This window comes from Kogia breviceps, chromosome 14 (assembly GCF_026419965.1).
Source record: "Kogia breviceps isolate mKogBre1 chromosome 14, mKogBre1 haplotype 1, whole genome shotgun sequence".
Lineage (NCBI taxonomy): Eukaryota > Metazoa > Chordata > Mammalia > Artiodactyla > Physeteridae > Kogia > Kogia breviceps.
The window spans coordinates 4040632-4174690 of NC_081323.1; the positions used below are offsets into that span (position 1 = coordinate 4040632).

Consider the following 134059-nt stretch of genomic DNA (forward strand, 5'->3'; position numbering starts at 1 on the left):
CCTAATTTAAGCCAGGGCTACATTAAATTCACACCCACCTGTACTGGGGCACCTGGTAGACATACCCATTCCATACTGTTGTTAATATTTTGAACATCACCTGGCTTGTTACCCAATGCCATATATTAAATTATTCATTCTTTCATCACATTTTTTGTGACGCTTTCTCATATATTTACATTTTATATATCAATGGAATATTTCTAGCTTTTTTTTCTATTCAAGTGACTTAATTTTCTACACCACTTGAGTAACCTGTTAATTATTGTATATTTATAACATTATTTTATATCTGTCATTGTAGAGTCAAATGTTGTGGCATCTGGAGCTTATACAATTGGGGGGACAGGGGTCATAAAGAAAATATATTTAGTTTTCGAGAAATTAATAAAAACATAGGACCATGAGAACACATTGCTAGAACACCTCCCAGGACATTGGGATGGTGCGCACAGAGAGGGCACAGAAGCTGAAGCTTCATTAGCTTCATGGTAAATCCACCTCCGCCATCTGGGCTACGCTCCACTTATTGAAATTATTTATATGTTCCTGTGGCCATTCTTTCCTAATGATTTTATAATTATTTACTTCAGTTGTTTTCATCTGTTTGCTCTGTTTAACATCTCCTAGGGATTTTAGTTGGACTTGGGGAGAATTATCATTCTTAGAAAATTTCTTCTCTTTCGGAACACACTGCTCTATATTCCATCATCTCCCTTTATAGTTTCCAGTAAATTTTTCATTGTTTTCATATATCTATTCCTTGTTAAGTTTACTCCTAAGTAATAAACTTATAATTAATTTTCTTTATAATTTATTTCTTGTTATAATTAAAGAGATGTTAATACTGCTATGCAAGAATATTATTGATTTTACACATTTCTTCTATATCTGGCAACTTTTTGCAGGTTTGTTTACATTTTTAATCACCTGAAGTTGAATATGTTGTCTCTATGGGCCCAGTATGTATTATTCTTTTTTTTTTTTTTTTTTTGTGGTACACGGGCCTCTCACTGTTGTGGCCTCTCCCGTTGCGGAGCACAGGCTACGGACGCGCAGGCCCAGTGGCCATGGCTCACGGGCCCAGCCGCTCCGCAGCATGTGGGATCTTCCCGGACCGGGGCACGGACCCGTATCCCCTGCATTGGCAGGCGGATTCTCAACCACTGCGCCACCAGGGAAGCCCGTATTATTCTTATGTGATAATTTTGGTTCTTAACTTATTGAAGAGAATAAAACAATATTAAACTAAGGCAGCACCTTAATTTCATTCTGCTTTTAAAGAAATGTCTGTAAGATTGTTCATTGATTTAACATTGTCCCTTGATTTAAAAAAAAAAGTTTCATAATATGTTAAGTCCTTTTTATTTTATTTTATTTTATTTTATTTTATTTTTTAACATCTTTATTGGAGTATAATTGCTTTACAATGGTGTGTTAGTTTCTGCTTTATAACAGAGTGAATCAGTTATACATATACATACATCCCCATATCTCTTCCCTCCTGCATCTCCCTCCCTCCCATCCTCCCTATCCCACCACTCTTAAGTCCTCTTTTTAAAAAAATGTAGTTGGAATGTGTGTCTCAAATTATTTTTTAGCATCTATGGAAATGACCATATGTAAATTTTCATTTAACTCATCTGTGTCTTATAAGATTTTGCAATTGAACCATCCTTGAATTCCAGGGGGTACATTTTACTTTCTACTGCAATGCCCTTTTGAAGGGTTTTGTTTAAGATTTCCCCATCTATATTTATGACATTGACTGTTTGGAGTGCTTATCCTTATCGGTAATGTATTAAGTGTTTCTAGTCAAGAACACACTTTGCAACATAGTGTTATCAATCTTTTAAATACTTTAAAAATTCACTCATATTCAGAGCCTTTTTAATGAAATTTAATAGTCCTTTGATGACTTTTCTGATTTTCTCTTCTCTTGTCAATCTGTAAAGGTTGTCTTTGTCTTGCATCAACTTTAGGAATTTTTATTTTGTATGAAATTTCTTTGATAATTACAAATACAGTAGCATACTTTAGATATTTATTTCTCATAGTTTTTATTTCAATAGTTTCTATTTCCTTTCTAATTTCTATTTTTAAGTGTTCTTTCATTTTTATTAATTAGAATTATCAGAAGTTTTTTTCTATATTATTAAAGTTTCAAGAAATTAGCTTTCGTTTTTGTTGACTCTGTTTTTTGCTTTCCAACTTATGACTTTATCTTTTATTTCTTTCATTTTGTTTTTCTTCTCTGAGATATTAAGTTGAATAATTTATTTACTTTCTCTTTTTAATTTTAGCAATAAAACATTTAAAAGTTTTATTGATGTTTTTGTAAACACTGATCTTGGTATGCAGGATATTATCATTATTATTTTCTAAATTGTCTTTTAATTGAGTTCTTGATTTTCCCATTGTACCAGTTGTTCTTTAGGAGATTATTTTAAAATATCAGAGTAATTTGCAATTCTGTTTCTTTATTCTGAGGACTTCTAATTTTGTGTGTGTATGTGTGTATGTGTGTGTGCTAGGCGGGCCTCTCACTGTTGTGGCCTCTCCCGTTGCGGAGCACAGGCTCCGGTCACGCAGGCTCAGAGGCCATGGCTCACAGGCCCAGCAGCTCCGCGGCATGTGGGATCTTCCCAGACCGGGGCACGAACCCGTGTCCCCTGCATCGGCAGGCGGATTCTCAACCACTGCGCCACCAGGGAAGCCCAAGGACTTCTAATTTTAAGTTTTAGTTGTATTTTGGTTAGAATGTAGCCTGTAAAACCTCTGATGAAGTTTATTCATTTAATGTTCTGTAAACTAGCAAGAGATAAGATTGATAAGTGTTCTTTGAGTAATTCTAAAAAGAATTATATTTCATTTATATGGTACAGAATTTTGCCTAATTTACTTGTTATAGCTTTGGTTATAAGGAATTTAATTCTCCCCTATAACTGAATTTTTGTTTGTTTCTACATGAAAGTCTTACATTCTTTGCTTTTTGTGTTTTGTTGCTATGTTAGTTGGTGCATATGAATTCACAATTATTATATCTTAAGTATGTACTATGTTTATCTTTTATAATGACCCATTTATTTCACTTAATATGTTTTATCTTGAATTATTTGAAACTATTATTCCAACCTTTGCTTTCCTGTATTTATTATCATTGCTATATCATTATAGAAACTTTTAATTTTAGGTTGTCTGTGTGACTTTTTATATGTATGTTATTCGTGAGCAGCACAGTGCTGAACTAGAATCCCCTTTGAGCATCTTTGCCTTTTAGTGGGAGTTCCACTTGGAGTTTTTCCTTTTCTTTTAGTTCCATTCTTTTTCCTTCTACAAAAGTTTTTAAACTTTTGTTTGAATTGGACTCACCTGAGTGATCATTTTCATAGCTGTTATTTTCCTTTGTTTTAAGCCACTTTATAATCATTTTAAAGGAATAGAAGGAGAGAAGATCCCTGGTGTTCCCTATATCATCATTCCAAAAGAGCACAGCATTGTCTAATGAAATGCAGCCATCTCCAAGTTTCCAAACTCCCCACCACCACAAATAGCTCTCTTTTCCTATTCAGGTTGTGCTTTCTTGAATTCTATAATTGTTCATTTGTCTTCCATCAAATGCTGATTTCTATTTCTTATGTTTTGATTTCAAGACTTACTATTCTGGTACAATATTTTTAGCTATTGTCTTCAAATTTTAAATATGCCATTCAAGTCCTTTTTGTACCAAAAATACCATATACAAACCTCATATTATTTTTCTCTCAATTCTTCTACACAACTCCACAGTTTCCTTTTTTTGAAATTCCAATAAACCATAAAATTTTATTAATTCTGTTTCAAGAAGAACTTTGAGAAAATAATGTTTCAAAAGCCAATTCCTTCTTTTTTAATGAAGTTTTATGAAATATTCTTTCTCTAAAGGTCACTGTTATTCTTGTTCCAATTATAGTATTAGTGTTCACATGCACCATTAAAATATCACCTCCATTTTTTTGTAATACTTTCCCACCTATTCTGATGGAAAATTTTTCCCGAGTAAATGATAAGTACAATTTAAACTCTTTTCCTTATAGCACTGATATTTTTAAATGTCACACTTACCTGTAACAACTATAATAAATAGCAATATTGAATTAACTCTTTTTAAAACCCAGTTTTGTAACTGGTGGTTCTGAGGCAATATTTATCTACTAGTAATGTATGTAGAAAAATTGGGGGGGGGAAGAGTGGGGAGAGGGGCACAGAGGAGATCAAGCATAACCAGTATAAAGAACCATAAGATTAATAAGTAAGTGTTATTCTGTATTAATATTGGAATTTTCAGCATCAGTGCACCCCCTACTGACTGAAGTCCAAATAAATTTATTTTTAAATGTCATTTAATGCATGTCATAAAAATGAATCAATAGAGCTACTTAGGAAGAGTCTTTATCAATTTTCTTCCTAAGAAACTTTGCTGGATCTTCACTGGTGAGAGAGTAACACCACAACTCAAAAATATGGAACTCAAAGCCACTCACCACCCGAAAGTAATCTTTTCATTAACTAACAGACATTTATTAAGCACCTAATAGGAACTTGGGAGGATATAAAGATGACCAACACAGAATCCTGACATCTTAAACTCTCATGAGGGCGACAGACAACTGCATAAGTGCTTCTGAGCCTCACCCCTTCCTACTCCCCCATATGCCCCACGTCAGCCATGACAGAGCACATGACAGTCTCCAAATTAGCCACGCTCTGAACTCCCACACACCCCTGACACCAGCCATGCTCTTCTTTCTCTCTAGAATTCCCTCCTTCCTCTTCCCTCCCCTTGAAGGACTTTTCTTTCCCAATCCAACCAGGGAATAATTTTTTGAACATTTAAGGTTTTTTTTTTGAAATTTACATTATTACAAATAATTCTGTGATCTAGATCTTTGTCCAATCTCAGAATATTTTGTTACAGTACATTCCTGCATTAGGAATACAAAAAACAAAGAGGAATGTTTAAGGCTCTGAAGAGATGTTGCCAAATTGCTCTCCACAAGATTGTATCAATTATACATTCAACAGAAGTGTATAAAAGTGCCTATTTCACTTCACACTCATCAATTCTGAATAAGAGCTATATTTTAATCATTGTTAATTTCATAGGCAAAAAAAAAATTTGTATACTGTCTTAGTTTCTATTTCTTGGATCACCAGTATGGTTGAGCATTTTTTCACATCTATTCACCATTTTCACTTTTTCTACCAATTGTCTGTTTATGGTATTTTTATTTTCTAAAAGATTTTAGTGGGGTTTTAATAGTTTATATGAGTTTTTTTATGTATTAAGAAAATTAACACTTAACCTGTCATATTAGTGGTAAATATTTTCATAGAATATTTCCCTTTCAATTTTGTTTTTGATTATTTCTATTTTTGTGTCAGTGTTTGTGCAGTGGAATCCTTATGAATAATTAGATTTTTAACATATCTTTAGTTAATCTAGAACTTATTTAGGCATATAGCCTGAGATAATATAATTTAACTGATTTTTCTGAATACTTAACCCTCTGTCCCAGCACCATTTATTTACTAAGCTGTCCTTTCCCTTTGGATTTGAAATGCTGATTTAAATCAAATGCTAGGAATTCCCTGGTGGTCCAGTGTTTAGGAATCCGTGCTTCCACTGCAGGGGGCACGGGTTCTATCCCTGGTAGGGGAATTAAGATCCCACATGCTGCCGTGTGGCCGGAAAAAAAAAGAAAAAAGAAATCAAATGTTAAAATATCATATACACTAAGGTTAATTTTAAAGCTATCCATTCCTTTCCACCCATTTTTGCCCAGTATCACACTATTTTGACTACTATAACTAGATAGTATGTTGTACTACCTGGTACATCAAATTCTCCTGTTTGCGTTTTCAAAATTTTCTTGGCAATTCTCAACTCTTTATTCTTCCAAATGAACATTAGAATCACTCTGTCAGGTTCCAAATGCATCCTGTGGGGCTTTTGATTGGAATTTCATTAAACTAATTTGGGGAGAACTGACAACATCAAAACATTCAATCTTCCTGCCCAGAAGCATGGTAGCTCTTCCTTTATTCAAGTTTCCTGTTCTATCCTTCTGAAAAACTTTATGATTCTGTTTATATAGATCCTATACATCTCTTGTTAGGATTTCTTCCTAGGTATGTTGTATTTGGGGTTATTTTGAATGGAAATTTTTCATTATTGCTTATAAGTGATCATTGCTGGTATGAAAAAAAAAGCTATCGGTTTTTTGTATTTTTAAATGAATTTTAAATTAAATGTAAACAATTTTATATTAGCTTTTCAAATAAATCACAATTACCTGAAGTATAATTTTAGGAGATCTACAACCAATTCTATGTGCTGATTGATTCTGTTAAAAATGTAAACATCTGGGGCTTCCCTGGTGGCACAGCGGTTAAGAATCCGCCTGCCAACGCAGGGGACATGGGTTCAAGCCCTGGTCCGGGAAGATCCCACACGCCGTGGAGCAACTAAGCCCGTGCACCACAACTACTGAGCCTGTGCTCTAGGGCCCGTGTGCCACAACTACTGGCGCCCACGTGCCACAGCTACTGAAGCTCGCGTGCCTAGAGCCCGCCGTGCTCCGTAACAAGAGAAGCCACCGCAATGAGAAGCCTGCGCACCGCAACAAAGAGCAGCCCCCGCTCGCCGCAACTAGAGAAAGCCCGTGCGCAGCAACAAAGACCCAACACAGCCTAAATAGATAAATAAAATAAAAATTTTTAATGTAAATATCTGAACGTATTTGTGCTAAGCACCAGTTGGCTGAGGGAAATAACTAAAGCTATACGAGGATTTTGTCTTATTCAGAGTGATAGTCAATGGCATTTGAAGAAATGAGAAACCACTGAAATTACTCCTAACAGCGGGCTTTTTCTACATTATTATTTAGTGAACAAACAGGTCAGAAAAGGAGAAAGCCTGGGCATGCCAATATGGTCTTTCTCCAGTGCATTCCAAAGATTCTCAACACATGGGTTCTGGTGCCTCTGTTTCCCCATCTGCTAGGTTTCGGAAGTGTTTGGAAGGAAGGTCTATGTAAATTTAAGATTCCATCATGATGTATCAGCCTGAAAGTACTCATAAGCAGTTTCATCTTGTTTAATGTAACACACAGCCCGTAAAAGGGCATGTTTTCTGTTGGAGCTGATGCTTCCCTTCTCCTTCCGAGCCCTTAAGAAAATTTCTTACTTTCCTCTCTTCCCCGGTGGTTACAGTACATGCATTTGTCAAATATTTCTTTGATGCAAAATGGAAGTAGACGGAGCTGGGTGGATTTTGGTACATTTTGACATTCAACTAACGTGCAGCACACAAGTAAAGCGATATGCAGGGACTGGCTGATGATTCTCTAATCGATCATTTAGGCACTTCTAATAGGGCTGCGCACCGACTTACTAAGGACGGAACGTTTTTCTCCAACCTTAGGCCCAAGCAAACAGCTGTTCTCTTAAATGAAGGCAGTTTGGGCCACCGGCACACCCTTCCCCCCAGGCCTGCTCTGAGCTGCCAGCCCGAGTGCTGCCCCTGCTTCTCTCTGCTCTGGCCCCCAAGACCAGTCTCCCTAGACTGACCCGTAGCGTGGCTGGGGGCACTGCTCAGACTCAGGCACCTGTTGGTTCTCTCCCAGTTCCCTTGTGTTCTTTCTGGCTTTAGACCATCATGCTGTGCCGTGCAATTTCCAAATTCTGGTAATTATCCAGCTTCATAAATCTGTCAACACTGTCATTGACCCGCATCAATACACGAGGAATAGTGTCACCTCATGCTAGGGCTTGCTTTCCGTTCATTCTTTTATTCATTCAACAGTGGCTAGGGCCCGCGAGCCACAACTACTGAGCCCACGTGCCACAGCTACGGAAGCCCGCACGCCTAGAGCCCGTGCTCCGCAACAAGAGAAGCCACCGCAATGAGAAGCCCGCGCACTGCAACCAAGGGTAGCCCCTGCTCGCTGCAACTAGAGAAAGACCGTGCGCAGCAACAAAGACCCAATGCAGCCAAAAATAAATAAATAGATAAATAAATAAATGTGCCTGGCACTGTGCTAGGTCATGGGTAGGCACTGGAGACACGGCTGTGAACGAGACAGACCATCTCTCTGGAGTATTCCCTCTGTCTGCATGGGTCCCTCAGGACTGAGAAGATCAAAACCCTGGTTTCCTACAGGCCTCCAAGCCCCCTCCGAGCCTAAGTGCTGGGGTCTGGTTTGCCTCAGAGTCCAGAACGGTGTGAGTTTACTTTATCCTTCATGGGGACGTCTCTTGGCAAATTTCCCACATGATGCTCTAGCATCCAAATGTGAATAGACCCATTTTGTCAGTGGAGAAGCTCACATGAGGATAGAAAGGATACACTGTTTTGTTTGTTGGGGAGGAGACACAAGGCCACATGGTGGGAATGGAAGCTGACATCTCTGTGTTGTCTCTTCCTAAAGGTTTTCCAACCTGACGCCCAGGGTGAGCAAGCCTGAGCCCACGCGGTACCAACGAGGTTGGCCGTCCAATGTTCTGGTTTTCATCTTGGCTGCCAATAATCTAGTTTATGTTTTCTTTCATGAGCTGACTGAACCACCTAGTTTAGGCATCGTGGCAACATGAAAAGCAACCACCTCCCTGGGAGGAGCTACCTGCAGACCCACAGGTACCTGGGGTCAGTATTACTGACTCCAGTGCCTTGGAAAAGAACCACTGAATACTCCTCCTGGATCCATATTCCAGAACCTTCTACCCACATGCTGTGAAGCTCCTCAGTGTGGTCCACAGTATCATGCGGTCCTTCTGTGATGGGCGCTGAGTCTCAGTGATGAAATCACGTATTTTTTTTAATGGTCCAGGTCAGCCATTATGTTTCACGGCAAACCACTGACTTTCCTTCCATCCTTCCATTTTTGGTGCTTGTTTTTCATACAATTTCTTGAACGTACATGAAATGTCACCCTTCTGCAGGATGGACCTCTCAGGAAGACCACAAGAAAGCAAAGGGCTGACTCTACCCCAACTTCTGTGAATAGAATCCAGCAAATATTTATCGGACCTCCGCTTGTGTTCAGAACATTTTAACACACCCGCCTTCTTACAGAGTGAATAGGGGTAACCAGGCGGGTCAGACTGCAATTTCACACATCCCAGCTCTGCTGTGGCTGACCTCGCCACCTCCAACCTGGGGAACGAGGCAAATACATCACACGAGTTTTGTGTTGTGTTATCTGTCACCCCGTCCCCGTGCCACAGTCTAGTGATGAGAAAACAGTGCTGGCCAGTGGAAGGCACGTGCGACAGAAGAGGCACCGCCATTTCTTTGCCACCTTTTTCTGGCTGTAAAGCAGGAATAAAGTCCCTACTTCCTTTCTTTACAAGATGTCACACTGGCCAACGAGAGGATGCAGGGGATGGGCCCCGAGCCGCCTTGGAGAAAGACAAGACATTTACTCATCCCAGGTTTCCGCCCCGACACTTGTTACTGAACGGGTTGGAACCCCGGGGGTGGAAAGAGGTGCTGATTTGATCCCTTGAAACTGTAGTCAGCTGGACTGCTTTCAGGAAGTGGATCGTGGCTGTAATTGTTCTCTCCCTTGGTGTTCATGCTGTTGGCCACTGAAATGTTAGCTCCAAAAGGTCATCCAGATAAAGTCAAGTAAGAATAGGCCACACAAAAAGGAGTCTGAATCCATCCCAGGCCAGTAGGCGGCTGCATTTGTACTTCCCTGTTTCCAAGGTCCCCTGTGGATGAGGGAACTTGGAAGGGGAGTCCCAAACAAGGCCTAGTCTGCTTCTGGCTTGGTCCATTTGTCTCCAGCAAAATGGAGGAGACTGACAAGCTCCACAGCTAGCCAGAAACCAGGCTCCAACGGTCCCCACCCCCCGCACCCTTTTTTAAAATTGAACTATATAGTTGATTCCTCTTTTGTAAACCTAGAGGGTGGGTCTCAGCGCAGACCGTCACCCCTCTCTCTCGATGGCACAGAGCTGAGCTATGTTGGCCGTGGTCACCAAACAGCAGGTCACAGCCTGGGTGACTTCAAATAAGAAATGTCCTTTATAGGAGAAAAAAAAAAAAGGAAACGCGGCTCCCACCTATGTGCAGGTGGATGCTGCTAAGAGCCTTCTCTGGTCTTCAGATGCTTGGTGCTTGGCTAGGGCACCTCCTTCCATCTTTTTGTCTCCTGATGTGGTCAGCGGAACCAAACAAAGTACCTTACATGACCGTGAAAGAAGGACTGCTAGAATTGTTCATCTCAGAGATGCATGGGTTGATGACATTTTTATTATCCCAGGAAGGGTTTCTGGCCAGGTTTTATACCTCTGTGTGTGAGAGTGTTTGCAAAGCAGTCTTTTCAGGGTAAAAGCTTTCCGCATAGAAAGAGAGTGAAGCTAATTTCCACACGGACCACCTGGTTATGATAAGATAGCTCATAAGACAAATTGGTTTAGCTCAAAGAAATTATCCTTAATTTCTCAGGATAAGGAATGACTGGAATAGTCAAAGTCCTTCCCAGGAGAAGGGATTCATTTCTTACGATAGGAACTTAGGGATAACTTGGTTAGATGCTTAGGTAAACCTAGAACGGGGTGGGGGCAGGGGTGGAAATCATATAGATAGGAAGCTCTGGACCGTTACCCAAAATCTGCCATCGCTAATGGGAACAAAATCGAATTTGCCTCAAGATACTTGTTGAATTAGAAGTAATGAAAGATTCCTGAGATAAGGAGGTGCCCTTTGTAGAGACAAGCAAGTGGGCTCCAGGGCCCGAGGTCCCTGCAGGCCTCTGAGTCCCTCCTGCTTTCTGGTCTCTTTCCAGGCCAGTGCAATCCCCAGGGAACAGAGGCCATGGGATGTTGAATTCCTGGGCTTGTGGTGCAGGTTGCTTCTTTCCCGCTCATCCTGAGGCCACGCAGACTCTGTCTCTCCATTTGTGAAGTCTGCTTGAGTCAAAGCAGAAAGGTGAGTGTGTGTGCAAGGTCCCTATCAGTAGGGCTTCCTAAAACTACCTCCACCCCCACTTCCCCTCCCTCCACCTCTGCCCTTGTTGTTTCTCACCCTGAGTGCCTATGCATCTTCCTCCTAAACAATCACCCTGAGTAGTCCCAGCTCTTGAGGTTTAAGAAAAGCCCTCGTTCTTAGTGGTCCGTTGATCCCAGTCAACCCACCGAATCCACTTACAACCAACAGCCAAATTTCATCGTAAACAATGAAAAGCCAAAGTGGTAGCTAGGACTTTACCCTGGAAAATGAAATATCAAATGACAGCAGTAAGTTTATAGACACACACAGGCACATATATACATATGCATAAATGTAGTGATACGTATATATTATAACATATATTTATATATATTATGAGACACATACACACACAGTTTAGGTTAAAATTGTAACTCTATGCAAATTCTTATACATAGGATGAATCGAGTACTGGGTTTTGCCATCATTTTCCCCACCAAACTGGAAAAAGCACTACACGATATGTTTGAATTTCACAGCCCAATCGCAGTGATGGAGGTCTTTCCAGAAATATTCAAGGACTTGATTAGTTTTCCCATGGGTCCCTCCTACTCCTTAGCTATTCAGAGCATTGTCTTATGACATGCTTTGACTTTGGGAACCATCTGTTGTCAACTTTCTCTTCTCAGTTGTTAGCTGCCCTGATTCCACAGGAAGTCATCCACTGGTGGCTTCACATGCGATGGAGGAGGTCTTGGGGGTCACCCGCTCTACCTGATAAAATCCTGCATCTTTTCCCAGCGTTGCCACTTCACTTTCCAACAGCTGGTGGTACATTTTCTGCCATGGACAAGCACTGAGACACTAACCAGAAGACACTTGGGCTCAACAAGATCTAGGCTAGTGTTTTCAGCAGGTGCTAAGGTTCCAAGTGTTTGGCTCAGGAATAAATATGTTCATGTTTTGATGATTCTTGCTTCCCAGTATGGCCACAGGCCCTCTCATCCCTCTAACACAGAGGTTGCTATTGTCTGAATGTTTGTACCTCTCCCCCCGCCCCAAATTCATATTGAAATCCTAACGTCCAACGCAATGACATTAGAGGGTGGGGCCTTGGGACTTCCCTGGTGGCCCAGTGGTTAAGAATCCATCTTGCAATGCAGGGGACACAGGTTCGATCCCTGGTTGGGGAAGTACGATCCCACATGCCTCCAGGCAACTGAGCCCATGACACAAGTAGTGAGAAGCCTGCGCGCTGCAACAAAGAGCCCACGTGCGGCAACTAAGACCCAACGCAGGCAATAAATAACTATTTTAATAAATAAATATTTTTTTAAAGAGGGTGGGGCCTTTGGGAGGTCCCCAAATGGATGAGATCGATGCTCTCACAAAAGAGGCCCGAGACAGCCCCCTTGCCCCTCCACCAAGTGAGGCTGCAACGAGAAGTCAGCAAGCCGACCCTGCTGGCATCCTGATCTTGGGCTTCCAGCTTCCAGGACTGAAAGAAATAAATTTCTGTTGTTTATAAGCCACCCAGCCTGTGGTATTTTGTTACATAAGCCTGAACTGACTAAGAGAGGAGTCACCACTTTGTACTTTACATTGCAGTTGTGGACACACACACACAATACAATCACAAGATCTATACAAAGTGCCACCGGCACAGAAGCAGAAACAAAGCGTTGGGCCGAGCTGGGGAGAGGCACACCTGTGGGGTACTGGGGGTCAGGGGAGTATTTGCAGCCTCAAGACATGAGCAAGACTCCTTAGGGCAAATGAGGGGAAAATGCCTTCTGGGCAGGGAACACCACGCGCAAAGTTCAAGGGTGTGGAACTTGTGGTCTGTTGAGGGACAGCTAGTAATCGCTGTAGCTGTGAAGGTCAGGTGAGTTGGCGACTGGAAGGACAAAAGATGGAGTCCAGGCAGGTAGACCTGTCTGATCCTAAGTCCAGATTCTAAGAGCCTGTCAGCCAGAGCCCAGCGTTTCTACGATGCTTTTAGAAATGTCAGTAGCCTTTCTACCGACGCTTAGGGCCGGCACTTTTTTGATGTGAGGGACTGTCTCTGTCCCGTGTCCTGTAGAGTGTTTAGCAGCACCCCAGCCTCTGCCCACTGGATGCCAGGTGCACCCCCCTCCCTAGCTGCGACAACCGTAAAGGTCTCCAGACATTGTCATGTGTCTCTCGGAGGAAGTCGCCCGTGATTGTGAACTGCTGGTGTAGTGTCAGCTCCATGAGTGTAGGGGGCGCCTAGAATGGGTGATCTGTGGCTATTTGCTGAATAAATAAATGAAGGGAGCAAAGGCAAAAAGTTTAGGAAGAATATGTTCTCTGAGTGCAGAGAAATACAGAGGTTTAACGACGAAGAAGTTCACAGGAAATTCAGAGACAAGGTCATGGCTGAGAGGTTCAGAGGAAGAGGTGGGTTTGGAGTTGGAAGAGTACAGATGAGGGTTAAAGAGCAGTTAAAAATAAAAAAAATAAAAAAATAAAAAATAAAATAAAATAAAATTTTTAAAAATTAAAAAAAAAAAGAGCAGTTAAGAAGCTTGGAAACTGACCCCAATGTGAGACCCACCGACTCCTGGAGTCTATGAGAGATGATGGGGAGGCCACGGGCTTACTGTTTTGCTTTAATAGTTATGTGTTGAGTGAAAATCAGGAGAAAAAAAAAAACTATTTTCTATTGATGTTAGTTACATAAAGTGTATTTGTTAAAAAGCTGATATAAGAAACTTAATAATGGAACAGATGGCAGGAAGACAGGGCCAATTGTGAAGGTGGCATGAGAATGACTGACTTTGGGAATGAAAGGCGCCAGCGCCCAGCTGACGTTGAGGCACGTGACTTCATCTGCTGCTCCTGCCAGGCCTGTCTCTGTGCCCCACGAACGTGGCCCTGCTGCCTCTTCGCTTCCCAGCCCCTGATCGAGGCCCTTCAGCCAAATCCTGCTCTGCAGCCCGGGAAGAGGCTCCACCACCATCTCCTGAGAAGGAGCTGCCTTCACAGCCATGGGCCTCTGCTCTGAACACCTAACCCCATCCTACCCCCTGCTTTAAAAGTCTTCTAGTTTTTTGTGGGTTTTTTTTTTTAATTGAAGTATAGTTGATTTACAATGTTGTGTTAGTTTCTGGCATAGAGCAGCGATTCAGCTATACATAGATTCTTTCTCAGATTCTTTTCCATTATAGTTTATTACAAGGTATGGAACATAGTTCCCTGTGCTGCACGGAAGGACCTTGCTGTTTATCTTCTAGTTCTTGTTCGCCTTGTGTTTTCGCTCCTCAGCCAGTTTTGAAGTTTCTCGCTGGTAGGAATCCCATCTGCGTTCTCCCCAACGCGCACCCCAGGCACAGGGAAGGGCGTGAGGCTCTGGGGATTGCGTGTCATCCTGGTAAGTAAGTGCCATAACAGCCAGTCACCGGGGCTTCCCCGGCGGCGCAGTGGTTAAGAATCCACCTGCCAATGCAGGGGACACGGGTTCGAGCCCTGGTCCGGGAAGATCCCACATGCCGTAGAGCAACTAATCCCGTGCGCCACAACTACCGAGCCTGCGCTCTAGAGCCCGTGAGCCACAACCACTGAGCCCGTGCGCCACAACTACTGAGCCTGCGCTCTAGAGCCCAAGAGCCACAACTACTGAGCCCGTGAACCACAACTACTGAGCCCACGCGCCTAGAGCCTGTGCTCTGCAACAAGAGCAGTCACGACAATGAGAAGCCTGCACACTGCAATGAAGACTAGCCCCCGCTCGCTGCAACTAGAGAAAGCCCGTGTGCAGGAACCAAGACCCAACACAGCCAAAAATAAGAAAAAATAAATAATTTTTTTTAAAAAAAGAGCCAGTCACCTACTTAATTTCAAGTTAATCTGAAATGACTGCTAATGACTTGCCCATTTCTGTGAGAGGCACAGTCAGTGACACAAGGCTTAGGTATCTAAAAACCATTCGTTTCCTCTGTGTGTTCCTGAATGAGTCTCCAGGAGATAATCTATGTAAAGTCCTGCTCTCCAAACCCAAGTACAAGGTCGGTGGTATGACTTCCACACAGAAGAGATAGTTGGGCCTAGATCTACAGCCTTCCATGCCCCCATCCCCACCACTCAAGCTGTAGTGAGCAAAATCGATAGACTGATATAGGATGGTGTGGGGGTGTAGTTGTCATTTTCACAACTTTAAAAAACAGAAATATTGAACTATGGGGCAAAATAACATTCTCTAAAATAAACAGAGTAGGAATCCTGGATGGTGAACAGCTTCACAGAGCTCCAGGAATACCAGAGACAGGCTGTTCTGTGCTGACGGTTCCTGAACCAGTGTTTTTAATACCCAGCGACATTAACTTCTCAACTGAAGTTAATGACATTAACTTCTCAGTAATTGAGGCTGAGGCTCTCTCAGCAGCCCATAAAGCATTACCTCCCTAAGAATCCCCTCTAAGTACTGTAGGTTTTGTTTTTAAAGTCCTAGGTACCACAAACTGCACTTACCAACTATCCAACCATATTATTTCCTTCCTGTCCAATGTAATTTTTCTGTTTCTTTATATAAAGGACCTCGGCTATTTTAAAAAATTATCCTCCCTCCTAAATTAACCTGGCTTTTATTTGTTTTTAACAATCAAATGAGCTAAGAACAAGAATGAGGCAGTGCTTCGAACTAGCTTCTAGGTAACTAGATGTAAAAATTTTCCTCCACAGCCATCATTTAAAATGGCAAATTGTTCTGTTAGGGGGTACAGGTTGTGGAGTGTGGAGGGTACCAGAGAGAGAGGGCTTGTCCCGAAAGCGAGGGGCCAGTTTGTCCACTGGACGAGGTTCATCTCGTGATGTGGATGAAACCGCATGCCATGCCATCCTGCGCCGTCACGTCCTTCTCATCCATTCATTTACGCAACAACCAGGGATTATGTAGGTGCAGGGGGATTGCTGGACAAGTCTGGCAAGACCCTCCCTGTTAGGCGCTTACGGTCTAGTGGCTGTATGATTCCAGTAATTCATTCATTCCACGAAGAATTATTATTTCATTTTTTAATAAATAACCATTGGGCCCTTACTGAGAGTCATTATTGAGCAAGGCAGGCAAGATCCTTGCCCTCAAGGGCTTACATTTGAGTGGAAATTAAACAAATGAACAAGATGATCTCAAAGCGTGAGAAGTGCTAAGAAAAATGCAATAGTATGTGTGTCGGAGGAACTAAGGTTTAGGGGAGCTGCTAAGGAAGGGTGATAAAGGAAGGGCGGGGGGCGCTGACAGCTGAGCTGAGAGCCATCCTGTAAACCCTGGGCCAGCTGGCTTTCCACCTGTTCCATTGAGCACTCGTGCTTCCTAACTACACCCTCCACTGGGCACTAAGCACACTGTCTGATGTTAGCTTCTCCGGTGTACTCTGTGTCTCTTCTCCCCGCCGAGGGGCAAAAACCTCTGGGAGGGCAGGCGGCACGAGCACAGGGCTGACTGCCTGCTTGGCTGGTTGCTTGCTTGGTTGATCGCTTAGCTGGTTGACTATGGTCCCTCCACAGCCTGGGTTGAGACAGCAGGTAGGAGGAAGTTTCTAATGGGGCACCATGAACATTTGCTCAAGGGAACCTCGAACACACAGGAGATGTCGACTGGGTAACGCCAAGCGAGCTCGGGCCCGGCGGGAGCGAGGAAGCGAGGAGGCGAGGCGAGCGAACGGCGCGCCCAGGAACCAGCTGGGCCCGGCCCAACTCTGCCCAGAGGTCGGCGTTCCCACCGACGCCCGCGAGGGGGCGGACCGCAGGTCGCGTGCCGCGCCTGCGCAGCACAGCGCCCGCGCCGGCGGCCTCGAGCACCGCCCTCGGAACTGCGCCGGCGCGGTGCACCTGGCGCTAAGGGGCGGGGCTCCGTTGCGCCGCGCTCAAGGCTGGGGCAAAACCGAGGCCGGGATAGGGCGTGGGGCAGCGCGTCGGGATGTCCCTCGCGTCGAGCCTGATGGCGCGTGCGCAGTGGGCGGCCGCCGGGGAGGCTGAGGGGCGGGGCGGGGGCAAGAGTGGCTTCTTTGCCTCGCTGTGCCCTAGCGCCGCCCGGACGCCGCGCGGGCCGCCGGCACCATGAAGATCTGGACTTCGGAGCACGTCTTTGAGTACGTTTGGGGCGGGGGCAGGTCGGCGGGGGGCATGGCGTAACTGCGGGGTGGGAGGGCAGGCCGGGCCCGGAGTCGCAGCGAGGCCGGGGCGGCCCTCAGGAAGCTTCCAGGCGTCGGGCCTGGTCGGGGGAGCTGGGCCCGAGCGCCTCGGAGCCCTGGGGTCGGGGACCAAGGTCACGACCCCGGGGACGCCCCAGGAATGGGTTCCCAGGGGAGACGACCCGTCCGGGAGGGGGCTGGGGAAGGGGCCCTGGCGGCCTGCCTCCCGGGGACGGCCCCTGGGGGAGCGGGGGCGTCGCCGAGCACGAGGTCTCTGAGGGCACTGGGGGTGGGAGAGTTGCCTCGTTGCCACATGGGGCCTTGCAGATCCCTGTGGGTCGTGGCTCCGAGGATCGTGGGCTGTCGAGAGGCTCGTCGCTCCAATATCTTCGGGTGGAGTTCCTTGCTTCATTCAGAATGTAGACTTAGGGCGAGCTCAGGCGACCACGCAGCGGACCTTTTCCGGCAGCCCGTTGACCTGAGGAGTTAGAATTTACGGCCTTGAAATTGGAGTCCAAGGTCCAGCTCTGGTTCCAACAAGCTGTGTGACCTTGGGGTTACGCATTTTCGCCTGAGACATGGAAGACGACGGATGGTGTCATCAGGGCCTGACAGCGCTGATGGTGTCAGCAGGGCCTGACAGCGCTGAGATGTCTTTGAGGCCGCGTTCATTAACATCTGTTGGTTAGGGAGAAATGTTTGGTAAAGAAAATAGGCCTTAACACCAGTTGGATGTTGGGAATTAAATTCCCTTCTGGTTCCATGATTCATTGTAGAAAAGAACCATGCATTTATTCGCCTGTATCGTTTTTGCCTGAACAAATTGTTGATCGTTTGTCTCATCACTCTTTATTGACTAATCTTTTTTCCTCTCACCCATTTGAAATGCCACCTTTCTCCTAAGACACTTGTGATTTATATTTTAATCCATTTCTGAGCCATCTGTTCTATCCCAGTGGTCTGGCTGTTGTTGCCACACTGTTTTAATTTCTTTAGCTTGGCAGTATGTTTTCGTTTATTTCCAGGGCAATGTTTAAAACAAGTTGTAGACTTTTCACACGCTCAGTGAATCAGGCACATGCAGGAGTCCACTGGATCCTGGAAGGTAGAGAATGTTAGAATCAGGGGGCAGATTTCTTTTCTCCCTAGTGTTTACAATCTTTCTGGGGGAAAGAGCCTAAGTTTGTAGTCTTTCCAGTGTTCTTTAACCAGGTCACATTCTTCACTACTCTGTTTCAGCCGTTGGGATCATGGATGATTTCTTCTTTGCAGTTCTTTTCTGGGTTTAAATGCTTAAGAAGTTCTTGGCACTGTGTCTTCTTAGAATTTTCTTCCTTAACACTCTTTTCCCTAGCTTGTTTCCTACCCCTCCTCCCCACTCATTTGGCCCTTTTCTTTAATCTTTTCCTCTCTTCTTACCCTTCAGTGTAAATGTTCAGTGAAATTCTGTTGTTGGCCGTCTTGCATTTCATCAGGGACTATTTAGTCTTTCTCTTTTTGTTGCACGTTTCTCTGAAATTTGATGAAAACTCTGGGACTCTCCTCGCAGAAAATAGACATATTCACATAAGTGCTCTGCGTGTCCTGGGAGAAGAAGCCCTGATCCTGATTCTCCCCAGATAATGTGGACTTTTTGATCAAGGTCCCAGCTGATACACACATTTCTGGCACCCAAATCTGTACCTTGGGCTCCAGTCTTTCTTGAACTTAAAATCCTTATTTTCAGGTCTTAGCAGGGTATCTCTACTCAACGTGTCCTACAGGTTCTTCAGACTCAGCATCCCTGAAAATGAAGTCATTTATCTCCCCTCTCACATGTTATGCTTTCCCTGTGTTTTCCATCTTAAGGATGTTACTAACAACATCTAAGTCATCACTCTGAGTCTTTCCCGTCTATGCTTTTCCAGTGCTTCCTTCTGAGCCCTAGCATGTAGTTGGCATCAGTTGAAGTCATTCACTGATTCCTTCAACAAATATGAAGGCCCACTAAGTGCCAGGCACTGTTCTTTGGATTGGTTCCACTTTTGTAAATAAATCAAGACACTGTTGCTACCTTGGTGGAGTTAACAGTGTTCCCCACCTAGTTTTATAGGTGAAAAAATTGGACAGCTCACCAAGCACAACCAGGTTCTACTGACTGACTGTCCTTTGGGGCCATCTTTGAATGTCTTGCAATCTGAAGTCTCTTCACATGATTTCATTAATTCAGTTAAAGTGAATTACTGGAAGATTGTTAATTGTAATATGCATCCTTTGTGATTTTTGAGCTAGTCGTGTTTTATAAACAGGCTTTGTCCAAGCTAAGTCAACGTCAGTGTTTTCAAGTTGGCTCAGAGAGGAGAGAAGGACTGACTTACAAATAATGCATAACCACCCTGAAGCCTTGCGATTATTAATTTTTTCAAGGAGGTTGAGGGAAGAGATAAGTGCATGGCAGCCACCTTCCCCATGGTGTATGACTGGATGGAGACAGGGAAGGGTTCATCCGATTCTCATTTTAGATAGTTTCCTTGGTAACAATCAGAGTGCTTGGCCTCTATCATTTCTATTTGTGGGGACTGTTTAGCTTTATGAAGTAGCTCCACATATATACCTGCACTGTTTACTGACTAAAACTTGAGATAAAAAACAGAATGGGGTTCGTTTCTGTATAATATTAGAGCAAAAGTGAAGGCATTAAGAGTAAAGTTACTGGTTGTCCAAGGTTTTGCAGAATGAGTGAGGCTGAGATTTTCCTTCTGTCCACAAAAAGTTGTCAGGCTTAGTTCTCTGAAAAGTTGAAATAGATTACTGCCTACTTGTTTTGCTTTTATTTTTTTTTAATTTTTTTAAACATTTTTATTGGAGTATAATTGCTTTACAATGGTGGTGTTTTACTTTTCGAAAAATAAAAAGTCATGGTGTGTGGTTTTCGGTAAGTGTAGTTTGAAACACTGTCTCCAGATCTTGTCTTTCCTTTCAGTGAAGATGTGTAAAATCAGTCACTTTTAAGGCTCATTGTAGTTAATAAGAAGCTCGTTTGAAATGGGTATCTTTGGTACAAGCATGTTGTTCAGATAAGTTGTGAAGAGAACAAATGTACATCACATTTTGAATCACCCAAGTACATGTGCTTTTTGAAGAATATAAAGATGCTGCAAGTTCCATGATAGTATTACCATCTCGATCCTAGATGACAAGCAAATACTTATTAAGAGAGAATATTAGAAAGTGGCACATTAGGAGCACCTTAAAAAAAAATTTTATTGTATTGAGTGACCTTTTCAAAACAAATCAGAATCACTCTTGAGGAAAGTAATGGATAAAAATTGACTGGAGGGGCCACTATTATTTATTACCTTATTAGAGAAAAATACATGTTTAATATTATGATATTTAAATCAGTAATGCTTTGGATCTTTTTGTAATCCCTATGAGAATTTGTAGTGCCTATAAGTTCTTTTGCTCTTGTTACTTCTTTATGGCTTCCCAGAAGTGGGGTCAGACGAAATAATAATTTTTTCTGTTTGTTTCTGTAGAACGTAATTGTAAGACACATTTTTATGAATCAGTAATTCTTAGAAACAAAATTTACATGTGAGAGTGGACACTGCTAAGTAGAAAAGATGACTCAAGAAACGGTACTGTAGTTAGTGCTCTATAGGTTATTTTAACCTTTTAGCCATCAGCTATGCCACATAACCTGTGTGCTGAAGAAATACTGAAATCTGCACATGTTCAAAATGTAGATTGAGCCTTCCAAAAGCATCTTTCAGTCAACGTTTCAGAAAATAGTCTTCCCTAGGTAAATTAAATAAAGTTTAATTGTAAAGACTAATTTGATGGGTTATAAAAATGGTTTAATTTATATGCGTATTTTTTAATGTTTGATTTTTTTATTCCTGTCGGCAGCCACCCATGGGAAACTGTTACAACAGCTGCAATGCAGAAATACCCAAACCCTATGAACCCAAGTGTGGTTGGAGTTGATGTATTGGACAGACACGTAGATCTCTCTGGAAAGTTGCACAGCCATAGACTTCTCAGCACGGAGTGGGGACTGCCTTCCATTGTGAAATCTGTAAGTGTGTCTTTATTCCTGAAGCAATGTGACTGCTGTAGAGAAGTTTTCTAAACCACATTATAATTTCAAATAGGTTGTGGGAGCCGATTCTGAATGTCATTTTTGCATCAGTTCAAATTGTATTATAATAAACTTGAGTTATGAGTGTATAATGAATTGGAAATATTATTACAGTCTTCATGAAGGCACCCGGTAAAACCTCCTGAAGGAAGCCAGCTAATGCTCTGTAATCTAAAAGTTTTATTCTTCTTTCCCTACTTTGCCAGCAACTTAAGATGTGGAAGCAGTGGTCTGGTGCTGGTTGTTAGCTGACAGTTGCTGTGGTCAGTGGCGGCTGCGCCTGTGAAGTGAGGAGCGTGGGCTCACTTGGTTGCTGTCGTGTTTGTTCCAAGATCTGGTGCTTCTGCCTGTACATTTAAAAGCAATTCTGTGCGCTTTCAAGGGAGCAGGCTTCAGTGAGCCAGTTTAACCAGCAAGAAAGTGGGATGCCAGTTTATCGTGATGGGAGAGAACCCTGGTATAAGTGGACCCAGTTGTCTGTAGAGATTCTTTTTCTAGAAAGTGGGCCCCCTCAGAAAAGTAAAGTACACATTTTCCAACAATTTGCTTCCGTTGCACACAGCACTGCACTGGATGGTGCAGACGCAGAAATGAGCAGGGCTGGCACTGGCAGGGCTGGCACTGGCTTGGGGTCAGAGCATAGGGAGTGACCCTGGATGTGCTGTGTTATCTTCGTCATGAGGTGGTTGGTTTTCTGTCTGGAGACCAGAGCCACTGCGTCCTCTCCCTTGGGCTGCGCCAGGAAAACACTGACAGACACTCCAAACCTCTCCTTTCTCCAGATGCCCTGTTTCCCGAATATTCAGGCTCGCTGCTCCGCCCTCAACCTTGGCAGTTTCCGAGTCCTGCCTTGTACTCCGTACGCTCTCAGCGGGCTGGTTGCTAATCCCCTCTGCTTGTGTCTTGGGCGTCTCATATCCTTCGTGGTGTATGAAGTCCTTTTACCCTTAAACGGGCCTCCTTTCTGACCTTTGTCACTTTCTTGTTTTTTATGAAAACAGATTTTTGGTTCAAAATATTAACACATTTTTACCTTCAAATAAAATATTGATAACACTTGTTAAGAAATCCTTCCTCCTCTGATTGCTAATTCTGAATGTTTTACTTAGCTTATTGGTGCAGCAAGAACCAAAACATATGTGCAAGAACATTCTGTAGTGGATCCCGTAGAGAAAACAATGGAACTTAAATCTACCAATGTAAGTCTGGACTCCCTTTTGTTTTCATTTTAAACTGTTTGGCTTAGTTTTTTTCTCTCTTTTGTAGTTGGTACACAAATGAATGTATGCTCTTCAGCCTGGTTTAGGAAATCAGTACTGAGATGCTGCATTGTCTCTGCCTGTTTGCAGCTTAGCCTCAGCGCTCTAATTAGCCTGCCCGTTATTTCTAGGAGACAGCACTCAATAAAGTGAATTTGGCATCATGTGCATGTTATTACTATTATGATGCTTTTGTCAAATTTATTTTTTTTTAATAAAAAGGAAGCAATGAATAATGAAAACTTCTATTTACACAGTAATATCAAAGTGGTTTATTTGCTGCTGTTTTGTACATTTAGCTAGCAAGGTTTTGGTTTGTGAATTAAGTTTGGAAATATTTTTAATCTTGGTTTCCAAAATGATTTGAGGTTTTTTTTTAATTCTATAGATTTCATTTACAAATATGGTTTCAGTAGATGAGAGACTTATATACAAACCACATCCTCAAGACCCAGAAAAGTAAGTGAAAAATATTTTAACAAACCTATTTTACGGTGTGTTTTAATTTTTTTAATCAAATATTTCTTTGGAAAATGAAAATTAGGTCATCCTGAAGCTGTGTAAATGTGTTTTGTTCCAGAACTGTTTTGACTCAAGAAGCCATAATTACCGTGAAAGGGGTCAGTCTCGGGAGTTACCTCGAAGGACTGATGGCAAGCACGATATCGTCAAATGCCAATAAAGTAAGTAAGGCTGCTCCCCGCTTGCTCTGTTTTGTTTTCTTTGGGGGGGGTGCAGCGCAGGCCTGCAGGATCTTAGTTCCCCACGCCCCCTGTGGTGGAAGCGTGGAGTCTTAACCACTGGACCACCGGGGAAGTCCCTCCCTGCTTGCTCTGATTCCTGGGTCTTATTTCTTGGAAGCACTGTCCTTGTGAGCTGACTCTGAGCCACTGCGGTGCGAGGCCATGTGGGCCGTTGCTGGCACAGGCCCTGGGGTCCAGCCCACCTGCGTTCACGTCCCAGCTGTAACTCTGACCAGCCTTTTACCTTGGGCAATTAATTAAGTGAACCTCTCTCTGCTTCAGTTTCCTGTCTGCACCCACCTTACAGGGTTGGGCTCCAAGAGTGAATGAGATATTATGGGAAGCCTGTAGCCCTGGGCCCAGCATGGGGGAGGGAGTGGGGAGAGCCGTGTAGCAGTTCATCACTGTTGAAAGCATAGATTCCCAGCCTTTTTTTCATTATCATCTCCCTTCACGCCCAGGTCCACTGTAGATATTTTTCCCCTAATTACCCCCACCCCATGAAATTGTTTACCACTACAGATTATAGATATAGATAAATGGATATATGTCTGTTTTATACATGAAAAAAGTGAGATTTTTCTCCACTGCCCCCCAACTAATTTTTGCCTGACTGAGAATGAATGATTTAAAATAAAGTAAGTTCAGAGAAAGAGATGCCTAATGTACTGTTTTATAATACATGTTTAATATAATCATTCTGCAGTCAAAAGATATTCATAGATGCCTTCTCTGTGTCAGGCAGAGTGCTAGGCTAGACGGGGCATACAGCGGGGAGCAAAACAAACGTGGTCCCTGCCCTCGTGGAACTAAGAGGAAGGCGACATTAATCATACAAAACGTCATTAGGAAAGGAAAAGTACAGAAAGGTATGACAGTGTTTAATGAGTATTCAGTAAGTGATGTTTCTGCTGAGTTCTTTTTTTTTTTTTTTTTTTTTTTGCGCGTTATGCGGGCCTCTCACTGTTGTGGCCTCTCCCGTTGCGGCACAGGCTCAGTGGCCATGGCTCACGGGCCCAGCCGCTCCACGGCACGTGGGATCTTCCCGGACCGGGGCACGAACCCGTGTCCCCTGCATCAGCAGGTGGACTCTCAACCACTGTGCCACCAGGGAAGCCCTCTGCTGAGTTCTGAATGAGGGGTGGGTAGGCTGTGAGGGCCCTGCTAGGAAGCATTCCAGGCAAAGGAGCTGTGTGTGCAAAGGCCCTGAGACCGGAAGCAGGAAATGGTCCTGTTCTGTCCCTCAAGGAACTGCATAGGGTCCAGGAGAGTAGTTGAAGTGGAAGTCAGGGACCAGAGTCTTCAGAGCCTCGTACAGGATTTTGGTTTAAAATATGGACATAAAAAGATAAAAAAGGAGTTTGACCTCACCCCAAAAGGGGAACCATTCTAATCATAAATAAGTAAAACATCACTGTCATTTAATTGTAGATTCTTTTGAGAACATCTTTTGCAAAAATAAAAATTAAAATCAGTATATATAGATCAAGCCAGTTTCTCAAGGCATTTGATATTTGGTAAATAACATTAGAGGGAAAAAAGCAAAGGTAAAAACAACCTGTCCTGGTGAGGTTTAGTTATGCTTGTACCGCTTCTTGTTACTTCCTGATGTGCCGTTTATTTGACAGGTGCCTTTGCTCTCACTTGGTAAGAATAAACATGTTGGATTTTTTTTTAAGGGCCGAGAAGCAATGGAATGGGTAATACATAAATTAAATGCTGAAATTGAGGAATTGACGGCTTCGGCAAGAGGGAGCATAAGGACACCAATGGCAGCAGCAGCATTTGTGGAGAAATGATAATGAAAGTTGATAACACCCAGTTCCCCAGGTCTCTACAAGCTGGCAGTATATTTATTTGTTATTTAAAAAATACAACTATATTTTCAGTAGAATTGTTTTTTTAATAAGCTGAAGAAGGACTGTGTGACTTGATCTAAACAAAGAGGTGCAGGGTTTCTAAATAAAAGGGATTGGCTGAAATTAGTGTTGTCTGAAATGACTGTCTGATTTTGAGCATTCCAGTATTTATGTAAAAATTTAACAATTTTTGAAAAGTACTTGAAAATTGGTATTGGCTGATTAAACCTCCCTAAGGTAGAATTTTAAAGCTTTTCACGCATTGGAACTCTACCTGTCTTTGGACCAACCCCAGAACCAAGCAGAGCCACCTCTTACATACCCACCACTGCCCTGCAATAAACTTGGAGAACTTGCACGAGGGAACTCACTTTTAAAGGAGAAACTATAGTTTTAAAAAGACATTAATTGTATAAAATAATTTGCTCTGCTATAAACCACCATTAAAAATCACAATTTTTTAATTTGGTACTCAACATTTTTGGAGTAAAAATTATCATGAAAGTAATAAATGACTCCAACAAAAAATGTATTTTATTGTGTTAAAGAGTACTGTATTGATTTGCCAAAGTTTTGTAACTTAGTAAAGGTGTTACCTTCCTTGGATCTGTACTTTATGACTTAGTATGCTGTGTCGTGGGCTGGTTACGTTAACTGAAAAAATAAAGTCATTAGAATTTTGCAGCACTCTAAACTTAAACGGAAGAACAGCTGTTCACATCTTTTAGCGTTTCACATTTGCCTAACTTATAAATTGCCATGTGTCAAAATCGTGGTTCTGTAATTGCTAAAGCATGATATGTCAGGTTATTTGAATATAATTACTTTTTGAAGTAATTGTGACCACAAAACATCTTTTTTACGTGAAGAGCTGTACATCATTTGCAGTTTACTCGAATGATGTCTTGGTCTGAAGCATAAATCCCAGGGACTTAATGTTTTTAATAATACCATGTCACTGCCGGGGATGGGGGCGGTGGAGAAGAAAAAAGAGTAATAGGGTGAAAAAAAAGCATTGACCTAAACTAACCAATATGTGAATTGCTTTGCAGCTTTTATTTATGGGAAATCCTTGCTTTGGATGCCAGTGGGCAGCTGCAATCTGAAAAACAATCCAGTAAATGTTGTTTTGTTTTGTATTTTGTAGCAGGCAATTAATTATCAACCACTAAATAAGAAAATCTTTGATACTGGGAATTGTTGCATACAGAATATTTTTGTTAAAAGGTGATGAGCTCTTGCCTTTATTTCACAGTACTTAAAGTGATAAACTTCTAGTCAGGTTTCCTATAAAAGAAACCAATTAATATATGTATCTAAACCACAAAAATAGTATACCAAACTATTTGAAAATTGTTTTTCTACTTAAAATATTGTTTAGCTTGCGACTTCTTAGGACATTTGTAAAAGCAAGTTAAAGCCAATAAAGTTTTTGATTATTTTTTGTAACCGGAGATGGTTTTTACAATTAAAATAACATTTCAACTAAACAAACCATTGCTAAATAATATTTAATAATAAGTTGTCTTGTATAATTTCTGAAAATTATACTTGTTCTGAAAAGTATAAGAATACTCTAATGATAAAAAGATTTCTAAACAAAATTTTATCTTGTTTGATTTTCTTTACTCTGATCTAATGACAAAATTCTATAGATTTCCATCTTCCAGTGTAGTTACTTTTCATTAAGTAGCTCGAAGGTAATGGCTTTTACCTGTTAAAATATAAATAACATAGCAGGCATTCGAGTGGACTAAACTGGGGTAAAGTGTTCATGGGTTAGAATTAGACTCTCGGACTATGGAGCATATTATCCTGTTTAATGTTAAAGATGGATCTTATATGAATTAAGAAAAACCTTCCTGTTAATAAAAACTTCCTTTTAACTATGTTTTTCTTGATTATAATTTATTTTTAATAACTAAGGAGCAAAATAAATGTTTTTCCTTGTAAGAATTCACCTAATTGCCGCGCACTCGAGCCGGCTCCGCGCCGCGAGGTTGAGTCTCTAAGTTGGACGCGCTGCTCCTCCTCCCCTCCTCCCTCCGAGGTCCACTCCATTCTTCCCGGCCAGGTTCTGGTGCCCCGGGACGGCCTAAAACCCTAGGAATTGTAGGGGGGCGGTTCGTTTTAACTGTTAATTCGGGGCGGACATGCTTGAGTGTTGTCAACATCAAGGTCGGGACGCGGCCGTCGGGTCCGGGGTCGGGGAGCTGCGCCCTGACACCGACCTCGACGCGGCCCCGAGTCGCGCGCTCCCTCCAGCTCCCCTCTTGGCCCCGCCGCCCCGCCGTAGCCGCGGCCACTACGGAAGCCCGCGGAGCCAATAGGAACGCGCGGCCGGCCGGCCCGCCCGGGGATTGGCACCTGAGGCCCGTGCCGCGCGCCCCCATTGGCTCGCGGCGCCCGGGGGATTCTGCTACGAGACGGCAGAGGCCATTCGGGAGGGCGGGGCGGGGCAAGAGGCGGTGGGATTGGCAGGTCCGGAGCTCCGCCTCTTCCGCTTCTCAGGCCTGACCTTCCGGTAGTCGTCCCGCACCCTCAGCCGACGTTGACGGGTTCTCGCGATTCGGCCCGACGCGCCCCCTCTCGCGACATCATGGTGGCGTACTGGCGACAAGCTGGACTCAGGTAGGGCCGGTCCTCGGGAGAGGCGAGCAGCTGGGGCGCGGGGAGGTCCGTGGCGAATCGGGGTCGGAGGTCACGCCAGGCGCGGCGGGGGTGGGGGTGGTCCCGGCGAGTGCGGCCCCAAGATGGCGGCTTGCGGACGGTGAGGCCGGGGTCACGGCCGTGGGATGCGGGCGCGCCGAGGCCGAGCACCTGCCTGCACCTGCCGGGGGCGCCGCCGAGCACCTGTGCGCCGCCGTGAACGCGCTCGACAAGTGCCGTGTCTTCCCGAGGACGGCGCTTCTCACCCGCGGGGCCTTTGTCCTTTGAATTACACTCGGTTGACGTTCTAGAAGTAACAGGGCCACATACAACTTGAGAACTCGAAGGAGCGGAGAGAGGTCTCTGGAGGTAACCACGGTCACCGTACTTGGCCGTTCCAGCATTAAGGTGGAGCCTTTTAAAATGGCATATCCAGGGCTTCCCTGGTGGCGCAGTGCTTGAGAGTCCGCCTGCCGACTCGGGACACGGGTTCATGCCCCGGTCCTGGAGGATCCCACATGCCGCGAAGCGGCTGGGTCCCTGAGCCATGGCCGCTGAGCCTGCGCGTCCGGAGCCTGTGCTCCACAGCGGGAGAGGCCACAGCAGTGAGAGGCCCGCGTCCCGCAAAAAAAAAAAAAAAAAGAAATAAAATGGCATATCCATTTTTAATTTAAATTGGCTCCTCTTGCTCTCAGGTTTCCTTATCGGTAAAACGGGTGAAAGCCCTTGGTAAGGTGTAAAAAGTTTTGCCACAAGGTGAGTGGTGGCTCTTGGGAAGCCAAACTATGGGACCCACTGGAGGACATGGCTTCTGGTGAAATGGAGACGGCATGGATCTAGGTGTCTTACCTGGTTTCTTTGCCCGTGCACCCAGTTGAGCTGCTCACCTGGCTCAGGTTAACACCCCTTGTTATTTGACTAGATTAAGTAGCACCTCCTAGTAGTGACCTTCTGTGGGTATGGGACTGTGGGCAACCCAAGTGTGTCTTGACTTTCAGGGTCAAGCAGAGTTTTGTACAGTTGGAAGGATGATGGGCCCAGTGAGCGGGACCGTGTATTAAGCACCTGCTATGAGACAGGTGGGGCAGTCCTGCTCTCCACACTTGGTCTTTCCTCCTCCCTGCCACCAGTGGGGCAAATACTGTTATCCTTCTGCTTTGTTCTATTGTTTTTACAGAATAAATTAGCCTAAAAGATTGAACAGCTTAAAATTCACCAATTAGTAGGAGTGGAAGCAGGAATTGGAACTCCTACCTCTGGCCCAAAAAAACCTGAAACATGAGAAAATAGTCAGCAGCTCCCTCCCCTCTGTCCTTCCTGTTTTCAAAAAGTGTAAAAAGTGAGCTGACATCTTTTGGAAAATAAGATGTTGATGGGAGTCCATCTACCAAACAGGAAGCAGGCTGTTAGATATTTTGCTAGAATTGATGATGTTCTCTAAGGACTTCTCAGTTTAATTTAGAAACCTTGGTTGGAAAGTATTTTCAATGGCAGACCTGACAAGCAGAATCCAATATTCTCAGGAAAACCTTTAAATAATCAGAAGTAGAGCTGTTTTAATTCAAAATAGTTTTTTTTCTCTTTTAATTATGTATACTTTACCTTGTAAGAATAATAAAATAAAAAATTTTAAATAGAGAAATGGAAAAAAACCACTCATACCCTCTGTTAACATTTAGAACTGTTTACTGTGCCGTGGGATTTTTTTCTCTAATACATGCATCTTTCATTTCAAATTAATATGTATTAAAGAGAAAACACTGCAAAGAAGTAAAACCAAAAATCACCTAACGCCAATTAAGACTTTGATACATTTCTTTCTGCTTTTCTTTTTGTTTGTATAGATTCCTTTTGCGTTAGTCATTTTTTTAAATTAGTTAATTAACTTGGTTTTTTTGGCTGTGTTGGGTCTTTGTTTCTGCGCACAGGCTTTTCATTGTGGTTGCTTCTCGTTGTGGAGCGCGGGCCTCAGTAGTTGTGGCTCGTGGGCTCTAGAGCTCAGGCTCAGTAGTTGCAGCACACGGGTTTAATTGCTCCGCGGCATGTGGGATCTTCCCGGGCCAGGGTTAGAACCCAAGTCCCCTGTATTGGCAGGCGGATTCTTAACCACTGTGCCACCAGGGAAGCCCTGCATTCGTTTTGTTTTGTTTTGTTTTGTTTTTTGCGGTACGCGGGCCTCTCACTGTTGTGGCCTCTCCCGTTGCGGAGCACAGGCTCCGGACGCGCAGGCTCAGCGGCCATGGCTTACGGGCCCAGCCGCTCCGCAGCATGTGGGATCTTCACAGACCGGGGCACGAACCTGTATCCCCTGCATCGGCAGGCGGACTCTCAACCACTGCACCACCAGGGAAGCCCCATTAGGCATTTTTAAGTTCAGTTCTACAATGATGTACAATCCAACCAAAATGAAAAGTATAGGAAGAAAAACAAAAGTACAGTCACACAGCATGACTGGCTGGATCATTGATAATTAGCTTTATATTGTCTCTCGTGTTCCTCCAGCTACATCCGATACTCCCAGATCTGTGCAAAAGCAGTGAGGGATGCACTGAAGACGGAATTCAAAGCAAACACCGAGAAGACTTCTGGCAGCAGCATAAAAATTGTGAAAGTGAAAAAGGAATAATCTGTAAGTTGCTGGTGGATTTAGAAAAAGAGTTGCATCTTACGTTTTTAGAGAGCTTTTAAAAATCAAAATAATTTTAGTTCTGCCTCTGTCGACATCTGGTCCATTAGTGGGATGATAATGTCAGGCATACAAGTTGTGGAAGCCCCATGGCATCATCAAAGAATGTCATTTCAAGGCCCTGACAAGCAGTAGTAACTGCCACGTTGATTTTCAGTTCATTGAGCAATGCTAGGTAGCAAGCCATCTTATTTTAATTAAACCTGTTTCATGTGTCTGCACAAGATCAAATAATTCGGAGGATAAACTCCTCACTTTTATAATTGTTATTGGAGTTATGTAACAGTTCAGGAGCATGAAAAATTACAGTTCTTTGAGTTTTTATTTCCCCCACATCTGCTAATGTTCTCACAAATCACTACTTCCCGAACATAGGGCTACAAGTACAGGCAAGGGTCCTGCTATTTTATCAAGCAATAAAATCGTCAAGACCCTGCAGTGAATACTGTTTTGCTACATTTATGTTTTCAGAGTTTGGTTCATTTTACTTCTGATGTTGGCAATGCAAAGTAAGACAGTTTCGTACAGTTGATAAGTTCAGACTTTTGTGTTCCAAACTACTAAAGTGATTTGATCTCTAAACTGCTTTCTTGACATTATTATTTCGAGGATCAAGCGAGGCAAATTACCAGAAAGATGTTTTTAAGATTTAATTTTCTTGTTTAGCTTTAAAAATCTTCAGGCCCGCAGTTGCAGGGAAACGTGATAAATAGTAATCCTTTGGCAGCTTGTGCTTATGAGTGATTTTACTTACTGGAACGGTCTCCCCTAAGCACTTTTCACGTTGAATTAGTAAATATTTTATTACAAGTCTGGAGGTGCGGTGTTGAGCCCTTCTTCCGGGCCTCTCTGTCTGATCTCAATTCTGAGGAATGAGACCTGGTTTTAGGTTGGGTTGTTTTGTTTTAACAACAAGCTGACTGAGAAAAATCACCCAGCCTGTGCCTGCAGCGTGGCAGAGCCAGACTCCGCATTGAACTCCCTCCACCTTGTAATGTCCTTTGGGCCAGGAAGTAGTGTCCAGCTCCAGTAAGCAGAAGTGACCGTCCTCTATCCATCGTGCTGGGGACGCTCAGCCCCACCGCCTCAGCATAGGGGATTTAGCGTCTTTTAAAGGCAGAGTGTTTCTTCATTGTGGGGAGAGTGTTTGGTTTTACTTAGCAGGGAAGTGCCTCTTCGGCTAAGGCAGTGCACATGAACCTGCACTTTTACAGCTGAGAGCCAGGGTTTATCACCAACCGACTGAACTGGATCTGCAGTCATATTATACTGCTCATTATAAGGAAGTTACTTTCCCTATTCGTGTTGGATTTGTAAGAGAACATGAAGGACTGGCAACTTGCTATTTCTCTTTTCCTCCTAGACCCTGACTACAGCTTGAAATGCTGCATGTTCATGGTGAAGATGTGTGGGCACGTGTTACGGCAGATTGAAAACGATCCCCCTTCGTGAAAAAAAAAAAACAAAACAAAAACAAACAAAAAAAAAACAAACAAAAACCTGTCTTGTTCATAGATTGACAATATGCCAATAAATTAAAGTACAGTTCACTCTTGCTGTTGGTTTTTGGTTTCTCTCGGACTTTTTCTGTTCGGGAACTACCACACAACTGCAGGATTGTGATCATATGAACCAGGGCCTTTTAAAGGAGAACAGTGAATTCCCTGGCGGTCCAGTGGTTAGGACTCGGAGCTTCCATCGCACGGGGCACGGGTTCGATCCCTTGTCGGCGAACTAATATCCTGCAAGACACACAGCTGGGAAAAAAAAAAAAAAAAAAAGTTAAAGGGAGAACAGATACATCTAGTGACCAGAGGGATCCAGGAGACATTTTGAAAACGTCTCAAAAGAGAAAGTTCTCTTTTCCGTGACATAATTGACAGACTTGGGCTCCGTCATTGAGGCTGTCTTGCCCCTGAGGTTTGAATCGCAGACGTCATGTCAGAGCAGTGGGTTGGGGTCGGGGGGGGCCGCGTTGTCTGCTGGCCTTGTCCGAATGCGCTGGCAGCCGTATCCACGTGGTGCCACTCAACAGGCTGTGTGCGAATAATGCCGGAAAGCGTAGATGAGAAGAGGAAATGCTCAATTGTAGTATTCGTTTTCTATCGGGTACTTCAGAGCTATAGAGAAGCACTATTGTTGAAATTCACTAAGCACGAGATACTTTTCACATTGTCTTATAAGTGAATCTTTATGTTCTGGGAGCACTTCTCATAGGAAAGGAGGCAAAGCTGCTCAGCAACTTGCTTACCAAGCTGATGGCCGAGCTGACGTGAACATCTAAGCTTCTGGACTGCAGGTCTAGGGCGTGATCATGACAGCAGGTCCATGGTGATTTCACGGCGATTCATTTACCTATTAAATATTTAGGGTTGAAGAATTGTTGGCAGTGCTGTGTTTTTCTCTTTCTTTGAAACTTGAAGGCACTGGGTGGAGTAAAACGCCAAAGTTTACAAAGTTGCGAAGTTAACTGCTTGAGTTTTACCCACTTCTGGAGATGGAGAGATACACTTGGACAGGAAATGTTGAAACACCGTTTAGCTTCTGCCCCAGGACAGGTTCTCAGCTTGGTAGTTAAGCTAACAATAATTTTTCACGGGCCATTCCGCCATGCCAAGGAAGAGAGCAAGAAAACGCCTTTGTTGTTGGCTTCTGGAGAGGACTTCCTGCCCTGGACACTTGACCTACAGGCTTTATCTCATTCTTGGCATGGGGCACACGAGGAGGAGCTGCAGGGCTGGACAGAAGCAGCCTACGATCCCCTTGTGCCCTGTTCCTCAGGCTGTTGTCCTGCTCTTTTGAAGTCAAGGCCCCTCAGTTGTCATGCTTCCGTTCCCCACAATTAAGGTACCAGGAGGCATCTTTCATTACAGGGACAGGAATAAACGGATCACAAGGCCGTGGGGCCTTTTTGGTACCAGGCAAATAAAGTAACTGATAGGCAAAGGGCTCAATTCTTTCCAGCCAATTCAATTAGAGGTAAGTCATTCGGGAGGCAAATGGGATAATTAGAGATGAGACTTAGGGACAGGGCTTGTGGTATGGAAAGGATTAAAAGTCAACTGAGTAAAGGACAGATTCACTGCTCAATAAAGATTCTTTGAGGCTCCTTCTCTGTGATTAAAAAATCCACAACCAATACTGTGATGCCCTGCTTCATGCCCTGCTGGGAGCTGGCAGGACCACTGTGTCCAGATTACCAGGGGGACCTGATCAGATCTTGATGTGGGTATTTCACTAACCACCTGAATGGTTTGTGAGGGATTCAGTCTCTTCACTCGCGCAGTGTTCTTGTGTGTGAAGTGAAGGAATTGGACAAGCTCTAAAATTCTGATTCTACCTTCTTGGTCTCCGAGAGACCAATGTCGCTGTAGCAACCATACAGCTAAAGGAATAGGCTCTTCAGAATCAAAGGGGACAGATTTCTTTTGGTTTCTAGTGTTTTTTGGGGTTTTTTTTAATCTATTTTTACCATATGAAAGAGTAGGATGGTGAGATGCATTCTGAAAATATTTTTAACTACTCACATTAATCAGTCTGGACGGTTAGAATTCCAAGAAAAGGAATTTATTTAGTCTGAAGTAAAGCAATTTAGCCATTTAAAATTATATTTCTTTTATTTAATGATTACTGTTGAGCAAACAAAAATCTTTACAGTAATATAAATCAGCAAGGTTTTTTTTTAAATTTAGATCTTTGTCCTTTCTTGCATCTATTTAATTGCCTTTTTAGATTTGAGAAAGTGAAAAAAAGTGATAGAGGAATCGTGTGTAAATTCTTATGTAATCGCATGTTTTAAGTCTTTAGCATCTAAGGAAGTTATGAACTTCAAACTAGGAGTAGTTTAGGTGCAGTTCCTTAAATCTACGTTTAAATCTACTTTTGTTTTTAGTGCTTTTTGAACCACAAGTAGAAAGTATTTATTTATTTTGTAATTCTGGAAATAGAAGACTTGTCATGATACCAACAGCAAGACTTAATTTTCTCTTGGTACATGTTTTAGTTATTTCCTCATGAGACATACATTAAAAAAATGAAGTTTCTCAAAATGAGCTGCTGTCACCCATTCACCGGCTACCTCATTACTGCAGATTACAGAGCAAATCCAGTTGCCTGCAAGTAAATATTTCCTCCTGTCACCCGCTACCCATGGATCAAATAGGACAGCTCCGTGGTAATTCTAGAAGGCCATTAAAACCCGTACGGTGCTGGAAGGGATGGCAGTGCTGTATGTCAGGAATAGGTAAACTGTAATTAAGAAGTTATGGATGATCTGATTACACTTTTGTGTATCTGGTCCTGTTGTAACGCGAGCAGATTAAAATCATGTAATGGTTAAAGCTCATGCAAACATTTATGGCAACTTCTGCAAATTAATTTGAACTGTAAAAGTTCCCTAACGAGACGATGTCCTCCATAACCACAAAGGACACTGCAGCCACCGCTGCTTAATTCCTCCGTTTGAATGGGCCTGTGGCCTTTTAAAGAACAGAGCGGCTACAGAGAGCTTTCAGGAGGTGATTGCTGCATGAAAGTGAAAAGGACATTTCGAAATAGCCTTTACAAGGAAAACCAACGATGATGATTAATGAATTCCCAGAATCAAACATTAATAAGAAACTTGAAAGTATGTAAATACACGTATGTTAAAAGCTAGCTCTTCAGACATAAAGATCAGAGGATTGGAGTTCTCGAGTTTTGCTTGTTTTTTGTTTTTTGGTTTTTATTTTTTTGCCCGGGTATTTGTGGGAAGGAATGCCACTCTCCTTTCCTCCCTTTTGCCCTTTGCAGTTGGTACGTTGAAACGTACACACGGTCTCCACAATTTACTGGTGGACGCTGAAGCCCATTTACCCCTGTGAACCTCCCGCACACCAAGCAGTCACCTGGCTTTTCTGGAGGCCGGCAGGTGTGAGCAGTTGGGTTGCGGGCAGCAAGTTAAGAGAGAACCTGCAGGAAGAGCCTTAGCAGCCCGGGATGCCAGGTACAGATTCCGGGACACTTACCAGCATAGCTAAAGCGATTACAATTTAACCTCAACCGCAATGGCTCCCCACGCGTCCACGTGTGGAGCCCTGATGCCTGGCGCGGTGCTAGGCATACAGCAAATAGCCAGTCCATATCTTTAAACAGAGGGAGGGCTTTACCATAAATTCACCTGGCTATTAAAAAGCAGCGACTCGAGTGGGCAGGGAATATGGAGCTCTTCAAGGTTAGTCGGTGCCAGCAGAAGACCCTACTGCCCACCCGTACCTCCCCACCCGCGCAGTCCTGTGTCGAAGCTACTACTGGGTGGCTGCGTGTGGGTCGCGGTGCTGCGGTGCGGAAGTGGCCAGGGACGGCCGGGGGGACTCACTCATCCTGGGTGAGAACACTGGACGTGACTCCACGCCGCAGCCAGCCTCACACAGCTGCTCTCGTGGTTAATGTCCCTTATCTCCTGGCTCCGTTTCTGCCTCCCCCCCGACCTCCTCCTTCTCCTCCAGAGCTGCTTCGGCATCTTGAAGCTGTTGGTACTCGGACACCAAATCCTGGATATTACTCTCGGCTTCGGCAAATTCATTGATGTCCATCCCCTCGCCCGTGTACCAGTGCACGAAGGCCTTCCTCTTGAACATGGCCGAGAAGTGCTCAGAAATCCTGCCGAAGAGCTCCTGGATGGCCGTGCTGTTGCCGATGAAGGTGGCCGCCATGCTCAGCCCCCGGGGCGGGATGTCGCACACGGCCACCTTGACGTTGTTGGGGATCCACTCCACGAAGCAGCTGCTGCTCCTGGTCTGCACGGCGAGCAGCTGCGCGTCCACCTCCTTGGTGGACATCCTCCCCCGGAAGATGCAGGCCACGGTCAGGTAGCGGCCGCGGCGGGGGTCGCAGGCGGCCATGGTGTTGCGGGCGTCGAACATCTGCTGGGTGAGCTCGGCCACTGAGAGCGCGCGGTACTGCTGGCTGCCCTGGGCCGTGAGCGGCGCGAAGCCGGGCATAAAGAAGTGCAGGCGCGGGAAGGGCACCATGTTCACGGCCAGCTTGCGCAGGTCGGCGTTGAGCTGGCCCGGGAAGCGCAGCGACGTGGTGACGCCGCTCATGGTCAGGGACACCAGGTGGTTGAGGTCGCCGTAGGTGGGCGTGGCCAGCCGGAGGGTGCGGAAGCAGATGTCATAGAGAGCCTCGTTGTCGATGCAGAAGCAGGCGTCCGAGTTCTGCAGGAGCTGGTGGAGGGACAGCACGGCGTTGTAGGGCTCCACCACCGTGTCCGACACCTTGGGCGAGGGCATCACGCTGAAGGAGTTGAGGATGCGGTCGGGGTACTCCTCGCGGATCTTGCCCAGGAGCAGCGTGCCCAGCCCCGAGCCCGTGCCCCCGCCCAGCGAGTGCACGAGCTGGAAGCCCTGCAGGCAGTCGCAGCCCTCGGCCTCGGCGCGCACTGCGTCCAGCACGCTCTCCACCAGCTCGGCCCCCTCCGTGTAGTGGCCCTTGGCCCAGTTGTTGCCGGCCCCAGAGTTACCTGCGGCACAAGGGACTCGGTTAGCCCGCTGGGGTCGGGGGAAGGGTGTCGGCAGCAACACACCAGGAGGCGCCCCTCTCTTCCCGCTGGAACCTTCAGGAAAACCTACCGTGGACGAAGCTGTCCGGCTGGAAGAGGGCCCCCAGTCGGCTGGATCGGATGCTGTCCATGGTCCCAGGTTCCAGGTCCACCAAGACTGCTCGGGGCACGTATTTCTTGCCTACGTGGAAAAATACGAAGAAGTCAGCCAACTGCTGTTTTTCTAAAAGTTAATGTTTCATCAGAGTAGAACCTTGTGACACGGATCCAGAAGAAAAAAGCCCTCCTAGAAGGTGTCTTTGATAGAAAGACTGGAAATCATATCTTGGATTGCAACAGCAGTCACAGAAATCTGTAGAATGCTGCAGAAATAACTTTTTCCATCGTTTTCCATTTTGTTTGTTGTCTTGCCGGTGACAGGGATTTTGTTTATATTGGAAATGGGTCTACTTTTTATTTAAACACCAGAAAGGGAGAACTCCCCAGTGATCCAGTGGTTAGGACTGCCGTGCTCTCACTGCCGAGGGCACGCGTTCAACCCCTGGTCGGGGGGCTAAGATCCCACAAGCTGTGCAGCACAGCTGAAATAAAATTGTTTAAAAATTAAAAAATAAATTAATTCATTAAATAAAATAAAACCCAGAAAGGAAGGTCGGGGCCTAAACTGCTTGTGTTGAGAGTGTGCCCCCCTCCAGTGACCAGAGACCAGTGACCCTCCAGTGGCCAGTCCTGCCCTCGGTCACTCGGGTCATCCCCCATCTGGCGTTGTGGTCTCGCGGGACCTCCTCTCTCTGCCGCGTCCCTGGGGCTGGTGACGGGGGCCGCCAGTGAAGTCCTACCGTGGGCCTCGTTGTAGTACACGCTGACCCTCTCTAGCTGCAGGGCGCTGTCCCCGTGGTAGCTTCCGGCCCAGTCGATCCCATGCTCCTCGCCAATCACCTCCCAGAACTGAAAGCAGAAGGAGGGGAGGTCAGTGTCCAGAGGGACCCCGACGAGCGCCAGGTCAGCGACAGCACATTGAGCAGAAAGACAGGAAGTGAGGGCTCCTGGGCCTCCTTCCCTCCCCAGCATGATCTTGCAGGCCCTTTTCCTAACTGCCCACCCCATGACGTAATGTGCTCTTTACCTCTGCTCACCATGAAGTGAAGATTGAGTTTTATGTCACCCTGAACTGCTTCACTAAAAAGTCAACATATAAAATATTAAGTTGGATTTTGCTCCCATTAAATTCAGGCCCTTGTGTACATTGATGCTGTTCTTTTAGAATTTCACATCAGAAGTGTATCTCTAGTTTGGCCTTACAGTGCGTCCAGCTAGTAAAGTATAGATCCCATTACGTGAAAATGAAATGAATTTTACCTGATTTCACAGTAATATCTCATTTCACTTTGCGGATTTATTTTCATGCAGTTTTCCCAAAAGCCCATCACTAAGACACCTATGCACGCTTTTAAACTGTGTGCATTTGGATGATCAGGTATGCACTCAATTCAGAATTATGCATAGCTGTCCTCTTGTGACTGTCTGAAACATACTACACTTTCAGTCACATTACAGTATTTATTAATATAGGTGGGTGCCAAGCTCTTTATATGGAATGGAAACCGTTACTGAGATAACGCCTTTTCGTTGCCCTGAAGGAGCACATAGTCAAGTGCAATGAAAATGCATCATTTATGTTAAAATCCCCGAGGGTGTTTTCCCAACCACATCTTGTAAATGACGGCTCTGATGTGGCCTTGGTCTTACGAACAAGATTACTTTATAGTAAATTATCAGCACTCTTCAGGGTGTGGGAAAAGAAAGAAATCTAAGTTCTCTCACACCACAAATGAAATGTGTCTTAAAGTTCTTATGGCCCCAAATAATAAGTAGCTGCTGGGACTCTAACCACTAGACAACACAGTTCTGGATGCAGAGCTGAGACCCTGTCTAGACCCTCCACTCCCTCCTGGGGTCCTTTCTCCACCTTATCTTCCAACTTCAGAGCAGTTGGGGCCCATGCCTCCCACTTCTCTGTGTGTTTTAGTTTTGAATGTCTCATCGCTAGGCAAGGAAGGATGACAGCTCCTTTGCAAGCGGTCATTTTCTTTGCCCCAGGTTTTAAACACGTGTATTAAAAGAAAGACTTCCATTTTTTCATAGCTGCACTAGTTCCAATAGCCAAAAGTTGGAAACAATCCAAGTGTCCATTGACAGATGACTGGATAAACAGAATGCAGCCTCTCTATAGGATGGACTATTATTCAGCCTGAAAAAGGAAGGAAATTCTGACACAGGCTACAACAGGGATGGACACTGAGGACGCTGCTGAGTGAAATAAGCCACTCACAAAAGGACAAATACTATTATATGAGACACCAAGAGTTGTCAAATTCATAGAGACAGAAAGTAGAATAGCAGTTGCCAGGGGCAGGGGGAGGGGAAATGGGGAGTTAGTGTTTCATGGTACCGAGTTTCAGTTTTGCAAGAAGAAAAGCATTTTGGAGATTGGAGGCACGACAGTGTGAATATACTTAACATTACTGAACTGTACACTTAAACATGGTTATGATGGTAAATTTTATGCCATTTTATCACATTTAAATTTTTTAAAGTTTTAATGCAATTACATTGTTAATGCAATCCATACTAGTAAAAGTAATTTCGAAATAGCAAAGAGACAGTTGTTATGTAGTAGAACTGATCATCTTAAAATTAGGGTTGGAGACCTTGGGCTCTGGCATCTGTTTTTTAGCATTGGACAACAGTACCAGGTATTTTTTAGAAAAATTTAAGGGGGAAGGAGAAAAACTTTTATATTCCAGAGGATATATTTTAATTATTTCTGCTGCTGGACCCAGAAAACTTTTAGGTTTACCTCTTTCATTTTCTGTTGCATTCGAAATAAAATAGTAGCTGATCTTTTTTAACTTTATAACATAAACATGGGAGGGAGGGAAAGATATCTTAGTGATACGGTGTAAAAATTTTCCCAAGAAACTTTGGAAAACTGTTTTGAGACAATTTCCTGGTTTTAGATATGAAAAGTTCATTGCTAAGGTGATCAAAGTAAAAATGGTTGACAGGTGTATTATACACATGTAACTGTCAACAAAATTAACATGAATTAAGTTAACCCTTCAAGGCTTTACTATTTCCTGGCTCGCTTGAACTGCAGGTGTCGTTTAATAAGTCACACACCGGCAAGCGCCTCCATCTGCTGGGCTCCCGGTCCTGCCTGCTAACTTAGGGGATTTTCTGAGTCGGCTGCACTGTGGACCATGGAAAGGCCAGCACTCGTCATCGAACTTTCCTTACCTTGGCTCCGATCTGGTTGCCACACTGGCCGATCTGAATGTGTACGATCTCACGCATCCTTGCCTTGCGCCCGAGGGCAAGATCTTCACAGGGTCCCCAGTCTCTCGTAGAGCCGCCTGTCACCGCCGTGAGCCCCACACAGCACTGGTCATCGCAGCGACGGGACCAGCTGACCAGGCTACCTCCCAGTGTGACCCGAGGGTGTGTCCAGCCCAGAGGCCCAGCCCCAGCCCTCCCCCTATCATCCTTGTGGAGGGGGAGTGTTTTCCTCTCCCAACACGGAATGTTGCCCGGTCATTTCCTAGAGCTCAAGACCAAAGGCTGCCATTGTGCAAGGTGCGTGGAAGTCTGGCACCAGGCCTAGGCCTTCCACGGTGGACTCTGCGCAGCAGCGCTGGCTCCGGGCCCCAAGTTGGCGAGGCTCCTAGCTTACTGGGGTGACCAGGACCACCTCCAGAGAACGTTCCCATCCAAGCCAGTTGTATTATTAGAAATCCTGTTGTCTAAACGCATCGCTTGACATGAGGCCACGAATCCCCGAGCAGGAAGTGGCTTCACTACAGTCATACGTACAACCACTAAGACGTCTCCCCACCCTCCCTCAAGAACCTGCCATGGCCCCCTCACCGGCAGCCGTGCTCCGTCTGAAAGCCACTGGTGGCGCTGAGGTGACCATCAGGGGAACACGGGTGGACAGTTTTTCCGTCGTAGACTTGGATGTTAATAGAAAAAAATAACTAGTATGTGTACTAGTAAAATGACAATAAGAGAAAGTTTGCTTTTTGAACTTGGCCAAATTTGTCTGGGTGACATGGGATTCTTGGGAGTTTGGGAAACCACAGTCAAGACGTAGAATCTAAACTCCCTGGCTTGGGACTTCCCTGGCGGTCCGGTGGTTAAGAGTCCACGCTTCCAACGCAGGGTATGTGGGTCTGATCACTGGTGGGGGAACCAAGATCCCACATGCCGTGAGGTGTGGCCAAAAAAGTTAAAAAAAAAAAAAATTAAAACTTTAAAAAGAAACTTCTAAAAAATAACTAAATAAAATATACTCCCCGGCTTGCCATCAGAGCCTTTGCGAACCTGGCTCCAAGCTTCCTTCCCAGCACCGCCTCCAAACTCTGGTCCTGAGAAAGCCTGTATGGTGAGGGTTCTGGAAGACACCTCCCTCGACGCCGGGCCGTCGGGTCCTCAGCCCACGACTGCTCCCGCCCAGCCCCGTGTTCACACTGGCCTTCACCAGCCCCTCCCTGACATGCCAGGGCCACTCTTCATGCAGCGGCTGCAGCTGCTCTGCCCGGCCTTCTGCCCGGACCAGGGCCTGGCTGCCCCCTCACCCCGCCAGCTCTGTGCTTTGTTGCCCCTTTGCTCTTGTCACGGGGGGCTCACTGTTTGCCGTTGGGTCCTTTACCAGACGATGAAGTCCGCTAGACCCAAACGGACTGCCAGCCACATCTCCCTGACGCCCAGCAAGGGCCGGCCACACAGGAGGCACTCGGCCCGGCGCTCCCAGCAAACCACGCCCACCAACAGCCCCCGGCCCGTCACTTCTCACCCCGCACGCCCCAGCCGGTCAGCTCCTAAACCCCGTGCCTTTCTCGAGGCCTCCGGGGGCCCACGACGTGAGGTCAGTGACACGGGCAGGGAAGTTACTGCCAGAGGACTTTCTGGGGAAGATGGCCCCTAGCACTCCCAGGAGTCCAACCGCAGAGCAAAGAGCTGAGCTGAATCCTGGGCGGGAAACCCACAGGTGAGGAAGAAGAACTTTGTCCCGCGGAGTCAGCTGCAGGACCTCTCCTGTCCGTTGTCTGCTGACCTCCCCGGCCATGTGCCGACTAAGAGCCCCGTGTGACCCTGGGTCAGGTCCTGGACCAGAGGAGGAGTTGCCGTAAGGGACACGACTGGGACAATTGTGGACATTTGAATACAGACTGTGTAGATTGGATAATGACAGTGTAGCCACGTTATAATCTCTGAACTCCATCTTAGCCCAGGGGCTATGCAAATGCAGAGCCTTGTGTTCAGGAGATATTGCCAGGTATTCAAGGTCTCCATGCAACTTTCTCTGAAACAGCCGGGCAGCAGTAACAACGTGATACATGGAGAGAGAGGTTAAGCAAACGTGGGGAGATGTTAACAACCGGTGAATCTTTCCAAACTTAGAACTCTAAGGTGAGGACTCTGGCAACATTTCTTAGTTTGGAAATTTCTTTCTGCTCAAAGCTGAGTGAGCGCATGATCCACACCTGCTTCTGGTCCAAACTTGGCCACTCCCCAAGGCAAAGAGGCGAGGAGACCCTGTCAATCCAAGAGGAAGAAGTCTGCCTGTGCTTAGCAGTATTTTTCACAAATTAAAAAGTATGCAGAGGGGAGGGATAAATTCGGAGGTTAGGGTTAACAGATACACACTACTATATATAAAATAGATAACCAACAAGGACCTCCCGTAGAGCACAGGGAACCCTACTCAATATTTCATAATAACCTATGAGGGAAAAGAATCTGAAAAAGAAAAGTATATATACATATATATATATATATAGTGCTGTACACCTGAAACTTACACAATATTGTAAATCAACTATACTTCAATTAAAGAAAATATATACATACGCAGACTGAACCTTTCAGTTTCCAAGGAAGTCACCCCACTCTCCTTACCCCGGTGCCTTCGCCCCTTCCTCTTCCCTCTGTGTCCCCACCTGCCCAACCCGCCCTCCCCTGCCCAGCAGACTCGCAGGCTGGAGCAGGAGATCAGACCCTGGGGGGTTAGGGACACCACCACCCCTTATGGTGGCCCCAGAGCTTTAGTGGCAGTTTCCACATACGGTCGTGTTTGCTCATTGCTTATACTCCTGCCTTATCTCCTCGCCAGCATGGGAGCTGCTGTGTCCTTTTACCTTTGAGACCCCAGCGTGCCTGATACATAACAGGGCCTCAGGCAATGTTTGTTGAGTGTAGAGCAGCAGCTGGGCGAGTTTGAGCAGCCTTGCTCAGAAGGGCGAGTTTTCTTAGAGCCAAGAACGTATTTACTCTCGAGTGTGCCCTAATGGGTGGGGCTCGGTGCCGAGGGCTCCTTCCTTCCTCCGTCCCCTAAGAGGTGGTCCAGGCTGAAAGCGTAAACTGTTCCAAAGCACAGGGATGTCAGGATCGAACGTGGAGTCAGCACACGAGCTATTTTGGGACACTGCAGGACACGGTGGGGGGCAGAAGTGCTGCGAGGGCCCGGGGGCTGGCCTGAGGGATGCCCGTGATCTCCATGTGGTCACTGCATGCCAGAGGAGCAGGGTCCAGCGGGCTGGGCACGCCACCCTCCACCCTGGAGCACACCTCTCTCGGTCACCTCAGTTTGCCAGGTTTCCAGATGAGCGCTTAAAAGGTTTTCCTGTTAATGGGGCAGCTGGCAAAAAGGCGGAAGAAGAGGAACCCTGTTTGCTTTGATTCCGGCGCGGCCAGCAGTGTTTACTCAGCCTGGGCGGCATGTGCTGAGCTTGGGGTGCTGCCAGGGGCAGGGGTTGGGGGTAGGGGGCGGATGCCAGGCAGGTAGGCTGTGGCTTAGCAGGGCCCACCTCTCCCCGGACCCGAGCCGTCTCAACTGGAAAGCGGGATGACAGTCCCGAGGCCCAGGTCTGCGTTGGGGACTGAGCAACGCTCAGCACCTCTGGGCAGGCAGTGTTTTCCGTCAGCTTCACAGGACGGGAGGTGGCGACGTAGCCGACTGCGTAGACGCACCAGCGCCCTGGGTACGGAGCACCTACTATGCATCTGGCCTAAGCTAGCTGTGGGCACACAGAGCCCTCCATCTGGATTTAACACATCCGGGTAGCACAGAGCGGCCGGACACGCAGCAGGTCTGACGCCAGCCTGTCTCTCTCCTCTGTCCTTATTCATGAAGCTACCTGCTCCCTGGGGAACGTGCGCCCCTCTGGCTGCCAGGTTAGCGAGAGCCAGTGAGGAGGTGAAGACACAGTGCCTTTTTCAGTCCCCGAGAAGTGGCCCCTTCCCACCACACAGGTGAGCGTGTGACAGTTCACAAGGGGGGAGACCCAAGGTCTGCTCTCCTGTCAGGCTGAAGGTGACCCCTTGCCCTGAAGCACAGCAAGTGATTAAAAGTGGCCATCTGTGATGAATGACAATATCATCTTCTCGCCTGAGAAGGGCTGTGACAAAGGCAGGGGCTGGTGACAGACCCTGAGCAGAGCTTCAGCGGGGTGGAGGGCAGGAGCGAAACTGCCCTGTGCACCGGGGGTGACCCCGCTCGCCCAAGGACACTGAAATGATTAAGTACCAGCGGCCAGCCCTTCGTCGCGAGAAGCAGTCCTCAAGAAGATGGGGTGCCAGCAAGCCCCTTCCTGGATGACACTCGGGTCTATTATGGGAACAGGACCAAGACGATAAGGAAAAGCAAGTGTCATCCAGAAACGCCACATCGGCTGCTGCCAGACTTCCCCTGGAGATGACCCCAGTGGTCGGATGGGGCTCCCCCAAGCCTGCATTCGGCAAATGAATGATTAGGAGAAAAACAAAGTTCTCAGAGAATTCATTGACTTCGTCCGCCCCTATCTTCCACTTCTTAGTGCGTCATGCTTCCTTGCCTAACTTAGAGAAGATCGGTGAATTCAGTGTTTGCTTGTGATTCAGAGGTAGAAATTTTTCCAAATGTCTTAGCAAGAAAATGACATCTCAGGGGCCATTAGGAGTGACTCAGCCGGGTGTGGGCAGATCATCAGATGAACTGAGTTCCACTCGCTTGTACCCGGCTTCGCCGTGCGCTCTCTTACTGTAAAAGAAAGTTCGGGGAGGATGAATAAGTAACTGCAAGAAGAAAGGGACTAACTAAAAAACCAGTCACTGTTTTTCACTAAGCCAGGCTGCCCAGGTCCACGGAGGAGTTTGCCACCTTCTCCCCGTCGGGTCCTCCACGCCGACGGCTCCCCATATCCCTCTCCAGCTTCCAAGCCCAGGGTGGGAACAATGTGTCATCTCTCTGGGTACATTGAGAATCAGCGTCCCGGGCTGTGGCATCTCTGACTTGCAGGAGGAAACACACACACAGAAACACATTCACACACACACACACACACACACACACACACACACACACTTCCCGTGAGTTGCCGTGATTCTGAGCGTCTATGGAGACGTTAACCTTCTCGGTTGTCTCTCTCCCATCTCCCAAGGTGTGCAGCTCCCGATTCGTAACGTTCAGTGGCAGAAAAAGAGATAAGCATAATAACACGTGAAATCAAGCACAAATATATACTTCTTCCAGCCCCGTGTTTGTCCAAGAAATCTCCATTTTGTCTGTCTCAGAAATCCACCCGTTTATCCAACAAATATTGGCTGAGTACTATTTGGGGGGCTCGAGGGACCTCGGCGAAGTAGGAAATCCCCTAAAGGAATGAGAGACACACCTGCCGAGTTCCCTCTCTCTGGCCGTTACCAAGTTCTCTGCCACCATCTCTCCTGATACCTCTTTTAGTCCACCTCTGGGCCAGGGGAGGGTTCCTCTCCATCTGGTAGAAGAGAAGAGACTGAGGCTCGGAGATGGACCCGACAGCTCAGGTCCCAGGATGACGCAGCAGAACCAGAGGTGGGTCGCAGGTCTGCGGACCTCTACATCTAGCAATGATTCCAGGGGTCAAGAGGCGGACCGGCCAGACAGCCTCCAGCTGGGCCTTCCTCCTCACCTCTGGTCCATAACGGGGTCCTGCCAGCCCTGCTGCCCAGACAGACGTGCCCACGCTTACCGTCTCTCAGCAGGATCTCTAAGCTATCACGGCCAGCTCTCCTGTCCACCACCGCAATGGCCTCTAACTGACCTTCCATCCATCCTCCCAGAGCGAGCTCACAGAACAGAAAAGGTCACGCCCACTGCCCTCCAGGGAAACTAGCGGCCACCAGGGTAAAACCACAGCTCTTACCCAGCAGGAGCCCTGCACCTTGAGGGCAGTGGCCTTCGTGCAGCGGGGAGCATGGTCTTAGATCCCAGATAGCGCACGCGTCAGGAACGTGGAACCGTAGGAAATGTCTGCAGCCTGCCGGGTGCGGGCCGGCAACGTGGCACGAAGGAAGGAGAGCAGAGGACTTCGAGGCAACTCCACGGTAAACGAAAACTCACCTTTGTTCTTCCGCTGCAGGTTGGGAGACTGGGCCGGTCCTGGCCTACCTGTAAAGTGTGTGATTTCTTTACTGGGACGAGGGGACAAGTCAACCTTATTTTTAGAAGCAAATAGGCTTTTGCGTCGTGGCCTTGGATCACATGTCCGCCAGGAGACTTTACGGGGTGTTAACAAAGAAAAAAGGGACTAGACTCACACCCGCCACCCGTGACCCTTGGGCTGAGTACCGGTGTCTCAACCTCTCTGGAGCCTCGGTCCTCCCGCCTCTAAAATAGGTGACAGCATCTGATTCCCACCTCACAGGGCTGTGCCGAGGATCCAATGAGAAAAGACTTTCCCAGCCGGGAGAGCCTTCTAGACTGTCATTTGTATCCGCCTGTAGACGCAGCCCAGGGGGCGCGGGCTTGACTCAGTTCCAAGCGGGCTCCCAGGGCCGGGGCTTTGGCCTGGTTTCAGGGAAGGGTCCGAGTCACAAGTATGCGTTAGATGTGCTCCCCGTGGGGACACACAGGTGAGGATGGCCTGAGGGGAGCCGACCTTGGGGCCCTGACCCCGAGCCTCCTCTGTTCCAGGCAGATAAGCTGAGTCATGATCGCAAAATACCCGCACAGGCATGCAGAGAGGCCTTTGAATTTCACCTGTGCCCCTTCAGAGACGTCCTAGGGCCAAATGCCCTCAGCTAACAGAGGCGGTCAGGGCGTGGCCCCCTCCCCCAACATAACACAGCTCTGAGGGACCCCGTGCGGCTCCAGTGACCCCTAAAGTGAGGCAGCCAGCTCACCCCTCAGGGCCGTGGGCCAGGTGGACGTGCATCGGCGGACCACAGCCAAGTTCAGAGGGGAAGAAAGGGTCCAGGGGCTTGGCCCCGCGTGTTGGACCCGTCACAGGTGCTGAAGAAGCAGAGTGGGTCACAGGAGAACTCGTTGACGACTTCTTGCCTTGAAAGTTGTGGTTTCAAATGTCTGGCCTCCCTCCCTCCCCCTCCTCCTGCTCGATTTTCCTGTCACGCTCTGAGTTTGAGTTGCTTCTAGGGCAGGGGAACACTGGCGTATCACCACCTGTCCACGCTGGACGTCCTATTCGTTTCCAGCCTGAAAATGTCACCGTCCCTCCCTTTAACGTGCATTCTCCAGGGCTGAATGCTCCCTGACCCCCAAGCCCCACTCTGACCCTTGCTGCAGGCCCTGGCCTACGGAGGCTGAGTCATCTGGCAGGCCCAGCGCTGCAATCTGCAGCTCAAAATGAGAACAGGGCGCCTTGGGCAGCCCGGCATCGCACCAAGTGCTCCGGGCCCTGTTGACGGCAGGGGTCACGAGCCCGGCCCTGCCCGTCATCACACGGATGCGCGTGGACCTCCTCGGAGAATCCCAGAGCGCCTTCAGAACATCCAGGTCTCCCGACGCGGCAGGTACTGAAGGGCTTGTAATCCGGCACATCATTTTCACCCAACATCAGGGATGCAGCCGCAGACCTCCCAGCAGTCATCAGAGGCTGGGCCTAGGGACCGTCTGTGTCCCATGTTGTAAAACTTGTGGTCGGACTTTGCACCTCTTGGGCCCTGACCGCTTATGGGGACTTGGGGGGTCGCCAAAATATTTGTCACCCTGCAATATTAGGACCATTCTGGTCATTCTTCAGCAACGAGGAGGTTTTAGCTTGTTCTTCGGAAGAGACCCAACACCCACCTCTTAGGAAGACCCCACCTGGATGACGGATGTCACGGGGGTCCTGGGGACGACCACGCCGGCTCGTTTCCTCGTGAGGACGGGGGACAGATTGGCCGACTCACCTTGGCCGCGGAGGAAAGAGCGGTAGGAAGGGGAAGTCCTGGCTGGCAACTCCCTTCCCACACCTGCTACACCCGAGGGAAGGGAAAGGCTTTGGAGCCAGGGCCAGGACACCTGTTCCGGGCAAATGAGCCTCTGCAGACGTGGTTTCTGTGCCCCCATCCCCATTGCTCAAACCTGGACGTTTTCTCACAGGATCGGGGCGGAGGGCGGGCAGCCCCATCCCACCTCCTAACCAGGAACTGACTCACACGAAGGGTTCGGAGGAGCCCACTTTCCAGGAAGATAAAAGACACCTGAACACGTAGACCTCAACACGTAGAGGCCGTGTCTACACGCTGCCTCAGCGACAGCGTCTCAGGAGCAGGGACTAAGCCCTGCTGGGATTCCTTGGGTGCCCCAGGGCTTCCAAGGGTGGTCACAGAAGTGCCTGGAAGTCCATGGGGCAGCCACGGTGGTTTCTGACTGCAGGTTTGGTGCCGGCAGAGGGAAAGGGGGTGGGTGGGTGGGTGGGGATGCCCATGTAGTCGGGGGAAGAGCAGGGTCCCCGCATCTGAGGACCCTATAGCTAAGGCTGTGGGCCCTAGAGCAAAAAGCCCGGGCCCTCTTCTCCCGGGACCAGGGAGGCCATTCTGTGCTCAGCTCAGGTGACCGCCACTCAGGAGGGCCAGGAGGAGCAGGAGGAGGGGAAATTCTTGAGTTAGGAAACCAAGGCCCTCGGGGCCCCACTTCTGCTTTTCTTTCTCTGTTTGAAGGTGAAACGCTTTGTTAGCAGAAACCTCATCCAGCAGCTCTGCAAGTTGGAATGTAGAATGAATGATTCAGGCCCAAGTGAAACTTTCCTCGAGGGGCATTTTCTGGAAGGATCCTGTCTTCCTTCACTGTGTAGGGAAAATGTCTCTCCAGAAAGGGCCTGGGCCTTCGGGAAGTGGCCTTCAGAAAGCTAGACGAGGGCACAGGCCAGCGGGGAGACCCCCTGCCCATCCCCGGAGGCCTGGGCCCACGTGGGATGCGGGGAGAGGGGCACCTCTCCGGGTCCAAGGGGCCCAAGAATCCAAGGCTGGGGATGCCCCTGAGAGTGAATGAGGTCTGACGGACTGGAGGCTCGTGGCTGGAGGCCGGCTCGGGTCTGGGGTCAGCCGAGGCCTGGAGCGTGGCCCGAGTCCGGCCGGCGCGCCGGGCGGCCGGGCGGGGCGGGGTACCCGGGGGCAGCCTCCGCCCCGCCCCGGGGGAGTGTCCCGCCCGCGCGCAGCCACCTTAAGGGCCGGGCGGGGCGGCCGGGGCGGAGGCTGGCGGAGGAGCTACCGGCGCGGGATCCTAGTCAGGATCCGAGTCGCCACTCGAGCCGGGGTCCGATCGCAGCGGCGCGGGAGCCATGGCGTCGTCCGGGCCGGCGCGGCTGGCGCTGCTGCTGCTACTCGTGCTGCCAGCGAGCGCGGCGCGGGCCGGCCTCCACTTCCGCCCGGGCCGCGGCTGCTACCGGCCCCTGCGTGGGGACCGGCTCACCCAGCTGGGGCGCAGGTCGGGGCGGCTGGCGGGGTGGGGTGGGGGGTGGGGGGGAGGGCTGCCCATCTCCCGGGGCTTCGCGCCCTCTCCCGCCTCGGGGACCCTGCCGCCTCCTTGGGGTGCCAGGAACCAGGACGCCCGGCCTCCCTTGACCTCTGAGGGTCAGGGCCAGCCCCGTTGCTCTGGGGGCGCGCTCTTTCACATGTGCGGCGTTGGACGAGGCGCACCGGTGCAGGAGGCAGGCCAGCCTCGCCGCCCTGGCATCCGGGGCTTTGCTGGCGGAGCGGTCTGGTTCCTGCACTGGGTGGGGCGCGTGTGTGCCCGGCCCACTTCAGATTCTGAGCGGGCAGGGCCGTCTCCTGGCTGAGATGGCCCGCTCCCACTCGCTCTCAGTTTGGGGAGGGGAGAGGGTGCTGGGGAAGGTGCCTGCGCGCCCGACACCCAGAGGCCCCGGTGCTGATTCCGCTGGTGGTGGTCTGTTCCCAGGACGTACCCCCGGCCTCACGAGTACCTGTCCGCATCGGATCTGCCCAAGAGCTGGGACTGGCGCAACGTGAATGGCGTCAACTACGCCAGCGTCACCAGGAACCAGCACATCCCCCAGTACTGTGGCTCCTGCTGGGCCCACGGCAGCACCAGTGCCATGGCGGGTAGGTCGGGGACCGCGGCCCCTCTTGACTGTGGGCCAGGAGGGCCCGTCCAGCTGCCTTCTTTGTCAGTACCGGCAGCTGCATGCCAGGGTCCCGGGGGCGTGCAGTTCTGTGCCAGGACTCAGCCCGGCATGGGGCGGTGTCTGCGTCAGGCCTGGGGGAGCGGGACCCGGGGCCCGTGGGTGCCCGGCAGTCACAGGACTGAAGACCTGTGACAGACGGCTCCCAGGAGCCTTATCTGTCCCGAAGCTTGTGACCTGGGCTCTTGGGGGGGTCAAATCACAAACTCGCCGAACCCCCTGCTGGTGTTCGGGTATGCGGAAGTGAAGTTGCTTTTCAGCGTAGTTAATATTTGAAATGAATGCGTGCCCTGGGCCTGGAACATTGAGCAAGGCTGGCCGTTTTCTCATCTGGGCCTGAGCCGCCTGGCCGCAGCGAGGGCGGGAAACCTCGAGGCTGGGGTTGGGGGGGCGGGGGGATCCGAAGTCAGCGCCGCTCTAGAAGGCTGCTGGGCCTGCCTTGGTAGGGGAGGGAGGGGGACTTCGCACCAGCCTGGGCCTTCCCTCAGCTCGGGGTTCCGGAAGCCTGCAGTCACGCCGGAATCTTTCCAACTCCTGCCCTGTGGCATTGTGTCAAGCCAATGTGTGGCTACCGCCCCTGGCCTACCGTCTCATCCCATTTAAGCCTCCTGGCTGCCCTGTGATTGCTCCCACTTTGCAGATGAGGAAACTGAGGCTCCTGGCAGGGAGGTCAGGAGACTAGGCCTTTGTTGGAGTGAGCCGGGAGCAGAGCCCGGAAGCTGCGCTGTCTTTAGGATGAGGAGTGAGGGTGGCGCCTGGACCCCAGGGCCAGCCAGCTGTACTGGGGGCATCTGGCAGGGTCTCGTGGTGGCCCTGCCCCATCTCTCCTGGGCGCTGGGTTGTACTTCTGACCCTTCAGGAAGGAGGAGGGCGGGGGCGGGTAGGCTGAGCCCCATTTTATTTTGTTTTGTTTTATTTAAAAAATTTGGGCTTCCCTGGTGGCGCAGTGGTTGAGAATCCGCCTGCCGATGCAGGGGACACGGGTTCGTGCCCCGGTCTGGGAAGATCCCATGTGCCGCGGAGCGGCTGGGCCCGTGAGCCATGGCCGCTGAGCCTGCGCGTCCGGAGCCTGTGCTCCGCAATGGGAGAGGCCACAACAGTGAGAGGCCCGCATACCACCAAAAAAAAAAAAAAAAAAAAATTTGTTTCGGCTGCACCCCGTGGCTTGCAGGATCTTAGTTCCCCAACCAGGGGTTGAACCCCGGCCCACAACAGTGAACACACCAAGTCCTAACCACTGGGCCACCAGGGAACTCCCTGAGCCCCATTTTAAGGTGTAGGAGCTCTTCTGGGCAGCTGGGGAGGCCCCTGGCCAGGATGGAGATGCACAGGGCCCCTGGAGAACGTGGAGCAGAGGCTTAACCACTGGAGCCGCTGGGAGACTTCAGGGCCCCGCAGGCGGCCAGGCAGGGTGTGGGCGGGCCTCGAGCCAGAGGCTCAGGGCAAAGGCCTGGCAGGAATGGTGCACTCTCTGGCCTGGAGGAACTGAGAGGGCCTTTGTGGCAGGGGCCTGCGGGTGGGTGGGGGAAGCTGAGAAAGTCACCAGGGGCCCTACGCCCAGGGGAGGGGCCAGGCAGAAGCCTGAGGGATCTTAGGGAGGGAGTCACATGCTGAGATTTGCATCTGTAGAGGAGTGCAGGGGGCCTGGAGGGGATGGCGTGCCCCTGTTCAGAGGTCAGCCCTCCACTTGCTGGAGTGGAGTCTCCCGGGCATGTGACTGCTTCTCCCCGCACCTTGCTCTGCAACCCCTAACGGCCTCCCTAGCAACAGGCATCCTCTTCCTCTTTCACTGAGAAAACAGAAGCCCCAGAAGGGGACTTGCACGGTGCCCGGCCCAGCTGCCACCTACTGCAGCTCTTCGCTCGCCTTCCCTCCTGTCCCCGGCCGTCCAGCGTCTGAGCCCCTGGACGAGGCCATCCCTGCCGGTGCTCAGACCTGGCCATCGCTGAACCCCACCCCGTCTCCAGCCACCGCCCCACTTCTGGGCTCCTGGAGGGTCCTGCAGTCCCCACTTTCTCCCTGCCAACCCGGCCCCCTCCAGTCGCCTGCCAGCTCCCCGCCAGGGCCAGGTCTGATGGTTGCCCCCGGGCCTCGCCCTGCCGGGTTGTGCCCCATCACCCCGTCCCCGAAATGTTTTCCTCGCCTTGAGCCTCAGGGCCCCGGCCCCTGCCTCACCGGCCCTCCTTCATCCCCTCACCTGCTCCTCAGCGGCCCGCTTAACTTCTGGACATCGGGCTCCCGGGACCTTGCACCTGGGCTCGGCCTTCACGCCCACCCGCGGGACACCTCAAACCTCACGTGCTTCTCCTTCCTGCCACCACCCTCAGCCCCAAACCGGTTCTTCCACGGCCTCCCTGAGCGCGCCCGGAGAATGCCACCCCTGCCTCGCTCAGGCCCAGCCCAGGGGCACGCCGGCCTCGTGCTTTGCACCCTCAGAACGTCGGGCCGCAGGGCTGGACTCCTCCTTGCAAGCACCGCTGCGGAGCTGCCCGAGCGGTGCGCTTGCTGCTCCCCTGGTGGAGAGGCTCAGACCCAGGCCGGGTCGCTTTTCCGTTCCGCTTGAAACCCTCCAGGGTTTCAGGCAGACAAAACAAAACCCCGACATGCCCGCAGAGCCTGTGTAAGCTGGCTCCCTGTTCCGTGTTGGCACCCAGTTTGGGCACCAAGAGCTGAAGAACGGGGCCGGCACTCTCAAGCGGGAGGGGTTATTGGGCGAAGCGGTGTCAGCTGCAGAGTCAGCGAGGCCGGGGAGGAGGCTTGAGCGCCAGGGCAGGCGCCGGCCGGAGGCTGCTGAGAAGGAGCTTGGGGAGACCTGCGGGGGGCGGTGGGTGGAGGGCGGGGCTCACGCACACAGGGGCGTCCGCAGGGCTGTCCGCGGAAGGGCGCTGGGGGAAGGGCTGGTGACCGGCCGTGGTTCCAGAAGGCCCGGGGCTGGTCACAGGGCCGGAGGTAGAGCCCTGTGGGCCCAAGGGCCTAGGAGGTGACCCCAGGGGTGTAGGGGGCCTGGGGCTGCAGGAGGGAAGGAAGGGGGCGCCCGGAAGGGGCTGCTGGTGGGTGGAGGGCCTGGCCGCTCGCTCGCCGTCATCAGGGAAGGACTAGGCGCAGCTGCGGTGAGTTCTGACCCGGAGGTGGGAACTCGGGATGCGGCCACGAGGCGGGCGGCTGCGGAGGCTGCGGAATCGTCGCCACGGGAGGGCGGGAAGCAAGGTGGCGGGCCCGCGGCAGGGTTGGCTGCAGGGCCCCGCAGGATGCTGTCTGTGCAGGGAAACGGGGGCAAGGAGCCGGGGGCTGTGGCTGCCCTCAGCCGTCCCCAGCTGCCCCGTGGGGTGTGTGGGAGTGAGAGTGGGGTCGCCGACCGGCCCCTAGTCTGGCTCCCCAGTGCCCTCGGGGATCTACCAGCCTTCAGGCAGGACACGCCTGACCCTGCCCGGATGGCACTTGTAGTGGGGGGAAGGTGGGCATCGGTGCCAGGAAGGGCCCGGGAGGCCTCTCTGGAGAGCAAGTACCCCAGGGAGGAGGGGAGGGCCCTCCAGAGAAGGATGCGTGGCCCCCGGAGCGGCAGGCAGTGGGGTGGGTGCTGACCAGCGTGGGTGCTTCCCCCCGCAGACCGGATCAACATCAAGAGGAAGGGAGCGTGGCCCTCCATACTGCTGTCCGTGCAGCACGTGATCGACTGTGGCAACGCCGGCTCGTGCGAGGGGGGCAACGACCTGCCGGTGTGGGAGTACGCGCACCGGCACGGCATCCCCGACGAGACCTGTAACAACTACCAGGCCAAGGACCAAGGTAGGGCCTGCTCATCCCCCAGACGCGCACGCGCGTGCACGCACGCACACGCATGCACGCACGCACGCACGCGCACACTCTGCCCTCTTCCCAGCGCACGTGTGGCCCGGAACCCAGGTCGGCACACTTCTCAGGGCCTGTGGCCGGGGCCCTGGGGGAGGGCGGGACGGAGCTGGGAGCCCCCTGCCGCAGTGTGCCTCGTGGGCCGGGGGTACGGGAAAGGTGGGGCCTGGCATCCGTGGTGGGAAGACCAACAAAAAAGGACTTGGGATGGGGGTCTCCAGCCTGCGTGCCCTGCAGCCAGGCCGGGCCCTGGTGTTTGGGTTTTGACGTGTTGGCATTTTGGTGGTTTCACGGCCCTTTGTAAGGGGAACGCTCATCAAGGGAAGAATGTTTTCCAGGAGCCGGGTATGGCGAGCAGGCAGGAAGCAGGCTGCCGCGCCTGCATCTGGGTGGATTTGGAGCCGAGGGCGCCGCACGGACCAGCAAGCTGGCCTGGGGCCCTGGAGTCCGCACGGGCCTTTCAGCCTGCTCCCCTTGGAAACCCAGGAAAGACAAGTCCAAACCCTAACCCCGCAGTAGGTGGTTTTAAGTCACCTGTCTGAGCTCCCTCGTAACCAGAGCAGAGAGCCGAGGCCAACTCAAAAGGCCTTTTGAGACAGGAGCCGGGAGGACGGCGGTGTGTGGGGGGAGCCCGGAGGGCTTTTCTGCCCCCTCTTCCATCTGTAAAAGGTGTGCTCAGGCCCCTGTACCTTCTGAAGGCGCCATCCCACGCCCACAGGCTGCCCCCGCCTTGCCTCCCAGGCAGTATTGCCCAGCCAGAAAGCATCTTCCCAAACTGGTCCAGTGAGTTGTTGAAGTGATAGATGCAGCAGGGGTCAGAGAACCAAGGAGAGGTGTCCAGGATGAAGGGGAGCAGGGAGGGCCCCCGAGGGCTCAGAATCGGGAACTAGGTGGTCCACGGAGTCCTGATCTGCCCAGAACTGGTCTTGTCTGTCCTCGGCCAGATCCCTCCAGCCCACCTAGTACAACAGGGCCAGGTGGAACTCATCGGCACCTGATTGTTTGCAATAAGTAGTCCTGTCTTTTCTTTTTGGCTGCGTTGGGTCTTCGTTGCTTCGCACAGGCATTCTCTAGTTGCAGCGAGCAGGGGCTACTCTTCGTTGCGGTGCGCGGGCTTCTCATTGCAGTGGCTTCTCTTGTTGTGGAGCACGGGCTCGAGGCGTGTGGGCTTCAGTAGTTGTGGCTCGTGGGCTCTAGAGCACATGCTTAGTTGCTCCGTGGCGTGCGGGATCTTCCCGGACCAGGGACTGAACCCGTGTCCCCTGCACTGACAGGCAGATTCTTAAGCGCTGCGCCACCAGGCAAGTTCTAGTAGTCCTGTCTTTGTATTAGCAGATGTGGCCACAGATCCACCTTTTTTCAGGTTGTCCTGGGCATTTGGTGTCCAAGGGACAAATTAAACCAGCAGTTTAATCCTCAAGGAGTTTAATATCTTGGGGGAGGAGTTTGGATAGATACAAAAGTATAACATCCTGGGTTTCGGCACCAAAAAAAAAAAAACCAAAATACTATAACAGAAATAGGTAACGTGAAAGCAGTAGAAAGTGGTGCCGTGGGCCGAGGCAGGATGGACGAGGTGAGAAGTAATACTGCCCAGGGCCCAGGAAGGATGCAGGAGAGGGTGTGTAGTCTTCTGGATCTGATAGCTGCACTGTTTTTTGAGGCCTAATTATTGATACCTCCTTAGACCAAAATAATAAGAAAATGCTTATTTTTTCCCCGAACGTGTCGGCCTATTGACTAGCCAACAACACAATCTTATTAAAATTGAATAATTTAATTACACTCTGTTCTCAGCTGTATTGTGCAAAGGCCTTTCTCCTGGCTTTAAAGGAAAAGTGGAGCTTTTGAGCACCTACTATGTGCTAATTAACGTTTCTTTCCACTGAGGCCTGGGGAAAGGCTTTTTATAACTCCTGCAGCTGAAAGAAGAGGGTAATTAAACACGGGAGGGCAAGAAGATTTCCATGATTAGCTGATGGATGGAGCATTCAGTTAGAAAAGTGGAGATTGGGTCTGGGCGTGCTCTTTGGGGTTAACGAGGAAATGGCCTCACGCTGACTTTCCGTGCCGTCCCCAGAGTGTGACAAGTTTAACCAGTGTGGAACGTGCACTGAATTCGGAGAGTGCCATGTCATCAAGAACTATACCCTCTGGAAAGTTGGCGACTACGGCTCCCTCTCCGGGAGGGAGAAGATGATGGCAGAAATCTATGCAAAGGGCCCCATCAGGTGAGGAGCTTTGAGACCCCTGCCTGCGGAGGGCGTGCACGCTTCCAGTAAACGGGACCCCGGTGATTTTCACCCCTTTCCTTCTGGCCAACTTTGCCCACAAGGCTGGAGACACAGCTGCCACGGGAGTTTTCTCAGAAGTGAAGCTCAATAGCCCACGTGCCCCTCGTAGGATTATTGTGAGGGGGGAAGGACACATCCACGGACAGCTCCGAGCGTAGCCAGCGCTCTGGGGCGGCTTCGGTAGGGAGGACGCCAAGTGAGTAACAGCAGGAGTTGGGGCAGAACCATCAGGTGTGCGTTATCTGAGTTGGAGCCACACGGCTCCTCCTAACGGTGGTCAACGATGGCCACTGAAAGCGCTCGTTCTTTCCCTGCTTGCCCTCAGCTGCGGTATAATGGCAACGGATAAGATGGTTAACTACACCGGTGGCATCTATGCTGAATACCACACCAGGGCCTACATAAACCATATCGTCTCCGTGGCCGGCTGGGGTGTCAGCCATGGGACGGAGTACTGGATCGTCCGGAATTCGTGGGGCGAACCATGGGTAAGACGTTTCCACTGCGACTCCTCTCACTTGGATGGTTCTGGGGGTTTGGTAGCTGAGGACTGCGGCCCTGAACAGAGGGGCTTCAGGCTCCAGACACGTGGGCTGAGGTCCTTCTGCACTGCACGGGGGCTGTCCCCGTCCTGCCTGTGCAGCGCAGCACGTGTAGCAGCCTCCCCGCCCCGACCCAGTAGGTGCCAGATGCCCCTCCCCGTCCCCCAGCTGTGACAACCGGGGGTGGGGGGGGTGGGACACGACGTCTGCAGACATTGACAAATGGCTCCCGAGGGGGATGGGGGCTGAGAAGTGCTTCTTTAGAAGTTTCCCTTTAGAAAGCTTTGATTCCTTTACCACCATCTCATTCTTTTTCTTGCCGTACTTGCTGCTCTCCTAAGTAACACTGTGGAGTTTCTTCAAAAATACTTTTTGAGTTGAGTCCAAAACCCAGGGGAATTAACGTAACTGCCAGAATTTTCACTTCTAAGACCTAGTATTAACCATTAACAGCTGAAGACACAAATTCATTGCTATGAAGTCAGGGAAGGTGATTTATGTCAGTGATGAAATGTCAATATTTTTTATTAAATGACTATAAATGGGGATATCAATAGGTGGTCGAGTCATCCGGTCTAAAGAGTCGATCAACATTTTAGTTACGTTAATCAGCTCTCGGCACACAGGGCCGTGTACCCCTCGTGTTGAATGTTAACCAAGTTGGATATTTCACAAAAGCTGTTTCCGAACAGGGGTCCCAGGAAAGGGAAGGGGCAGCCGAGCCGGTGGCTGGGACGCTGTCGGCCCCCCGAGCCTGAGGCTGGGCGAGGAGGGGCGGGGGTCAGTGCGCGCAGGGCGCAGACAGGATCTGACTGACGCACGGCCCCACCCCTCCCAGGGTGAGCGAGGCTGGATGCGCATAGTGACCAGCGCCTACGGAGGCGGCAAGGGTGCCGACTACAACCTCGCCGTGGAGGAGAGCTGCACGTTTGGGGACCCCATTGTTTAAGGCAGACGTCTCCAGAGGAGCGGCTCGTAAAGAAATGACCGCAGGAGCCGTAACCAGGGGGCATCCCACCTTCACGGGCACTGGGGTGGTCCTGCCGTCGTTTAAAGGAACTGGGGGTTGGCGGTCACACGCGGCCGCCGGTGACGGCCCTGGGCACCGAGGGGACGGCCGCCGCGATGCCGCACGGGCTGCAAGCGATCCCGGGGGCCGTCGCGGAGGGGACGACCCAGCACCCGCACAGGACGGCTTCCTGCTGGGAGGACGGCGGCACACCATCCCCCTGGAGAAGCGTGAGCCACCAGGCGGTGGATGGTGTGACCTCCGTTTTCTTCAAGCAGTGATTTGGCGACGGTGGCCTGCGATGTATTTAAGAGGTGGAACACTTCAGACTTGTCATCACCAGTTCCTCTGTCACCCTGACATCAATGGTAGGCCCGAGGGGGGATGGCGATCTCAAGCTGCCCAAGGGGTGAATAAAATGCACACTTCACACCGGAACGGAATCTGAGTGCTTTATTTGCTTTATCTACACACGAAAACATTAACACCGGGACCTACACCTTCCAAGCGCAGAAGGGCTTTTTTAAAATTTGTTCTTGGAAAATGAAAGCAATTGCAATAATATGAACTAACCGATGGAGCCTTGTGAGAAAACTTAAATCAACTCTGAAAATAGTTCATCTAGGCGTCTCAGTTTCTGAATTCCCACCACCCCCGGGGCTGACAGTTGGCTACATCCCAAGAGGTAACGGGAACCTAGTTCCGCTACCGGGGGAAATGAATACTGTAAACAGGGCTTGGGGGCAGCCCTGGGCTCACGAGGAGAGGGGACTGTTCCCAACAGCCGTTACACTGCTAACACCTTCCCTTTTAAAAAAGCTCTCCACCTCCTCCCGCCAGAGCCCGCTTCCAAGCTGCTGGCCGGGCCTGTCCAAGAGCAGCTTCTGGAAAGGGTTCCCCGCAGCGGGTCTCCTGGAATGTCCTGCTCCAGCTCTGGAGGGTGCTCTGAATCAGCTCACCAAGATGAAGTTAGACTTGCAGTGGGCTTTAACAAACACAGGGGAAACAGGCACCGGGTTAGAGACAGGAGGGAAACGATGACGTTGGAAACTGCAGCCAAGAGACGCTCACGCCAGCCCTACCTATGAACTCAGTCACAGGGTCGTGTTCCCCTTCCGTTTTAATGGTGCCCGCGATGCTGTCGTTCTCCAGGATAGGAAGGAAAAGCTGCACGAAGTCAGAGGTGTAGGGGGGCGCGATGACGTCGAGCACCTATGGGGAGCACAGCCCGTGAGCGGCGACCACCAGTCGAGCGGCCACAGTGCGGCCAGAGCCCTCCCCCAAGCCCCGCCACTCCGCTTCCTGCCGACAGTCTCGGCCACTAAGAGGCCCAGGGGCCGGGCAGGTAAAGCACTGTTGGGGGGGGCAGGAGGCGCCCGGCAGCCTGGCATCCATCCGTGTCACTGTCGCCACCGCGACTATCCGAAGGCACGGCTCCCGGAGTCGCGGCAAGGTGGCTGCCTCGAGCCGAGAAGGGCGCTGCCAGGGGAAGCGGTAACCGGCGCGCGCTGACCTCAGTCACAAAGTGGCGAATGAGGGAGATGTCGGTGTCCAGCTTCTCCAGACACTTGCGGATGTAACTGACCACGGGGAGCACGTAGCCCCGGCTCAGCAGGTGCACCATCCTGTCCAGGAGCGTCTTCTTCAACTCGAGCTGCACGGGCGGGGCGACAAGGCTGAGGACGGGGCCGCCTTCCCGCCGTGCAGCCCAGCCCGAGGGCTGCCCGCTCACCTGCTCCATCACGTCCAGCTGGGAGTGCTCCGTCTCGAAGAGCTTCACCAGCAGCTGCAGGACCTGCGCGTGGAGGAGCTGGTGGCAGGTGCTGATCTACAAGGAGGCCAAAGGGAGCCGCCCTGAGCGCCACGGCTGGGTCTCTGGGCTCCCCGTCGGCCCCACAGAACTGCCACCAAAGACAGCTCGTGGCTGACGGCGGCGGCCCCGGCGCCCGTCAGCCTCTGTCCCATCCCTCATCCTTTCAGGGACGCTTGATAAAAACTGAGAGATCTGTGGAGGCAACGAAACTAGCTCCTTAAAAGGAAACTCCTCATTTAGAACAGAAATAACGAGCTCTGGAAGGACTGCCTTCTGAAGGCGTGGAACAGACGTGCAGGAGCCTCGGATCCGGAGCTGGGGGGTCCGCAGCCCCTACCTCGTCCAGCAGCGCCAGGTGCACCGGGGTGTGGTCCGTCTGCAGCTGGAAGTACCTCGGCTCTGACACAGTCCAGTCCACCCACTTCAGCACACCCATGGCCACCACTGGAAACCTACAGGTGAACAAGGCAGGACACTTCCTTTAAGCAAAGTTTCCTAAAGGACCAACACCAAAACTGAACACCACCGACTCAAGCCAGCCCATCGAGTCACTCTTCCACGTGCTCTGCCAGGGAGACACGATGAGCTGAGAGCAGGCGGGCGAGACCAGCGTCCTCTCGAACGCGCAGCTCGAGAACCCGAACCCCACGCTCAGCTGACTTTGGACCAGCTTTGCTGGTTTGAAAGGAAAAGCCCATTCATGCCACACTCCATGAGCTTGGTGGACTGGGCTGAAGCTTACTTTTATTTAGCAAACCCTTTCTTTGTCACTAGTACAAATTAACGGAGGAAGATTCACATGCCTAAGAGGACACCGTGTGTGTAAGCTTTTCTAGTGAATGCTTATTTATATAACTGGCACGGCACACACCATTTCTATCTAGGCGATACTTTGTCTGTCTAACTTACTGTAAATAGAGCCTCTTCTTCAAATCAATTTTTGTAATTCTGGTTGGTCTTCCTTTTTCTTAGTCTAATTTGCAAACGGACTTCTGGCAAGTAAACACCTGAAAATTACTCATGCTGCTAGAACAGTTTAAAGTGCTCTCTCTCTATTTACAAAAGAGAAAATAAATACGATGAATGAGTGTGTCTGAATCTGTGATATTTTTTGAGCTTTTCATACGAAAGCGCAAACCCCTCCTCCCCAGAGAATCAGCGTTAGAACCTCCACGTGCTCACCTGATACACTGGTAGAGGGTGCTCAGCTCGGCCACAAGCTCAGACGCCCCTTTGTTCTCATTGCAACACAAGTTGTGAACAGTCTCGACAGCTTTCGATGTTGACTTCAGCTCGTCTTTATTGATGCTGACTCGCTTGTTCTGAAAACACACGAAGTCAGTGAATCCCGATGGTGCCCGCGTCCTTGCAGTCGGGGTGACCTGGCCTTGGCCCTTCTCTCTGCAAAGCCCCGTCCCTGTCTCTGAAGTGTCCCCGTCACACAGCGAGACCGTCCGCCAGGGAGACCGGCGTCTGTCGGTGGCTCAGGGAATCGGTTTCGTTTCTTTCGCCACACTTCCAATTACAGTTTAAATTACTATCGTAGATGCTGTGTACCTTTCCTTGAGACATTTAGCACTCTGACTTATTTTATGCAGAAACACTAGAAAAGACATTTCTGACACTAGTTGGCCCCGTGATTCCCTGCAGCCAGAATTCCCAAATAACACCAAAGAGAGGAGGTTTCTGGCTCCCTAAAAAGTCCATGAGCTCTCAGAACTGACAGTACCTTCTTCCAGGTCTCCACCACGCTCGCTGCATATGCTAAGATGTGGATGTACTTGTGCTTGTGGTCCTGGTTGATCCTGGCCCCTGGTTTAAAGAGTGACTGCATGAACAGGTCCAGGAAGGCTGGCACCCGGATCTGAAGAGAAACACACAAACACACTGAAAAGGAACACAGGAGTGAGGTGGCAGGTAAGTCCACACGCACCCATGGCAGGAGGGCCCGCTCACGTCCACCGCTGCACGTGCTTCCGGGTGTGTGAGGGCCGAGGATGTGATGAGGAAGGACCCGGGAGAGGACAGAAGCATTTCAAGGGGAATGTGCACTCGTGGACTTCAGAGAATTAAAAGGAACACCAACTTTCCAAAAGAACATTCTTCCGATCGGCACTGAGGGTGCCCCATCCCAGGGTGAACGGGAAAAGCGACTCACGAGCTCAACGGGAGGCGGGTCCATGCTTGTAAACATCTTGAACAGGACTGTGATGTCGGCCGGGTTCAGGGCTCCCTTGGACAACATCGCCCCGAGGGCCTGGCACGCCCGGGGGTAGGAGGCAGCTGTGCCCAGCGCGAGCGTGATCTGACTGGCGTCATGGCCTCTTGATGAAAAAAAATCGTATATCCCATCATCGATGAGGTGGCTCCCTGTTCTGCCCTCTCCCCTCCTTCTCTCTCATTTTCCTTCCTTCCTTCTTTCAGATTTATGCTTTGAACTGTTGGGGTCCCTTTGTTTTTTCATATTTCTCTCATCCACTGGTACGTTTACTAACTGACCCCCAAAAACAACATTTAGAGCTAACTGGAAAAGAATGGTTCAGTACAGCTCGCAGGCTTCCTAAAAGGAACCACGCACTCTTTAAGTATCTTAAGACTCCATCAGTAGAAAATAAAGCTAATAAGGGCTAGTTTTGTGCTGTAAGATATGGACCACGATCTAACAATCAGACTAGTAAAGAACTATTTCAGGACTGTTGCCATGTGCCATTGATGAGTCCCAATATATTGGGAATTTAGGTTCATAAATACAGTGAATTAAACGATAAATCGTTTACCAAATATTCATCGAAGCAAAGCTTCACAAAGCAAGCTCTCTTCATCTATTTAAAATCAGCCCGACTTTTTCAGCTCTTCTGGACAAAAGCAAGTTTACCTATCTGTCAAAAACAGGGGGACCCAGAGTCTCCAGCTGTGGACGCCGGGCAGTGGGGCGGGGGCGAGGGTGAGCTGACAGGCAGCCTCTCACCTCTCCTGGGCAAAGCGCTGGACCTCCTGGGCGATCCTGCGCACGGCCGAGCCGCCCTGCTCCTCCTGGGCCAGCACGGACATCAGGGCCTGGGCGAACAGATACGTGTGCTCCCCGTGACACACCATCTTCTGGAAGACGTCAAGGAGAGAGCGTGTGGGGTTTCAGGACCACAGCAATGACAACCGCCGGCAGAAGAGTCAGACTCCGACAGTTCTGCACGGAAGTCCCCACCTGGGAAGGTGCCCTGTGACCCGGACATTCTCCACAGTAAAGAGCATTTCCCGTTTGAAGATGCATGACCCCACGCAAACGGCCTCCTCCTAATCTGAGCCACATCAAGTAAAGCGCTTACAGCAAATTCAGGGAGATTTTTTTCGAGGTTTTCTTCGCCTCCGTCCAAAATCGCAGCTAGAGAGGTGCGAAGCACTCTAGAAAACACCTCCAACTGCTGGCAGGCCGTGGACACGCTGGTGATCTCCCCTTGGTATCCTGCATCGGAAATAAGCTGCGACACGGAAGTAAAAGCCAAACACAGCGCTGGCGAGCCGTGGCGCTGCGCTCACAGGAAGGCGGCCAGCGGCCGAGCCCGGGCCGAGCGGGGACGGGCGCTGGTCGCAGGTCTCAAACTTCTGCTCGGGTCCCCGCTTCACCACTCACTAGGCTAGTGGTCCCAGTCAAAGCCCCGCCCGTGGTTCTTCGTGTGCGAGACGGAGGAGACGGACCAGGAGCTCGTAGAGGCTCCTCTCCGAACACGAGGCTCTCTGTACGTGCCAGCTTCCTGCCAAATCCTAACACACAGCCCACGTCGATCCCCAAACATACAAAGTCTATGCTTTTCTTTCTCGGTGTTTATGACTTACTAAAGTGAAACAACGAAAACCTTTACAAAAAAAGCACGTAGGATCTTTTCAAAGGACACAGACCAACAACCGACCAAGTCAAAATCACCCTCATTCATAAACACTTCCATCTTTTCTCGGACTCCAGGACTCTTCCTACCTTAACAGTGAAGTTCAACATCAAACAGTCTGGGTGGGCTTCGGCCAGCTTGTAGAAAAGGTCTCTCCACGTGGTGTGTGCAATCATTTGTTCAAGCCAAGCGGGGGTCTGACAACAAACCGACAGACAGACAGCAAGGTCAGAGACCTAGCTCTTGCCTAAGCGAAGATTACGCCGTGTCAGCGGGCACAGGAAGAGCCCCTCGCCTCCTAGCTTTGGCCGCAGTCCCCTACACAGGAGGAAGCAGGCCCCGGGCTGCTGAGACCACCTGGTGGCCGGGCGGCAGAGCCCGAGCCCCGAGCGCCCCCGCAGCGTGCGGAAGCGCCAGCCCCTCCCGAGAGGGCACTGAGAGGCGCCTCCCGGGGCATCTGAGGCTCGGGGCCGCGTCACACGCACTGACTTGTGGTGCGCCGGCTGCACGCCCTCAGCAGAGAGAGGCAGGCGGTCTCGTCCGTCACCACCTGCAGCGGCCACGAAAACGTGTCCCCTGCTCTCTGGCTGTGCGGCTGACGGACCCGGGGCAGCCCCGAGTCCGCCTCGCACCCGGAGCCCAGCGCTCTGAGTGCGCGAGATCTCCCTGCTCCAAGTAAGCATTTAACAGGACATTCGGACTCTGTGCAAGTTCGGTCGCACCCTGATTTCAGCCCCCGACTCTTAGATGACCGACACAACACGCCACACGCCACCGTGCAGGTGGCATCAGCAAAAGCCTCTAGGAGCTGGCATTACAAAAGGGAATAAGGTTCCTCACCTCTCCCTCCTCAGTAAAGATAGAGTCTGCTTTGCGGGGGTCGAAATGTTTGATCAGTAAACTCTTCAGATGATTTTCCACAGTTTCCTGAACCTGCACTGGTTCAACGCCTGAAAGAAAATGAAAGCCACGAGATGGAAAATGGCAATCTCTCAATTCACTTTGTTATTTTAGAAAAAGTAGACAGATCAAAAGTTTACATGCAAATCAAATATCACAGAACTGCTTCTGACCACTTAGGATCTGGGGGCCTCTTCTGAAAATTAGTATTACTCATATTCGATGGTAAGACCCAAAAAGGAGTCCAGGGCAAAACACACAAGCATGCTTGTTTACGTGGAAAGGACAGTGACATCTTCGAAGCCTCGCTAGGAACAAGGACAAATTGCCAAAATGGAAACACATCCCCCTCTCCCCCATGGACGAACAGAGCAGATGCCAGCCGAGGGGACACTCATGTGAAATCACCGTAACAGCAGGGAGTCAACTCGCTTACGGGCGGCACCTACTCCACGACGTCATCTGTACTCAGCACAGAGGATTTACAGTAAGGCTCTACTTGGATCATATTAGCTAAAAGCCATAATCAGGCCCAGTCCTAAATTAGCCATCATTTCTGCTTGCTATAACAGACCTCTTAAAAATGACACACTGAACATACACTGTATAATCCTCTACTTCTACAACATGGTAGGGAAAACAGCTCAATGAGAATCACATTTGCAGGTTATCTGTAAACCTCAATTATTGAATCAAAGGTAAAAATCAAGCTGATGAAAATGGATAAGAAGTTCAGTTCTTACTGACAGAGGTCTTAAAAACCAGGAAAACAAACAAACAAACAAACAAAAAGAACCAGGAAAACAAAGAAGGCCTTTCCAATGTATCAGCATGGTAATGACCCAGCGGTCTACTGTAAAGGTCAGGGTGGGGAAGCGCCAGAACCCAGCCCCCCAAAGCACCTGTCTGAATGAGCCACTCGGCCAGCAGGTTGACGGTCTGGGCCACAGCTGTGTAGTTCTCTGACAAGAGCTGGATAACGTTCTCCGGAGACCCTCCCGCCTGAAAATACCTAGAAAAGAGTAACAAACAAGCTGTGACACTCCAATGGGCGTAGACGGGCATGGGGATGGACAGCTGCAGCAGGGTGGGGGGGAAGACAGGCTACTCAGGCTTTTAAAGTGGGGGGACCCCTAGAGGCCTTCCATTCCCGTACCACATTCTTCTGAATTTCACGTATCATCTTTTGGGTCTATTACACAACTTTCTCCTCCCAGTGCAAACAACCTTACCTCTTCAGAGTGTTAAAGATGGAGGGTTCCATTATATAATCCCGGGTAGAAAATTTGTGTAGGCATTCTTGCTGGACCTCGGCATCATCTTCTCCCTCTCCATAATCATCCTCCTGCTGTTGGCAAAAAGAGCCAGGCTATTCTTCATTACTACAAATATCCTGCAACCTCACCTTAAAGCCGTATAACACCGTCCATGTCAAAAGTGTTCCACGGACTTCCCTGGTGGCGCAGTGGTTAAGAATCCGCCTGCCAATGCAGGGGACACATGTTCGAGCCCTGGTCCGGGGAGATCCTACATGCCGTGGAGCAACTAAGCCCGTGCGCCACAACTACTGAGCCTGCGCTCTAGAGCCCGCGAGCCACAACTACTGAGCCCACGTGCCACAGCTACTGAAGCCCATGCTCCACAACAAGAGAAGCCACCGCAACGAGAAACCCATGCACCACAACGAAGAGTAGCCCCCACTAGCCGCAACTAGAGAAAGCCCACGCACAGCAACAAAGACCCGGTGCAGCCAAAAATTAATTAATTAATTTTTTAAAAAAGTTCAACATATGTCATTTCATTTGACTTTCACGACAATCTCATGAAGTACGCTGGACTTCATGAGAAGTGATGAGTGGCGAAGAAAATGGAATCCAGAATCATACCAAGTGAGATTGTATTGCGACTCCACGCTGGCAAACTTGTGTACGCGGTCATACAAGTTACAAGACTCCTCACCTGGGCATCCACTTCTCTTCTACTGAACAAAGACAACCATAGGATCTACTCCCATTTGGCTGCTGTGAGGATTCCAGGAGCTAATGTCTGGAAGAGCCAAGCATCGCACCTGACGTTCAATATGAGTTCAGCAGATGTTAGCTACTCTTCCTGTCTTCACTGTTACTATTTCACATGTGCCATGCATGGAAGGCTTTCCAACAGACTGATGAAGCAATTCTTGAAGGCAAAAGCCATCCATTTGCTGTCAGAAAGTGAAGCTCACTGGCTTGCCTCAAATCAGCAGGCCTACCTGGATACTAGTCCCTGTTCTACACGGCAGCGACCTTAGGCAAGTCGCTGAACCTAAGGGCAAAACAGCACAATGATGTGATGACAATGGACCGAATGACCCCAAGGTCTGTGCGGCTTTAACGCTGTTACCAACAAGCAGCGGCTTTTTGAACACTCACTATACTGAGCACTATACTTCCCGCCAGGAACCCTAAGAAACCCTAAGACAAGAGACGGCTTTTTCTGCTGAAGGAGTTTATAAACTAGTAACTGCCCCTAACAGAATGGCGTAAGAGCGAGGCCAGAAATCAGCAAACTATGGCCCAGGGCCAAATCCACCCTCCTCTTGTCTTTGTAAATAAAGCTTTATTGGAACACAGCCACACAGCCCCCTTTTTAAAAACATATTGTCTATGCCTGCTTCCCCCCTATAAAATGGGCAGAGTGGAGCCGTGACAGCGACCTGCAGAGCCCACAATATTTAGTATCCGGCCCTTTCCAGAAAAGCTTGCCCAGCCCTGATCCAGACTGACATCCTGAAAGCAGTGCTCTGGGAACAGAAGGAACATGACCCCCCCGCTATGGAGACGGGGGAGTGTCCTCTCAGACCTTATTGCAGTGGGAGCCTCGAGCAAGACTGGTGAAGGAAGGCCGGCCTTTGGCCCAAGAGGCATCCTTCGGTGTCTGGATTCTCGGGCTCCTGCCCTGGGCACTCACCTTTTCCACTACATCTTCTCCCGGCTCACGCCACTTCCCTGCTCATAAATCTAGAATTTAGCCTAGATCTCTCTCTCTCAAGCTCTAGACTCAAGTACTCAACTGTCTATTCTCACTTCCATTCGCATGTCCCACTAGTACAGCAAACTCATTAGATTCCAAACTACCTCCTCTTTTCCCTCTAAACAGATCTGCTTCCTACAACCCATGTTTTCGTAACATCATCTCTACCTGTTACCTTAAACTCACAAACCTAGAAGAGGTCTTCAATTCTGCTCCCACGTCCTGTCCAAAGACCCATCAGTTCTCTCTCCCACGTGTCTAACCAACCTGGCCCTTCCTTCCCCCTTGCCCTCTGCCCCCCTTATTTTGGGCGCGCTCGCGGTTGCAATGGCCCCCCAGTGGCATGGTCTCATTCCTTCCTTTCGGTCACCTTTCACACTGATGCCACCATGACCTTAATAAGCCACAAACCTGACGTCTCTCTCTTGCTTAAAGTTTCCTACCTCCCTCAGAAAAGACATCCAGGCTCCAGCAGGGCTGCAGCCTTCCTCTCGCCACCTCCAGTGTCAGCCCTCAGGCACTCCGCACCAGCAAGCCGCAGCCGCCGGACTAAGCCATCTGCATCTCAGCATCCCTTAGCTCCTGCCGTCTGCACGGAATGTCACAGCAGCCTCCTTACATGTCTTCCTGCCTCCCCCAAATCCACCCACCGTGGGGTTAAATGAAGAGTTTGGGTCACAGAAACTGATCTTCCACTGTCTCAAAATCCAGCTCGTGCCACCCTTCCTGTCACCTTTCTTGACTTTCTATCCTCCAAGAAGTCAGAGTTAGAAGGAACATGAAATGAACATCTAGTCCACCCGGCTCACCAGTGGGAGCCTATCAGGGTCAGTGGGCCAACTCGGGATCATATGCTTAAAATTCCCCGGACGTGAGACTCCGCAGCCTCCTGTCGGCGGGCATCTAGGCCTGGCTCTGCCATCCCGAACTGCTGAAGCAAAGGCGAACAACTGGAGTGCTCAGTTTATAAAATGAAGGCACTGGACTAGATAGCCCTTAGATATGCCCTAGTTGTAACGCGCTGTGACCGGAAGGCTTTGGTGGTCCGGCGGTTTGCTGGAGTGGAGATGGAGACAAAGGACCTAAGTGGGAACCCCATCCCTTCATGTATGAGTTTCATGACCTTGGGCAGGTCACGAGGTCCTCCCGTCTCACTTTCTTCATTTACAAAATGAGCAGAGTTAACACCCAACTCAGTATCTTGAGCGTGGAACGAGATAATGCATGAAAGCACCTAGCCAGCACACATTTTCAATTAGCTAAATCTGACTCTCTCACTCGAAGCTTCCAACACCCTGGAATGATCCGACACGTGAAGCTTAGAGGGTCACTCCCTGCCCCCAACTCTTGAACAAGTCATGCTTTTCAGCAGCTCTCAAAGGCCCTTCAGAACCCACTGCTTCCACCAGGCAACTAACCACACAGGCTTCCTTTCAGCTCCTGGAACACAGCGCCCACCTTTGCATCCCTGTACCCCGGCTTCAATGCCCTCAGTGCCCCGCCAGCCCCTTTCAACGGGGCACACCCCACTCCAGGCTTTCTTCCTTCAAAATATCACTTCAGTGTGTCCCCAAAACAGCTAACCTTGACTCTTGTTAAAAGGCAGGTTCCTAGGCTCCCCTCCAGACCAACTCCTCCCAGGCCCCAGGGGAGGGGCCTGGGAAGCTGGGTTTCAAACATCACTGCGGGTGGCTCTTCAGATGAGAATCAGGTTGGGGTCCCCTGGCCGAGCGACAGCGCCCAGTTCCGACTGTGCAACCCCTGGCTTCAGGGGAGAAGGTTCTGAGCCTCCCTCAGCTTCCACAGCAAACCCTTGAAGGTGGAGGACGGACGATCCTTTCCTCCTCACTCAGGCCAGAGCGCCCAAGAGTATGGTTTACAAACAGTAAAGCACATGTGGGAAAGTAAGTCCAAGTTCCACTTTTCCCCCTCATGATGCTGAGTTGGATTGTTTTAAAGATTATGACTACTTTTCACACTCTGTGTCTGGGCCCAATCCTCCACCTTCGAGGTGGTGTCTGACCCTCCCGGGCGGGGCTAAGAAATCCCAGGACCCGGCCCCGAGGCCGCCCCAGGGTGGTCGGAAGGTCAGCTCGGGTCACGACTGGGGGGCGGTGCCCCTGCGGCCGGAGCCCGTCACTGGGGGATTCCGGGTCCTCACCACGCATCCCCGTCCCGTGCACCCCGAGAGGCCGCGCGCCCGGGGGGTGGTCGCGCGACGGGAGGGGGCGGGGCGGGCTGTGCTTGGACCACGCGGCGGGGGCGGGGCCGGCCTGCCGGCGACGGAGACCAACAGTCCTCGTCGGAGGCGCCCGGTGCCCCCCTCACCTGGCCGCCGTCCGCCTCGTCGCCCCACTCGGCCGCGCTCCCGAAGTAGTCCTCGTCCATGATGGCGCCCGGCGCGGACCCCGCCATCCTCTCCCGCGAGCGCGCGCGCGAGCACGGCGCATGCGCACGGCGGACGGGACGCGCGCACGCGCGGCCCCGCGGCCCCGCCCCCTGCGGACGCGCGCCTCATCCCAGGCGGGAAGCGCGGGGCCGGGGCGGAGGGGCGGGGCCGGCGCGGAGGGGTGGGGCGCAGAGGGCAGCCTACACGCTGCGGAGGGAACCACCCGTACCGATCCAGGAGCGCGACCTGTTTGGGCACCAGGGATATTGGATCGGGATAGAAGTTTGGAACTAGACTCACACGTGGCCTGGCTTCCGGTGCCAGCTCCGGGTCTTTTTCACTGGGAATTTTGGTCCTCTGAGCATCAGTTTCCTCATCTGACACCTGGGCACAAGGACAGGGCCAACTTATTGGGCACAGGGTTTATGATATCACTTATATGTGGAATCTAAAGTAATGATACAAATGAACTTATTTACGAAAAAACAATAGACTCACAGACATGGAAAACAAACTTATGGTTACCAAAAGAGAAGGGGGAGGAATAAATTAGGAGTTGGGATTAACAGATACACACCACTGTATATAAAATAGATAACCAACAAGGACCTACTACTGTACAGCACAGGGAACTATATTCAATATCTTGCAATAACCTATAATGGAAAAGAATCTGAAAAAGTGTATATATATATATATATATATATTCTGGATCTGAAAAAGAATATATATGTATATACAGATATAGATATATAGATCACAGCCACCACTTACAGAGGGCTCATCAGCACTATGCTTTCATGCATTACTTCTTTCCTCATCTGACTACTGCTTATTGCGTGTCCCTAAGTGCCTGGCACTATGCTACACCTGGAGCTCATTGGTGAACAAATCGGACATCACCCTCGCCCTGGGGGAGACTGTATTCACCTGAGGGAACAAACAAATGAGACAATAACAGAGCGTAACAAGTGCTGGTTGGTACTCTGTGATAATAGGAGAGCCCAACTTTGTCAATCTCTAAGAAACTTATATTTGAGCTGAGAGTCATATGGCAAAAGGAGCGAAGCAAGCTGGACCAAGGAGAGAACACTAGGAGAGCAGAGCTGCCGGACAGAGGCTGGTCGTGTGTCCTTGGAACCCAAAGGCCACTGAGACTGGCACCTGGCAGGCCAGCAAGAAGCCCGGATGAAGTGGGAGAGGTAGGCTCGGGGAGATGGTGAAGGGGAGTTGGGCTTTTCACTGAGGACTCTTTGGAAAGATGTAATGCATTAACGTATGTAGAGCACCAGGCGTGGAGCTTGCACACAGTAGGTGCTCAGCAAGTATTAGTCATTATGATGAGGATGAGGGAACTTGGAGTTGGGAATGCAAGTTAGGAGGCCTCAGTGAGAGTTAACGGGGGCCAAGAAGGGGCTGGGGCGGCTGCTGCGAGATTGAGGTTAAGTCCTTAGGATGCAGCAGACTTGGGGATGGCTTAAGGAGTCAGCCCAGGAAGATGTTCCTGAGACTTGCAGCCTGTGTGCCAGGGGTGGAGCAGCACGGAGACAGAGAGCCCAGGGGGCGGGCTGGTTTCTGCACGGGACCCTAATGAGTTGGATAATGAGTTCAGATTGGGTCGTGCTGATTGGAGGTGCCACGGGAACACCCTTGCCTGGATGTCTTGCAGGTGTCCAGAGGTGGGAGTCCATGGCTCTGGATTAAGTGACTCGGTTCCAGCTTCTATTCACGAGATTAAAGTGTATTAAGTTAATGAGTGTCCCTGCTGTTGGCTTGTTTCAGGGTTCATTTTCATCTGCTTTCGGAAAATGTTGCAAAGAATGGGTGGCTGTTAAACTCCCACCACTTTTCCTCTTGGAATTTTTTTTTTAACAGTACCTGAATTGAAAGCAGGCAAATTCATGTATGTATAACTAATTGCTTCTATGGAATCGGGGATTATTTAACTCACCTCTCTCTCAACCAAAAAGTTACTTATTATTAAATGGATTAACAAACAACCCCTAGTGAAAGCATTACATTCCGTCTGTAAGTAGCAATGATTGAGAATAGTTGAGTCTATAGGTCTTGCCTCCTGAGATATGGTTGACCTGTTGTTTTTGAAAAGTCTCATCTAAAATGTCCAGATTAGCTTGCATTACTGAAAACAAGGACTCTAAAGTCTTTTAAGATATTTTCCTATTTCAGAAAAATTCTGGTGGAGAATTTCCTTGGAAATGAGAAGTTGGTTTCACTTAATCCATTCAAGAAATATTTACTGGGTGCCTACTTGGGGTTATGGGCTGTAAACCATAGACGCTGTTTATCTAGTGCTAATGGCAGAAAAGAGAAAAGAAATGTCGTCTCTGATGATAGGGAAAGTGCAGAGAGGAGAGGGCTTGACCTCAAAGAGAGAGGTCAAGGGAAGCCTTTCTAGGGAAATGATGTTTAATCTGAGACTTCAGACTTGAACCTGGAGGACAACGACAATACAAAGAGGGCACAGTAGAAAAAATCCAAGATGACAGTGAAAGAAAATGACTGGAGAGCAAAGATGAAATGGGGAGAGAGAGACAGAGAGACAGAGATCCAAGCAGGAACCATATGGCCTAGAAACTTACAAGTGGTTTGGACTTTATCCCCGGGGTAAAGGTAGCCGATGAAAGCTTCTAAACACAAGAGTGACATGTCAGATGTAGGGTCTTCCTAAGGTCATTCTGGCCACCATAGAGAAAGGGTTTGAAGGGTGCAAAGTAGAGGTTGGGAGACCAGTTAGGATGCTGTGGATGAGACATCCAGGTGGGACTTGATGGTAACCGAGATTGAGGCAGGCGTGGGGATGGAGTGAGTACATTTGGGAGAGGCTTGGAGGCCCGACAGATAGAGTCTGAAGGGTCTTATACGGTGAGTGTATAATAAACACCCCAATGTTTAAATTCCTCGTCTTCTAGCCATGCTTCAGCCACTCCTCTCTGTTTTCCCCGTCTCCTTCATGTCACTGAGCTACACTTGCCAATGTCAACCTCTCTTTTGTACCCAAAGAACACCGCTGGGTCTCCAGTCTGTTTGATCTGTCGAGAGTAAATGCACACGCAGCTCTGGCCTTCTTGAAACACTGTCCTTGCTCGGCTGTTCTGTCTCAGACTTCTTCCCCTCTTGTCCCTCTACTTGTTCTCTAGCCACTGCAGAGCCTCGGGACTCAGGCCTGGACTCTTCCCTTCCCACTCTCTCCCTAGGGGATCTCATTCACCCCCATCTTTGAAGCCATCTCTATGCTGAGAACTCAAATCTGTACCTGCAGCCCTCGTGTCTGCTCTCATCTCCGGACTCGTGTATCTACCGACCCAAGTGCCCCTTGACCTCACCATTAGGCTTCTCCGTGGGCACCCCGACATCTCCATTAGCACCCCAAATGTGGTACTTCTGCCTTCTTCCCCTCTCAGGAAATGGGGCCACCAGCTCCAGTTACCAACACCAAACACCTGCAAGTTATCCTTAACTTCTTTCCCTTCTCCCATCCAATCCAAAGGCAAATCCTGTATCAGCCCCACTTTGAAAACACACCTCACGTCTCCCCACTTCTCCCCATCTCCACTGCCACCGTCTTGGTCCAGGTTTCCACTCACTTTCCCCTAGACCCTGCAGGAGGCTTTCTCAGCCTATTCTCCAAACATCCACAGAGTTTTTCCTTTTTTAATTTTGCTGAATCCCTTTATCATAAAGGAAAAAAATCCAAAGATTGCAAAGCTCCCCTATTGGGGGGCTATAATTTGTATCCTTACGATGCAAGTAAAATGAACAAATACTTACTGAACTTCTAGATGCAAGGTTACATACCACAGAGGGACCAAGGTGACCAAGGTGTCTATGACCCATGCCATCAAGAAGCTGAAAATCCACTAAGGAGAGAGATCATTTAAATATGAAGGTGAAAAGGACATTTGCTGTGACAGAAGTGCTGATAAAGTTTTCCTGAAATTCAGAAAAGGAAGAATTTTTTTCTTTTTTTATGTTCATATTTTACTTTTTAATTGAAAAAATTTTTATATTATATTGGGTATAGTTGATTTGCAATATTGTGTTAGTTTCAGGTGTACGGCAAAGTGATTCAGTTATACATACACATACATCTATTCTTTTTCAGATTCTCTTCCCATATAGGTTATTACGGAATATTGAGTAGGGTTCCCTGTGCTCTACAGTGGGTCCTTGTTGACGATCTATTTTACGTATAGTCGTGTATACACGTTAATCCCAAACTCCTAATTTTTCCCTCCCCACCTCTCCCCCTTTGGTAACCATAAGTTTGTTTTCTATGTCTGTGAGTCCGTTTCTGTTCTGTGAATAAGTTCATTTGTATCGTTTTTTTTAGATTCCACATATAAGTGATATCATAACGCCATTTTATTTTATTTCTTTGTGGTGTTTTTTTTTCCCTCCTGCCCATTTTATTTCATTTCTGACCGGGATGGTTAGGCACTGTTTCTCGGGAGAAATGCTTTTGAGCAGATACTAAAGGGGTAGGCAGAATTTGAGCATGCTGAGATTAGAGAGAAGGGCATTTGAAGGGGAAGGAGCAAGAGGGAAGGTGTGAGAAGTAAGGAATGGCTCCGTCTGGTTGATCATAGGAAAGAAAATGGCCGTGGGAGAGAAGGATGGGAAATAGGGTGAGATCGTGGAATGCCTTGAATTACATGCTGAAGACGTTAGCCTTCCTCCTGTGGGGTATAGGCAATGGAAAACTACGATGGCTTTTGAGCAGGAGTGTGCCATGAGCAGACTTGAATCTGATGAGAATGATCTGGCAATGGTGCGTGCAACGATTTAGAGGGTACAGAGTTTTCATCCCTTAACTTCCTCTCTGCTTCTCCAAAGTGACTCACTGGCCACCACAAAGTCTTTGAATACTCGTGTCTTCAGGAGGTGGAGCTTAGTTTTCCCTCTTCTTGAGTGTGGGCTGACCGTAGCTATTTTCATTCTAATGAATGGAATAAAGCCCAGACAGGGTGAGACTTCACAGAGCAGGTCATAAAAGGCCACTGGGACTTCCATCGTGGTCACACTGTCACTTGGGTCACTTGCTTTGGAGGAGGACCGACACCAAGGTGTGGGCAGACCTGTGGAGAGAACCACGTGGTGAAGAACTAAGGCATCCTACACCAGCCAAGAAAGTGAACTTGGAAGTGTGTCTTCCCCTCCCATTCAAACCCCAGCTGACATCTTGACTGCAGGCTTGCGAGAGACCTTGAATCAGAAACACCAAGCTACGCTGCTTCCCAATTTCTGACCTATAGAAACAATGAGATAATAAAGGTGTGTCGCCTTAAGCCAATAAATTTGGGGTAATTTCTTATGAATCAAACAGTAATGAATACAAGTATCCAGAGTGATCTTTTAAAATCAGATTATGTCCCTCCTCTGTTTGATACCCCTCAGCAGATTCCCTTTCACCTGAAAGAAAAACAAACCATTTTCTCACATCTGGCATGAGGACAGAGCGGGATCAACAAATCCTGTCCCCCAAAGCTGGACGAAACTGTCAAAAATAGCCACTGCAGCCTTGTGCAAACTGACCAAAGGCATTCAACAAACTGAGAAGCATTTCTTAATGAACACTACCAAGCTTCAGGTAAGAACAGCATGAATCTCTGACATTTTTGCTCATGTATGCTCCTATGCTTGAAAGCAACAAGGGGAATACGCCTTTTAAACAATATCTCAGATTGGACAAAGTGATCATTGTAACACTGTATGGTTGGGTTTGTAATAGCACAACGGATTGGGGGTGGGGAATGAGACCATAATGGAGCAAAGTTTCCAGATTTTACTGAAATTAAGTTGATATTATTTTGAAGCAGATTGTGCTAAATTAAGATGCATATTGTAATCCCTCATAGCAATCACGAATAAAATAACTTTTAAAAAGTAGAAAAAAATCAACAGATAAAGTGGTTTATGAAAACATATTTAATGTCAAATAGCCAGTAAAGGAGAACAAAAGAGACATAAGACAAATAGAAAACAAATAGCAAAATGGCAGGCATAAACCCAGTCCTATCAGGAATGTCATTAAATGTGCAAGGACTAAAAATCTCAAAAGACAGGGACCGTCAGACTGGATGAAAAAGTAAGACCCAGCTGTGCGCTGTCTTGAACAGAAACACCCTAGATTCGAAGACACAAATAGGTTGAAAGCAAGAGGATAGAAAAAAAGATATACCATGCAAACAGCAACCATAAGAGAGCTGGGGTTTCTTTATCAATATCAGACAAAGAGACTTTAAGACTTAAAGATAAATCATAATGATAAATGGGTCACTACAAGAGTTAGATATAACAGTTATAAATGTATATATGTACATGTCAACCTCTGTTGGTTAACCCAAAGTGAGTGAAGGAAAGATTGACTGAACTGAAAGGAAAAATAGACAATTCGACAACAATTGTTGGAAAATTCAGTACCTCACTCTTGACAATTGATAGACTACTGGACAAAAAAAGTCAGCAAAAGTAGGATTGTCAAATGGAGCACAGTATGGAAAACAGTATGGCAGTTCCTCAAAAAATTAAAAATAGAATTACCATATGATTCAGCAGTTCCACTTCTGAGTATATATCTGAAAGAATTGAAAACAGGGTCTCAAAGAGATATTTGTACACTTAGGTTCATAGCAGCGTTATTCACAACAGTGAAGAAGTGGATGCAGCCCAAGTGTCCACTGATGGATGACTGGATAAACAAAATGTGGTCTACACTACAATGGGTCCTTATGGAAGATTTTTCAAGCTCAAATTGGAGAAAGGCTGCTATTTCTTAGTTGTGGGGCTGGTGGAACCAGCTGCCATGCTCCCTGCGTGAACACAGATGACGTCTGCCGTAGGTAAGAATGAAAACACCCCATAGGAAGAAGCAAAAGGGACAGGTGGAGAGACAGAGGTCCAGACAGAGTATCCCGAATCCCTGGGTCCAGTCATCCTCGAGGCCACCATGACTTCTGTCCTTCCTCATTGAGTGAGCTTGTTAATTTCCTCCCAGTCGCCTTTGTCTCTTTTGCTTCAAGTCGTTTGAATTTCTTACCACTGTCCTGACCATTACAGGGACCACCTTTTGCTCCAATCAGGTGTGGTTGGGAAGCGAGGGTCACACAACAGAAAGTAAGGCAGCTTCTCTGGACAAAAGCACCCCGAGAAGTGTCGCTCTGAAGGGAGACTTGGGCATGGCAGCCCCTAGAGTTTCTGCACGTGGGTGCTGCCACGTGCTGCACGTGGGTGCAGAGGGTCCCTCTTGGGGGAACTGCCCAGCTCCTGCCCTCGCTGAGAACTGCTCATCCCCCTAGCCCTTTCTGAAGGGACAGTGTCAGCTTCTGTGTTAGCCCCAGTTTCACCTGTCCATGGTAGGTTGGACTGGAGTAGACACGCCCCAAGATGGGGCCATTAATTCTCTTTTCCAGGTGTTGGAACTAGGACCAGAGATACTAGTTCAAGAGTGTTGGTTGCTGCAGCCAAGAGGTGGTGTAGGGCTAGAGCTGGGGAATCAGATACAGGGGAACTGCAGAGGTGAGGGATCTATCTAGTGGCTCCGGCTCCTGAGAGACAGTACACTCTACTTCTGATGGACCAGCCCCGATTCTTTTTTTTTTTTTAATTTACCATCTTAACCATTTTTTAAAACATTTTATTTATTTATTTTTGGCTGTGTTGGGTCTTCGTTTCTGTGCGTGGGCTTTCTCTCGTTGCAGCGAGCGGGGGCCACTCTTCATCGCGGTGCGCGGGCCTCCCACTGTCACGGCCTCTCGTATTGCGGAGCACAAGCTCCAGACGCGCAGGCTCAGTAGTTGTGGCGCACGGGCTTAGTGGCTCCACGGCATGTGGGATCTTCCCAGACCAGGGCTCGAACCCGTGTCCCCTGCATTGGCAGGCAGATTCTCAACCACTGAGCCACCAGGGAAGCCCCCAGCCCCGACTCTTCGTGAGTACCAGCTATACTTGCAACCATTGCTGCTATGAGGTCCCCATCTCTGTGTCCTTCCAATGAATTCCTCTTTTTGCTTGACTTGGTTTGAACGAGTGCCTCCTTATGATCAAATGTACCCTAAGAGCCTAAGAAACTTTTAGAAAAAGCCCACAGTTATTTTATTCTAAATATTATGATGTCAATGTATATTACCATTACATTCAGCTTTGTTGGCGGAAATTAATTGTTTATAATTTCACGCTATTTGAGTTTTACCTAATCTTATGGATACATATGACTAAATGACTCAGGGACTCCTTCAAATAAAATTTTCAACTTGTTACTCCCCTGCTGAATTGGTAAGTACACTTGGATGCGAGAACTAGAAGGTAGCTTAAGAAAGGGAATTTATCATAAGGCTATGAGGAGTCTTGTGGAAGCAAGAACATATAGGCAGGGAAAGACTGGAACTAGGGTCTGGAGAGCTCTCCGGCCCCTCTTTCTCATAAATGCTCCTCCTGCATCTGCTTCCATCTCCCTCTCAACAAAATACTGCCATATGCATTTCCATGCCCTACACGTTACATGTGAGAAATTGTGACCATCAAAATCTCCTAAATTTCCATCCCTACTATGCAAAAATTTGTCCAGGATAAGACTGAATATCCTAGCTTCACGTCCAATTTCATGGACTGGATGAGGTGTCTACCCGTGAATCAAGAAAATTATTTTGCCTGTGCCAAGAGAGGGCTATGGTATGATGCAAACTGGCTGCCAGGGTCCCACCATGTTTACAGGGATACCGATTGACCCAGTTTGCATACAGTGTCTATTCCTGGACTAATCAGAAGTGGCCAGGGGACAGTATTGTGTTGGACAAAGTGGTGTTCAGCTTTCCACCATTTTTGTTTCCCATGTAGACCTGAAGAAGGGGCAATCTCCAGAGAGGATAAAAAGAGACTGCGTAGCCACTCCCCCAAATGGGTCCACTGTCTTCCACCCCTGTCTGCCTATCCTTTTCTTCTCATTAACTTCCTGCCACCCAGGGCAACCTCACTATTGTTCTCTCCTTTCACCCGTTATCAGAGAGGGAACTCCCCTGTCTCACAAGAATTCCTCCAGCAGGACTTTGGGTTCCATGGCCTCCTTCCTTCTCAGAGGTCTCACACCGTCCACCGTACCCCTCCCTTCTTCACGATCATTTTCTTCCTCTCAACTGGATCCTTCCCACTGACATTTCTGAATGCCCCAATACCCACGACTTGAACTCCCCAACCCTCCTCAGCCTCACCCAACTTCAGCACTTAACTTTATTTATATACAATGTTTAAAAGTTATACTCCATTTATAGTAATTAGAGAATATTGGCTGTATTCCCTGTGTTGTACAATACATCCTTGTAGCTTATCTTATACATGATAGTTTGTATGACTTAAATCGCTACCTCTATATTGCCCCTCCCCCTTCCCTCTCCCCACAGGTAACCACTAGTTTGTCCTCTGTGTCTGTGAGTCTGCTTCTTTTTTGTTATATTCAAAAGTTTGTTGTATTTTTCAGGTTCACCATATAAGTGATATACGGTATTTGTCTTTTCTCTGTGTGACTTATTTCACTTAGCATAGTACACTCCAAGTCCATCCATGTTGCTGCAAATGGCAAAATTCTGTCCTTTTTTAAAAAGTAGTTTTAAATTGAAGTGTAGTTAATTTACAATGTTGTGTTAGTTTCAAGCACACAGCAAAGGGATGTATATATTTATACATATATATGTATAAAGAATATACATAGATAGATAGATAGATCTATATTCATTTTCAGGTTCTTTTCCATTATAGGTTATTACAAGAGATTGAATATAGTTCCCTGTGCAAACTGTAGGTCCTTGTTGTAGATCTATTTTATATACAGTAGTGTGTATCTGTTAATACCAAACTCCTAATTTATCTCCCCCCACTAGAAATTTTGTTCTTTTTTTATGGCGGAGTAGTATTCCATTATACACACACACACACACACACACACACACACACACACACACACACATACATATATATACCATGTCATCTTTATCCATTCCCCTGTTGATGGACACTTAGGTTGCTTCCATATCTTGGCTGTTGTAAATAGAGCTGCTGTGAATGCTGAGGTGCATGTATCTGAATTAGTGTTTTTGGTTTTTTTTGGATCTCTACCCAGGAGTGGAATTGCTGGGTCACATGGCAGTTCTATTTCTAGTTTTCTGAGGAACCTCCATACTGTTCTCCACAGAGGCTGCCCCAATTTACATTCCCACCAGCAGCCCCAGCACTAATCTCTGTCTCCACCTCTCCTTCCTCCCCAGCAAAGTCTACACTGGCTCACCTCCCCTTCATTGCTCAATCACCTCCAGTCTGGCTTTTACTCTCATCACTCACAGAAAAGCTCTTTCTGAGGTCACCCAGGCCTCCAAGGTCACTGACCATGGGTCCATTCTCGGTCTTTTGCCTCTTCTCTGACATCAGCAGCCTTTGATATTGCTGACCATGTCTTCCTTCATAGGACACACGCTTCCCCATGCTCCGCTGGCTGCCCTTCTGTCTCACTCCTTGGTCTCTGGTCTCTCTCACCAATGCTGTCTCCTCCTCTTGGCCATTAAATGTTGGAGATTTTAGGGCTTGGGTCTAGACCTTCTCTCTCACTCTATATTTGCGCCCACAGATTTCGTGATCATTTTGCCCTGATGACTCCCAAGTATATCTCCCCCAGCCCTGATTTCTCCTCTGGGCTCAAGGTCTTTATAGCCACCTCCCAATCAACAATTCCCCTTGTCTGTCTTGAAGGCATTTCAGACACAACCTGTGCGAGGTTGATATCATTGGCTCCCTCACCCATCCTTACTCATCCCTGGTCCTTTTTCGATGCTCTTGACCTTGGTGGATGGTACCACCATTTCTGCCAAGTCAGAAACCTAAAAGTCACATCTGAAACGTGTCCCTTTTACCTCATTTCCGATCCATCACCTAATGCCTCAAATATTGAATCTTTTTACTTTTCTCTGTCTTCATTCTTCTAAACTGGTCCATCACCTCTCACCAAGCTTGTAGCTACAGCCTCCCAAATATCTTCTCTTGCTCTCTTTGGTTCCACTGCCACGAGGGTTTTGGTTTTTGTTGTTGTTGCTTTCAGCTCTCTCGTTTTGTTTGTTTTAGCTATCTTACTGTCACTGCTCTGTTAAAACCTCTCAATGGCTTCAGAAAACTCCAAACTGCACACGCTCGGGTCCGCTCTTGTAACCCTTCTTTGAATTCATCAGCATGCCATATGCTCTCTCCAACCAGAGACACCTTTGCATTTGCTGTTGTCTCATTTGGTTTGTGATTCTCTCCTCTCCTTGGTTTAGGTGACTTTTATTCACGCTTCAGACCTCAACTCATCCATCATTCCCCTGGAGTAGCCTTCCTGATTCGCCAGAAGAAGGCAGGTTGCCCTACCGCATTTCCTTGTAGACCAGTGGTTCTCTACCAGGAGCAATTATGCCCTTCAGGGGACATTTGGTACTGTCTTGAGATATTTTTAGTTGTCACAACTGAAGGGTAGGGTGGGGTTTGATCCTGGCATCTAGTGGATATAGTCCAAGGTGCTACTTGACATCCTACAAGGCACAGGACAGCCCCCAAAACAAAGAATTATCCAGCCCCAAATGTCAATAGTGCAGAGGTTGAGGAACCCTGAGGTCAACCTATGTTCTCTCCCTTGGAGTGTGTGTCTCAGTTATTACTGTACACTCACGGTATACATCTTGGACTGGTGTACCTCTCAGTTTGACTGTGAGCCTCATGAGAGCTGCAGCTATGGTGGTTCTCGCTCTTATGGGGTCCTCCATGGCTGGCACACACCTACACTCATTTGCTGATCCAGATACTAGGATACTGGGAAGTATCTATCCCCTCTCTTTTTGGTAGGGGCATCTTGATTTTCCTGTGGGCCACAACTGCTTCAGCATTTCATCTGGCCTTAGTGGGTGCCTCTATCACAGTACTGTGGGCATATGGCTTGCAGTAGACTAACCAGACCGTTTCCTGTTTTTAAAAATCAAGTTGGAAAATTTTGTTAATAAACATGGAATAAATATTGGAAAACAGCCATACTCGTTCATCTACATCTTCTCTATGGCTGCTTTCACAAACAACAGCAGAGTTGAGGAGTTGCAACCGAGACTGTATAGCCTGCAAAGCTGAAAATATTAACGTAGACCATGGTCATTCATAGAAAATAATACTTGCCAATCCCTGATCCAAAGCTTAATTAATGAATTCTCACGGATGAGATCCTTGGTGCTGCCCTGGGCCTCTCTAAGGCCAGCTTGTTCACTTTCCTTCAATTTTGTGACCTTCCCAGTAATATTCCAGTAACCCTCTTTCCCCTACCCCCTTTCTTTGCTTGGTTTAGCCAGAGGAGGTTTCAAACATCACTTAAAGAGTCTTAACTAACTCAGCAACCCTATGGATGTGTGTTACGTAGTTTAATATCGCAGTAGGTTGAATGGTGGTCCCCCAAAAGCTATGTCCATGTTCTAATCCCCGGAATCTGTGAATGTGACCCTATTTGCAAAAGAAGTCTTTGCAGATATAACTAAGTTAAGGATCTTAACCTAATCCGGGAGATCATCCTGGATTAGCTGGGTGGGCCCTAAATCCAATGACAAGTCTCCTTATACACAGAGAAGAAGGCCATGTGAAGATAGAAGCAGTGATTGGAGGGATTCCTTGGCAGACACAGCCAAGGAACATTGGAGCCAGGTGAAGACAGAAGAGGAAAAAAAAAAAAAAATTCCCCTAGAGCTTTCAAAGGAAGCAGGGGACTGCTGACACCTTGATTTTGGACTTTTATTTTTTTTAATTTATTTATTTATTTTGGCTTCACCGTGTCTTAGTTGCTGCACTCAGGAAATTCATTGCAGCATGCGGGATCTTTAGTTGCGGCATGCATGTGGGATCTAGTTCCCCAACCAGGGATCAAACCCGGGCCCCCTGCATTGGGAGCTCTGAGTCTTACCCACTGGACGATCAGGGAAGTCCCGATTTTGGACTTTTAGCCTCTAGAACTATGAGAGGATAAATTCCTCTTGTTTTAAGTCCCCAGTTTGTGATAATTTGTTATGGAAGTTATAGGAAACTAATACAATATTCACCAGCCATTTCCTAATGCTCTTAAGATAAGATCCAGTCTCCTTAAAGGTTTATAAGGCTTTTCATGGTCTGGCCACTGACAACATTTTTTTTTTCCAGAATTCTTTAAAAAATATTTATTTATTTATTTGGCTACACCAGGTCTTAGTTGCAGCACACGGGATATTTTTAGTTGTAGCATGCGGGATCTTTAGTTGCAACATGCAAACTCTTAGTTGCGGCATGTGAGCTCTCGTTCCCTGACCAGGGATCGAACCCAGGCCTCTTTCACTGGGAGCACGGAGTCTTAGCCACTGAACCATCAGGAAAGTCCCTAAAATCAAATTAAAGTGGTACTTTGTTAAAACTAATGATCCTACGTTGACACATCATTATCATCCAAAGTCCATAATTTACCTTAGGTTGACTTTTAGTGTTGTATACTCTATAGGTTTGGACAAATTATAATTACATATCCACCTTTTCTGTATCATACGCAGTAGTTTCACTGCCCTAAAAGTCATCCGTACTTCACTTATTCATCTCTCCATCTTTCCTAACCCCTGATAGTACTGACCTTTTTACTGTATCCATAGTTTTATCCTTTCAAGAATGTCATATATTTGGAATCATACAATATGTAGCCTTTTCAGACTGGCTTCTTATACTTAGTAATACACACTTAAGTCTCCTCCATGTTTTTTCACGGCTAGATAGTTCATTTCTCGTTAGCACTGAATATATTCAATTGTTGGAATCTACCCCAGATTATTTATACATTTACCTAATGAAGGACATCTTGGTTGCTTCCAAGTTTTGGCAGTTATTGATAAAGCTGCTATAAACATCTGTGTGCAGATTTTTGTGCGGACATAAGTTTTCAACTTCTCTCGGTAAATAACAAGTAGTGTGATTGCTGAATTGTATGGTGAGGGTGTGTTTAGTCTTAGAAGAGACCACCGAACTGTCTTCCAAAGTGGCCTGCACCATTTCACATCCCCACCAGCATCTGATGTCAGTGTTTGGAATTTTGGCCTTTCTAACAGGTGTGTAGTGGTAGCTCATTGCTGTCTTTTTTTACATTTCTCTGATGACATACGATGTGGAGCATCTTTTCACATGTTTGTTTTGCCATCTCTATATTTCCTTTAGTGAGGTGTCCATGAAAGCCATTGGCCCGATTGATAACTGGGTTGTTTGTTTGTTTGTTTTCTTATCGTTGAGTTTTAAGAGTTCCTTCTATATTTTGAATAAGAGTCCTTATCAGATGTGTCTTTTGCAAATGTTTTCTTGCAGTCTGTGGCATGTCTTTTTATTCTCATGACTTTGTCTATTGCACAGCAGAAACTTTTAATTTTAATGAAGTCCAGCTTATCAGTGATTTCTTTCATGAATTGTGCCTTTGGTATTGTATCTGAAAAGTCTTCACCAAACTCAAGGTCATTTGTTAAAAACACTATCTTTTTCCCATTATCTTGCCTTTGATCCTTTGTCAAAAATCAGGTGATGTATTTATGTGAGTCTATTTCTGGGTTGTCTATTCTTTTCCATCACCCTATTTGTCTATTCTTTTGCCAATACCACACTGTCATGATTAGTGTAGCCTTATACTAAGTCTTGAAGTCAGGTAGTCTTAGTCTTCTGACTTATTTATCTCCTTCAATATTGAATTGGCTATACTGGGTCTTTTCTCTCTTCTCATGAACTTTGGAGTCAGTTTGAAAATATCCACAAAGTAAATGCTGGGATTTTGATTGGGATTACAATGAATCTTTCAGTCAAGTTGGAAAGAATTGATAATTTGACCATATTCAGTAATCCAATCCATAAAAACGGAATAGCTCTCCATATATAGTTCTTTGATTTTTTTTTTTTTTTTTTTTGCCATGCCAGGCAGCTTGCGGGATCTCAGTTCCCCAACCAGGGATTGAACCTGGGCCAGTGACAGTGAAAGAACTCCCTGTTCTTTGATTTTTGAGCCTCAGAGTTTTTAGTTTTCCTCATATAGATCTTGTACATATTTTGTTAGTTTTATACCAAAGCACTTCTTTTTTTTTTTTTTTTTTTTGGTGCTAATGCAAATGGTATTGTGTTTTAAATTTCGAAACCCACTTGTTCATAGCTGGTATATAGGAAAGCAATTGACTTTTGTACCTTAACCTTGTCTTCTGCAGTCTTGCTATAATCACTTTTTAGTTCCAGGAGTTTTTGTTGATTCTTTCTACGTAGACAATTATGTCGTCTGCAAACAATGACAGTTTTATGTTTTCCTTCACAATCTGTATACCTTTTTAAAAAATATTCTTGTGCTCTTACATTAGCTAGGACTTGCAGTACAATGCTGAAAAGTAGTGGTGAGAGGGGTTATCTTTGCTTAGAATCTGATCTTAGTGAGAAAGCCAAGTATGATCACCATGACGTACGATGTTAGCTGTTTTTAAAAAAAATTTTTTGGAATACAGTTGATTTACAATGTTGTGTTAATTTCAGGTGTACAGCAAAGTGAATCAGTTACACATATATCTACCCTTTTCAAGATTCTTTTCCCATATAGGCCATTCCAAGGTATTGAGTAGATTTCCCTGTGCTATACAATAGGTCCTTATTAGTTATCTATTTTATATATAGTAGAGTGTATATGTCAATCCCAATCTTCTAATTTATCCCGCTCCCCCTTACCCCTTGGTAACCATAAGTTTATTTTCTACATCTGTAACTCTATTTCTGTTGTGTAGACAAGTTCATTTGTAGGCTTATTTTAGATTCCACATGTAAGTGATATTATATGGTATTTGCCTTTGTCTGACTTCACAGCTGTAGGGGTTTTTTTTGTAGGTATTCTTTGTCAAACTGAGGAAGTTCCCTCTATTCTTAATTTACCGAAAGTTTTTATCATGAATGGGTATCGGATTTTGTCAGATGCTTATTCTGCATCTGTTGATATGATCATGTGATTTTTCTTTTTTAGCTTGTTGATGTGATGGATTACATTAATTTTTGAATGTTGAACTTCCTTGTATACCTGGGATAATCTCTCTTGGTCATGATTTATAATTCTTTTTATACACTGTTAGGTTTGATGTACTAATGTTTTTTGTTTTTTGTTTTTTGTGGTACGCAGGCCTCTCACTGTTACGGCCTCTCCCGTTGCAGAGCACAGGCTCCGGATGCGCAGGCTCAGCAGCCACGGCTCACGGGCCCAGCCGCTCGGCGGTATGTGGGATCTTCCCGGACCGGGGCACGAACCCGTGTCCCCTGCATCGGCAGGCGGACTCTCAACTACTGCGCCACCAGGGAAGCCCCTGTACTAATGTTTCATTGGTGCTTTTTGCATTTATGTTCATGAATGATATGGGTCTTTAGTTTTCTTTTTCTTTTTGGGGGCAACACCACTTGGCATGTGGGATCTTAGTTCTCTGACCAGGGATCGAATCCACGCCCCCTGCATTAGAAGCGTGGAGTCTTAGCCACTGGACTGCTAGGGAAGTCCTTGTAATTTTCTTAACTTGTACTGTCTTTGTCTGGTTTTGGTGTTAGGGTAACGCTGGCCTCATAGAATGAATTAGGAAGATTCCCCCTGCTTCTATCCTCTGAAAGAGATTGTAGAGAATCAGTATGATTTCTTCCTTAAAGGCTTAGCAGAATGCACCAGTGAACTCATCTTGGGCCTTTACTTTCTTTTTATTTTTTCAATACTTATTTATCTATATGGCTGTGCCGGGTCTTAGTTGTGGCACTCAGGATCTTTACTGCCACGTGCAGGCCCTTAGTTGTGGCATGCAGGATCTAGTTCCCTGACCAGGCATTGAACCCTGGCCCCCTGAATTGGGAGTGCGGAGTCTTAACCACTGGACCACCAGGGAAGTCCCTACTTTCTGGGGTTTTTGGTTTGTTTGTTTTGTTTTTTTTGGCCACACCACATGGCTTGTGGGATCTCAGTTCCCCAACCAGGGATTGAACCTAGGCCATGGCAGTGAAAGCGCAGAATCCTAACTACTAGGCCACCAGGGAACTCCCCCAGTTTTGGAAGTGTATTAATTGTTGACTCAATTTCTTTAATAGATATAGGCCCATTCATATTGTCTAGTTCTCCTTGTGTGAGTTTTGGCAAATTGTATCTTTCAGGGAATTTGTCCATTTCATCTAGGTTATCAAATTTGTGAGCATAGGGGGCTTCCCTCGTGGTGTAGTGTTTAGGAATCTGCCTGCCAATGCAGGGAACATGGGTTCAAGCCCTGGTCCAGGAAGAGCCCACATTGCCACGGAGCAACTAAGCCCATGCGCCACACTACCGAGCCTGCGCTCTAGAGCTCTCAAGCCACAACTACTGAGCCCACATGCCACAGTTACTGAGCCCATGTGCCACAACTACTGAAGCCTGTGTGCCTAGAGCCCGTGCTCCGCAACAAGAGAAGCCACCGCAATGAGAAGCCCGCACACCGCAACGAAGAGTAGCCCCTGCTCACCGCAACTAGAGAAAGCCCGCGTGCAGCAACGAAGACCCAACGCAGCCAAAAGTAAATAAATAAAATAAATAAATCAAAAAAAATTTTGTAAGCATAGAGTTGTTCATAATATTCCTTTATTATACTTTTAATATCTTTGGTAGCTATAGTGATGTCTTCTCTTTCTTTTCTGATATTAGTCATTTGGATCTTCTCCTTTTTTTCTTAGTTAGCCTGGATAGAGGTTTATCAATTTTATTGATCTTTTCAAAGAATCAGCTTTTGGTTTTGTTGATTTTCTCTGTTGACTTACTGTTTTCAAATTCATTGATTTCTACAGTAATTTTTTATTAGTTTTCTTCTTCTTACTTTGGATTTTCTCTTCTTTTTCTAGTTCCTAAACTGGACGCTTAGATGATTGATTTTAGGTCTTTCTTCTCTTCAAATATATCTAGTTGATGCTATAAATTTTCCTGTAAGCTCTGCTTTCACTTCATCCCACAAATTTTGAAAAGTTGTATTTTCATTTAGGTCAAATTTAAAATTTTTTCTCAGACCCATGTGTTATTTAGAAGTGTGTTGTTTACTCTCCACATATTTTGGGATTTTCCAGATATATTTCTGTTAATGATTTCCACTTTAATTCAGTTCAGGTCTGAGAGAAGACATTGTATGATTTTTAACTTTTTTTAAAAAAATTAATTTATTTATTTAATTTATTTATTTTTGGCTGCATTGGGTCTTCATTGCTGCACATGGGCTTTCTCTAGTTGTGGTGAGCGGGGGCTACTCTTCGTTGCAGTGCATGGGCTTCTCATTGTGGTGGCTTCTCTTGTTGCAGAGCACGGGCTCTAGGCACGTGGGCTTCAGTAGTGGTAGCACAGTAGTTGTGGCTCACAGGCTCTAGTGGGCAGGCTCAGTAGTTGTGGCTTGCGGGCTTCGTTGCTCCGTGGCATATGGGATCTTCCCAGACCAGGGCTCGAACCCGTGTCCCCAGCACTGGCAGGCGGATTCTTAACCACTGCGCCACCAGGAAGTCCGATTTTTACTTTTTAAGGTCTGTTTTACAGGCCAGAATGTGGTCTATTTTGGTGAATGTTCCATGTGAGCTTGAGAACAATCTGTAATCTGCTCTTGTTGGGTGAAGTAGTCTACAGATGTCATTTATATCCAGTTGATAGACGGTGCTGTTAGGTTCAGCTCTGTCCTCACTGACTTTCTGCCTAGTGAATGTAACCATCTGTTACAGAGGCATGCTGAAGTCTCCAGCTCTAACAGTGGATTCACCTATTTCTTCTTGCTGTTCTGATAGTGTTTGCCTCAAGTATTTTGATTCTCTGCTGGTAGGTGAATACACATTAAGGATTGTTATGTCTTCTTGCAGATTTAACCCCTTTGTCATTATGTAATGCCGCTCTTTATCCCTGATAATCTTCCTTGCTCTGAAGTCTGGACCATCTGAAATTAATATAGCTACTCCCACTTTTTTTGGGTGGGGGGCGGTTCGCGGGCCTCTCACTGCTGTGGCCTCTCCCGTTGCGGAGCACAGGCTCCGGACGCGCAGGCGCAGCGGCCATGGCTCACGGGCCCAGCCGCTCCGCGGCACGTGGGATCTTCCCGGACCGGGGCACGAACCCGTGTCCCCTGCATCGGCAGGCGGACTCTCGACCACTGCACCACCAGGGAAGCCCAGCTACTCCCACTTTTAAAATTACTGTTAGCAGGCTCTAGCTTTCTCTATCCATTTACTTTTATTTTAATTTTTTAAAAAAATATTTATTTATTTGGCTGCACCGGGTCTTAGTTGTGGCATGCGGGATCTTCATTGCCGCATGTGTGATCTTTTAGTTGTGGCATGCAGGCTCTTAGTTGCGGCACGCGGCATCTAGTTCCCTGACCAGGGATGGAACCTGGGCCCCCTGCATTGGGAGTGAGGAGTCTTAACCACTAGGGAAGTACCTATCCATTTACTTTTTTTTTTTTTAATTTTATTTTTTCAGCGCGTGGGCTTTCTCTAGTTGCAGAGAGCAGGGGCTACTCTTCCTTGCGATGCAGGGGCTTCTCATTGTGGATGGCTTGTTGTGGAGCATAGGCTCTAGGCATGCGGGCTTCGGTAACTGTGGCTCACGGGCTCTAGAGCGCAGGCTCAGCAGTTGTGGCACACGGGCTTAGTTGCTCCGCGGCATGTGGGATCTCCCCAGACCAGGGCTCGAACCCGTGTCCCCTGCATTGGCAGGCAGATTCCTAACCACTGTGCCATCAGGGAAGCCCTATCCATTTACTTTTAATCTATATGTGTCTTTATGTTTAAAATGGGTTTCTTGCAGACAACATATAGGTAGGTAATGTTTTTTAATCCACTGTGACAATTTCTATCTCTCAATTGGCAGATTTAGACAATTGCTATTTAACATGATTATTGATATTCTTGGATTAATTAAGATCAATTGGATTAATCATTTGGATTCATTAGATCAATAAAAAATAAGAAAAATAAAAGTTTGGATTTTACCTTCACTTATTTATCCTCTAGTGCTTTTCCTTTCTGTATGTATGCCCAAGTTTCTGACCTATATTATTCTCTTTCTCTCTAAATAACTTTTAACATTTCTTGCAAGGCAGGTCTACTGGCAACAAATTCTCTCAATTTTTGTTTTTCTGAGAAAGTCTTCATTTTTCCTTCACTTTTGAAGGCTCATTTTTGAGGGTACAGGATTCTAGGTTGTTTTTTTCTCTAAACACTTTAAATATTTTATTCCACTCTCTTCTTGCTTGCATGGTTTCTGAGAAGAAGGTGGACAGAATTCGTATCTTTGCTCCTCTATAGGTAAGGTGGTTTCATTCCTCTGGCTTCTTTCAAAATTTTTTTCTTTATTTTTGACTTTCTTAAGTTTCAACATCATATGCCTAGGGTTTGTTTTGTTGTTAGTGTTGTTTTTATCATGTTTGGTGTTCTCTGAGTTTCCTGGACCTGTGCTTTGCTGTCTCATATTAACTTGGGGAAACTGTCATCATTATTTTTTCAAATATCTCTTCTGTTCTTGTCTTCTCTTTCTGGTATTCCCATCAATGACTATGTTACACCTTTTGTAGTTGTCTCACAGTTTGTGAATTCTCTGTTCTTTTTTTTTTTTTTTTCAATTTTTTTTCTTTGCATTTCAATTTTGGAAGTTTCTATTGTCACATCCCCGAGCTCAGAGATTCTTTCCTCAGCTGTGTCCAGTATACTAACGACTCCATCAAAAGCATTCTTCCTTCCTGTTGTAGTGCATTTCTCTTATATTCTTTCTTAGAATGTCCATCTCTCTGCTTACATTATTCTTATGTTCTTGCATGTTGTCTACTTTTTCCAGTAAAGCCCTTAGCATATTTTTTTAAATTTTAATTTTTTTATTGAAATACAGTTGATTTACAATGTTGTGTTGTAAATCAACTACCCAGCCAAGTGAGTCAGTTATACATATATATATACATTCTTTTTTTTAATATTCTTTTTCATCATGTTTTATCATAGGATATTGAATATAGTCCCCTGTGCTATACAGTAGGAGCTTGCTGTTTACCCACCCTGTTTGCATCTGCTAATCCCAACCTCCCACTCCATCCCTCCCCACCCCCCTCCCCCTTGGCAACCACAGGTCTGCTCTCTATGTCCGTGCGTCTGTTTCGTACCTAGGTAGGCTCGTTTCTGTCATATTTGAGATTCCACATCTAAGTGATATCATATGGTATTTGTCTTTCTCTTTCTAATTTACTAGGATCATCTCTAGGTGCATCCACGCTGCTGCAAATGGCATTATTTCATTCTTTTCTATGAAATCCCTTTGCATATTAATCAGATTAAAAAACGACAACAACAAAAACTCCTGGTCTGATCATTCCAGCGTCCCTGCCATCTCTAACTCTCGTTCTGACGTCTGCTCTGTCGCCTTGAATTGTATATTTTGCCTTTTAGTATGTCTTTTCATTTTTTGTTGAAAGCCACCTTCAACGTGCCGTCCTGGGTAAAAGGAACTACGGCTCCTTCAGTAAGGCCGAGGTAAGATGTGAGCGTAAAGGAAGGGTTCTCTGGCCCTAGACCTGGTCTTAGTCTTTTGGTGAGCCAGTGCCCGGTGGACTGTGAACGTTCCCATTGCCTCTGGCTTTTTCTTCCCCTTCTTTGGTGGGTTGGGATGGCTGGAGGGGCTGCAGGTGTGTATTTCCCTTCCCCCAGGTAGGTTATGCCTGATAAAAACCTAGTAGGCTGGGCTCTGCTAAAGTAGTTTCTCCTGCGGGCATGCCTCGTTAAGAACGGAATGCTCTGGGGTATTTAAACGTGACTACTTGCCTCTCCCACTGCTTGGAAGCAGGAAGAAACTTTTCTCTGATGGTCGGTCGCCGTGAGGACCCAGTAAAGCCCCCGGAGGCAAAACCACAAAAGCTTGGGGTTCTCCTACCACGGGTCCCCCCAAGTTTTTAACTCGCAGAATTGTCTACACTGAGCCGCCAGCAATTCGTCAAGTAAAGTGCAGTTTTTCCGACCTCGACTTTACCTACCCCAGTGCCGGTTCCCACGGAGGTTTCTGCTTCGGTAAGTTGTGGTTCTATCAGCCTGTGTGTCTTTCTAACCTGGGAGCTAGCAATTTGCCCTGTGATCTCACTTCTCTGATGGATCTAAGACTTGTTGCTTTTTCAGTGTGTTCAGTTTTTTACTTGTTAGGATGGAGTGGTGACGTCTAAGCTCCTTCCATGCCAGACCAGAAACCAGGAGTCCCATGTTTTTCTTTAAAAACGTATTTTGGCATTTATAGTTCCTTTGCCTTTACATGTAAATTTTTAGAATCAGCTTATATATTTCTACAAAACTCTTTCTAGGATTTTGATTGGTATTTTACTGAATTTATAGATCAATTTTGGTGGAATTTACATCTTAATAATATCCAGCCTGCCAATCCATGAATGCAAAATCTCTCTCCATTTACTTAGGTCTTATTTCATTTCTTTCATCAGTGTTTGGTATTTTTCAGGATGCAGATCTTTCACATATTTAGTTAGATTTTAGCCTATGCATTTCAGGATTTTTTGTGCCCTTGTAAATGGTACTTTAAAAATTTCCATTTTGTAGTCTTTCTTTGCTAGTGTATAGAAATTTAATTGATTGAACTGACCTTGTAATACTGTGACCTTGGTAAATGCATTTATTAGTTCTAGAAGCTTTTTAAAAGTAGGATTTTGGGGCTTCCCTGGTGGCGCAGTGGTTGAGAGTCCGCCTGCCGATGCGGGGGACATGGGTTCGTGCCCCGGTCCGGGAAGATCCCACGTGCCGCGGAGCGGTTGGGCCCGTGAGCCATGGCCGCTGAGCATGCGCGTCCGGAGCCTGTGCTCCGCAACGGGAGAGGCCGCGACAGTGAGAGGCCGGCGTACCGCAAAAAAAAAAAAAAAAAAAAAAAAAAAGTAGAATCTTTTATATTTTTTACATCGACAATCATGTCATCTGTGACTCAGAGTTTTATTTCTTATCATCAATCTAATGCTTTATTTCTGTTCTTGCGTTATTCCTCTGGCTGGGGCCTCCAGCATGATGTTGAATAGAGGTGATGACGGTAAATATCCTTGCATTGTTGATTTTAGGAGAAAAGCTTCAGTCTTTCACTGTTAGATATAATGTTAGTTGGTTTTCTGTAATTGCCTTTGATTCAGTTGATGAAGTTCATTCTATTCCTGGTCTGTGGAAAGTTTGTCATAAATTAATGTGGATTCTGTCAAACACTTAAAATTTTTCTTTCTTTTTCTTTTGCTTGTGTTGAGATGTTCATATGGATTTTCTTCTTTGCTTTATTGAATTACATTAATTGATTTTTTTAATTTTTAAAATAAACAAATTTATTTACTTTTGGCTGCGTTGGGTGTTCATTGCTGCGCATGGGCTTTCTCCAGCTGCGGCGAGCCGGGGCTACTCTTCGTTGCGGTGCGCGGGCTTCTCATTGCGGTGGCTTCTCTTGTTGCGGAGCACGGGCTCCAGGCATGCGGGCTTCAGCTGTTGTGGCTCACGGGCTCAGTAGTTGTGGTCCACGGGTTCTAGAGTGCCGGCTCAGTAGTTGTGGCGCACGGGCTTAGTTGCTCCGCGGCATGTGGGATCTTCCCGGACCAGGGCTCAAACCCGTGTCCCCTGCTTTGGCAGGTGAATTCTTAACCACTGCACCACCAGGGAAGTCCCATTAACTGATTCTTGAGTATTGAACCAGTTTTGCATTCCCAGGGTAAGCTCCTCCACTTTTTCATGATGCATTATTCTTTTTATGTGTTGATGAATTCAGTTTGCTAATATTTTGTTTACAATTTTTGTATCCAAGTTCATGAGGGATATTGGTCTGAAGGTTACTTTTTCTTGTAATATTTATTTCAGGTTTTGATACTGGGCAATGGCCTCAGAAATGAGTTGGGGAGCAATTTTTTCTCTTCCACTTTCTGGAAAATTTTGTGAAATTTTGTGTTATTTCTCCCTTAAATGTTTGGTAGAATTTGCCACCGAAGCCATCTAGGCCTGGACATTTGGTTTGGTTTGATTTGGGTTTTGTTTTTTTGAATACTTTAAACAACAATTCAATTTCTGTATTACATATAGGAATATCTAGATCACCTGTCTCCTCTTTGTGAGCTTAAGAGGTTTATATCTTTCAAAGAATTTGTCCATTTTATCTAATTTGTCAAATTTATAGATATAATGTTTAAAATATTACCTTATCCTTTTAATGTCTAAGATCTATAGTGTAAGATCTGTCATTCTTCTTTTATGTTGGTAATCTAGATCTTCTCTCTTTTTTCCTTAATCTGGCTAGAGGCTTATAAATTTTATTGATCTGAGGAACCACTTTCTGATTGAATTGATTTTTCTCTATAATTTTTCTGTTTTCAGTTTCATTGGTTTCTATTCTACTTTCATCTTTATTATTTGCTTCTTTCTGCTTACTTTTTCTAGCTTCTTAAGGTGATGGCGCAGATTTGATACCTTTCTCCTTTCCTGATATAAGTATTTAAGGCTATCATTTTTTCTCTGGTCACTGCATTAGCTTCATCCTGCTTTTGATTAGTTGTGTGTTCATTTTCATTTAATTCAAAATATTTTAAAGTGCCCTTGAGACTTTTCCTTGACCTACGTGTTATTTAGAAGTGTGTTGTTTAATTTCCAAATATTTGAGGGTATTTCAGGTACCCTTTGTTCTTGGTTCCTAGTTTAATTCCTTTGTGGTCAGAGAATACACCGTGTGATTCCAGTTCTTTCAAATTTGTTGAGGTTTCCTTTATTTCCCACAATATGGTCTAGCCTGGTGAATGTTCCATGTGTACTTGAAAATATGTGTGTTCTGCTCTTGTTGGGGGCAGTGTTCTATCAAATGCCCCTTAGGTGTTCTTCGCTCAAAAGACATTTTAGTTGGGCTTTCTGTGTCTCGCCACTTAAAATGTTCCTGCCAGTAAAGAATTATGATTGGCCTGAGTCGTTTGCCCAGTCCTGTGACTATAGGACCAGGTTCTCTGACTGGTGCCCCATTCACCTCATTGGGCTGGAGTTGAGGACAACTGTTCCCTAAAGGCATTGAGGTGCTGGCCGGGCCAAACCAATAAATGCTGACTACATCCACTCCTTAGCTTTCGCCTGTGCACATGCACACACGTAGGTTTGCACAGACACTTGCTCATAATCCCAATAAGTATAACGTTTAAAATTCCTCCATAGGCATCTCTTGAGTAACTCCAGAATCTCACTTATTTTCCAAATGAAAATAATGCAAAGTCACCACCAAGTAAAACACAGCTGCAAGCCCTGATTCTCTGGATGAGACACACATATGGCTTTTGATCATGTCTGAATAATACTCCTCCTGCTGCAGTAACCTATGTGCTAGATGATGAATGAACACACTTCTACCCCTCCAAGGATCTCTTGGTGCAGAAAAGCCATAAAAAAAAAAAATCCTCGAGGCAGCTGTTACTTCTTACCTTCTTACATGTCTGTCAAACATGACACTTTTAATATAACTGACCAGGCCAATGCGAGGTGTTTCATTGGGGCCAATTTAAGCCCCAGGGTGAGAGGGCACTTTGAGGAAGGAATGATGAAAACATCTAATGCATTCGCTGAATCAAAGTGAACACCAGTTTCCAGACGCTGTGTTGGTTTTGTCCATAAGGAGAGGCCACCTGATTTTAAGGGTGTGTTAATTCACTGACATCTTACGCGGTGCACTGTGGATTCAGCGCGGATGTCAGAAAAGCCACCAAGCACACCCCTTGCAGTTATTTGATGGTTGCAACAATCTATATTTTTCTTAGGTGGTATTGCTTTTGATTGCTGTGTTGGAGGAAAGGAGAAGTTCCAGTGTTTTCTTTCTGGTCCTGCCTACCGTGGTGGCAACTTAGTCCATGCCTTAGGAAGCCAGTCAAGGGATTCTGCCTGGCGCTGAGAATCCATCCCAGCTGTTTACACTTGAACAGAAAGTCCCTGGGATGAGCCTGCCATAGGTGCACCTGATCCTCTCATCTCCGGATCCACATGGCCCTCACTCCAAACGGCAGGCGATAGTGATGGTCAGCCTTGATAGCACCCCAATACTTAGCATCACCTTGGAATAAGTATCCAGTAGCCCAAAGATCTGAGTATGTCCATTCCTCTGGGGCACACTTCTCTCTGGGGAATGTGAGGAAGAAGACTTATAATTTGCCTAGATGCTTCAGGAGGTCTCAAGGCTACCTGACATCGACTTTAGTCTAAACTAGAGACTCTGAATCGATGAAGTGAGCCAGCATTAAGAATTGCATAAAAGGCCGTGACTTGGTTGATTTTCTTCAGTTGGGCCTATTCTCATTAGACCTGGACTTTTTTTTTTTTTTTTTTTTTGTGGTATGTGGGCCTCACTGTTGTGGCCTCTCCCGTTGTGGAGCACAGGCTCCGGACGCGCAGGCTCAGCGGCCATGGCTCACGGGCCCAGCCGCTCCACGGCATGTGGGATCTTCCCAGACCGGGGCACGAACCCGTGTCCCCTGCATCGGCAGGCGGACTCTCAACCACTGCGCCACCAGGGAAGCCCATAGACCTGGACTTATTTTATGGGGAAAAAAAAAAAATGGGTCATCTGTCACTTTAATTCTTGAGAATTTATAATTAATTAACCACAGCTAAGATGACTGGGCACCATACCATTTCATGAAATTAAATAAACGTGCCTGTCCTGTTGCCTGTTATGATAACTCAGTCCACTTTGCTTCTGGCGGGTAACGGTGGCCACCTGCCTCCTCCCTTCCCGGCTGCAATTGATCAGTGAGGCCCGTTGCAACCCTCCCCTCCTTGCTGCCCCGGCCTTCCCCATCTAGGAGAGCAGTCAATTAAAGCCCATTTTAAAAGACTGACAACTTTCTCACCAATGCCTTCTCGTTCCTCAAGGCAAAGCTATACATAGTCTTTACAGGCATAAGGGGAGACATAGCGGGGGCAGGAGGTGGGGGGGTGCTGGGTGAGTGGGGAGCATAGGATAGTTCCAGTTCAGCATTCCTGTCTCCTGAAGTGTTTGAATTCTTTCTTCTACTTGATGCCAAAGCGTTACTGGCCTTCCCATGTCACTTTGCACACAGCAGAGTCCAGAGCATTAGCCAACACAGCAAACTGCAAAAGCAGCTGTCATGCCTCCTCGTTGGGTTTGGATGGTGGTTCCCAGCCAAGTAGAGGTTTGACGTAGGGAAACAGGATCTTCCCTGGGAGGGGGAGGGTTTTTCCTTAGGGAGGGGAGGTACAGTGAGGGGTGTTTCAGAATGATGGGGTCTGCGGGTATCGCAGACTATTCCTGGGTATTTTAATTTCATTTCCAACTTGTCGGCCTTTCTTTCTCAACCATTGCTGTAACTTTCAGTTAAACATATTGTAGACAGTGAAGTTGACTGTGTAGATTCTGCAAGCATAGGATCCATCTGAGATGCTTTGGTTTCTGGTAGTCTTAGGCCTACTTATAACCAGTACATAGCAGAAAGACTCTGAGATTCTATTCCCTTCCTCGAGGCAAGTGTTTTGAGATGTGGGCTACTGGTACTTTAAAGTTTGCTGACGCTGACAGAAGCAACCACTCTATTTCCCAGCTTCTGCATTTCTCATACCCTTTAAATTGGCCTCTGGATAAAGTTAAGGGAAAAAGGCATGGTATATGTATAGGATGCTACCTTATTTTATGCAGACATAATTCTCACACCATATAATTCACCTTTTCAAAGTGTACAATTCAGTGGCTTTTAGTATATTCACAGCGTCGTACCACCATCACCGCTATTTAGTTCCATAACATTCTCATCAGCCCAAGAAGAAACCCTGTTCCCATTAGCGGTCACTTCCCATCCCTCCCTGTTCCCAGCTCCCGAAACCACTAATTTACTTTCTGTCTCTGTGGATTTGCCTATTATGAACTTTTCATATAAATGGAATCATATAATATGTGGCCTCTTGTGACTGACTTCTTTCACTTAGCATCATATTTTCAAGGTTCAGCCATGTTGTGTTATATATCACTACTTTTTTCATGATTAAATAATATTCTATATATGAATATACCACATTTTGTATATCCATTCACCAGTTGATGGATATTTGCATTGTTTCCACTTTGGGGCTATTTTGGGTAATGCTGGTAAGAACATTTGTGTATAAATTTTTGTGTGAACATGTTTTTATTTCTCTTGGGTCTATATCTAGGAGCAGAATTGCTGGGTTGTATAGTAACTCTATGTTTAACTTTTTGAGGAACTGGCAATCTATCTTCCAAAGCAGCTGCACCATTTGACATTCCCACAAGCAATGTGTGAGGGTTTCAATTTCTCTGCATCCTTGTCAGCACTTGTTACTGTCCATCTTTGATTGTAGCCATATTAGTGTGAAGGTGGAGTATGTTACCTTTTATGTAAACATGAAGAAAGAAGACTATATCTGTATGTAATTGCTTATTATTTTACAGAATAGCTCTGGGACATTATATGAGAAACTAGGAATACTGATCGCTTCCAGGGAGGGAAATCAGGAGCTGGTGGCCAAGGTGGGAGGGAGATTTTATACTCTCTACCCTTCTCAAAGTTATTCCATTTTAGATCATGTGGAAATAATTACCTATACAAATAATTAAATTAATTTGAAGTTTAAAAAATAAAAATTACATTTATTGATGTATAGCAGGGCTTGGCAACTATGGCCTGTGGACCAAATCTGACCTGCCTCCTATTTTTCTGTGGCCCATGAGCTAAATAGTTTTTACATATTTTTAAATTGAAGTATGGTTGATTTACAATACTGTGTTAGTTTCTCTTGTACAGCAGAGTGATTCAGTTCTACATATATATATACATATGTGTATATATACATTCTTTTTTATATTCTTTTCCATTATGGTTTACCGTAAGATACTGAATGTAGTTCCCTGTGTTATACAGTAGGACCTTGTTGTTTATCCATCATATCTATAATAGCTTGCATCTGCTAATCCCAGTCTCCCAATCCATCCCTCCCACACCCCCTTCCCCCTTAGCAACCACAAATCTGTTCTCTGTCAGTTTCTGTTTTGTAGGTAGGTTCATTTGTGCCATATTTTAGATTCCACATATAAGTCATATCGTATGGTATTTGTCTCTGTCTGACTTACTTCACTTAGTATGATCATCTCTAGGTGCATCCATGTTGCTGCAAATGGCATTCTTTCGTTCTGAATAGTTTTTACATTTTTTTTTTTTTTTTTTGCGGTACGCGGGCCTCTCACTGTTGTGGCCTCTCCCGTTGCGGAGCACAGGCTCCGGACGCGCAGGCCTAGCGGCCATGGCTCACGGGCTTAGTTGCTCCGCGGCATGTGGGATATTCCCGGACCAAGGCTCGAACCCGTGTCCCCTGCATCGGCAGGCGGATTCTCAACCACTGCGCCACCAGGGAAGCCCTAGTTTTTACATTTTTAAATGGTTGAAAACAATGAAAGAAGGCCCTTTTGCAGCACATGAAAATTATTTGAAACTCAGTGTCCGTAAACTTTTATGGGTACACAGCCGTACTCATTTGTTTGCATACTTTCTGTGGGTGTTTTCCTGCTACTGAAGCAAAGGTGAGGAACTGCAGCAGAGACCGTGTGGCGCTTTCATGGTTTTTATGCCGCTGGTTGGAACAACGCCAATTGCAGTTGCACGGCTGGCACAGAGTGGCATCTGGAGGGTCATACGTATTGCCATGCTGTGACTTAAACACAAAGCTTCCAGTGCATATCCTTTATGCCAAAACAAGAAAAAAAGACAAAAGTGGACTGGCTGTCTTGCTGGTAAGGCATAATGGAGTGTGGATTCTGTTGTTATCACATTACAAGGCAGGATGTTGCGTTTATTGTGCAATGACACTAAAGCTGTGTTTAAAGAGTACAATATACATCAACAGGACCAGGCTGGGCATTCATCAGAATATTCCCAAATCACAGGGAAGGGTGGTCAGAAAGCTTAGAAAATTTAAAACGATATCTCATCAGGACAGAATTTTTCTTCACACAAATAAAAAATGAAAAAGAATCCACTACCAAAATTAGCTGTCAAGGGGCTCATTTGTTAGCCAAGAAAGAAGCCATTTGGGCTTCCCTGGTGGCGCAGTGGTTGAGAGTCCGCCTGCCAATGCAGGAGACACGGGTTCGTGCCCTGGTCCGGGAAGATCCCACATGCCGCGGAGCAACTAAGCCCGTGAGCCATGGCCGCTAGGCCTGCGCGTCCGGAGCCTGTGCTCCGCAACGGGAGAGGCCACAACAGTGAGAGGCCCGCATACCGCAAAAAAAAAAAAAAAAAAGCCATTTGTAAATGGTAAGATAATTAAATGGTGTTGTTTTTTTGGTCCAGCCGCTCCGCGGCACGTGGGATCCTCCCGGACCAGGGCACGAACCCGTGTCTCCTGCATCGGCAGACGGACTCTCAACCACTGCGCCACCAGGGAAGCCCTAAATGGTGTTTGATTGCAACAGCTGAAGAAATGGGTCTGGAAAAAAAACGTTTTTAAGAATATTGGCCTCATATTGAGAGTAGTAGCTTGGAGAATTTAGGACATTGGGAACAAGAACAACTTAAAATCAAGGCAGATGTTACTACTCAGTAGGTGTTTGTTTAAGGAGTCAATACTAAGTTAGAAGTGACTAAAGAATTAGCCTCTCTGAATAGTCTGATTGAAAATATTCTCATCTGTAGTTCAAAGACGTTGATAAAACGCAAATTCAGTACAGCCTGAAGTAGAATTAACTAAGATGTGTTACAACCAGAGGTGTTAAAATATGTGTGCATTAAACAGTACAGACTTCCAGTTATAAGATAAATAAGTGCTGGAGATGTAATGTACAACAAGATGACTAGAGCTGGTGCTGATACATGACCAATACGAAAGGTGGGAGAGTAAAGCCTAAGAGTTCTCATCACAAGGAAAATTGTTTCCCCTTTTCCTTCTTCTTTTTTTTTTTTCTTTTTATTGTATCTATATGAGAAGATGGCTGTTAGCTGAACTCCTGTGGTCATCATTTCACAATACCTGTAAATCAAACCATCATGCTGTACACGCCTGAATCTTGTACAGTTTGTATACCAATTATTTCTCAGTAAAACTGGAAAAAATATGTGTGGAGCAGCCGTTGGCTTGGTTGGACAAACATGCAAAGATTGTGAAAAAGTAAAGTGTTTAAATCTATGGTAATTCACTGTATTATTCATCAGCAGGCACTTTGAGGAAACTATCTGAATCTGTCACGTATTATTGAATCAGTAGTATCAATAGTGAACTTCATTTCTTCTTGTGGACATAAACATCAGTTCTGTGAAATTTTGTCAGAAATACAAGAGGGATTCCTCACTTGTCCTAACACAGAAATTTGAAGGCTATCAGTGGCCAAGTTTTACTGAGATATTTTGAGCTCTGAGTCAAACTGAAATTTTTCTGAACAAGAAGGACCTCTTTCCTTCAACCACTATTAAAAATATTGAATGGCTTTGGAAATTGGATTTTCCTGTGGATTTGAAAATGTTTTTTAAATGAATTCAAACTAACGTTAAAAGTCAAGGGACTTCCCTGGTGGTCCAGTGGTAAAGGATCCGCCTTACAATGCAGGGGATGAGGGTTCGATCCCTGGTCAGCAAACTAAGATTCCACATGTCATTAGGCAACTAAGCTTGCGTGCCTCAACTATAGAGCCTGTGAGCCACAACTGCAGAGCCCACGTGCCCTGGAGCCCACACACCACAACTAGAGAAGAGAAAACCCACCGCTACAATTAGAAGCCCGTGTGCCACAACGAAGAGCCCACATGCCGCAACTAAGACCTGACACAGCCAAAAAAAAAAAAAAGTCAATACAGAGCTTGTATGTAAAACACATTGTTGTTAAGTCATTTCAGCTTTACTGTTTGAATCACAAGTAATGTCAAGCTGCTTTATATACTTCCCGTGCTTTAAAAGTTGAAACAAGAGGGAAGATCTCAATTCCCAAACAAACTTGCTGTGCATTTAGTTTTTGAGTTCAAACTGCAGTTCGAGTTGTGCTTTTTAGACTTAGATGCAAGTTCAAAGGAAATCTGAATATTTAAAAATCCATTTAACAGTGTAACTGAGCAGCTTCCACCCAACCTTCAACTGGAAGTGATCAACCTGTAATGGAATGATGTGCTAAAAGGAAATATCAAGAGAAGAACCTAATAGAATTCTGTAATCTCCTTGTATGTGGTGAAGATGCTCAATTAAAATCACAGGCTTGGGTTTCCCTGGTGGCGCAGTGGTTGGGAATCCACCTGCCGATGTGGGGGACACGGGTTCGTGCCCCGGTCCGGGAGGATCCCACATGCCGTGGAGCGGCTGGGCCCGTGAGCCATGGCCGCTGAGCCTGCGCGTCTGGAGCCTGTGCTGCACAACAGGAGAGGCCACAGCAGTGAGAGGCCCGTGTACCACACACAAAAAAAATAATAAAAAATTTTTAAAAAAATTTAAAAAAATAAAATCACAGGCTTGTGCGCTGTTACCAGTTTCGGCGGTACCTGTCTGTGTGAAAAAGCATTTTCAAAGATGGAAAACAAAATCTCATCACAGATCAGCATTTATAGATGAATATTTGCATTTGATTTTGTTTATAGGGGACACTAACTTTGATCACCAATTAAGCAAATATACCCCCAAAGTATTCCATTCTTCTCATTAGTAGACCTATATAACAAAAATATATAGTTATTATATTTTGAATTTCATCAATTAAAAGTTTTTCAAGTTTGTCTCCTCTCTTGTTATATAAGTGTGTACATTATTGAGTTTGCCCTTCACCCACAGAGCCTAAAATATTTATTATCAGGTGCTTTCTTAAAAAGTTTGCATGTTAGAGCAGTTGAACTTAACAGATGTGTACAGAACACTCCACCCAACGAGAACAGCATACGTATTCTTAAGTGCACATGGGACATTTTCCAAGATAGACCATATATTAGGCCACAGATTAAACCTCAGTAGATTTTAATAGATATTATACAAAGTATCTTCAACCGCACCAGGACAAAGCTAGAAATAATAACAGAAGGGAAACTGGGAAATTCATACATTTGTGCAAATTAACACTCAACCAATGGATCAAAGAAGAAATCACAAAAAAAATAGTGATGAATGAAAACAAAAAGCACCACAAACCAAAACTTACAGGATGCAGTGAAAGCAGTACTAGTGGGGGAATTTACAGCTATAAACACTTACATTAAAAACAAGAAAGATTTCAAATTAACAACCTAAATTTACAACTTAAGGAACTAAAAAAGAAGAACAAACTAAACCCAAAGCTAGCAGAAGAAAGGAAATAATAAAGACTAGAGCAGAGATAAACAAAATAGAGAATAGGAAAACAGCAGAGAAAATGAATGAAACCAAATGTTGGTCTTTGAAAAAAATCAACAAAATTGACAAACATTCAGCTCCATGGACTAAGAAAAAAAGAGAGAAGACTCAAATTACTAAAATCAGAAATGAAAGTGGGGACACTACTACCAATTCTACAGGAAAAAAATAGATAAGAAATTACTATAAAAAGTTATAGTCCAAAAAATTGGATAACCTAAATGAAATGGACAAATTCCTAGAGACACCAACCTAAATTATGAAGAAATATAACATCTGAATAGACTTGTAACTAGGAAGGAGACTGAATCAGTAATCACAAATCTCCCAACAAAGAAAAGCCCTAGACCCGGTGGCTTGGGTGAATTGGTGAATTCTACCAAACATTTAAAGGAGAACCAATACCAATCCTCAAACTTCTGCCAAAAACTGAAGAATGGGGAACACTTTCTAACTCATTCTGTGAGGCAAGCATGACACTGATGCCAAAGCCAGATAAAGACACTACCAAAAAGAAGACTACATACCAATGTAATACACCACATTAAGGGAGTGAAAGGGAAAAAAACAAAACAAAACAAACCACATACACATGACAATTGATGCAGAAAATGTATTTGACAAAATTCAACACCCTTTTATGATAGAGTGCTCAACAAACTAGGAATAGAAGGAAACTGGCTCAATATAATAAAAGCCGAATATGTCTTTTACCACTCAGTATGTTAACCCACAGGTAACATACTCGGTGGTAAAAGACAAAGATTTTCCTCTAAGATTAGGAACAAGGCAAGGTGCCCTATTTTCACCACTTCTATTCAACATAGTACTGTATATTTTAGCCAGAGCAGTTAGGCAAGAAAAAGAAATAAAAGGCATCCAAACTGGATGCCATCTGTTCCCAGATGATATGATCTTACATGCAGAAAACCCTAAAGATTATACACACACACACAAAAAAAACTGTTAGAATTAATAAATTCAGCAAAGTAGCAGGACACAAAGTCAACACGCAAAAATCATTTGTATGGACAATCTGTAAAGGAAATTACAAAACCAGTTCCATTTACAGTAGCCTCAAAAAATTTAGAAATTAACATATCAAGGAACTTGTACAATGAAAACTCTAAAACGTTGCTGAAAGAGATTAAAGAAGATATCGGTAAATGGAAATGAATTCCATCTTCATGAATTGGAAGAGTTAATATTGTTAAGAGGTCAATACTACCCAAAGCAAACTACAGACTCAATGTTATCTCTATTGAAACGAAATTAAAATTTTTCTATTTTTTACAGAAATAGAAAAACCCATCCTAAAATTCATATGGAATCTTAAGGAACCCTGAATAGCCAAAACATTCTTGTTAAAGAGGAACAAAGCTGGAGGCCTTAACACTACTTTATTTCAAAACTTACTACAAAGCTACAGTAATCAAAACTGTGTTTGCTAACGTTGTATTAGCATATAGACAGACATATATATCAATGAAATAGACTAGAAAGGCCTGAAATTACACATAAATACATCATTAAATGATTTTTGACAAGAGTGTTAAGACCATTCAATGGGGAAAAGGACTGTGTTTTTAAAATGGTGCTGTCAAAACTAAATGTCCACGTGCAAAAAAAATGAAATTGGACCCTTACCTAACACCATACAAAAAATTAACTCAAAATGGATCAAAGATCTAATGTATGTAAGATGTAAGACCCAAAGCTGTAAAAATCTTAGAAGAAAACATAGGGACAAAAGCTTCACAGTGCTGGATTTGGCAATGTTTTCTTGGATGTGAACCAAAGGCACAGGCAACGAAAGAAAAAAACAGAAAAATTGGACTTCCTAAAAAACTTTAAATCTTGTGCATCAGAAGACAATATTAACAGAGTAAAAAGGTAATCTACAAAATAGGAGAAAATACTTGCAAGTCAATAAGGGATGAGTATCCAGAATATAGCAAGAAAACTAAAACTCAACAACAACCAAAAACCTCATTAAAAAACAAAGGACTTGGGAATTATCTGGTGGTCCAGTAGTTAGGACTCCATGCTTCCACTGCTGGGGGCCCGGGTTCAATCCCTGGTCCGGGAAGTAAGATCCTGCAAGCCGTGAGGCACGGCTGGGGAAAAAAAAAAAAAAAAAAAGACTTGAATAGACATTTCTCCAAATAAAATATAAAAATGGCCAATAAGCTCATGAAAAGATGCTTAACATCACTATTCATTCTGGAAAATGCAAATCAAAACCACAATGAGATACCACCTTACACCCATTAGGATAGCAACTATCAAAAAAACAAAACAAAGCAACCAAACCCCTAAATAAACAGAAAATAACAAGTATTGGCAAGGAGATGGAGAATTGGAATCTTTGTGCACTGTTGTTAGAAATGAAAATGGTACATCCACTGTGGAAAACAGTATGGCAGTCCCTCAAAATATGTATTTATTTGGCCGTACTGCGTGGCTTGCTGGATCTTGGTTCCCCCAACCTGGGCCCCGGCAGTGAAAGTGCCAAGTCCTAACCACTGGACCACCAGGGAATTCCCCCCTCAAAAAATTTAAAATAAAATTACCATATTATTCATAGTTCCGCTTCTGGGTATATACTCAAAGAATTGAAAGCAAGATCTTGAAGAGAGAGTTTTTACACCCATGTTTATAGCAGCATTATTCACAACTGCTGACATGTATTAACAGAAGCAGCCCAAGTATCCCTGCATGGGTTAACTGATAAGCAACATGTAGTCAATACTACATACAATTGACTAGTATTCATTCTTTAAGAAAAGGAAATTCTGACACATGGTACAAAATGGATGAGCCTTGAGGACGTATGTTAACTGAAATAAGCCAGTCACAAAAAGAAATACACTGTAAGATTCCATTGACATGAGTTACTTAGCAGAGTCAAAATCATAGAGACAGTGGAATAGTAGATGCCAGGGGCTGGGGGTTGGGGAGTTACTGTTTGAAGGGTATAGAGCTTTTGTTTTAAAACATAAAAAGAGTTACGGAGATGAATGGTGGTGAAGGTTGCACAACGTTATGAATATATTTAATACCACTGAAGAAGAAAGATGCTTTTCTTTCCCTGGCCTCCTGTGTTAAATATTTGGAAATAGTCACCCCAAGTCTTCTTTTAGAATAAGGTTTTTAATTTCTTTGGAAAAAAAATGTTAATAGATGCTTAAAAGGTTAGAATTGATGATAATGATAACAACAGAAACCTACTTGGTCACAGTTGAAGGATGCTAGAGGGTAAATATATTATTTTGAACACTAGTAAATAAAGATGGAGAATCCAGCACTTACCTTGCCTATCCTACACACACTGTATATTTGAGTCACCAAATAGATGAGAGCAAGTTTCTTTTCAAAAGAAGCATTCCAGCTAATACATGGAAAAGGAATGCTACTCTGAGTTTTTGACCATCTTTCAGCCCCTGATGAATTGATGTAGACACTGAACATCAATGATGCTTTCGACAAAAAGAGGGAAAACAAGACAACATGTTTTTTTCTAAAGAAAGTAACAGCCCCACCTATGAAGTCCAGACTGTGGGAAATAAATTGTTTCAAGGAAGAAAAAAGGGAGATGGAGGGGGACCTATGGACCCAAAGGAACTTGGAAATTATGTCAAGGAATCTTATTATTGGACCCTTATTGATTTGTTATTTTTCAGAGCAGTTTTAGGTTCACAGCAAAATTGAGTGGAAGGTACAGAGATTTCCTTTTATACTCCTTCCCCACCACCCCCAGCTTCCCCCATTGTCAGTATCCCCCGCCAGATGGTACATTTGTTACACTAGAACCTACACCACTGGCCCATCATTGATCACCCAAAGTCTATAGTTTACATTAACGTTCACTCTTGGTGTTGTACATTCTATGGGTTTGGACAAATGAATAATGATATATATCCATAATGATGGTATCGTACCCCCAAATCCTCTGTGCTCAGTCCTTTTATTGATACCCCCATCCTCCACCCCCGATCTTTTTACTGGCTCCATAGAATGTCATATGGTTGGAATTATACAGTATGTAGACTTTTCAGATTGGCATCTTTCACTAATACGCATTTAGGTCTACTCCATGTCTTTTCATGGCTTGATGGCTCATTTCTGTTCCGTGCTGAATACTAGTTCCGCTGTCTGGGTGCACCATAGTTTATTTACACATTCATCTACTGAAGAACATCTTGGTTGCTTCCAACATTTGTCAATTATGTATAAGGCTGCTATAAACATCTGCGGGCAGATTCTTATATGAACATAAGTTTTCAACTCCTTTGGGTAAGTACCAAGGAGTGCGATTGCTGTATTGTATGTTGAGAGTATGTTTAGTTTTAGAAGAAAAAGCCAAACTGTGTTCCAAAGTGGCTGTACCACTTTGCATTCCCTCCAGCACTGAATGTCTTTTGCAGAGTAGAAATTTTTAATTTTAATGAAGTCCAGCTTATCAGTTATTTCTTTCAAGGATTATATCTTTGGTGCTTTATCTAAAAAGGCATCAACGTACCCAAGGTCATCGTGGTTTTCTCCTAGGAGTTTTGTAGTTTTGCGTTTCACATTTAGTTCTCTGATCCGTTTTGAGTTAAATTTGTGAAGGGTTTAAGGTCTGTGTCTAGATTCATTTGCTACATATGGATGTGCACTTGTTCCAGCACCATTTGTTGAACAGGCTGTCTTTTCTTTACTGTATTGCCTTTGCTCCTTTGTCAAAGATCAGTTGACTATATATACGCGGGTCTGTTTCTGAGCTGTGTTGTCCCATGGGTCTATTAGTCTGTATTTTCACCAACTCCACCCTGTCTTGATGACTATAGCTTTATACTAAGTCTTAAAGTAGGATAGCATCAGTCCTGCAACTTTGCTCTTGTCCTTCAACATCATGTTGTCTATTCTGGGTCTTTTGCCTCTCCAGATACCTTATAGATTCACTTTGCTGATATCCACAAAATAGTAAGTTTTGATTGGGATTGCAATGAATCTGTCAATCAAGTTGAGAGAAACAGACAACCTGACTATATATATATATATATATATATATATATATATATATATATATAAACATCTTTATTGGAGTATAATTGCTTTACAATGGTGTGTTAGTTTCTGCTTTATAACAAAGTGAATCAGTTATACATACATATGTTCCCATATCTCTTCCCTCTTGTGTCTCCCTCCCTCCCACCCTCCCTATCCCACCCCTCTAGGCGGTCACAAAGCACCGAGCTGATCTCCCTGTGCTATGGGCTGCTTCCCACTAGCTATCGGTTTTACATTTGGTAGTGTATATATGTCCATGCCACTCTCTCACTTTGTCCCAGCTTACCCTTCCCCCTCCCCGTGTCCTCAAGTCCATTCTCTAGGTCTGCGTCTTTATTCCTGCCCTGCCCCTAGGTTCTTCAGAACCTTTTTTTCTTTTCTTGATTCTCTATATATGTGTTAGCATATGGTATTTGTTTTTCTCTTTCTGACTTACTTCACTCTGTATGACGGTCTCTATAGACGTGTCCTCTTTCATCTGAATATTCAAGTCTCCTTCTCACATGGACATTTCTTTCCCCTCAATGCTTAAACACACTCAGATTGCTTCCATCTTAAAGAAGCAAAACAAAGACCAACTTTCCTTGACCTACCTTCCTTGGGTCATCCCCTTCACCCCCCAATTTCCTTCTCTCCTTCACACACAAACACTCTGTAAGGATTACCAACTGTCCCACTTACTATGGCTACATCACAAAGGACCCCCAAACTTAGTGACATTTATTATTGGTTTCTTTGGGTCAGGACCTCAGATAGAGCACAGTGGGGATAGCTTGTTTCTGTTCCACAGTGTCTGAGCTTTGGCTGGTTACCCCCAAACCTGGGGTGGCGTCACCTGAAGGTTTGTTTACTCACGTGAGGAGATGGGTGACTGCTATCAGCTGGGATCAAAGTGGTCTCTTCATGGACACCTTTGGGCTTCTTCCCAGCACGGCAGCTGGATTCCAAGGATGAACGTATTGAACAGAACCAGAGGTTGTTGAATTCACAGAGACAGAAAGAAGAGTGGTGCTTGCCAGGGGCTAGGGAGGGGGGACAGTCGGGTGTTAGTGTTTAATGTGGACAGAGTTTCAGTTTTGCAAGTTGCAAACAGTTCTGGAGATGGGTTGCACCATGATGTGAATGGATTTAACCCTACTGAGCTGTACATTTTAAGACGCTTTAACTGGTACATTTTATGTTAAACAACTCGAGAGAGAGAGAGAGAGAGAATAAATATGAACCAGGGAAGCTGTATCTGTATCCTTCCGTATCCTTTTTATGACGCAGCCTCACAAACCACATGGCATCAAACCCCCTGTTCTCTGTTGGTGAAAGAAGTCACAGGTTCCCCCAGATTCCCGGGTTTGGGGATAGAGTCCACATCTGGACGAGCAGAGGCGAGGTTCTAGAAGCGCACGTGGAGCCAGCGTCACTGCTGTGGGCGTTTGCGGGAAGCTCCGCCCTCCATGTTAACCGTCACAGCCTCCAAGGCCTCAGCGCGCACAAATCCCTCTTCTCCCGGCGGCTTCTGCTTTTTTTTTTTTTTTTTTTTTTTTTTTTTGTGCTAGGCGGGCCTCTCACTGCCGCGGCCTCTCCCGTTGCGGAGCGCAGGCTCCGGACGCGCAGGCTCAGCGGCCACGGCTCACGGGCCCAGCCGCTCCGCGGCACGTGGGATCCTCCCGGACCGGGGCACGAACCCGCGTCCCCTGCATCGGCAGGCGGACCCTCAACCACTGCGCCACCAGGGAAGCCCTGGCTTCTGCTTTTTAACTACTCTTGTGAAAGTCACCAGTGACTTCCATGTCAATATATCAAATAGGTTTTTTGCTTTATTTTCTTGTGATGTATGGAAATATTCAAATATCTTCAAAAGTAGAAGAGTGTCATGAACCACCATCCTCCAACTTCAATTATCAGTATTTACGAATCAGACATTTGGTAGAAAATCTCATCTCACTATCCCTCCCCCGCAGCAGCGCTGGACAGAGGTGACGTCTCCCTTCCCTTGAGACATTGGCTCCCTTGGCTTCTTGGCACAAGCACCTCCTGGTGCCCCTTCCCTTTCCAGACCTTTCTTCCTCAGTCTATTTCTTGGCTGTCATCCTCTCTGAAACTCCAAAGGTGAGGGCACGCCAGCACCTGCTCTTGGCTTTCTTCTCCATCACCTGGTCTCACTCATGCCCTTAGCGTCAATCACCACCCACGTGCAGGTGACTCCTGGGGCAGAGGCCACCAGCTGACACCAACATCCATCCTCTCTTTCTTAGGAGCCCTGGCTTCTAGCTGGGCACCAGGCTGCCAAGCTAAAGCCACATTTCCCAGCCTCTCTCTCTACTTTTAATTTTTTAAAAAATTTATTGGGGCTTCTCTGGTGGCGCAGTGGTTGAGAGTCCGCCTGCCGATGCAGGGGACACGGGTTCGTGGCCCGGTCCGGGAGGATCCCACGTGCTGCGGAGCGGCTGGACCCATGAGCCATGGCCGCTGCGCCTGCGCGTCCGGAGCCTGTGCTCCGTCCGCAACGGGAGAGGCCACAACAGTGAGAGGCCCGCGTACCGAAAAAAAAAAAAAAATTTATTGAAGTATAGTTGATTTTCAGTGTTGTGTTAACTTCTGCTGTACAGAAAAGTGATTTAGTTATACATATATATTCCTTTTCTTTTTAAAAAATAAATGTATTTATTTTTGGCTGCGTTGGGTCTTCGTTGCTGCATGTGGGCTTTCTCTAGTTGCAGCGAGCAGGGGCTACTCTTTGTTGCAGTGCACAGGCTTCTCCTTGCAGTGGCTTCTCTTGTTGCGGAGCATGGGCTTTAGGCACACGGGCTTCAGTAGTTGTGGCGCACAGGCTCTAGAGCGCAGGCTCAGCAGTTGTGGCGCACGGGCTCAGTTGCTCTGTGGCACGTGGGATCTTCCTGGACCGGGGCTCGAACCTATGTTCCCTGCATTGGCAGGCGGATTCTTAACCACTTTACGACCAGGGAAGTCCCTATATTCTTTTTCATATTCTTTTCCATTATGGTTTATCACAAGATATTGAATATAGTTCCCTGTGCTATACATTAAGACCTTGTTGTTAATCCATTCTATATATACTAGTTTGTATCCACTCATCCCAAACTCCCAATCCTTCCCTCCCCACACCCCTCCCCCTTGGTAACCACAAGTCTGTTCTCTATGTCTGTGAGTCTGTTTCTGTTTCACAGACAAGTTCATTTGTGTCATATTTTAGATTCCACATATAAATGTTATCATATGGTATTTGTCTTTCTCTTTCTGACTTCACTTAGTATGATAATCTCTAGGTCCATCCATGTTGCTGCAAATGGCATTCTTTCATTCTTTTTTATGGCTGAGTAGTATTCCATTGTATATATGTACCCCATCTTCTTTATCCATTCACCTGTCAGTGGACTTTTAGGTTGTTTCCATGTCTTGGCTCTTGTAAATAGTTCCCAGCCTCTCTTGCAGCTGGGAGCACACTATGTGACAAAGTTCTGGCCACTGGGTAGTGAGAGGAAGTGACACATACCCACTCTGGTGCCTTCATAGAGAGGGCCCTGGCCTCTCCCACCCCAGGGCCCCTTCTGATGCTGGAATGCTGTCGTTGTAATGAGCCAGGCTGCCCCTGCAGACAAGAGCAGCACCCCACACAGGTAGAAGCAACCTGGGCCCTGGGACACCTTATGGGGTGGGGCTACCCTACCTTCTCAGTCTTCTCCATGTCATAGAAGTGACCTTCTATCCTACTGTGCCCCTGTTACTTCAGTTCATCAAAAGAAGCCAAACTTATACCCTAACAATCAATTTCATCAATTCTGTGATGCATTTTTTCACATTTTATCTGAAATCAGAACTATTCAGTCAGCGGCATGTCATGGTTGAATCTCAGTGCTTTTTTTTTCTTTCTTAGTGGCATCTAAAATAATGGTGCAGGCTTCCCTGGTGGCACAGTGGTTGGGAATCCGCCTGCCGATGCAGGGGATGTGGGTTCGCGCCCCGGTCCGGGAAGATCCCACGTGCCGCGGAGCGGCTGGGCCCGTGAGCCGTGGCCGCTGAGCCTGCGCGTCCTGAGCCTGTGCTCCGCAACCGGAGAGGCCCGCGTACCACACACACAAAAATAAATAAATAAAGATAAATAAAAATAAATAAAATAAAATAAAATAATGGTGCAGCTTCCAATCAGTGGCATCTTAGATGACATGAAATCCAGTCTCAATGCTACATGTGTCTCCTCAACCCAGACTGTCCTCAGAACTCTGGACTTTATCATCCAATTGCCTGCTTGGCATCCCTGCTTGGGCATCTCAAAGGCAATGAACTCATTGTGTCCATGACCTCCTCTCCCCCCTCCCCACCCTCCACCAAAGCTGATCCTTTGTCCAGCTTCCTGTCTCAGTAGGCAGCACCACTGCTCACCAGTAACACGTGCCAGAAGCCTAAAACGTGACCCTTGAGAACTTCCTCTCTCCAACCCCATATCCTATCCATCACCGTGTTTGTTTTTCCTCCTCACTTTTTTCCACTTTTCCAATGTAAATTGTCATCGTCTCTGTTTTGAATTATGGCCTCACCCTCCCAACCCTTCCCCCTTCTTCCTATCTAACTCACCCCCAATCCATTCACCCCATCATAGCCAGAGGGATCTTCTAAAAACCCCGATTTACTCATTTCATTCTCTTTACCAACAATCCTTCAGCAGGCCTCCCATTGCTCTTAGGATAACGTCCCTAATCCTTAAGCTGGCTCTAAAAAGCTTTGAATTATCCACCCCTAGAACATCAAAGGGGCCTGAAGCAAGGGTACAAATGGAGGTTCCTGGGTCTCCACCCTCCTCTTTCTTCCTTGCCTTGGTCCCACCTTCAAGGGACTGGACATGCATGTGTGTTGACAGCCATGCCACATATCCAAGCTCTGTCCACACCCTCAACCACAAGCCACTGCCCCTTGGCCACTCCTCAGGCCCAGAGTGTACACACCAGGACTCCATCTGCCCTTGGAGGGTGGCCCTGGAGGAAAAGCCTGAGCATGTTCATTTTTCTACCCAGAGTTGACAATCTTTTAAAACTTTTATCATTCTTCCTATCTTTCAGACATGTATTCCATTTCCCTCATCATTTTCTGAGATGTTAATTCATGTCATTTTCTCATACTTCCATGGGGGTATCCACTTTGTCTGGAATCTCTAAGAACTCTTTGGCACACGTGGGATCCCAGTACTTTGATGTGTGGGTTACAAATGTTCCCCCCAATTTGTCTTTAGTCTCTTAATCTTGCTTATGGAGATCCTGGTTGTTTGGTTGTTTTTGTGCTATGGAAGTTTAGAAGGCATCAGTCTTTGCCGTCATGGTGTCTGATTTTACTGTCATTGTTGGAAAGGCATTTGCTGAGCCCCTAATTCTTTCAGTCACCAATATTGTATTCTTGCTCTCCTGTGGTTTCTTCCCCCACCATCCCATATGAACTTGCCTGCCATGTAAGGTAGGTGGGACCATGTGAAGTACTTTTGCCATCAGAATGTGGGCAGGAGGGATGTGTGTCACTTGCAGATGGAAATCAAGAGTCAGCACAGGGCTTCCCTGGTGGCGCAGTGGTTGAGAATCCGCCTGCCGATGCAGGAGACAAGGGTTCGTGCCCTGGTCCGGGAAGATCCCACATGCCACGGAGCAACTAAGCCCGTGAGCCATGGCCGCTGAGCCTGCGCGTCCGGAGCCTGTGCTCCACAACGGGAGAGGCCACAACAGTGAGAGGCCCGCATACCACAAAAAAAAAAAAAAAAAAAGAGTCAGCACGTGATTTGCTACATTCTTTTATCTACAATGGACATGCAGCATCTATGAGAAATAAGTCTTTGTGATTTTAAACCATTATACAGACATACCTCAGATGCTGCAGTTTTGGTTCCAAGCCGTGGCAATATAGCAAGTCACATGAATTTTGTTCGTTTCCCGGTGCATATAAGAGTATGTTTATACTACACTGTAGTCTATTAAGTGTGCAATATCATTATGTTTAAAAAAACAATTTATGTACCTTAATTTTAAAATACTTTATTGCTAAAATATGCTAATATCATCTGACAAGGCAGGATTGCCACAAACCTTCAATTTGTTAAAAAAAATGCAGTATCTGCAAAGTGCAATAAAGCAAAATGCAATAAAACAAGGGTAATCTGGGGAGTATTTGTTACTGCAATGTAACCCACTCTGACTGATACAGAGGCCACAAGTAGACATTGGAAACCATGGAGGAGGCACATACACAGCATTGTGGATAGATATTAGAAGCAGTGCTGGATGACTATTCACAATAGCCAAGACATGGAAACAGCCTAAATGTCCATCAACAGAAGAATGGATAAAGAAGATGTGGTGTGTGTATATATATACACAATGGAATACTACTCAGCCATTAAAAAGAATGAAATAATGCCATTTGCAGCAACATGGATGGACCTAGAGATTATCATGCTAAATGAAGTAAGTCAGAAAGAGAAAGGCAAATACCATATGATATCACTTATATGTGGAATCTAAAATATGACACAAATGAATCTACCTACAAAACAGAAACAGACTCACAGACATAGAGAACAGACTTGTGGTTGACAGCGGGGAGGGATGGGTTGGGAGTTTGGGATTAGCAGATGCAAACTATTATATATAGAATGGATAAACAACAAGGTCCTACTGTATAGCACAGGGAACTGCATGTAATATCCTGAGATAAACCATAATGGAAAAGAATATGAAAGAATGTGTGTATATATATTTATATATATGTATACATAAGTGGATCACTTTGGGGTACAGCAGAAATTCACAACACTGTAAATCAACTATACTTCAGTAAAATAAATTTTAAAAATTGCTGGATGGGAGAAAAAACTGAAGGAGATCTAGACCATCGCACCATTTATATCGATTAAAAATAATGCACCCCATGTTGCTGAGTGGGGCCAGAAGCAGGAAGGATTGTCACATCCTTATATCAATATGTCAAGGGCAGGGACTTCCCTGGTGGTCCAATGGTTAAGAATCTGCCTTCCAGTGCAGGGGTTGCGAGTTTGATCCCCGGTCAGGGAACTTAGATCCCACATGCTGAGGGGCAACTAAGCCCGTGTACCACAACTACTGAGCCCGTGCACCACAACTAAAGAGAAGCCTGTGCTGCAGCTCCTGAGCCCACGTGCCACAACTAGAGAGAAGCCCATATGCCACATCGAAGAGCCCTCTTGCTGCAACGAAAGGCGCTGTGTGCTGCAACTAAGACCCAACGCAGCCATAAATAAATAGATAAATAGTTTAAAAAATATGTCAGGGGCAGCTGTGGATAGAGGAGAATTCAGAGAGGGCAGTTCTGAAAAGCTCTTGCTGCAAAAATATTTGATAAACTATTCTTGGTTTGATGTGGTGAAAGTTCTGTTGAAGATTCCTGGAGATAAATATGAAAAATAGAATTGGAATATTATAACTGCTGCTTCTCAGCAGAGCCACCAACTTGCTTCTCTGATGAACAAAATTGAATGACTGAAGGGAATGATACTCGATATTTTGTAATAACTCATAAGGGAGAAGAATCTGAAAAATTATATATATATATATATACATGTATAACTGAATCACTTTTCAGTACATCTGAAACTGACACAACATTTTGTATTAACTATACTTCAAGAAAATCCTAAAAATTAAAAATCTTTCCAAATCTATTTTTAAAAATTGAATGCCTGAAGGTAGGCAAGCAGAGCTCACTGGGATTATTGGATGCACAGTATACAGTAATCCCTGAAGGAGGACAACAGAACAATGAGAGAGGGTTGAAAGTAAAATTGAAGGTATAGGGCTTCCCTGGTGGCGCAGTGGTTGAGAATCCGCCTGCCGATGCAGGAGACACGGGTTCGTGCCCCGGTCCGGGAAGATCCCACGTGCCGCGGAGCGGCTGGGCCCGTGAGCCATGGCCGCTGCGCCTGCGCGTCCGGAGCCTGTGCTCCGCAACGGGAGAGGCCACAACAGTGAGAGGCCCGCATACCGCAAAAAAAAAAAAAAAAAAAAAATTGAAGGTATAATGAGTGGTGGGTGAAGTCTGGTATGTGTATGTGTTTAGTTTGGTGGTTAATCTGAATCCAAGTTTGTTGGTGCTGGTTGGTCATCTAATTATTTAGGGACTAAAGAGATACCATAAAAGTACCCAGCACAGTAACTAACACATATTTAATCCTAAATACATAATGACGTTTGTTGTTGGCAGACATTCTTTCACTTATTCTTAGAGTTATCACATTTGTCAAATCCAAAGTTATAAACTCACTGGACAAATACAAATACTGATTAAATGCATGTGGTCTCTTCAAAATATTGAAATCGTATCTGTATGTTAAGAAGAAACATGTTCAGGGCTTCCCTTCCCTGGTGGCGCAGTGGTTGAGAATCCGCCTGCCAGTGCAGGAGACACGGGTTCGATCCCTGCTCCGGGAAGATCCCACGTGCCACGGAGCAACTAAGCCCGTGCACCACAACTACTGAGCCCACGTGCCACAACTACTGAAGCCCGTGCGCCTAGAGCCTGTGCACCACAACAAGAGAAGCCACCAGAATGAGAAGCCCGCAAACGGCAACAAAGAGTAGCCCCCGCTCGCTGCAACCAGAGAAAAGCCCGCGCGTGCAGCAACGAAGACCCAAAGCAGCCAGAAACAATAAATAAATAAAATTTAAAAATAAAATAAATAAATTTATTTAAGAAAAAAAAAGAAACGTGTTCAATATTAGATTCACATGCAAATTCAAAATAGGTAATGACATCTGCTATGTCTTTTTCTGTGATTGTACTGTTTTAATATATACACTTGTTTTAATTTTTTAAATATGTGCCCCAGGGACTTCCTGGCAGTCCAGTGGTTAAGACTCTGCGCTTCCCCTGCAGGGGGTGTAGGTCGGATCCCTGGTTGGGGAACTGAGATCCAGCATGCTGTGAGGTACAGCCAAAAAAAAAAAAAAAGAATAGGTAAAAATGTGCCTGGAACAATCTACACATTTTCCCGAGGACACATACACACGAAAGGATACACATCCAACGTACTGGAATTGCTGTCAATGGTGGGAAGGGAAATGCAGCTAAAAGGGAATAAGTAGATGGATAGAACAAGAGGCACCTTGCACAGACCAGTGATGGCCTGGCTGCAACCTGAGGACCATCGTTAACTCTTTTCCTGAGGTCCAATAAGGGGGAAAAGGCTCTCAGCTTGTACCTTCTTCCTAGAGGCATCCAGTAATACCTGTTTACTATGTATCCTGCTGGGGTGGGTTAAACATATGCAAACAAATATATGTGCCCCCCCCAGCACCACACACGCATGCAGCCTTTTTATACAAACGGAAGCACGCCACAAGGTACACTGCTTGGCCTGTTGCTTGTTTCTCAGTCTGTTTTTGATGGTGAAGTTGGAAGAGCTGGGCCATGGGACGGGGCTGTCACTATATGAGAAAGAAAACCCTGGGAGAATAAATCCATGATGCAGCTGTCCACCCTTGATCTTTCTAGAGTGTTATGAATCTCCATTCAACCCCCCCCTTTTGCTTAAGCTGTTTCACATTGAGTCTCTGTTACATGTAACCAAATGAATCCTGATCAATACAATCAAATGCCACTTCGATCATATATTAGATTTCCATACTCTTGGGCCTCTTTTCTGGATTTCCCGTTTGGTTCCAATGCTGTTTATAACATGTTTCTAATATTTAGAATGTGTTTTATAGCTTTTGTTCCAATGCTCTGTTTATAACACGTTTCTAATATTTAGAATGTTTTTTGTTTGTTTGTTTGTTATTTTATTTTTTGCGGTATGCGGGCCTCTCACTGTCGTGGCCTCTCCCGTTGCGGAGCACAGGCTCCGGACGCGCAGGCTCAGCGGCCACGGCTCACGGGCCCAGCCGGTCCGGGGCACGTGGGATCCTCCCGGACCGGGGCACGAACCCGCGTCCCCCGCATCGGCATGCGGACTCTCAACCACTGCGCCACCAGGGAAGCCCTAGAATGTGTTTTATAGCTAGTCGAGCAAGTCAGTCCACAACCTCCATTTTCAGAATTTCATCTGCTTTTCTTTTATATGATTCATTCTCCCAGATGAACAATAGCATAATTTTGCAGCTTTCAAAACATCAGGGTAGGGACTTCCCTGGTGGCCCAGTGGTTAAGACTCTGCCCTTCCACTGCAGGGGCCATGGGTTCCATCACTGATCAGGGAACTAAGATCCCACAAGCTGCCTGGTGTGGCCAAAAAAACCCCAAAAAAACAAAAAACAAAAACGGTACTCTGAGATTGCATTACATTTAGAGGTTGGTTTAGAGAGAATTGTCATCTTTAAATGTGGAGTCCTCCTCGCCAAGGAGGGATTTTTTTTTTTCATTTATTCCAATTTTCCTTTCTGTATTTCAGTAAACTTCATTTTTTAAAACATTTTATTTATTTATTTATGGCTGCGTTGGGTCTTGATTGCGGGCTTTCTGTATTTGTGGTGAGCCGGGGCTTCTCTTCGTTGCGGTGCGTGGGCTTCTCGTTGCGGTGGCTTCTCTTGTTGTGGAGCACGGGCTCTAGGCATGCGGGATTCAGTAGTTGTGGCACACAGGCTCAGTAGTTGTGGCTCGGTGGCTCCAGAGGGCAGGCTCAGTAGTTGTGGCACACGGGCATAGTTGCTCCGCTGCATGTGGAATCTTCCCGGACCAGGGCTCGAACCTGTGTCCCCTTCCTTGGCAGGCGGATTCTTAGCCACTGTGCCACCAGGGCAGTCCCAACTTAGTTTTTATCTAATAAAATCTTGCACTTGTTATGTTTATTCTTAAGTATTTTATAATTTTTCTTGATGTTGTGACTGGTGTCTTTTTCCAGTTTTGCTTTGTAAGAGGTTTTTGTTAGTATATATGCTGTCGGCTCTGAGTGTATTTATTCTGTACCTAGTCCATCAAGCGGTTTTAGGGTGGGTCTAATTGTTGCAAGAAATGGAGACTCCCTCAAAGTAATCAAAGTGCGTGTGTGTGTGTGTGTGTGTGTGTGTGTGTGTGTGTGTGTGTGTCGGGCGTCGGGGAAATTGAGTGGTGACCGAGGGAAATCCAGGTAAGGAGACGAGGCGGACCGCAGAGGCACGGGACCTAGGAGGCGGGTGAGAACCCAGAAGCTGCTCGCTCGCCCTTTCTGCTGGAGGTCCTCTGCTCTCTCCTCACGGCTCCTCTTCTTACCTGCTTATCAGCTCCGTTCTCCCAGCCCGGCCATCTGGCTCCTCCAACGTGCTCCTGGTTACGATTTCAGCTCCCAAGTGGTCCAGCTGCCCCTACCTGGGCCCCCTGTAATGCTTCCTCTGCAGCATCCATCACCCGGTGGCAGCTTCAGTGTGGTTTTTTCCTCACATCCCTCAGGGAAGAAATCTGATGGCATCACTTCCCCTTTCTGTGCCCTGCAGGTGCCCTGTGTCTCCACGTGTTCCTCTCTCCTTCAGTCCCCTGTAGCTGGGAGAATGGGGCCATTTGGAATTTTAAAATCACACACAGACACACACGGACAAGCTCATGGAGCTTTTGGCCGTCAGCAGAACCATTTCTGTTTCTTTCAAGGCGCGGAGGGGGCAGAGCAGGCAAAGCTTCCCACAGCCAACGGAGAGCTCAGCCAGTTCCAGAGAGGGTGGAGAGGCGAGGTTAAGAGCAGGGATTCTGGGGACCTCCCTGGCGGTCCAGTGGTTAGGACTGGGAGCTTCCTCTGCAGGGGCCACGGGCTCGATCCCTGGTGGGGGAACTAAGATCCTGCTCGCCGTGCAGCGGAGCCAGAAATAAAAGAGCAGGGATTCTGGAACCAGAGTGGGATGGGAGCTCCAGGAGGCTCATAACCTCAGCCAAGCGACACTTCCCTGTGCCTGTTTCATTCTCCATAGATGGTGGGATTAAAACATAATGTAATGTGGTATAATGTAATTTAGTTGCATGTAATTTAATGTGTGATATTATACTCCATTATACACATGTAATTATGATATAAAATATATAAATATGTAGTAATGTAACATATCAATAGATATTAATCTATATCACAAAATATAGTGTGGTATAATAAATTATGTATAACTGGCACTGTATCACCTTATACATGTGTAAGTATAATGTGAAAAGTTATATCACTATGTAGTAATATAAAAATATAACCATTACTAATAATCTGTCATAAAATAAAATTTATAATGTACAATTTAAATTATATATAATTTAATAGATAATAATATCTAATATGTAAAATTCACCTATAGGTGTGATTATAATATAAACTATATTATATAAATATATCTAGTAATGTATTGTTAATAATCTAAGTATCTTATGACACAAATAGGATTTAAAGCCTCTTACAATTGTTAAAAGTATTGAAGTATTTTGACAAGGGCTAGCGCATAATCAGCACTCGGTAAGTATAAAATTTTATGGTTATAGTTGTATAGTTTATGAGTAGCAAAGTACTAAACAGTGCCCGGCCCATGGTGGCTACTCCATTGATGCTAGCTTTTACTGGTATATAGTAGGTGAGTATTAAATCAGTGCTGAGTGCTGGTGTTAATCTTATATTATACTAGACTTAGTAAGTTTTCTTTGAGATTTTCTTAAGCTATACAATCATGTCATCCACACATAATGACAATATTACCTTCTACTTTCTTGTGTTTTTAATTCCAATCATTATTATTATTTGGTCTAATTGTACTAGAAGTGCAACCTTTCAGAGCAAAATTAAATAACAGTGATGAGAGTAGATTGTTTTGTTGTTCCTGGCTTCAAGAATGTTAAGGGTATTGCTAGCTGTTGGCTCCATTCTCACAAACAACCATATTAAGGAAGTGTCCTTTTATTACTAGTCTGCCAAAGCCTTAAAAAACAAACAAACAAACAAACAAAGCAACCAGGAAGAGACCCAATGCTCTCAAATGCCTTTTCAGTCCCCAACGAGCTACTGAAGGTGTCTTCTCTTTTGACCTGTTAAATGGGAATCCTATTGACCGATTTTGTGATACTCACCTTTGCATTCTGTCCCTAAACCCATCTTGCTATGGTCTGAATCCTGTTTGCTATGATTCAGTTCATCTCTCACTTTGTAAAGTACATCAGGCATCAGGGTCAGGAGGCAAAGGATCAATATCATTTTGGGGAAGAACCAAATGAGCCGGAACCAAGCCCAACATGACAACATTCCTCTAAATCCTGTCAACTGGTGCAACCAGCTTTGACAAACCCAAAGCAAAATTTGTCATAATTGCTTATTTTGAGGACAAGGGCAGAGACTAACTCTCAAGACTCATTTGAATTTAAACTCTTATAGTGAAGGTTAGAGTTTCAGAAGACACACTAAATTGTACCTGGAAAAGCTCTTGGTCAGATGTGAGTATGAGTTAATTTTATGTCTGAATTTAATACTCCTAAGTGGGAAAAAAAAGTGACATCAGTTAAGTTTTTATTTGCGGTACATAGGTGTAAAATCCTTTTTTATAGAGAAAGAAATAGAAGACAGTTTTACTTTGTTTCAGTTTTTTTGTTTGTTTAATTTTATTGGAGTCTAGTTGATTTACAATGTTGTGTTAGTTTCAAGTGTACAGCAAAGTGATTCAGTTATACATAGACATATATTCATTCTTTTTCAGATTCTTTACCCATATAGGTTATTGCAGAATGTTGAGTAGAGTTCCCTGTGCTCTACAGTAGGTCCTTGTTGGTTATCTGTTTTGTATATAATCGTGTGTGTATGTTAATCCCAAACTCCTAATTTATGTCTCCCCACCCGCCGCCCACGTTTCCCCTTTGGTAAGCACAGGTAAGACAGTTTTCCTTTGAGCACACGACAGGTTTCATCGAGGGTTGAACCTTCATTGATTGAACCTGTTGCAGGCACACAGCAGGGACCTCATGGTGTCTCAGCTACTATTACTACTTAATAAAAGTAAAAGCCTTAAGACAAATAATAAGCTACTATTATGACTTCAATTAATTGCTGAAACTGTTATAAGAATATTTGAACCTCTATATGAAGATAATGGAAATGTTTATAGTTGTGGATAGAAGCAATTATGGAATTCTTTATGGGGTAATTTGTCCACTGATTGTACAATGAGCTATAATTTTATGGGTAAAGGTTTAATGTTTTGTTATCCTATACTGTTGCTTTGAATTTAACCTGGATTACCTGCTGATTTTTAGATTTTCCAGTTACTAATTAAGGAAAGGCCTCTTCACTTTTGTGAAATGTATTCATTTCTTCATTGCATTTTGGTTCCTAGAGACGAATAAGAATTATTCTAGCTGTTTCCGTGACAATAATTCTGTTTTTCTGAGAAGGCGAGAAAATTTGAAATTTTCCTTAAAACCAGGCTGATTTCTCCCTCACCTTTTTACCGTGTTTTCTTTAGGAGCCCCTAGTTTTCTGATCTACAGCTTTTTAGTGGCCATCCTATTTGTGATCTGATACTAAAAAAGGTTTTGGTTTGAAATTAAGAGAAAAAAATGTAGCATCAAATCACACGAATGAAACTACATAAAGGGTTCATCAAACCTAAGGAATCTAAGGCATTACAATCTTGAGAGCCATCAGAAAAATTTTGTCATTGTGGACTCTGCCACCAAAAGCTACTTGATAGGGCTTCCCCGGTGGCGCAGTGGTCGAGAGTCCGCCTGCCGATGCAGGGGACGCGGGTTCGTGGCCCGGGTCCGGGAGGATCCCACGTGCTGCGGAGCGGCTGGGCCCGTGAGCCGTGGCCGCTGCGCCTGCGCGTCCGGAGCCTGTGCTCCGCAACGGGAGGGGCCACAGCAGTGAGAGGCCCGCGTACCGCAAAAAAAAAAAAAAAAAAAAAAAAAAAAAAAAAAAAGCTACTTGATAATTGGGAAAGAAAGAAAGAGGGAGAAATATTGAATAACTAAAGATTTATGAAATGCAATGGGATTTATAATGGGTCTTCAGATGTTTGCTAAACACTAATAAATCATAAAACCCCAAGAACATAATTTAGAATGCTCCCACTGATCAGTTACTACGATATCCCCAGTTTGCCAGACTATAAAATTCTAAAGCAAATGCCAGATGATCAGGGAATAAATAATGAGCATACCCAAAAGCATTCTTAACCTTTGCTTCGGGGGCTGTTCAGTAATCCCAACCCTATATGTGTGGTTTTCCATTCCTCAGAGACCTTGTTCCCTGAAACCCAACTCAATAGAGACTGTCTTTCCTTCGAGGTACCCTGACCTTTGGGAACAGGGTCACGGTACATTTTTTCTTTAGCTATTTCTCTCCTCTTGGAAAAAGAGCAGAACCAATTCTTGTTCCTGGTCCACGGATCCTCATTTCTAGCAGCTGATCTCAATTATTCTCAGACTTGAACTTCATCTCTGAAGCAGCAAAGTGGAGGAACGGTATTGGTAAGTGGGATCAGGGAGGTCCTACACTCACCTTCCTATTATTGGAGGAGCCATATTGACGAGCTCATCAATTTCAAGAGAAAATTGAAGCAAACGCCCTCCTGTCTCTCCAGGTGTTTCATCCCCAGACACATGACTTTGTGCCAGGTGCTCTTCTGGGCTCTGTGGTGGAGGCCATAGATTCCAGATTCTGATATGTGAGTCTTTCCATCTTTCACTCTCTTCCTAACCCCACCCCCAAGTCCGACCTCCTCTCGGCCAGAATCTCAGCTCTTCGTTTGTATTTCTGCAGAACCTCACTTAGGAAAGGAAGGAATCTGGGATGCAAGGCCATAGACCACCTATGTAGTAAGTCCCCAAAGACCCTCATTACAAAAGCACATTTGTGTCTCAAAATGTGTGCTTGAAAGACATGGAGGGCACTCAGCCTTCCTTGGGGTTGTGCCCAGCGCCTCGAGCTCCTTCCTCAGACCCTCACACTCTTCTTACCCTTCAGGTCTCGGTTCCAGTGTCACCTCCTCCAAGAAGCCTTCCCTGACCACGTCTTTCTAAGCAACTCTACCACCGCATCACATCATGTCAGTTTACGTACACCTTGTGACCCTCTGACTCCCCTCGATTATTTATTAGGTTACCATTACTGTCTCAATCTCTAGAATGACAGAGCTTTCTCACTCTGTTCACTGATGTCACTCTGGAGCCTAGCACAGCGTTTGGGGGATAGGAAGTGTTCAATAAATATCTGCTGAGTGGATAAAATAGTCTGTGCTGTGACAAACAGAGAAAATTACTCTCAACAGATTTATGCAGAGAAACTACCAGAACACCATGGCAATAAAAAGCGAACCCAGAAATTTATATTAGCAATGCCCCTGCCCCGGTCCCATTGAGCCCCATGTCAACGAAATCCCCATTTTGGAAATGCACTTTGCCTCTCGGTAGAGAAGTACTCCATGGGAACAGGGGCCGATCTGCCTGGTCGCCATCAGCAGGTCCAGCACTGGTCTACTGGAGGCATTGGGCAAATCAGTGATGGGGAAATGGTTTCCTAGATGGCGGATTATCTATCATTCAGCAACATCACTGAGTTTATTTCCAATACAACAATTTTGGGTGTTTTTTTGAATCAAGAGTCTTGGGTCAGAGTTTAAAATCGCGGGCTCTCGAGTCCCATTATCTGGATTTGAATCCCCAGCTCTGCCACTATGGCTGTGTGATCGTAGACCAAGGAAATTGTTCAGCTTTCTACTCCTTGAGTTCCTGTAAAACACAGATAATAGTAGCCCCTCGAGTTATTCCTTGTAAAGCACTAAACCAGGTCAAGCAGGTAATAGGCACTCAACATTGTAGCTCTTCCTTTTGTCATTAATTTACTTTGGCATGTCTCTCGTGGACTACCGATGTGATTACATCTAATTCTTTTTTTAAAAAAATATGTATTTATTGATATATTTGGCTGTATCGGGTTTTAGTTGTGGCGTCCGAGCTTTCATTGTGGCGCGGGCTTAGCTGTCCCACGCACGTGTGGGATCTTAGTTCCCGGACCAGGGATTGAACCTGTATCCCCTGCATTGGAAGGCAGATTCTAACCACTGGACCACCAGGAAAGTCCCTACATGTAATTCTTGTTCCTCATGATTTGCAACGGCCGCTCATAACAATGGACGTTTTTTAAAATTTAATCTTGAGATTTAGGATTTTTTCTTTCCTTGTTCTAAAATTTTTGTTACAAAATTAGCATATTCAAAATTAGATGGGTGTCACGTACAGCATGGTGACCATAGTTAATAAGACAGTATTGTTTATTTGAAAGTTGCTGAGAGAGCAGATCTTAAAAGTTCTCATTGCAAGAAAACATTTGTAACTGTGTGGCAATGGATGTTAACTTCTTGTGGTAATCATTTTGTAATATGTACATGAATCAAATCATTATGTTGTACACCTAAAGCGAAGACAATGTTATATGTCAATTACATCTCAATGTAAAAAATTAGGATAGTATCATGAACCACCATGGACTCATCCTCCAGGTTCAACCAGCATCAACTCACAGCTAATCTTGTTTCACCTCTGCCCCCTGTCAGTGATGTCCTGGATCTGGCTTGCTCTGCCTGATTTTCTACCTGATTTTCTTCCCAATTCCATGTTCAGTGACACACTGCTGGGAGTTTGCAACCAACTGTGACGGGAGTATTTAACATCATGGAAATTGGCAAATACTACAAATCAAGCCGTCCTTCTCTCTCCCACCTCCGGGCTGGAGAGCCTGTTGTTAAGGAATCACCAGACTACCCACTGCTCCCACCCCCACCCCACTGGATTCTTTGGAACATCATATTATTTTGTTCCAGTGGGTACACCTAAAATATTAGAATTCCTTAAAAGTGATCACTATAATTCACCTGTCACATACTAAAAAATTAACACCAATTTAAAAAATATTGTCAAGGGCTTCCCTGGTGGCGCAGTGGTTAAGAATCCGCCTGCCAGTGCAGGGGACACGGGTTCGTGCCCCGGACTGGGAAGATCCCACATGCCGCGGAGCGGCTGGGCCCGTGAGCCATGGCCGCTAGGCCTGGGCGTCCGGAGCCTGTGCTCCGCAACGGGAGAGGCCACAACAGTGAGAGGCCCGCATACCGCAAAAAAAAAAAAAAAAAAAATATTGTCAAATACCCATTTATTGTTCAGATTTTCCTGATAACTTCATTTTAAATTTTTTTTCATAATTTTAAGAAGTAGGTAGTTGGTTTGTTCAAATAAGAATTGCAAATAGGTCTATACTATGGGATGCAATCAGCAAAATCTAAACTATGGAAAACTGTAGAGAACAATAACCCTTTTCCTTCAAAAACTAAATTGTAATGTGTTGTAAAAGAAAAAAAAAAAAGGAAGAGAGGGAGAAACCTACAAATTAAACAAGATTTAAGAGTCATATAGGGACTTCCCTGGTGGTGCAGTGGTTAAGAATCCACCTGCCAATGCAGGGGACACGGGTTCGAGCCCTGGTCCGGGAAGATCCCACATGCCGCGGAGCAGCTGGGCCTGTGTGCCACAACTGCTGAGCCTGCGTGCCACAACTGCTGAGCCTGCGCTCTAGAGCCTGAGAGCCACAATTACTGAAGCCCGTGCGCCTGGAGTCCATGCTTCACAACAGGAGAGGCCACCGCTGCGCACCACAACAAAGAGTAGCCCCTGCTCACCGCAATTAAAGAAAACCCACACGCAGCCAAAAATAAATATTTTTTTTTAAAAAAGAGTCATATAAATCAAATACAAGGGACTTCCCTGGTGGTCCAGTGGCTAGGATTCTGTGCTCCCAATGCAGGGGGCCCAGGTTCGATCCTTGGTCAGGGAACTAGATCCCACATGCCACAACTAAGATGCAGTGCAGCCCATTTTAATTAATTAATTAATTAAAAACCAAACAAACAACACAAATACAACATGTGGGCCATATCCAAGCAGTAGTTTTCTGTGCTTTCTCCTAAAAACTTTGTTTTACCTTTCACACGCTAACCGATTTTCCCCCATCTTCATTGAGGTATAATTGACATTGGAAAATGTATATATTTAAGTTGTACAGCTTGATGTTTTGATATATCACCACATCATGCTCATTAACATACCCATCACTTCACATAGAGAGCATTTTCTTTTTCTTTTTTTTTTCTTTGTAGTGAGGACACTTAAGATCTACTCTCCTAACAAATTTCAAGCATACAATACAGTATTAACAAAAGTGACATTGTGTACATCAGATCCCTAGAACTTATTCATTTGCGTAACTGAAACTTTACCTCCTGACCAATATCCCCTCACCCTCACCCTCCCAGCACCCCCCATCACCCGAGCCCCTGGTAACCACCGTCCTAACTCTCTGCTTCTGTGAGTTTGACTCTGTTAGATTCCACGTATAAGGGACATCACACAATACTTGTCTTTCTGTGTCTGGCTTATTTCACTTAGCATAATGTCATCCAGGTTCATTCATATTATTGTAAAAGACAGGATTTACTTCTTTTTTAAGGCTGAATAATATTCCTTTGTATATACAGTATTTTCTTTATGCATCTGTCCATAGACAGATTTAGGCAGTTTGCATATCTTGGCATTTGTGACTAATGCTGCAATGAACAGGAGAGGAGGGATACTCGAGATACTGATTTCATTTCCTTTGGCAGATACCCAGAAGTAGGATTGCTGGATCATATGGTATCTCTATATTTAATCTTTTGAAGAACCTCTGTACTGTTTTCCATAATGGCTGCACTAACTTACATCCCACCAATAATGTACAAGGGTTCCCTATTCTCCACATCCTCACCAACACTTATATTTTGCCTTTTTTATAATAGCCATTATAGTAGGTGTGAGGCGATAGCTCATTGCAGTTTTGATTTGCATTTCCCTGATGATTAATGATAGAGTGCCTTTTTATATACCTGTTGGCCATTTGTATGTCTTCTTTTGAGAAATAGCTATTCATGTCCTTTGCCTATTTTATAATCAGGTTTTTTACATTTTTTGCTCTTGAATTGTGTGAGTTCCTTACTTATTTTGGATATTAACCCCTTATCAGATATATGGTTTGCACATATATTCTCCTATTCCATACATTGTCTTTTCACTCTGTTGATTGTTTCTGTTGCTGTGCTCAAGCTTTTTGGTTTAATGCAATCCTACTTGTCTATTTTTACTTTTGTTGCCTGTGCTTTCAGTGTCATATCCAAAAAATCATCACCCAGACCAATGTCAAAAAGCTTTTTTCCTATGTTTTCTTATTTTAGTTTTATGACTTCAGGTCTTTATTTAATCCACTTTTGGTTGATTTTTTTCTTTTTTTTTAGCCATTCTTTAAAAATTGAAGTATAGGGAGCTTCCCTGGTGACTCAGTGGTTAAGAATCTGCCTGCCGTTGCAGGGGACATGGGTTCGAGCCCTGGTCCAGGAAGATCCCACATGCTGCGGAGCAGCTAAGCCCGTGCACCACAAATACTGAGCCTGTGCTCTAGAGCCCGTGAGCCACAACTACTGGAGCCTGTATGCGTAGTGCCGGTGCTCCACAGCAAGAGAAGCCACCACAATGAGAAGCCCACACGCCGCAATGAAGGGTAACCCCCGCTTGACGCAACTAGAGAAAGCCCACGCACAGCAACGAAGACCCAATGCAGCCAAAAATAAATAAATAAAATAAATTTATTTTTTAAAAATTGAAGTATAGTTAATTTGCAATGTGTTAGTTTCAGGTTTACAGCAAAGTGATTCATTCTTCTGCTTGTGGATATCCAGTTTTCCGTTTACCAGTTAATCAAGAGAATATCCTTTCCTCATTGGTAATCTTGTCAAAAGTCAGTTGACCATAGATGTGTGGATTTATTTCTGGGCTCTCTATTCTGTTCCATTTTTCCTTATGTCCATTTTTATGCCAGTACCATACTGTTTTGATTACTGTAGCTTTGTAATGTATTTTTAAATAAGGAAGTGTGTTGCCCCCAGCTTTGTTGTTCTTGTTCAAGATTGTTTTGGCTATTTGGAATCTTTTGTTGTTCCGTGCTAATTTTAGAATTTTTTTCCTATTTCTGTAAACAGTGCCTTTGGGATTTTGATAGAGATTGCATGGAATCTATTGATCATTTTGGGTAGAATAGACATTTTAACAATATTCTTCCAATCCATGAACATAGGATGTCTTTCCGTTCACCTGTGTTTTCTTTAATTTCCTTCATCAGTGTTTTATCATTTTTAGTGTACCAGTCTTTCACCTCTTTGGTTAAGTTTATTTCTAAGTATTTTATTCTTTTTCTTGCTTTTGTGATGGAACTGTTTTCTCAACTTCCTTTTAGGATAATTTGTTTTCTGTATAGAATTGTGACTCATTTTTGTATGTTGATTTTTTTTATCCTGCAACTTTACTGAATTCATTCACTAGTTATAACAGTTTTTTTGGTTGTTGTTGAGTCTTGAGAGTTTTCTACATATATGATCATATCGTCTGCAAAGAGAGCTAATTTTACTTCTTCCTTTCCGATTTAGATGCCTTTTATTTCTTTTTCTTTTTGTCTAATTGCTCTAGCTGCAACTTCTAGTACGATGCTGAACAAAACATGAGAGTGGGCATGTTTACTTTGTACTGAATCTTAGAGGAAAAGCTTTCAGTTTTTCCCCATTGATTATTGTGTTAGAAGTAGGCTTTTCATATGTGGCCTTATTGTGTTAAGTTTCTTCTACACTGATTTTGTTGAGAGTTTTTATCATGAATGGATGTTAAACTTTGTCAAATGTTTTTCTGCATTGATTGAGATGATCATGTGATTTTTTTTTTTTTTTTCCCAGTACGCAGGCCTCTCACTGTTGTGCCCTCTCCTGTTGTGGAGCGCAGGCTCTGGACGCGCAGGCTCAGCGGCCGTGGCTCACGGGCCTAGCTGCTCCGCAGCATGTGGGATCTTCCTGGACTGGGGCACGAACCCATGTCCCCTGCATCAGCAGGCGGACTCTCAACCACTGTGCCACCAGGGAAGCCCGATCATGTGATTTTAACCCTTCATTCTGTTAATATGGTGTATCATATTGATTGATTTGCACATGTAGAACTATCTTTGCATCCCAGGGGTAAATCCCACTGGTTCATGGTATATGAACTTTTTAATGTGTTATTAAATTTGGTTTGTTAGTATTTTATTGAGGATTTTTGCATCTATGTTCATCAGGGATATTGGCCTGTAGCTTTCTTTTCTTATCTTTGTCTGGCTTTGGTATTAGGGTGATGCTTACCTCATAAAATGAGTTTGGAAGCGCTCCCTCTTCTGTTATTTTGGAAGAGTTTAAGAAGAATTGGTATAAATTCTTCTATGAATGTTTGGTAGAATTCACCCAAGAAGCCATCTGGTCCTGGGCTTTCCTTTGTTGGGAAGGATTTGCTTACTAATTCAATCACCTTATTTGTTATTAGTCTGTTCAGGATTTCTGTTTCTTCTTAAGTTTTGGCAGGTTGTATGTTTCTAGGAATTTATCTATTTTGTCTAGGTTATACAGTTTGTTGGCATATAATTGTTCATAATAATCTCTTATGATCTTTTTTATTTCTGAGGCATCTGTCATAATGGCTCCTCTTTCATTTCTGATTTGTAAAATTTGAGTCTTCTCTCTTTTTTTCTGCCAGTCTAGCTAAGGGTTTGTTGGTTTTGTTTATATTTTCATAAAAACCAACTCCTGGTTTTCTTCCTATTTTTCTATTCTCTATTTGATTTACTTCTGCTCTAATCTTTATTATCTCCTTCCTTTCACTAGCTTTCGGCTTAGTTTGTTCTTCTTTTTCTAGTTTTTTGAGATGTAAAGTTATGTTGTTTATTTGAGGTCTTTCCTCTTTTTTAATGTAGGAGTTTGTCACTGTAAACATCCCTCTTAGTGCTGCTTTTGCTGCATCCCATAATTTTTGGCATGTTACAGTTTCAATTTGGTTTATCTCAAAATACATTTTTAAAGTAAATTTATTTATTTATTTTTGGCTGAGTTGGGTCTTTGTTGCTGCGTGCGGGCTTTCTCTAGTTGCGGCGAGTGGGGGCTACTCTTCGTTGTGGTGTGCAGGTTTCTCATTGCAGTGGCTTCTCTTGTTGCAGAGCACGGACTCTAGGCGTGCGGGCTTCAGTAGTTGTGGCTCGTGGGCTCTAGAGCGCAGGCTCAGTAGTTGTAGTGCACAGGCTTAGTTGCTCCGCAGCATGTGGGATCTTCCCGGACCAGGGCTCGAACCCGTGTCCCCTGCATTGGCAGGCAGATTCTTAATCACTGTGCCACCAGGGAAGCCCTCAAAATACTTTTAAAATTTCCTTTTTAAAAAATTTCCTCTTTGACCTAATAATCGTTCAAGAATGTGTTATTTACTTTCCACATGTTTGTGAATTTTCTCATTTTCTTAGTGTTTTGATTTCTAGTTTCATTCCATGTTAGATGGGAAAGATACTTGGAATGATTTTGATCTTCTTAAATTTGTTAAGATTTGTTTTGTGACCTAACACATGATTTATCCTAAAGAATATTTCACGTGCATTTGAGAATAAGGTTTATTCAGTAGTATATATCTGTTAGGTCTTTGTGTCTATGTGGTCTACTGTGTTGTTCAAGTCAGCTGTTGGGTAGAACATCCAGAAAGAAAATCAGTTAGTAAAAGGCTATGGATTTTTGTATGTTGATCTTATAAACCTATTCTTTTCTAAATTCTCATTTTTTAGTAATTGTTTTTCTGTGAATTTTTTTGGGGGGGACTTATGGTATTTATATCATTTGCAATAAAGAATAGTTTTACTTCTTTCTTTCCAACTCTCAGACCTCTGATTGCTTTCTTTTGTCTAATTTAATTGGCTTATATTTTCGATAAAATGATAAATATAGTATGGCAATGTGAGGCATCTTTGTCTTTTTTGATTCTTGTTCCTGACATTGGTGGAAGCGCTTTTAGATATTCCTCATTAAGTAAAATGTTGTGTTTTGTAGAAAAATACATTTTATATACGTATCATACATATATAATTTATATTTATAACATTTATATAATATATAAATGTTATATATACGTATCATACATATATAATTTATATTTATAACATTTATATAATATATGCTACATAGACTCATATTAAGGGAGCATCCATTAATCACTATTTTATTGGATTTTTAAAAATATAAATGGGTGTTAAAATTTGGCACATATTACTATTTTGCCAATATTGAACCAGGTTTGAATTCATAGAATAAATCTTACCTAGGCATGATGTTTTATTTTTTTAAACTAATATTGGATTCTGCTTGCTTATATTTTAAGATTTTATGATTGATATTCATAAATGAGATTGGTCTGTAATTTTATTTTTTGATGCAATGTTTGGCATGTTTCAGAGTCAGTGTTATACTTCATAAAATACTTTTGAAAGTTTCCTTTCATTATAAGCTGGAGTAATTTTAAGTAGTATTGGAATTATTTGACCTTTAAAGGTTTAGTAGAATTCTCCTATAGAATTACAGGGGTCTGGTGCCTTTTTCCTTTTCCTCATTATATAAAAAAACAATTTCCCTCCTTCCCTCCATCCTAAAATTTTTTTTCAGTATATATATTGAAAAAAAAATCAAATCATAGGTGTACAGTTCAGCGAATTTTCTCAAATCGAGTATATTTGTTTAATCAACATTTAGATCAAGAAGCAGACCCTGGCACCCCATAAGCCTCCTTCATGTTTCCTTCCACTCACTAGTTTCCCACAAGAGCCTGAAGCCCTTTTGTCATGGTGCTCTCCAGGCTCTGTGTTTTTTTTCCCCCCTATGTTAAGCAGTCTGCTTAGATTTTTTGGTCTCCAGTCAGTTTTGATAAACAGTATTTTTCTGGACAATTATCTATTTCATCCAGGCATTCAAACTGATTTGTATATAATTATGCAAATTAGTCCTTTATGATTTGAATGTTTTTACCTGTTATACTCCCTAATCCTTAAAAACTACAGGTTCTGGGTGTATCTTTCTAAAGTTCCATCATGGTCCATGTGACAAAAAATTATAAATCTCTCTGTGTGTGTATGTGTGTGTGTGTGTGTGTGTGTGTGTGTAATAGTGTTATTGAACACATACTTTTCTGTCTTATCTAGCTAGCTAGCTATTTATCTCACCATCTAACTATTTATCTTGCTATCCTGGTATCTATGTATATTTCACATGGTAGAGAGAACAAAGGGTATCTACAAAGCATTTGCATTCCTGATGAGAGAATTGATTGGGCTGTCCTTTTTTTCTCCTTTCTGCCTTAGGCTGAGACTTGATACCATTTTGCAGCCACAAGAGAGAAGCCAAGAGAATTGTGGAGGCATGGGCTCCGCCACTGATGAGCTGCTGAGATAACACCAGGAAACACCTACCTCCAGAATTCTTGGTAAGTAAGAGGTATAAGCCTCTGTTCGTGCCGCTCCAAGTCAGGATTCCATTATTTGCAGCTGAATTCATTCCTAACTGATATAGAAAGTAAGATAGGTGAAACCAGTTTTTAGGCGAAACCAGCCAGTTTTAGTTGTTCATAGTATGTTAATGTTTATATACAGAAAAA

General features: G+C 45.9%; 5 protein-coding genes across 16 annotated transcripts; 3 read left to right on the forward strand and 2 right to left on the reverse strand.

Moving 5' to 3' along the window:
• Window positions 1-16955: 16955 nt before the first annotated feature.
• Window positions 16956-27002, forward strand: PRELID3B (PRELI domain containing 3B). The gene is made up of 6 exons (XM_059036126.2): window positions 16956-17085; window positions 21019-21187; window positions 22360-22449; window positions 22898-22968; window positions 23090-23192; window positions 24932-27002. The coding sequence occupies exons 1-6, from the start codon at window positions 17054-17056 to the stop codon at window positions 25049-25051; spliced, it is 585 nt and encodes a 194-aa protein (XP_058892109.1). The 5' UTR covers window positions 16956-17053; the 3' UTR covers window positions 25052-27002.
• A 606-nt stretch (window positions 27003-27608) lies between these two features.
• Window positions 27609-31996, forward strand: ATP5F1E (ATP synthase F1 subunit epsilon). Its single transcript, XM_059036127.2, has 3 exons — window positions 27609-27742; window positions 30263-30389; window positions 31810-31996. Exons 1-2 carry the CDS (start codon window positions 27711-27713, stop codon window positions 30384-30386), a joined length of 156 nt encoding a protein of 51 aa, XP_058892110.1. The 5' UTR covers window positions 27609-27710; the 3' UTR covers window positions 30387-30389; window positions 31810-31996.
• Window positions 31997-33994: 1998 nt separating this feature from the next.
• TUBB1 (tubulin beta 1 class VI) lies at window positions 33995-40495 on the reverse strand. Of its 2 annotated transcripts, XM_059036129.2 has the most exons (4): window positions 40288-40495; window positions 37827-37935; window positions 37058-37168; window positions 33995-36948 (listed from the first exon to the last, which is right to left on the reverse strand). In XM_059036129.2, the coding sequence occupies exons 1-4, from the start codon at window positions 40342-40344 to the stop codon at window positions 35870-35872; spliced, it is 1356 nt and encodes a 451-aa protein (XP_058892112.1). In that variant the 5' UTR covers window positions 40345-40495; the 3' UTR covers window positions 33995-35869. The 2 variants fall into 2 exon arrangements, with proteins under 2 accessions (XP_058892112.1, XP_058892111.1); XM_059036128.2 differs by lacking the exon at window positions 40288-40495 and having other exon boundaries at window positions 34054-36948; window positions 37827-38094.
• An 8911-nt stretch (window positions 40496-49406) lies between these two features.
• CTSZ (cathepsin Z) lies at window positions 49407-58564 on the forward strand. The gene is made up of 6 exons (XM_059036122.2): window positions 49407-49717; window positions 50189-50352; window positions 54039-54218; window positions 56362-56512; window positions 56901-57063; window positions 57956-58564. The coding sequence occupies exons 1-6, from the start codon at window positions 49572-49574 to the stop codon at window positions 58064-58066; spliced, it is 915 nt and encodes a 304-aa protein (XP_058892105.1). The 5' UTR covers window positions 49407-49571; the 3' UTR covers window positions 58067-58564.
• Window positions 58564-70227, reverse strand: NELFCD (negative elongation factor complex member C/D). Of its 11 annotated transcripts, none has more exons than XM_059036119.2 (15): window positions 70061-70227; window positions 65953-66068; window positions 65623-65732; window positions 64661-64770; window positions 63910-64017; window positions 63263-63415; window positions 62908-63038; window positions 62098-62263; window positions 61669-61803; window positions 61122-61261; window positions 60277-60391; window positions 59859-59954; window positions 59640-59780; window positions 59209-59338; window positions 58564-59111 (listed from the first exon to the last, which is right to left on the reverse strand). In XM_059036119.2, exons 1-15 carry the CDS (start codon window positions 70145-70147, stop codon window positions 59077-59079), a joined length of 1773 nt encoding a protein of 590 aa, XP_058892102.1. In that variant the 5' UTR covers window positions 70148-70227; the 3' UTR covers window positions 58564-59076. The 11 variants fall into 11 exon arrangements, 10 of the variants coding, with proteins under 10 accessions (XP_058892102.1, XP_066868883.1, XP_058892099.1 ...); XM_067012782.1 differs by having other exon boundaries at window positions 62908-63035; window positions 70061-70184; XM_059036116.2 differs by having other exon boundaries at window positions 59640-59954; window positions 70061-70199.
• Between the last annotated feature and the right edge of the window lie 63832 nt (window positions 70228-134059).

Coding starts and splice junctions, on each gene's coding strand:
- PRELID3B (XM_059036126.2), top strand. CDS start 17,054: ATGAAGATCTGGACTTCGGAGCACGTCTTTGA. Junction 17,086..21,018: donor ACTTCGGAGCACGTCTTTGA/GTACGTTTGGGG, acceptor TCCTGTCGGCAG/CCACCCATGGGAAACTGTTA. Junction 22,450..22,897: donor TGGAACTTAAATCTACCAAT/GTAAGTCTGGAC, acceptor TTAATTCTATAG/ATTTCATTTACAAATATGGT.
- ATP5F1E (XM_059036127.2), top strand. CDS start 27,711: ATGGTGGCGTACTGGCGACAAGCTGGACTCAG. Junction 27,743..30,262: donor TGGCGACAAGCTGGACTCAG/GTAGGGCCGGTC, acceptor GTGTTCCTCCAG/CTACATCCGATACTCCCAGA.
- TUBB1 (XM_059036128.2), bottom strand. CDS start 38,094: ATGGGGTGGGCAGTTAGGAAAAGGGCCTGCAAGATCATGCTGGGGAGG. Junction 37,169..37,826: donor GTACTACAACGAGGCCCACG/GTAGGACTTCAC, acceptor TTTTCCACGTAG/GCAAGAAATACGTGCCCCGA. Junction 36,949..37,057: donor GCCGGACAGCTTCGTCCACG/GTAGGTTTTCCT, acceptor CTTGTGCCGCAG/GTAACTCTGGGGCCGGCAAC.
- CTSZ (XM_059036122.2), top strand. CDS start 49,572: ATGGCGTCGTCCGGGCCGGCGCGGCTGGCGCTGCTGCTGCTACTCGTG. Junction 49,718..50,188: donor CTCACCCAGCTGGGGCGCAG/GTCGGGGCGGCT, acceptor GTCTGTTCCCAG/GACGTACCCCCGGCCTCACG. Junction 56,513..56,900: donor TATGCAAAGGGCCCCATCAG/GTGAGGAGCTTT, acceptor GCTTGCCCTCAG/CTGCGGTATAATGGCAACGG.
- NELFCD (XM_067012777.1), bottom strand. CDS start 70,147: ATGGCGGGGTCCGCGCCGGGCGCCATCATGGACGAGGACTACTTCGGG. Junction 59,955..60,276: donor ACCTGGCGCTGCTGGACGAG/GTAGGGGCTGCG, acceptor GCCTCCTTGTAG/ATCAGCACCTGCCACCAGCT. Junction 59,339..59,639: donor TTCGCCACTTTGTGACTGAG/GTCAGCGCGCGC, acceptor TGCTCCCCATAG/GTGCTCGACGTCATCGCGCC.